Below are 144,179 nucleotides of genomic sequence, written 5' to 3' on the forward strand. Positions count from 1 at the left end.
TATATTAGAAATATAAAATATATTTATAATAAATATAAGTATATTGTATTTATATAAGTATATTATATTTATTATAGGTATACATTTATTATGTATCACTCTATGATATATTTATGAGACCATCTAATGCAGTGATTAATAGCAAAGATTCTGAAGGCACACTAGCTGGCTAAAATATTGGATTTGCTGCTTTCTGGTTTTGGAAACTTGACAAATTAAAACATTGGGTGAGTACCAGGCACATGATAAACATAAGTATCAGTGTTTGTTATGATTAGTCAGTCCTCTTTAGAGTCTTGAATATCTTCTGACACATTCTTCTTCTCCAAAATCTCTTTTTTGAAAAAAATTTCATGAAAAAGCACACCTCTTTGCACTAATATATTTTCAAAATATGTTTAAAAAATCAAAACATGCAAATCATTTTAATAGATGCAGTTTGGTTGCTTGCTTCTTGATAAGTTCTAGGAAAAGGCTTTAATCTCACCAAAAAATCCTCTCCAAATTACACTCTTATCTGCATCACTTTAGTCACTGTAAATAGTAAGTCCATCATGTGACCCCAGAGTATCAGAGAGGATGACCTTCCTTTGATCTGAGTATCTTGTCTTTGTCGCTAGATTTGAGGACAAAATAGCTTGTGTCCCTGTAATCCTCAGTCCATGAACTGTGTCCCTTTGGACGTAGTTTTTATGTAAGACAGAGAAATGTCTTCAGCGGGAAAATTATGTCATTGAACAACTGAGCAGAAAGTGACTTTAGAGGTCACTTGGCCAACTCTTATTTTCCCAGAACTGACATTCTGAGAGGAGATGAGATGCTTTTGGATAACAGGACAGGGTAAAGGCAGAGGTGGGATTTATGCAGGGTCCTTCCTCCTACAGTGTGTGTTGTAATGATACAGAAGGGATGATAATTGATTCTGGAAAAATCTTTAAAAGCAAGCTAACTTACTCTATTTCAATGCTTATTTCCCCCATTCTTGACAGAATAGTAAACGTGCAATCTCATGAAAAAGATTAAAATGTTCGAGGAATTTTATATCTAGAAATGCTTTCATCACACGTCCTAGTCAGTTATGTAGCCACACTCAAGTGATGTAACCATTTGTGATGCTATTTTGTGGGCATTAAATGAGCTAATACATGGCAAGCACATTGTCAACGCCTGGCCCACAGGAAGCAGTTAAGAAATATTAGTTACTTCTGTTACTATTATTTGCTTATATTTGGAAGTCCCCTTTCAGCCAAAGGCTCAGCAGAAAAGCATTTACTCACCATCTTGGAGATAATTTCTGTATTACTCTTCACAGTATCTGAAAAGCCAGGTAAGAAAAATAGTGTTATCACTGTTGAAATCGGGGAAAACAGGGGCACTAAAGATTTGTAAACACATTTCAACTACGCAGTAGGTTAGGAGTAGAAAAAGAAACAGATTCTTCATTTCCTGCCTTCTCAATCCCAGGTTTAAATAATTTAGTTTTGGATGTTTTTAGTTTCTCAAATAACTGACTATGAAAAGGAAATTGCTTGATTGCATGAAATAGACCAAAAAGCTTAGTAAGCTGAGACAGGAGCTCTGTGGGCTTCTCCTGGAGACTTCCTTCTTTCTCCATCAACAGTGCAGCTAGAAAAGTAGAAATAGGTCTAGTTGAACACTTCCCTTTTACCAAAATAAATAAAGAGGAACTAGTATGTGGGCTATTTTTAAGATCTGGTATTTATTTTTCCATCATTAAAGAAATATGTAATAACCACTAATACTTACCAAGCAGTAACCAGTTGCCAATCAACACAGAGTGACTTAGATTACCTGTTTAATCCTTTCAACTCTGAGAAATAAGAATGATTCTTTATCATCACCATTTTCCCGAGGAGGAAACTGAAGCTGAGAGAGGGTAGGGATGTGCCTAAGGTCCCCTCCAGGACGTGGTGTGGCTGAGATTCTGTTCCAGGGCTCCAGCCCACGGTACTCCAGGCTGGAAGACTTCATCAGCACCTTGTATGACCCCACTATTGCCCAGGTTGGAGGAGAAGGAAAACAAGAATGAAGTTGGACTCTGAGTTAATGTTGGATTTCGAACTGCAGTTAGGAACTTGCTAATTATATCAGAAGAGTCAGAGTTTTCCAACTTGGGAGTTGCCAGAGAAAAGGAAGATATATTCGATTAAATTACAAAAGCTTTTCCAATGATTGTGTAAACATTATCACACAAATTGTCACATTTACTCACAGTTATTTCTCATACAATCCAATCTACATGTGCAGGGTGTCCATGCAGGGCACACGGCACAAAGAAATATCGGCACCACTGGGGGAGAATGTGAGAAGGTGACAGATAAGGCGTTTTCACCCTGCATTTTTCACCTTTGCTTCTCCCCACACCCGCCTCCCCATTCAAACAGAGAGTTGGTTCTGTGCTCATTTCCTCAGCAGAGGATGAAGCAGCATGAAAAATAACAGTTGCCTGGCAATAGCTTTTCTTTCAGACTTTTAGTTTCAGAACATAATCACAGAGAGGGCAAGAATTGGACACCATAGACTCTCGAAGGAAAACGATCCTCTCTTCAGACAAATTGTGAATGATTATTAACCATGGCTAACATTCAGAGATCTCTAACTATGCACAAGACGCCTTTTGAAGCATGTATCTATGTACTTACTAAATGCTCACAAAGCCCCGTGAGGGAGCTACTACTAATATCCTAAGAGTGCTCCGTGAGGGTGAGGATTTTTGTCTGTATTTGTTTACTGCTTTACTTCTATTATCCAGAACATTACTTAGCAAAGATTGCGTACTCAGTAATATTTATTGTAGAATAAACCCTCATCTAAAGATGAAGGAACTGAGACAGAGAGTTTAATAACTTGCCCAAAGTCCCACAGCTGGGGTAGACTAGGAGATTTTGCAGTATCCCCACCTGGGCTGGGATAGAAGAGAGAGAAAGGGAAATCTGTGTGATTCCGGAGCAGAGGGATGCTGGGACCCTTTTTGCTGCCTGGAAGGTGGAAAGACCATGTCGAAGAAGTAGTCGTGTTGGGCGGTGGGCGGTTGGAACCTCAGGCAGCGTTGTAACTGACTGAACCGCCACATTTGGGCAGAATGAGGATACTGCAGGAGCAGCAGGGGCTGCTGGTCTGAACCCCACACACCCAGAGACGGTGGGCAGCCTCCAGGACAGCCTGCACTGATCGATGACCAAGGAACAAATGGCCACCCCTTCCCCAAAACTGGTGATGTGTTGCTCTATTTTCCTCCAGCCAAGCAGAATGGGTTGTGAAGCAGAAAACTGTTATAGAAAAGGAGGAAAGTGCTATTTTTTGAATATATGATTTTTTTCCACTGAAACATTATGTAGGGAAAGAATATTAAATGTGTCATCTGAAGGCCTAGGCTTATCCCATCCCAAATTCTGGGCCAGTGTATCTAATTTCCCTGTATCTCTGTTTCCTCATCTATAAAATAGGGATTAAAAATAACTGAAGTGAGGACCAAAAGATTTTTTAAAATGTAAGTTAAAACTCAGTGAAAGATACTAAACACACTGTGTTAACTTTGTACAGCTCCCATGCCATTTGCACTTGATTTTGAGCTATAGATACCTTTCTGGCAGGTAACGGGCTGTACTTGTGTCTCCTTAATTAGACTTTTTACAGACTAATATAGATACTTATTTTCATTTCTTATGTTTATAATAAATGGATGTAAACACATTTTTCAAAGTTAAAAGCACTTAGGAAATATTACAGGATTGCTAGCTTTCTATTGCTGCCTGTGAGTGTCACTTCCCGGAAGCTGAAAGCCAGACAGACTGTCACTAGAAAGTTTAATGTGTAACCTTCAGGTCTAATAATGCACAGGCAGGTATTTCACTGCATCTTTTCACTGAACTGTTCTAATACTGTAGCTGGAATTCATTCCTGTACCAAGGACCGAAAAAATTTATTTCTGAAACATATAGGCATTTGTTACTAATCTGTATAAGGATTATCAACAAGATGTAGGGGAATCTTCCCCTCCGGGCTTACTTTAAAAAATACGACCCTGAAGCCAAGCAGAGGGCATATGTGTCTGCAGCACAGAAAGCCCAACTCTGACAGTGCCAGTTTGCAACAAAGGAAGCGTTTATCACAGGACGCCAAGCAAGGGAGTGGGAGACAAGCCTCAGATCCACTCCAGCCTGGTCTGTGAGTTAGGAGGGGTCTATTTTAAAAGGAAGAACAAAGAGATTGCGATTAATCATTGTTTTGTGACATTCCTGTGACATTTCTTAATCGTAGTTTCGAGAGTCATAGGCTATCTCTGGCCAGGTGGTCCATGCTCAGGGGTCTTGCTAGCTCATTTTGCCCTTAAGAAACAACCTGAGTTTGTAGGTTAATGGTGATACCTATTAGTAATTTCAGTACGTTAACAATGTTGTTGACAACAGCAATTTTAGCCCTCTGACGCTGGCTGATGAGTGTTCAGTTAGCATAGCACTGAGGTCAGAGAGGACAGGAGAGGGAATACTGTTTTGAACAGAGAGATTAATTATAAACTGGGGAAAGGAAGTTGGTGAAGGCGGACTTGGTTTCAGCCCTTCTGAGAAAATTGTGTAGTGAAATATACTAGCAGCAATGAAAATTTGAAGAGTTCTTGTAAAATTATGAATTGTGAGGAAATAGAAATTGGGGTCATTCATTCATCAAATATATATTAGTGCTTACGATGTGCCTGGCACTCCTGTTGAGACTGAGGACACAACACTAAATTAAACAATGAAGTGCCCACCTTGGTACAGCCTATATTCCACTGGGGGGAAGGGGGGGTGAAAGCAAACAAATAAAATACAGTAAGTTGTCAGACACTGTGATGAATAAGCGCAGAGCAGGTAAAGATGAGGCTGTCTGAGACGGGTTCTGGTGAGGAGGTGGTCAGCCAAGGATGCACCAAGGAGATCTAGTGAAGTCAGGCAGCAAGCCATGTGTGTATTTGTAAGGATGGTGTACTTGCCCTCAGTTTTCATTTCCTCCAGGTGCCTGTAGTTCTAAGACTTTAAAAATAAATGTGTAGCAAGAGGCACACTTCAGCACCTATAACTTTGACTTTACCAACTGTATGCAAATATTTTAAGTTATTTATACACAGAGAACCTATAAAATTCCAAGAATAACTAGAAGTCTTTGCAGACTTGCACATTTTGGCAGGCATATTTCATCTAAGACATAAAGGAAGAGACTTATGTGGAAGTCACCTCATCTCTCATTGGCTTGTGACTGTATCTTACTCATCATATAAACCCAAGATACAGTCCCATACGAGGGCACAGAAGATACGAGAAACCCCACAGAGACACAGCCCAAGTAAGTGATATGAATGAGCTGTACAAAGACTAGAAATGAGATAGTTTTCACTCTTCATTTTAGGGTTTATTTTTATGACTGTCATATTCTGTGCATGTCTAACTGCCTTGTGACCTGTTTTTGGACTGAATTGTTAGTTTCTTATCTGTAAGCTTTCTAGCCATCAAAATTACTCCTAAAATTCTTTCCCTTTTTTCAGTTACCTGTTGAAATCTTTAAAGTGCATAACAAAGTAATTGAATGTTAGCCTCTTTTGCTACAAAATTGAGTTTGGATTGTTGTCACCTTTCTGGCACAGACACTAGAATTTTTGAGATTATGTTTTTACTGTGCCCTTACAGCAATATATAGATTAGAATATCAGCTTAGTTAAAATTCAATGGTTTTATTATAATAGCTTGTATTTTCAATGACTGCATTAAAATCCCCTCTGGGATTCCTGCATTTTGTTGTTAACCAGCTAAAATATGTTGGTATATAGTAAAAAGAGCTACAAACCTAGGAGAAATGAAATACCCGAGATAGAACTTTTCAAAAATATTCTTCCTTTTTATGTAAAGCATTTAATTTTTAAATTAAAAGCTATAGTTTCTTTTGCACTTAATGACTATGTGCATATGAGTTCACACGTGAAAATTTCTATCCAGGGTGTTTGTTAGCCATGCATTCATTTGTTCTTCAAGAAGATGTGTACCTTATTTTCCAAACAGAAGTCTAAGTAAGTTATTTATCTGGTGAATCAGGAACTTCACACGACTTTCTTTGGGGTGGAAGGAAACCAGTGGTTAGTGTTTTAGGTGTAAAGGAGATCCTAAGCATGATCAGACTTTTTACTTCTTGTTTCTTTATCATTTCACAGAATACATGCAGATTCCTCTGCATGGGATTCCTAACACAGAATGACAGTGGTAGGGCTCAGAGTGTGAAGCTAACAGGGAATAAGAGACCAGCACGACACTGGAGTTTGCCTGGGTCAATCAAGTCATGTTTATGTGTTATTTCTATGTATTATGTGAAGTCGGGGTTTCATTATGTGTGTTTTTCCTCTTTTGTCTCAGAACCACTTTAAAGTCTCGTCCTCGTATGCCCCCATGGTAATGTCTTGTCTGTTGTACACCTGAGGTTCTGTTTCGAGACTCTGTGTACCCCCTATATCTAGTCCTGAACAAACACCACGTTACCATAAGTACAAGGCTTTTAAAGTCTTGCTGTCTGGTAGGTGAAGCCCTCTCTTTCTGTTCTTTTGTTTGGTTGGTTGGGGTTTTTTGGCTGTCTTGGTCTTTAGCATTTCCTTTTTAAGTTTAGGATCAGGTTTTTCTGTAAAGTCTCTTGGATTTTGAATATACACAATCATTTTAATTGCAAATAAGGACAATTTTGTCTCTTCCTTTCCATTCCTTACGTATGTTATTTACTGTTGTCTAATCTTACTGAATTAGCGAGGTCATCCAGACCATGCTGAATACTAGGATCATAGGGATCCTTGTTTTTCCTGATATTAAAGAAAAATGCTTCCATTGGTCCCCATTATGTATGACGTTTGCTTTGTGTCTTTTCGTAGAGCCTCTGTTAGATTAAAGAAGTTTCCTTCTGTTCTCAGTTTGATAAGTGTTTTGGTTTTTTTGGTTTTTTTTTTTTTTTTTTTTGAGTTTTGATCACAAATGAGTGATTACTTTTATAAATGCTTTTTTAAAAAGCATTTATTTAGCATCCATTGAGAAGATAAGATGGCTTACAGTTGTTCTCTTTTAACCTATTGATGTAGTATAGGATACAGATGAATGTTTTGGTGCTGAAATACCTTGCATTCCTGGGATAAACCCTATTGTGCCATTACATGAATGGTCAGGACACTCATGATGGTTGTTCTCTTGCTCTCTACATCCCCTGCTCTGCCAGGTCTGCCTCCCTCACACGACTATCCAATCCTCTTAATTAGATGGGCTGAATTAGCAACTGCCTACGTGCCTGTCCCCCGCCCCAATTACTGGTTTCCCTGTAACTGATAAGCCAACCTGTTATCAATTCCCTTTATAAATGGTAGCCTCCTCCTTCCCAGAGCAGTGAAGCGTGTTGCCGCGTCCTGCTTGTCGTCTGCCGTGCACGGTGGGATGTTGCTCCAGGACCTTTCACTTCAGATGTGTGAGATCCCCTGTCCAGTAACCACTGATGTCTCTGTCAACGTCTCCGGGCTCTTTCTTCAGTCTCGAGGCTGGGCAACTACAAGGCTTACCAGCCTGCGGGGTGCAGCCCAACATTACATTTAATTTTATACACTAAATTTGAAGAGCTAGTACGTTTTTTAGGATGTTGTCAGCCGAGGGAGGCTGAAGAGGGATTCGAGGAGGTGAGCTGCCCAACTGGAAGAAGGCGCGAGGAGTGACGTGGAGCGCCTTACCGCAAGACGAGTGGGTGCTACGCGCGCGGCCAGCCCTCAGGTGTACGCACTTGCCCTTTTATAATGCTAGGGGCGCATGCGCATTGTTCATAATGCGGACTCATGCTCCTAGCGCATGCGTACAGTTACCTCTTACCAGGTGCAAGTTATTGTGAACTTTGGCCTGGGCCCCACGGCCCACTCACTTAAGGCTCCCGACAGATGTTTATATCATATTTATAAGTGAGATTAGTCTATAATCTTCCTCTTTTAACATCTTTGCACTTCTGTCGTCTTTCTAGTCTTTGAAACTACTTCTAAAAGATAAGGATTACTTTGCCTTGAGGATTAAGTAATATTCACCTGTAAAATCGTCTGGGCTTGGTGTCTTTCATGGGTGTGACTAATTACCGATTCCATTTCTTTACTCATTATCAGATGCAGGCTTTCAGTTTCTTTTTATTGGACTATGTTAATTTTTGTGTTTCTCAGGGTTTCCATTTAAGTGTTCAGATTCTGTGACAGTTATTTGTAGTGTTACCTTATGATTTTTAATCATCTATTTTATTTGCTATTATGATCCCTTTTTATTTGTAATTTAAATTATTTGTGACTTTCCATATATTTTCGTCTTTAGCAGTTTTACAAGAGGTTTGCAATTTGACCTTTTTAAACAATTTGTAGAAAAGCCTGCGGGGTTCCGGTTTCCAGCAGTATGTCTCTCCACTCTCCCATCTTGCGTGTGTGGAGGATTTTCATTCCCCGTTATTTTGAAGAAGCTAAACTCCTGGCTGACCACGGCTTCTCTCAGAATTCTGAGTTCTGTTCACGGCATTTTGTTTCTATTCATTTTGGTCCAGGCTAAGTTTATCGTGCTCTTAATTCTAACTTTATATTTTCTTTTTATATAACTTTTCACTTTTGTGTCCCTGCCACAGAAAAAGTGGATGAAAGAACGTGGTCTTTAGGATTTGAGTCCAATCAAACGACACAAGGCTGGACTCTCATCTCTGTTAGGGAGGGAACTGTCCCTCCCTCACTTCCTGCCTCCTTCTCTTCCTTTTTATTCTCTTTTGTTTTTCAACAAATACTATGTGCCAAGCACTGTATTTTCACTACCATCTCACAGGTGAGGAAAGTGAAGCCAGGAACAGGTGACTTGTCCAAGGCCATCCAGATAGTGAGTGGCAGGGGTTACTCCAAAACCACGCATTCCTTTCAATCAGCCTGCTCTACCCTGAGCTTGATCCTCACTGGGAATGAATGTTAACTTAACCCGTTTAGTCCATCAGCCTTATGAAATAAAGGCTTTAGCAAAGTGAGATTACTGTACCAGATACACTGCTAAGTGCAGTGAGGGGAAAACTGTTCTTCCGGACACGATCCTCTCTGCTTATCTTTAGACTGTATTGCACATTTCCTTGTCTGTTTTCATTGGCCATTGAAACATTTACTTGGAATTCCTCCTGTTTAGTTTTTACACAAAGGCTTATAAAATACTGAAAGGATTTTTAGAATTAGTAAATATTTCCAACAGCGTTTACCTTTAGTACTTATTTTTCATGTTATAAAATGTGCACATGTACCCTGAAGGACAAGTCTTCAAGGGTGACGTTTTGCAGCTATAAAAATCAAGAAACTGGACTTCTGCTCAGTAGAAAATATAATTACGCAAGTAAGTACAGAAATATGATGTACAAGTACAGCTTTATTCATGAGTTATGACTGTTGAAAGGATGTTCTAGAGGGAAAGATAAGCCTGTCAGATGTCCATAGGCCTGTGCCAAATCTTAAAGATCTATTTACTGAGTAGACAGCTGCCAACCCGTGTTAAGAATTTTTAAATGTTTCCTTTACTTGAGTGAAATACAATATAAAATAGCATAATTTTGCAAATTAACAACAAACAACCCCTTCATTTTTATGTAGAATTATGTGATATTTGACCAAATGAGAGAAAGTTATGTTTAATTTTTAATGTTGATCATATGGACACAAGTGAATCTATATACACATAAAATGTTTAAAGAAAAAATACATAAATTCTTTGGAAGCACTGACCTACAACATAAAAATCAATTAAAAAATTGTGTAGAATGCTTTTCAAATAAAGAAGTGCAACTGATAGACACTTTTTCTACTCTGAAGACTATTTTTGTTCTTGAGATTTAAAAAAATTGACCAAGGAATTGTAACAATTACATTTTTTACATCCTACATCAGTGTTCCCTTTATTTTGATTATGTAAAATGTTTACTTTTTTTCAGAAGGAAACTTGTTACTTTATATTTTTTATTTACTATTTTTGTCTTGTGTATTTACCACTACTTATTTCTAAGCTCAACATTTCTAAGAAACTTGGAAACTGGTTCCATTTCTGATGGGCACTTCATTTAGTGTCCCAAATGTGAACTTCCTATATGCATATTTCTCCCTCAAAGGAATTTGGGGCTATAAATCTTGGAGCTTTGTTAGTTTGCTAGTGAATTCTTCTTTCTGCAGAGAACATTCTCTCACATATTGATACAAGTGGCATGTGCCACATTTCACTTGGGTGGGGACTAGAGAAGCTAATGGGAGAGGACAGGACACGGAATGACTAGGGTCTCTGTCTCTAAAAGGAGCACCACCTTCACAACATCTAGGCGTGGAAAACCCAGGCTCAGAGAAATGGGTTTCTAGGAATCGCCATCACCATCATTTCTTCAGCCTGAGGGGGTCTAGATAAGCAATCAGACAAGTCATTTCCGGTCCTCCTCTCCACAGATGGATGAAATATGCATGTCCGTGAAATAGGAGCTTGGCAATCTAGATTTTTATGATTTGCATTTGATCTTTTATGAGATGTGATTTCAGATGGAATTTTGTTTTGCGACTTGAGCCCAACTTTTCTTTTTATGTAATATTCTGTTAATATCTCTGAAAATATTTCCTTAGGAGAGAATAAACTATTTAAACTCACCACTTTAAATAAATGTCATTTATGATTTTTATTTACTTAATACTATAAATATTATTTATTTGCAGTGTGCTGTATTCATGGTGTTTATTCTTGACCGTAGAATGAATTCAAAGTTATTATTAATAACTAATAATTATTAAGTGTTTAGCATTGTGCTAAATGCTTTACATGTGTTACTCATTAACCCCCAAATCCACATTAGTATCTCTGTTTATAAGAAGTGGGCTTTGACATTCAGAGAGATTTTGTTGACTAGCCAAAAGGTACACAGAAACTAAGTGGAAGAACTGAATTTCAAATGAAAATGTTTCTTTCTCAGTTGCCTAATCATTATAAAATGACAATACATCCTACTCTTAGTGCTTAAAATCATTCACTGTGTGTAGACAATGGAAATGAAATTATATGAATCACAGAAAACTCACAAAATTATAATGACCTCCGTTAACCAATATCGCCAGTATTAGCTAACTTTCTGAAATGTAAGAAAAGTTTGCTTCCTTTCTTCCGTGTTCCTCTGTAGAGGGAATAAAGAAACATGCTCATCGTTGTCCCATCCCACCAGAGGTCCCCAAGATGGGAGTATGTTGTATGGTGCAAGCAACCCAATAAACCCCAGCGCCATTGATGCAGTAAAGGAGAGAAGACAACACCATTGCCATAAGCCTTTGAATCCTAGAGGGAAAAGCAACAAGGGAGGGAAGGGAGGGGATAGCAGGCTGACACAGCTCGTTCCCATGCCTGTTGTGTGTTCCCTGCCCTTGCAATCCCTACCCAGCTGTTCTCACAAACTCAGCTGTGTCACCAAAGCAAAGGACAAACCAAATGTCAAGCACCACTCACAAGTGGCAAAAAGCTGGACAAAAACATCTTAACATGGAAAGCTTCTGACTCCATCCTTTGAAGGTTGGTGTATTGATACCCTCTTAGTCTTATGTCTTTCTATAAATAAAACTTGACTTTGGTTATTTCCCTGGAACATTCCAGCTAGTTCTTAAACAGAGAGAGCCATGATCTTATTTCAGTCGAGTTTTCCCCATATGTTATTAGGATCATGATTTATAATACTCATTTTGAAATATCTTCTAATTATCTCCAGTTATCCCAGAAGATTCCATAAAGTTTTCAAAAAGTCCCCCAAGAAAAATGTTGAGACATCTCTAGAGGGATGTTTAAATAATCCTTCTATTTTTCTCTTTCCAGAATTACATCATGCCAAACTACAAACTCATTTACTTTAATATGAGGGGGAGAGCAGAAATTATTCGGTACATATTTGCATATTTGGACATAAAGTATGAAGACCACAGACTAGAACAAGCTGATTGGCCTGAAATCAAATCAAGTAAGTAGCACAAACAGTAGTTCATGAAAATGTATGTAGGGAAAATGTTTCTAGACCCTCTTGTCTTTCCTCAGGGAAAAGAAAAATAAAGGTTTTTTAATCTCATGTAGCTTTACATTGAGAAGCAGCAGTTCAGGAAAGTTAAATAAATGCTATGTGACCCAGAAAATTCTATTTGAGCTGAAAACACAAACCTGACAGAAAAGGAGTATAAAAATAACCCAACATGAAGCCCCAGCAGCAGAGCTGAAGCGGGGGAATACTGAAGGCAAACTTGTGACCATTGGAATTGGATGGGCTTGCTACAGATGTGGAAAATGATTTGACAACAGGTCAGAAAAGCTGCTCTAACAGAAAAACAAACTCAAATGCCTTAAATAACAAGGAAATGAAATGTGTCACATAACTGAAAATCCAGAGGAAAATCTAGGTTTCAAAGGATGGCTTTATCTGTCTTCCTGTGTTGGCTGCATCACAAGGCTGGCAGCAACATATGCCTGCTGCAATTCCAACCTCACAGCATGCAGCCGCAACACTGAGCCGAGTTAAGAGGAGGCTCTGCTTCCTTAAGTGTTCCCAGAAGGATGAAGAAAACTTTTCCGCAGAAGACCTCAGCAAACCTCTTGTGTCTCACTGGCTCAATTGGGTCACATGTCCATTTCTGAACCCATCACTGGCAAAGGGGGTGGGAAGAAGCTTAGAACCATCTAGTCCAACTCTGAAGCTGGAGATGAAACCAAGTTTCATGAGGCCTGTGACTATATGAGAGAGAGGTGGATACCTGAATAAAACTGGGATCTCTTTGATCAGAGGAAAGAACAAATTTACAAATTGGCTAGGTAACCCAATGAAACGTGCTACTTAGCACTGAGAACAATGAGGAAGAATTAGAAATATGATTACATTAAACAACAGGGTGTGGTTCTCAGTAAGTTGTAAGTCATCTAGATGCTTGCCATGTTACCTAGAAATACTAACTAAAAATTATATATTTAAAATGTATATTTTGAAGACTAGATGATTAAAAATGTACATAAAGATGAAGCTGAAGAAAACAGCTGTTGAGTACTTGTAGACTATCTACGGCTGGCAGATACTCTCCAGACCCTATTGCATTTAATTTCTCTAGCAGGTCTACATGGGATGTGTTATTGTTTGCATTTTACAGTTGGGGTACCTGAAGCACACAGTGTAGGTAACTTTTCCAGGTTCGCAGCTGTAGCAAGGTACAGCTGATTTTCAAACACAGGTCCATTTAATGCTATGGCCCAAGTTATTTGCACTAGATAATGCCAGTAACAATCATATAATTGATATATTATCAATCATGATAATTTATATATTAACAAAAAATATTGCCACATGACTTTTGGAAGCATGAATTCCTTTGAAGTCATTGCCCCTGTAACTACTCTTTATCTTATCAGAGAACTCTTCTCTGGTGGGATAGAATATCTCATTTCCTGTTCTTCTGAAACTTTACCATTAATATCCAAGCATTTCTCCTGATATCAGAATTTGTACATGAGCTTTTTAATTCTATGGACATAAAATAGGTGGAGTATTCATTTTAGCCATTAATTAAGTCAAGATGGATAGCAAGTTGTGGAGAGCTTACATATGACAAAGTCTGCCTTTTAGTTTTTAGATATAATTTGTTTGAGTTATTCATTCCCTACTCTACCTTAACTTTTCATTATGTTATTAAAAATGGATCACTGCATTTTCTTAATATTTTCATAGATTCTTAGAGTTGAAAGTGATCTTAAAGTTAGTGATGGTTAAGATATAGTTTCAAACGCTTTAACAGACATCCAACACAAACAATGCTTAAAGAGAATAAGAATGTATTTCTTTTGCATACAAGCCCAAGTTAGCATAGTGGCTCTGCCCCATGAGCTCTCAAGAACGAGGCTCCCTCTCTTCTGTTCATTTGCCACCTGTACTGGGTTCTTATTCACACCATGTAAATAGTTCACTCTCCTTCCGAATCCCAGCTCATGGGAAGTGTGAAAGAGAGACGAGAAAACACCTCTTCCTCCCAGCAAAATGACCACAAAGTCGCCCACATCACTTCTGCTTGTATTGCCCTGGCAAGAACTTAGTCAGCTAGTCATATGCTACTGCAAAGGAAGCTGGGAAACATTGACTTTATTGTGGATAAGCATTTGCCCTGCTAAAAATTCAGGATTTTATTACTTTGAGGAAAAAAAATCAAAGAATAGATACTGAAAAGCAGTTTCTATTGCAAATTATATCTGGTCTCATCTATTTAATTTAGGAATACTCTCTGGTGTTTGAAGCTCTCTGTGACATCCCTCCTACTGTAATCTAGAATATCATTGGATATTTCTATTAAAAAATTCTTCCTGGTCAAACCTAGTAGGTTGTGCACAGGTTTTATATTTTCTCTCTCCTTTAATAATATTAAAGTACTTTTTGAGAAAAAGGCACCCCTCCCCCACCCAGAGATAAAGAAATCAACCTTAAATATGAGAGCAAAATTCTGGAAGCTAGAAAGCAGGTCAAGGAATGGTAAGGTGACTTAGTAGGCTAGTGATGCTCAAATATAAGCCTGGAAGGGGAGAAGGAAAGCTGAGTGACCCCAGAGATGCCCCTAAAGGATCAGGAATTGGTTGCAACAGATAACTCTAAGAGCTGAGCTGATGGAGGACTGCCTAGAAGAATGTGAGGAAGCAGTGTGACAACAAGATCCTCCTGTCTCCCTGGCAGAAGTATGGAGATCACTTTCAAGAGAGGATGGACCAGAGGATTCTAGGACACCAGGCATGTCTGAGGACACAGTGCTATAGGGAAAGTGGCATTCAGTGGAAGTCCAGAAGGAGAAGCCGTTTCCCCTGCTCTACAATCAACTGAAACCAGGCTGATATCCCTCAGGCAGGAAATAGGAGGAATTCTCTCTGGGAAAACTGACCAGTCCAAGAAAAATGCCTAACAGATGGGGAGATCTCAGTGAAATGGTCCAGCCCATGTTGGCAAGCCCTTCTCATCCACCCTGAGATTCCAGTTAGCTTTTATTTCTTTGTTCTTTGAAACAGAAATGGCAAGTCAAAAATTAGTCCATAATGTGGAAAGCTTCTAATAAAACAGACCTAAAAGCAAACCTCTCTGAGGGTGTCAAGGTGATGTAGCAAGAAAAAAACTTCAAAAATATGAAATCCTCAGAGAGAAAAGAGAAGATATTCTATACTTTCTTAACAAGAACAGGATGCTGTGAAAAAGAATGTTAGGGGATTAAAAAGTTCATGAAAATTAATATTTGACAAAAACAAATCAATAAAATGAAAAATAAGGAACTCCCCCCAAAAGTACAATAGGGAAAAACAAAAAAATAAGAGAAAAAAGATAAGGAAAATTGAGAATCAATCAGTTTAGGAGGTCCAACATCTCCATGAAATTCTGGGAAGAGAGTATAGAAAGCAGAAGGGAGGAAATCTTTTAAAAGAAACTTCCTTATCCAAACAGCTTTCATACATTGGTCTTGGACTTTAAAATGTTAATTCATGGATAACAAACTAATATTCCTCTCACATCCAATTGTCTGAAGAAATTTAGTATCTTCAAGACATCATAGAAAAAAAGCCACTGCTATGTAGTCAGTTCAATGAAAATGCTCTGATTGAGGATAAAGGTCTTTGGCTGAACTCAGAATTGAGTCCCTAGTTAACTCATGCTCATGTATACTTCTATTTAGATACCAACTTTTGGAACTTCCTTGATTGTTTCTCTGGTCATCATTGTGAAATTCAGTTCAGCCTTCCTACCCCTGATTCCCCTTCTTGATTAAAATTCTGTTTCCCATGGACTATCTGAGATCTGCAATTACATTTTGGTCCAAGGGGCAACTCTCTTCTCTTGCTGGAGTGTTCCATTTATTTCCCCTGGTTTGGGTTTCCTCACCATCCAAGTAAAACAAGCTCCTGTTAGACTGTGTCTGCCATTTTATGTGTGGTGCCTCTAGAGGAACACAGTGTTCCCGGCATAAAAACTGCACAGAGCAGAGTGGGACCATCACTTCTGGCACAAGCCTTGACATTATTTTGAGACATTTTACCAAGATCACAGTAGCTATTTTGGCAGCCAAAGCACACTGAGACCTTACATTCAGCTTCACTAAATCTCTTAAAGCTTTTTGACAGGTGTTCCTGTTAAGTTACAATTCCAACACCCTGAAATTATTTTTTTTTGGAACCAAATAAAGGACTTAGCATTTGTCTTCTTAAATTTCTTCTTGCTAAATGCAGCCCAATATTCCAATTGTTGGCAATTATCCCAAGCTTGGCTCAACGTTTCCAGTAGCTGAAAGCTTACCATCTCATAAGAAAACACATTCCATTGTCAAAAGTTCCAATGGTAACATTATTTTTCATTTTGAGTTAAAATCAGTCCTTTCAAAAATTACTTCTTGGTTCTAGTCCTGCATTTTACAGATAGTCAGAATAAGAAAAGTTTTTCTTCCATTTGATAACTATGCCATATTGGAGGTGGCTTTTATGTTTCACTTAGTTTGTTCTGTCTTCTTCAGTGGAAAGTGTTAAATTTTTCATTCAATCCTCATATTAGATGGTTTTCAGACCCCTCTCTAATTTGGATACAGTCCTCTTGGCTTGCTCTGATTTTTAATGTCTTTCTCAAAACATGGCTCTTAGAACTAGAAAACAGCTGAGCAAAAGTTCTAACTGACCTCAGTTTGGATCTCACCTTTACCAGGTATGTGATCTGGACTATTTATGTAACTTCTCTTCATCTCATTTCCTTACCTATAAAATGAGATAGTAATTAATTCCTACTTCACAAGGTTGTTGTAAGTACCAGAAGACCTAATGGGCATGTTAAATATTTAGTATGATGCCCATGAAGAACCACCCCCAAATGTTAGGCGTATTAATTCTCCCCCACTTTTTTTTAATGGGGATACTGGGGATTGAACCCACCGTGCTAAGCACACTCTACCACTGAGCAATACCCACCTCCCCCTGCTAATTCCCTCTTGATCACATACTTTGCTTCAAATAAGGGATCACAATTCATGTCAGCTTCATTTGGGACTTTGTTTTGTGCACTGCAGTATCTCAGACATTCAGAATAGTATGTGGCCCACTTATAGATAAATACTCAAAGAAGTTTTTATTCCTGGTGTGAACTCTAGTTCATCTTGAACTTACTCAGTACATATGAAAGACACTTGAAGTTTGATTCTAATAGCTGTGTCAGTGTCATAGGATTTCAAGTGGAACTTTATTCTTTTCTGTCTTTCAAAAATAATTGTATGTCCCAAGCTAAGCCACTGGTTAGGGAAATTGTGATGATTCATATGGCAAAGTATCTATCATTAGAAAGATGGTGTTTCATTGATATAGAGAAATTTCAGAAAGGTATTATCGTATGAAAAATGGTTTACAAACACTATATACATTATGATTTTGTTTTTATACATATAGGGAAAAATAATTAAAATATTGAAATGGTATAATTATGTAGTGCTGCGTCCAGCGCAGCTCAGGACCGTGTCTGAGGACAGGTGACACAAGACTTAAGAAAGAGACAAAGTAAAGAGCAAAGATGGGACCAGGGGACTCAAGATCTCGTGGATCTAGAGCGGTGCGAAAGCCTGGTCGAGTATACAACTCAGAAAAAAATGCGATCAAAGAGGTGGGGCTTTAGATATTCCACGCGATAAGCACTAAGTTCTGCCTGCTGGTTAACTGATTAATTTCAGGAATTAATTTCCTTCCAGGAACAATCACCCTCCTCGGGGTATGCAAATTTTCTGTCTATCCTGTTATTGCCTCTGGGACATCTTGAGATAGCAAATACTTCCCTCGGGTTAAACAGCATGCTTTCAGGCCAGGACAAAGTTCTGTTAATGGATGATCTGGCTTTCCAGGACCGGCCATTGTTTTACCCTAAGGAAATATCTGCCCTCCTTCATGCCCTTATGGTCAATCTCGGGATTTCTCCTTACAAATTTTCTTTAGCATAATAGATGTTATAGGTCATCTACTGCGTAAACCATTAAAACAAAGCAAGCATGTACATTTTAAGCAAGTAAGTGTGAATATAATATTTTAAGCTCATGGAAATTTAGGTGTGGCTTGTTTTCTAGTTGCTTGTTTTTCAGCGGCTTGTTTTCCAGCAATGTGGTAGAATTATTTTTATTTATCTTATAATTTTTCTATACTAAAGAATAACAAATTACTTTCTGACAAAAATATAATAGGTTTAGATAAGAAAAAAAGTAAGATTTACAGATAAAATAATAACACGCTATGAGTCTGTCCTATATCTATCCAGATACGCTATTACCTTACTATGTATGTCAAATAGTCCCTCATCAAAATAATAATTTGGGCTAAATTCTTTACCATAACTCAATATGTAAATCAAACTTGCCATATTTCTCAGACTGTATTTTTAAAGAATAATTTGATCTCTGATAGAAGCCAGAAAAGTTAATGAAGCTTTAAAAGAAAATATTTTCAAAAGTTAATTAGTAAATTTATGAGATGATATATAGTATGATGTATAGCGTCACCATGAGCCTGGTTTCTAGATCTGGTTCTGTCACTAACTCTGTAACAGATCTTTGAACGACTCACTTTACTTGTAAAACATAAGGATTCCACTAGAGGGTGCCCAATGTTCCTTTTAGAATAAATATTCAAGAATTCTGTAACTTAAAATCATGCTTTGTTTCCACCATTATCAGTAAAATGGAAATATTCTGTCCTGATTTTGCTCTAGAAGTTGACTCTTTGCTCACTTTATTTTAAGCTCTTCCATTTGGCAAAATTCCCATTTTGGAAGTCGATGGACTTAACCTTCACCAGAGCCTAGCAATCGCAAGATATTTGACCAGAAACACAGGTAATACATTTATTGTGTTTAAGATTTTTGATAACTGAAAAAAAGGCATATATTTAATATTCATTAAATAACTTTATTATTTAACCCTATACTACAAAGAATAGGATTAAATGGGATTAAATGCCAGAGAAGTATACTTGTACTATTGCTATCAGTTTAATTTTCCATGAGTTCCCTAGACAATAATATAATTTTATTTTATATGACCTACAGACTCTCCTGAACTGCACTTCCTTGCTCCCAATCCCTTGTTGGAATTCAGCTGAAAAATTAGACATGTCTGAACCCAAACTTTTGCTAGCATGTCTGACTTCAATTGTAGGTTTTTAACCTGGAAAAGCAACATAACCATAGCTATGAGCTTGGAAGATTATTCCGGCCATGCTTTCTATCAGTTTGGCATGACTGCAGGGATGCACATATGGATGTCATTGAAATAGTCCAGACAGAAATGGAAAAGAACAAGGAGTAAGGAAAAGATGAGAAAGTTTGTGAAGACAGCATCATCACAGGGCTAGAAAGCAGGGTTTGGCGTGTGGAGGGCACTGTTTTGGAGTAGGAAGAGTGAGGGCCAGGCAGATGGCAGGTTGGACATAGTTTCTTGTTCTCATGGCTCCTTCTTTTCCTCTTCTTTATTTAAAAAAAAAAATTCCTTTAACTTGCGATATCCTTTTCATTGTCTGTCCTCTCCAGTTAGCCATAAGTGCCACGCAGGCAAGGGATTCACCTCCTTTGTTCACTGCTGGAGCCACTGTTGGGGCCGATGCACAGTTGGAGCCCAGTAATTATTTGTTGAATGAATGAGGAAGAAGAGCTGGTTTGCAGTAGGACAGGATGACTGCACTTTGGGATTTGCTGAAGGAAGTTCAGGGGCCAAAAGGATAGACAGAGGATTACCCAAAAGGAGGCTGAGGATATGGACCTGGAATTTAGGACTAAACGTGTTGAATACAGAGTCATCTGCATAAGACTGACTGAAGCCTTGCGCGTGGAAGTCAGAGTAGGGAGTAAGGATGAAAATGAGTGAAGAGAACCTATGATACAATTCGGAAGGACTTTCCAAGGTCAGAAAGAAGAATCAGCTTTTGAACATCACACACTCACAAATATAGATAGTTTACAGAAGAAATCAAATTACTGAAGCATTTTCTTTCACTTTTAACAGCTTTCTTGAGGTATAATTAACATACAACTCACCCATTGTCAGTATATAGTTCCTTGATTTTTAGCAAATTTATACAGTTGTACAAAAGCAACCTATCTTAAAATGCTTCCACACTGAAGCATTTTAAATTGACACCAATGGGAAAATATTTGGGAAGACCAATGATTCCTTAACAAAATGATAATCAATGAATGACAGAAAAAAAAAAAAACCTCCTCTATTATTTTAAACTTAGTTTCCAAGAAGAAAACAAATGCTCCTGACAAAAATTATCTGCAAAATAAAAATAATTCCTTCTACAAGATAAAAGATAACAGGTTATTCATTGTAGTATTGCTTGTACTAGCAAAAGACTGGAAACAAACCTAATCTGTTGAGGATCATAAAATAAATTTGCAGCATTTCTGCTTAAAGATATCCCATGTAGCTGAAAAAAGAGCAAGGATGCCCTTAAGGGACCTGTAAGAAAGGCTCTCTAGGACATATGGGGGAGGTGCGTATTGAGTGGGATATATATTCTTATTTTCACAAAGAAACAATGGTAGAATACAAAATAAACTAATGAAAGTGGTTACCAGTATGGTGGGTAAGGAAGCAAAATGAAGTGGGCGGGGGCAGGGGTGGAAGTTAGTCCTCAATGGATACTATTTTATATTGTTTTGAATTTTTGAACCATGTGAATATATTGCCTGTTTAAAAAGTTTTACTATAGTAAGTTAAATTGAGCATATTCTTGGTCTTAAAATGGCCTCTCTCTATTCCATAGATTTGGCTGGAAAAACAGACTTGGAACAATGTCAAGTTGATGCAATCGTGGACACGTTGGACGATTTCATGTCATGTTTTCCTTGGGCAGAGAAAAAACAAGATGTAAAAGTAATGTGATCAGTTTGCTATTACTGCTATTAATCATTTCCTCTTGCCAAACATTATGTTAGGTGCTTTTAAAAGTTCCTTTTTTAAAAAAAATCAAAGTAAGACATACCATGGTTTTGAAATATCCAATTATATTAAAAAGTTTCAAACAAAGTACTACAGTGATTCCCAGTCCTACCTCTTCATATTAACCCTTCCTCAGATGCAACCCTCATTTTAACACTTTCAGCTGTTTCTTTAGGATTTCCATATCTTCATATTTCTATAGGATATGTAAATATGGCTTTCTTTGATTCACTAATTTTAGGTCATTTCAGTAGACTAAATTAATGAGAATTTATTTCTTATGTAGTCATTCTCTCTGCTCCTCTTCCCCCAAACTCCCAATATAATATTAAAATTTTGTGGTGAAATCCATGTTCAGTCATTACATTAATATGCCTATACAAATAGTGTGCAGAATCGTGCATGGTAGTATACTTTGATTATATTTCCTTTCTCACTTTCTTCCTCAAATTAGTAATTGCCTTTTTTCACTTGCTTAATTCTTCCTACTTCCATTGCTGAACCTTCCCACACTATTCAATGCCTGCCGATATAATTTTCCACCGAGTAAATGATACCAGGTAACCTATTATTTCCATTATTTTCTTGGAGCTGGCTGGCCAGAGATGTCCTTTTCCCTTTGGAGAGCTGTCTAGGCTTTTTGCCCAGCTGTCATCATTGGACTTCCCTTCACTGCCATTCCAGGAATGTCTTTCTCTTGAGCTGGAGTCCTGTTTCCTGGATGCCACCCTCTGTTTTTATTTACTCCCTTGTTTACTTGGGGCACATCCCCAGTGTTCGTATCTCTTATCATCAAGCCTTCTTCACTTTAATTTTGGAAACTTTCGTTATCCTCGTCTTCCAGATGAAGAAATTAAGGTTCATGTACTGTAAATAACTTGCCTAAGGTTATTTAGCTGGTGGGTGGTGCACAAGGAATTCAAATCCCAGACACTCTGACTCAGCCTCCACGTTCTTAACCACCGGGTGTAATGCCACGGGGCCAGCAGCCGTTCAAAACAGCTGTGCACGAGTATTTACGTGCATGTCATGGTTTAAGACCTATATCCAAAAGCCCCAGCACAAAACAAGTGGCAGTCTTATCAATGTACTTAAGCATATTTATTCTAAATACTGTTTGTTTAATAGGACCCTCTGATTTGAATAGAGATATTTGGAACATAAAAGTATTCACATGTACTGATTCCTTGACATAAATGTAAGGTGTGTGTAGAGAAACACACACACACACACACACACACACACACACACACACACACACACACACACTCACACACACACATCTGAGTAACCAGAACAAAGTCTTACATAAAAGCCCAGCTTTGATGATAGAAATACATTTGGGCTCTGGAGTCAGACTGCCAGGCTTGAATCCTGATTCTCTTTTTACCAGTTGTCACTTAACTCCCTATCAAATTTTCATTCTTTGTCTGTAAACTAGAGAGATCACAGAATCTGCTTTGAAGTATGTTGGGAGGATGAAATGGTTGCATAAGTACCTGTGGCTAAGTAGAAAGTGTTCAATAAATATTAGTTGTTATAATTAATACAGTGTTATCATACCATTCAGTGCTCATTGTTTTTATTTGTCAGTCATGACATTTATATTTCACATATCTTTATAAATGCAGAGACAAGTAGATGCATAATCCTCAATTTAGAAAAAAGTATCTAAAGCTTTTTGTTCCACATGGGCTTGCCCATCTCTGTTTCTCTGCTTTGTACCTTTCTGGGGCAGAGGCTCCACACCAGAGGCTACCTCCCAGAGGAAAATATTCTTTGAATGTTTATGTTAAGAGGAATGCTTAATGTTTGAATTACAATGCTGTTACATACCACCTACCTTAAAAAAAATTCGCAAGACATAATCCAAGTTCTTGAATAAACCATCAGAAAGCGGGACATGTTGCAGAAATATTGCAGATAGCTTGGCTATCTGATTATCTGATTAACAAGAAGAACTTGCAGTAGACAATGAAACACGCACACTTCTTTTGTATCGCATCAGCTTGTCTCTCCGTAGTGGGTTGCTTTGCTGCCACCTTGTGGTCAGGTAAAATTTTTGAAAGCAGAATATTGATGCAGTAAAGAAGAATGGATAGTGAAAAAAGTCCTCTTATTCTATGTGTTTAAAAAAACTACCAAATACACGATTATAAATGTTTCAGTATTGGTTGCTAAAATTCTATTTCCAATTAACATTTTAAAGTTAATTTAAATTTAATTTATAAGGCAAAATATGTCTCTCGGCATTGGTCACATTGATAATCTTTGCACTTGGCACTAGTGTTTCTGTGGTTAAACTTTGCATCTGTTTCAGGTTCCTCATCTGAAGAACAGGGCAGGGGGTGGTGGGTGGGGAGATGAAGGATGAGCAGGATTGAAGGAATGCTAGTGGCCCATTTCCAATACTAAATGCTTTTAGTACTGTGAATTTTAAAATGGTGCTTTGGAGAAATACACAAACCTCCCTAATTCTGCTAAAGATCATTTGATAGAATACTATAGCAATGACTTTTCAGGGTGACAACCTCCTGCCTTATAATGCTCTGGAGGAGGTAGGAAATTTCTGAGTCCACCAAGTTAAGAGTCCACCACTAGAGTTTATCAGAAAATGCACTTTAAAAAGGATGTATAATTAAATTTTATCTTCTTTAGGTTATTTTGGTGAGTTTTAAAATGATTCTTAAATACTAATAATTATGCTGTTTAGCAATTACATTTCATTAGACTGAGATGATTAACCAGACACATAAAGAGAACCTGGCTAAAGGAGAAGTCAAGAGTGCAGAGAAATTTCTATTTGGAATTGCATATACACAGCACTGGTGTACTTTAAATTGTGGAAATGCACATTAGAAAAAGTAACAGAATTACCCAGGTGAGTATTCAGGAGTTTTTGGAAAGCCGTCCAGCAGCTACATCCTGCTCTGTTTAACTCCCCCCTGTTTCTAGCTATTCTAGGACAGCCAAGCTGGCTGTTACCTCCCCAACTGATGCTCAGCTGAGCTGTGGGAAGTGCCACTTGCTTCTGGGCCCATTGCACCTCAGCTCACAAATTCTGTGTAAGGGGCTGAAGGACTCGCACTATTTTATTTAGAACTATGAATATATTCACCATAGAGAGAGAACCTTATATACAAAGGAGGTATAGAACCGTGGAGAGCATATAAAATCAAAATAATGACAAGCTTCCAAAGCTCCAGTTTGTGAAATCTGGCACATGTATGTAAATATATGGTGATTCTTTAGCAAACTGTGCTCTACAAATAAAAGACAGTATGTTATAGTAATCTATATTACCTGGCTAAGTCATAATACTAACAGGAAGTAAATCAGCAAATTGGTGAGAAACTTATCCACTAACTGACTTACCTCAATAAAGGCTGGATTTTATTATAGGCCACTTATGAATATTAATTAATGTCATATACATGTTTTATAATTTTTTTCAATTTGGCTTACATTTCACATCCATGATACAAACTAGCCCAATATAAACAAATAAGTATTTCTGACCAAGAAAGAGGCCATGAATAAATCATTTGGCCATCAGAGATCCAAGTAAAAACATAAAGATAACTTTTTAAAATAGATGTATCTGTAAATTTTCTTCTGAGGATATTCTTTGATTTGTGATGATACCTTACATATTATATTAAAAGTGGGGCATCCAGATGATGGATTTTATAGATGATATTCAAGGCAGACAAATCTCACACTAAGGCACAATGTCAAGAGAGGAAATCCAGAAAGCACCGAGAGCGTAACGATTTATTATGAATTAACTTCTGTTAAGCACAATGGTGAGATGAAAGACTGCCAAACTGGGGGAATCTAGCCTTATAAATTAAAATTAATTTCTTTATCTTCAGTTACATTATTTTACTTTAAAGAGAGGGAGGCTAAAAAAAGGGGGAATTTTAGAAATGTAAAAACATAATGGAATAATTTTCATTAACAAAAATTAAGATAAAAAGCATGTAAAGATTTTATGGATGAAATATTTAGTCATTATATGCAAAGAAACTATAAGAACTGATGATAAAAATATTTATTTTTTAATCCATGAGTAATAAAGGGGGAAATAAGGTCTGTAGAGAATCAAACCTGAATCTCTATGACATACATTTTAAAAAACAACCACCCACCAATAACATGTAGCTTCTCCTCTTCTTTTTTGAACTCATGGGAAAATGAAGATGGAAAAATCTACTTCCTCTTCAAATCGTATTATTTATTTTTCTTCCTATTATCCTTCAAGTGGTCTTTTTCTCTCTCTCCTAGGATCAGATGTTTAAGGAGCTACTTACATGTGATGCACCTCATCTTCTGCAAGATTTGGACACATATTTAGGGGAAAAAGAGTGGTTTATTGGTAACTCTGTGAGTATGTTTTACATCTTAAAAAATACAAGTTTATATCTTTATCTATATATCTATATCTATATCTACATACCAACAACTTATAAAACCTTATTGAAAAAAGTGTTGCCCATAGGGAGGAGGGAGGAGCTTAGCGAGTAGGGACAAAGGCTAAATTTCTTGGAATAAACATTTTTGGTGGACTTAACTTTGGAAACACAAACTAAAATATTTTATATAATTATATAACAACAAAATCATTTAAAAAAGCTGTCACTGCAAAACAAAAGCAAAGTGAAACAAATGAGATTGTGCCAAATTGATGCACAGTCTGTGGAGAAGTACCTGTGTACTCTTCTTAGTAAAAACTAGTTTAAGAAAGATTATTATTTGTAAAACACAATGATTTGAGTAGACATCTCATTATAGATATTCTGTCAACAAAAAAGAATAATCATACACCATTTTTGGTTCATGATGTACTTTATCTTAGGATAAAGAAAAAAAGCATTTTGCATCTCATTTTCTTGAAAAAATGACCAACCCTGCTGTTCTGGGTACCCTAGGACCCAGATTCTGGTCTCTGAATACTAAAAAGAACCAGGGCTTCTTGAAGAAATAGCTCATTCTCATTTTGGGGCAGGAAATGTAAAACATGAGCTGGGAATACTTTTTCATACCAGAACCAAGTAAATTATCAAAACAAACAGACAAACAAACCGACTGGGGTTGTATCAAAAGAACTCAGCAGCCACCTCAAAGAGATTCCCACTGGCCAAACATGGGACAACTCAAGCTTCAATAAGAATGCTAGCTGCAGTGGATTAAAACAAATCAAAATGAATTAATCCATGAGTGTATGATAATCACCGCCACCAAATACACACACACACACACACACACACACACCTCAAAACCAAAGATTCTTTGGTGACTTTTAGAAGATGCTATGGAGCCAAATTATTACAGATTTTCCTCAATTAACAGTAAGGTTACATCCCAATAAATCATTCATAAATTGAAAGTATCTTGAGTCAAAAAATACACATAACCTACTGAATATCATAGCCTGGCCTAGCCTACCTCAAATATGCTCAGAACACTTACAGTAGCTTACAATTGGGCAAAATCATCTACACAAAGTCTACTTTATAATAAAGTATTGAATGTCTCATGTAACTGGTAACCACTAGTTTGTTCTCTGTATCTGTGGGTCTGCTTCTTTGTTCTGGTTATATTCACTAGTTTGTTGTATTTCTTAGATTCTGCATGTAAGTGATACCATACAGTATTTGTCTTTCTCTGTCTGACTTCTTTCACTAAGCATAAATGGTTTCAAACCCATCCATGTTGCTGTAAATGGCAAAATTTCATTCTTTTTTGTGACTGAATAGTATTCACCTGTCAATGGACACTTGGGTTGCTTCCATATCTTGGCTACTGTAAATAATGTGAACATTGGGGTGCATGTATCTTTTTGAATTTGTGTATTTGTTTCTTTCAGATATATACCCAGGAGCAGAATTTCTGGGTCATATGGTAGTTCTATTTTTAGTTTTTTGAGAAAACTTCATACTGCTTTCCACAGTGGCTGCATCAATTTGCATTCCCACCAACAGCGTACAAAAGTTCCCTTTTCTCCATATACTTGCCAACATTTGTTATTTGTGATCTTTTTGATAACAGCCATTCTGACAGGTGTGAGGTGATAATACCATTGTGGTTTTGATTTGTATTTCCCTAATGATTAATAATGCTGAGCTTTTTTTTACGTGTCTGCTGGCCATCTGCATACCTTCTTTGGAAAAATGTCTATTCAGGTCTTCTGCCCATTTTTTAATCAGATTGTTTGTATTTTTGATGTTGAGTTGTATGAGCTGTTAATATATGTTGAACATTAACTCTTTATGGCTTATATCATTTTGCAAATATTTTCTCCCATTCAACAGGTTGCCTTTTTGTTTTGTTGATGGTTTCCTTTGCTATGCAAAAGCTTTTAAGGTTAATTAGGTCCTATTTGTTTATTTTTGCTTTTATTTTCTTTGCTTTAGGAGACAGATCCAAAATAATATTGCTACAATTTATGTCCAAGAGTATTCTATGTTTTCCTTTAGGAGTCTTATCATTTCCAGTCTTATATTTAGGTCCATAATCCATTTTGAGTTTGTTTTTATATGGTAGTAGAGAACATTCTAATCTCATTTTTTTACATATAGCTGTTCTGTTTCCCCAGCACCATTTATTGAAGAGATTGTTTTCTCTCCATTGTATACTCTTGCCTCTTGTTATAGACTAATTGACCATAGTGCATGGGTATATTTCTGGGCCCTTTATGCTTTTCCATTGATCTATGAGTCTGGTTCTGTGTCAGTACCATACTGTCTTGGTTACTGTAGCTTTCTACAGGAGCATAGCATGGTTCCTCCAGCTCTGTTTGCCTTCTCAAGACTGCTTTGACTATTTAAGGTCTCTTGTGTTTCCATACAAATTTTAAAATTATTTGGTCTAGTTCTGTGAAAAATGCCAGAGTACTGTTCTGAATTAAGAAAGTTAAAGAATATAACAAGGTGAAATGCATGGTCCTGAGATGGATTCTGCTTTATCTTATAAAGAACATTTTTGAAATAGAAAAGTATTGATTGGGTATTAAATAAGATGAAAATGTATTATCACAGAGAGGCAGAGACTGAATCAAGTTACAAGAGTATGTACTGTAAGATCTCATTTTAGTGAAAATACACACACACACACACACACATGCATAGAAAAATACCATGCACAGAGGTATTAATATGAGTAACCTCTGTGCACTGGGAGTCTGTAACTTTCTATCATATACACATTCTGCTTTTGTAATTACAGATTATTTTCACTTACACTACTTATTATTATTTTTACTGAAGTATAATTGGTTTACAATGGTATGTTAATTTCTAGTGTACAGCACAGTGATTTAGTTGTGTATATGTATATGTATAGAGTCCTTTTCATATTTTTTCATTAGATGTCATTGCAAGGTATTAAATATAGTTCCCTGTGCTATACAGTGGGACCTTATTGTTTATCTATTTTATATGTAGTAGTCAGTATCTGCAAATCCCAAACTCCCAATTTATCCCTTCCCACTGCCTTTCACCCTTGGTAACCATTGTTTGTTTTCTATGTCTGTGAGTCTCTTTCTGTAAATAAGTTCATTTGTGTAATTTTTTAAGATTCCACATGTAAGTGATATCGTATCAATATTTGTCTTTGTCTGGCTTAGTATGACAATCTTCTGGTCCATCCACGTTGCTGCAAATGCAACGCAAATTCTTTTTTATGGCTGAGTAGTATTCCATTGTATAAATATACCACAGATTCTTTATCCTGTCATCTGTTGAAGGACATTAGGTTGCTTCCATGACTTGGCTATTATATAGTGCTTCTGGGAACACTGGGGTGCATGTATGTTTTTGAATTAGAATTCCCTTCAGATACATGCTCAGGAGTGGGATTGCTGGATCATAAATCTATTTTTAGTTTTATAAGAAATCTCCATGCTGTTTTCCATAGTGGCTACACCAAACTACAATCCCACCAACAATGTAGGAGGAGTAAACATTTCTGAACACCCTCTCCAGCACTTTTCATTTGTGGACTTTTTAATGATGGCCATTCTGATTGGTGTGAGGTGATACCTCATTGTAATTTTGATATGCATTTCTCTGATAATTAGTGATATTGAGCATTTTTTCATGTGCCCATTGGTATGTCTTCATTGGAGAAATGTTTAGGTCTTCTGCACATTTTCTGATTGGGTTATTTGTTATTGAGTTGTTTATGTATTCTGTAAATTAAGCCCTTGGCAGTTGCATCGTTTGCAATTATTTTCTCCTACTCTATAGGTTGTCTTTTCCTTTTGTTTATAGTTTCCTTTGCTGTGCAAAAGCTTCTAAGTTTACTTAGGTCCCGTTTGTTTATTTTTGCTTTTATTTTCATTGCCTTGGTGCACTGCCCTAGGATAACACTGCTGTGATTTATATCAGAGAATGTTTTGCCTGTTTTCTTCTAGACTTATGGTGTCCTGTCTTATGTTTAAGTCTTTAAGCCATTTTGAGTTAATCTTTGTGTATGCTGTGAGGGAGTGTTCCAATATCATTGTTTTACATGGGGCTGTCCAGCTTTCCCACTGCTTGTCATACACTACCTTCAGATTAAGAAGTTAGGCCTTTTATGTTCCAATGAAAATTTGCTTCCTTTAAACTAGGTAACTTGGGCAGACTTCTACTGGGAAATCTGCAGTACCACACTTTTGGTCTTTAAACCTGATTTGTTGGACATCCATCCCAGGCTGGTGACATTACGCAGGAAAGTCCAAAGCATTCCTGCCATAGCTGACTGGATACAGCAAAGGCCGCAAACCAAACTCTAGGTGATGCCTGCTGACTCCAACTTCATTATTCTTCACAGCATCACTCCCAAAAGATGATAAGCTACATCAACGTGCCACATAATCTACACACTTCCCTCCCCAGTTCCATCAAGGTTTTGACTTTTGCATATTCTACTTATAAAAACAAAATAAAAAAGGAAGAGGAAACCAAGACTTTTGTTTCTGGCACCTTTTTTTTCAGAATAGCTTCAAGTCATTTATAACTGAGGAAAAATAGTTTACAATACGGGCAGGCCTTGCTTTGTGCTGCTCTGACATGCATGCATCTCAGTCACAATGGTTTAGTTGCATAACACATTTTCTCCCCCAAATGGTTTGTACTTCAGTTAGTATAGCATAACTGTGACTAACACATAAAGTATAAATTTTGCTTCTAGCTCTTCAGTCCACAAATCACTATGTAAATAACAGATGTATATCACAACCAATCACGTCACTTCTTTCAGAGTTTGGTAGTCTTGGTCACTGCACATCTGTCATTCACACACAGTCAGCAAAGTGTGTAGTTAAACTGCTTGCTTCTCAGTGAAAAACCCACTTGACACTTTACAAAAGTGGATAATTGAAAAAGGGAACTCATCAACAAAGGTGAAAATACAATATAGGAATGAAAAGGGATGATGCTGGAGTGAAATTCAAATTGAACGTAAGCGTAAAGAGCTGGCTGTAAGAATGCTGACACTACTGCAGTTCAAGAGGCCCTAGATATGCAGCCAGAAGTACCTGGTGAGGCAAACTTACTGCCATAAGTGAGGAATGTGGTTGTGACAAAGGTGAAGATATCCCAGAGGAAGTGACACTGGCAAAACAAACAAACAAAAACAACAAAAACCCAAAAACTGAACATTAAAAGAACAGAGATCAAAAGAATAAGAAGACAAGCCACAGGTGGGAAGAAAGTATCTGCAAAAGGACTGTAATCCAAATATCCACGACAAAGAATAACCTGATTATTAAATGGACAAAAAATCTGGACAGACAACTCACCAAACATATACAGATGGCAAATAAATATATAAAAAGATGCTCAACATCATGTTACAAGGGAACTGCAAATAAGAACAATGAGATACCATACATACCTATTACAATGGCAAAAATTCAAAATATAACACCAAATGCTGACGAGGATGTGGAGCAACGGGAACTTTTATTCATTGCTGACAGGAATGCAAACTAGCACATATACCTTGCAAGAGTCTGTTAGTTTCTTACAAAACTAAACACTCTTACCATATACTCCAGCAATCACACTCTGGTATTTACCCAAAGGAACTGAAAATTTATGTCCACACAAAAACCTGCACATGGATGTTTGTGGCAGCCTTATCGGTAACTGCCAAAACTTAGAAGCAACCAAAATATCCTTCAGCAGGTTACTGGATAAGTAAATTGTGGTATATCCAAACAAGAGAATAGTAGTCAGTACTAAAAAGAAATGAGTTATCAAGCCATGAAAAGACATGGAGGGAACTTGAATGAATATTACCAAGTGAAAGAAGCCAATATGAAAAGGCTGCATGATTTCAGCTATATTAACATTCTGGTAAACGCAAAACTACAGAAACAGTAAAAAGATCAGTGGCTGCCAGGGGCTTAGGGGAAGTGATGAATAGGTATTGAGAAATTTTAGTGCAATAAAACCATTCTGTATGATACTGTAATGGATTCATTTGTCAAACCCATAAAATGTGCAACACCAAGAGTGAACCCTAATGTAAACTATGGATTTCGATGATTGACAATGTGGGTTCACTGATCATATCAAATGTGCCATTCTGTGTGCAATGCTGATAGTGGGGGAAGCTGTATCTCTGCACGGGGGCAGGGGTACATGGGAACTCTGTACTTTGTGCTGAATTTGCTGTGAACCTAAAACTCCTCTAAAAAGTAAAGTCTACTTAAAAAGAAAAAGAACAGAGATATTTCACAACATTAAAAGAGTAATAAAATGTTGGAAGCTGATCCAAATTTAGGATTATGACATTTGTTAAGATATGAAAAAAAAAGGCTAACTTGCTAGTTTTACAACAAGAAGGTACTGTTCAAACTACTTTTGATTAATTTTTTACAAAAATGATATCTCTTCAATGTTTCTAATATTTCACAGTGTACTGAGTATTGGTTTTTACTACTTTGTTCATTTACTTACACATTTATAACTGACATTTTATATGTGCTGATTAAATTTTAAAGGTCACTGAACAATCATTTTCCCCAATGATTATTATTATTTTGCACAATTTCAACTTGCAGTCATTTTTACAGTCCTGGTCTACTGTGGAAAGCAAGAACTGCTTGTATAAACAAGTCATTTGAACAGGAATAATATTTAGTTAGATTACCCTCAACCTATTTTAAAACATAATTACATTGGAACATCAAATTTTAGTTCAGTTTATGTTAATATTACTAATATTGAACTGTCTAATCTTAGTATGTCATATCAGGAAACAGATTAATAAAATAGATGATCTTCTACATGAAATGCAGAGCAGAAGGAGAATGTAGTTGAGAAGCCAAAAATGGGGAGAGAGTGTGGGAGAGGAGAAAGGAAAGAAAAAGGAAAGTCCATTTAAGTATGATCTTGTTTAAGGTGTTTTAGTTCCTCCCAACAATGCTCTATGAAATTTGGAAAAAAATGTTAAATACCTTATACATTATTAAGGATTACACACAAAAACAAAATGTATTTCCCAAGTACCTTACTTCTTTGGATTAATTTTCTTATCATTAATGGCTGTTAATAAATGTTGATCAGTTGTAAGCGACTCTCACTGCAAAGTACTCAATCTGTCATCAAGACAACTAAAGAAAAAATTACCTTTCACAAAATAAATTCAAATAATACGCTAGATAATGAGGTAGAAACATTTCTTCCCTCTTATGCATGTTCTTTTTCCTCCACATAATTACATTCTGGCAAGCCTTAATGAAAATAGAATTTAGTAACAGTGAATAATTAAATGCTTATTTAAATTATAAAAATAAGATAATCATTCCCGCTTGTTTACACAAATCCTAATTCAAATATAAAATGCAACCACAGCAGGTTTCATAAGGAAATATTTCAATCATAGCATCATCATAACTTTCAGGTCATCTTTTTCCACTGAAGAACAACACACTCCATTACCCTATCCTGTACCTAAATTTAATATCCCCTCGATGAGCAAGTAAGCAGGTGTGAGAGAGAATGAATAAATCAGAGAAGTTGAATTGCATATTATACTTACAATCAGGAAAAAAAAGTACCTTTAAGAAGAGTTAAAAGAATCAATTTTTAAATTTTATGGACCATTTAAGTGTCTTTTGCTTAATGTCACATTATCCAATATAATGTAATGTAATATAATATATATTATAATACATAATATAATATAATATAATATAATCCAATCTCCTAATATTCCTATCTAACCACTACACAATAACACCAACAACTAGGAACAACATTAATGTTTCAACATAGATACCTACTAGTATAAAGTTACAAGTCTACAGGGTCAGGAATACAGTTATAAAAACATATATGTCCTCTGTCTCTGTGTGACTTGTATTAAAAAATAAAAGTTGCTTCAGTTGGCCAAGATATTACTCCAACAACTGTGGCTTCATATGCTCTCTTTACTGATAATGGATTATTGTGATGTTTAGAGACATCAGTCCAATAAAGGGACTAATGAGAACACATCCAAACTATTAAGTTCCAGTTTACTGAGAAACAGATGATATTAAGCACACAATATCATCTCATCTGTATTCAATATAATGTATTTTTAAGGGTAAAGGGAGGGAGGGTTAGAAACTATTAAAAACGGGTGTGAAAATACAACTTATGATCACAAATATTTTTATTAAGCCCAAAACATAATAGAGCATTACTGGGAGAACCAGTATGTTCAGTATATTTTCAAAATTGGTAAGTCTACTGAGTTGTGAGTTTTCAGAGTCTATAATATCTGAAGAAACACTGTAAGAGAGCTTCACTAACCTTCTAATGCCAGAGGATTATATTACCTTAGAAACTCAAGAAGTCAAGATGCCTTGAAAGTATAATCTCTAACAATTAACAAATCTTTGATTTATAAATAAGTTTATTTATAATGATATTTACATAATAAAACAAAACACATGAAACTCACAAGTTATACAAAGAAACTGATGTATAATAAAAACAGCAATATAGACTGACAGGCAAAAATTTAAAGAAAGATTTAATAAAGAGTTAAGTATTAAGTAGACAACTTTACTTCTAAATTTCACTTTGTCACCCACACTGAATTGGAATTGAACAATGGCTCTCTCTTTAGGAGGTCCTGTACTGGAAACTCTGGAAACTGGTAAATTATATTTTGATAAGAATTTAAAGTTAATGATCTATTTCCATGCAGTACCTAATGCTGCCTTAATACGAAGTCACATTCAGTCTGCTTTGAAGTGAAACAGCTTGTTAATCTGTTCTGCCAGGTTAGAAAAAAGTCACAAACATTTTGCTGCTGTTGGAGACGTGGCAGGAATATACTGTTTAGAGAGTAAAGAGAACTGGAGCAAAAATGACTGGGCAACAGTTTCAAGAGAAGCAAAAGCCAGGAGAGGGAAATCAATGAAAACATGCACAAGAATAGGCAGAGTAATAAGCACAGTTAGTGCAGTTGGGAAATGAACAGAAGGAATTAATCCATTGAGCAAGATAAAGGCTTCTTTAATTACTTACTATTCACTGGAAAACAACTTAGTGCCTACCCAAACAAATTCGTTCTAACAGAAGTACTTGGGAGGACCTGGGGGTGTTAGTATATGGAATGCCACCTTAAATTCAGGTTGAGTTCTTGTTGACAGTGGTGAACATCTGTTTCAAATAGCAATAAAATGAAAGCTATATAATCTATACAGCTGCATCCTTAAACATAATAAAAAAAAACTTCAAATGAGACAAGCAAAAACAAGACATAAGCATTGTCAAATAAGGCACATGTAAAAATCTACACACATTATCCAGTGAAAGACAATATATATATATATATTTGGAGGTAGAAATAATTACAAAAATACTGACATTTCTAAAGCATTAGCATATTTGTTACAAACAGTCACCAACTAATCCCCATTCAGAAAACTGTTTTTTTTGTAAAATGATTATTCAACATCTTCAGGACTACCTATTTGTGGCCTTTTTTTTTTTTTTAATTTCACATGTAAGCATCTGAAGAATTCAGTTAGTGGCAAAAAAGTTGTCCATACTATGAGAAATGTAATATGGAATTTATAAAAAGTTATAAATGTTCATAAACCCCACGGTCATCATAATGTAAATGTCCTTGAGTGCACCAAGTTGGTATTTCCTCATCAGTTAGGATTTAACAATTCTTTATTTCACAGGCCCATTGACGTTTTTAGTAATGTGGCTATATCTGCTGGCATACTCCCTTCGTCACCTGCAGGTCAGAAAGTGGTGTCAAAAGTTTGATAGAAATATCTTATGAAATAATTTTTTTCTCTCAAATTTTCCCTACTTTTGTGAATTCTTAATCAGCTTTCAAGGCCCAGTGTGATTCAGTGTCACTTCCTGCTAAAACCCTTCCCAAATCCCTATCTGTATTAGGGTTACGTCCCTCGAGCTCATCTTTACACTGCCAGCACAGCACCTACAGGTTATGCCGCTGATCTGATACACAGATACACAGAGATACGCAGATCTAGACCGTCTGGATCATATCCTAGTCATACAGCACACGTTTACTCCTCAGGTTCGCTAAATAAAAACATTCATGTAACAAACTGAATAGTGACAATGAAGACAACAAAACTCCTTCGTTCCAACCAAACAGAAATCATTTCACCTACACCCTTATTTTCAGTCCAAAGATACAATCATTGACTCTTTTTTTCTTTCCCAGTTAAATGAGACCCCAGAATCTAGACACTTATCCAGGTGTCTCTCTCCCTCTCTCTTTCGTTCACACACACAGACCTCAGTTATAAACTAAACTTGTGAGGCTACTTTCATCTACTCTTTTCCTTTCAGTAAAAAGCATGCATAGGAACACATACTGCAAAAATTCTCAGGGAATTCACTGACATGCTTGCCTCCAAGTTTGTCCACAGACTTGAAAACAGATTCAATTTTAAATTGAAATCCCAATTTAATATTAAATAAAAAAGCAAGATGAAGAAGACTGCATGTTAACTTGTGTAAAACAGAGAAAGAATACATATACTTACTTTCATCTGCATAAAATAACTGGTCACACACTGGAAAAAACCCTAATGTGTCACTTTTATGGGGAAGCCAGGTAATAGCGTGGGAAGGGGGATTTTGTTTGCCTTTTTGTATCTTAGGAATTTTGAACTATATGAACATATTATCTTTTCAAAAATATTTAAATAAAAAAATTTAACTTTTAATACTTTAAAAATTACTCTCTTCAAAAAGATGGAGTTGGGGAAGGGTACAGCTCAGTGGCAGAGCACGAGCGTAGCATGCAAGAGGTCCTGGGTTCAATCCCCAGTACTTCCATTAAAAAAAAAAAAAAAGATAAACCTAATTACCCCCCACCAAAAGCTTAAAAAAAAGAAAAAAAAAAGGAAAAAAAACATGGAGTGGAAAGAGTTCCTTCACTTGATGGTTCTTTCTTGTTAGTACCCAACTGCTTCAATCTGAAATTACGAAATTTTTGAATAAATGCATTTTATTACACTCTGGCACAATTAATTGCTAGTCGAAATGAAATTAATGTAAATGTTAAAGAGTTCTTAGTAAGTTAATATTATGCCATGTATTTTAAATCTTTGGATTCATAAATACTACTTATATAGCAAGTACATCATAAAATTGTGGATAAAGTTACAGATCCAATTTTAATTTCTGGGGTGTTTTGATGTCAGAGATAAGGAATGGAAGAGACAGACATTTTCAAAATCAAACTATTTATGTCAGTTGTGGCAAAATGAACTTAGTTATTGTAGCACATTTGAAATAAGTATGCCTATCCTCTTCTGTGCTATTAAATTGCAGGCCAGTTGAGGACTAAGACCACCCTTGTTATTATCCCTTTGCTAATTTGATGTCTTTCCATATAAATAAATATTAAAGTTTATGCTTACAAACAACTTACCTTCATCTACTGTGGTCATGTCTTGTTCTAGTTTCAATTTCTGTTGATTAATTTTTAGCATGGATTCTTCAATCGTCCCCAGGCTTATTAATTTTATAACTAGTACTTCTCTAAAGAAAACAAGATATGTTCATTGGTTACTTAATAAAAAATTATTTGATATATATAAACTACATTCATCACCAATAAGAATAATTTGAAAATTGTATAACAACTATATCTATAAATTTAAATTCTCTTTTCATTCAAACTACTTGAGATTGACATTTTCTGAGTACATCACTTTAAAATATCCTTTCCTATTGATGCAAGAGATGAGAAAAAGATATTTAGTCTTTAAAAATTACTGGTAAAATTGTATTACAACAAACAGTTTGGGGTTCAGGTAGGTATTCCATTTTAAAAAGGAATATGCTTTGCTTATCAAGTTCCATGAAATAATTTAGTACAAAAAGAAGGTGTAGAAAAGTATACAGATTACATGGAAGGTTTTAGTTCCACAATAAGTACTGATAAACATTTGGTTTATAAATAACATATCAATGTCTTTTGGAAATACAGTAAAATACTCTACGAAGAAAACACTGGTTGTCTGCTTACATGTGAAAATAAGAGCTGAATTATAGGTATTGTCACCTTTTAATGTCTTGTGACCAATGTCTAATTTAACCTTCACCTAAACTATCTATAACTCACATAATCCTAAAGGTAACAAGGTAACAATAGTATGCATTATTACCAAGTCTATTTGGGTCTTACATGGTCTAACAAGCAAGTTTTTTCAATTTCTAATCCTTTTCAAAGGGGCTGCACCATTGGTAATATTTCATTTTCACCAGCTGCAGAACTATTTGGACTGGGAGGTGGGAGGTTATTTTGTTTTAATTACTAGAATTTGAACAGGTTACTTAGTGGGGTTCATATTCAACACCATTGGTATAAAATACAGTAGAAGCCATGTTTTGCTGAAAATATAAAACCTAAGGGCAGGATTATCTGACAGACCATATTCCAATATTCTATGCAAATTAAACTGGCATTCGATTAAAAATGTATGTCAAGGGAGAGTACAGCTCAGCAGTAGAGTGCATGCTTAGCATGCACAAGGTTCTGGGTTCAATGCCTTAGTACCTCCACTAAAAAATAAAATAAAATAAAAAATTGATTAAAAAAATACATAAAGAAACCTAATTACCCCCCAACCCCAAAACAAAAACAATAAAAAAGAATTTCAACTGCAAATACTTACTTAGTCTGGCCCACTCTATGGCATCTATCTTCTGCTTGTTTGTCATTGTAAGGATTACAGTCAATATCATGCAGTATAACAACATTAGCTGAAGTCAGGTTTATTCCTAGGCCACCAGCTTTTGTTGACAGCAGAAACACAAAGATATCCATATCGGTGTTAAACTCGTCAATTAGATGAATCCTGTAAAATAATATACTGGGTTAAATCTCACAAAAAGGTATATAATTAAAACTGAAAACAATCACATCACATGGAAAATAAACTTGAAGATGTAAATACATGCTCATGGCATTATTTATTTTTCCTGCAGCTGTTTTATTGAAAAGACCTACCCAATTCACCAACTTTTTTCTATACCATTTATCTCCCTATTGATTCTTACTTTTAACTATTCAGATTTGATTAATCCCTAAAGAACTATTTTGTACTTTGTTTAGTGACTTCTGGCTTTTCTAAAGTCTGCATATGGCTTTTGAATCTTAACCTTTTCAGAGTCTATCAGCTACAACTCATAGACAATGTACCTGATGAACTAAGAATCTCAGTGTCAAACTATATTGGTGTATAATCTTTAGCATGACTTCTATTCTTATTTTAATGCAGGAAAAAAATTTTACTCTGGCTGATAAAAAAAAAACCAAAGATATAATGCAGTTTAAACATACTAAAAAAAGCATTCCTCCCCCACCCCCCAATCTTTTTAACCTTTGGGGATTAAAAAAAAAACAAAAAAACCTAAACTTATTCAATTACCCTTAAAATATAAAAAGCCCAAGATTTTAAAATAATCTTGGTTGAAAGATAAAATGCTTTAGACTTAGAATGATTTTTAAAGGGGAAAACATTGATATACATATAATTTTAGCAGCTGTTTCAAAATATATTTGTATGTAATTCAGATGAAAATTAAAGTTTTCTCATCTTAAGGTAATGAATAACTTAAAATAACCAAACATAAGACTCAAAGCAATACAATTCTATCAAATACTCTAGACATTTAAAACTCTAACATGTAATCTGTTTTGAGGGTAAAGTGGAGAGATTTTCTGAAACTAAAGTAAAGTATACCAACCTTTCAGATATCTGAGTCTTTCCATCTAATCTGAGGTACCTATGCTGATGATGTTTTAAGAGAACCTCTAAAATGTCCAGCATCATGGTAAATTGGCTAAATAATACAACTCTATCACCCTGTGGAAATACATACATTAATTAGATACATTAAAAAGTTATCTAATGAAAAATTGCTTCTTTAATTTAAAAAAATCAAGTAATCATAGCTAAAATAAATTTCTTATTTTAGATTATATATAAGTAAATTATCTTCTAAACTTCAGACCTAAAATTTAATTTTCAGTTTTGATTTTTTAGAATATTTGGGAATAGCTACAAACAGTACTATTTGGATTGTGATCTTACAAATTTAAGCTAATTCACATATAAGTTGTAGTATTAGTTTACTTTACAAAGTATCTTCAAATACTAATTTTGAAGTAATACAGATTGTCACCTATGAAATATTGACAAGATTATTTTTTAAAAACATCAATATAGATGTATTCTACTAAATTCTATTAAATGGAGGAAGAGTATTCAGGAAACATGCCCAAATATATCCAAAAAATGCTCAAAATGCTAGTTTCTATAAGACTGTAGAACAGACATAGACTAAAGCTTTAAGAAAATCAAATCATGCCAGAACTGTTTTAAAGAAATGTAACTAATTGGGAAGACACAAAAGGAGGAGCATTCTTCTTTAGTACCTTCTGTTTCAATTCAGACAAGATGCATCCTAAAACTCGAAATTTTCCAGAATCTAAAATCAAGTCCATGTCTAATTGGAAATTATTAATGTGTCGATACTGTTTACAAAGTACATGTAATTCGAAGTCTGTCATAACTTCCATATCTTCAAAGATCAGGTCAGGGTTAGCCTCACAATGTGTAGGTTCCTCAAAACAAAACAAAATAATATACACTTCAAAATGAAGGTAATTTATACCAAAATCAGAACAATCTGATAAAATTGTTCACATCTGATAAACTATCTCAATCATAAAATATTTTAGTGCAACAGATACAGCAAAGGAAATTAATATTTATTTTTTAGGTACAATAAAGGGGAGGGGAGTTCTTATTGTCTTAGAAATAATATACTGAAAAATTTACAGATGAAATAATGTCTAACACTTGATCCAAAATTGTTCTGGGGAGAGTTCTAGATGAAACAAGAGCAGTAACATTGCAGATGATAACTGTAGAAAAGGGGTGAAGGTTATGCGGGCAGAAAATTTCATTATACAATTCTCTCTACTTATATATGTCTGAAAATCTCTGTAAGTTTTAAAAAACATTTACAAAGCAAATGGTTGCTTTAAACACAAAGATCTATAAGGAGAAATACAAGCAGGTGCTATGGGAGAATGAGACAAAAATAGAGGGTAACGGCTAAGACTACTGACAAAATTCAATAAAGAAGAAACAAAATTAAAAAAAAAATGGAGAAAAATGACTCACTACCCAGGACATATATTCTGAAGGATCTTTTGGGTGAAAAATAAATAAATGAAGTGCTCTATAGAAGTCTAGATCAGAAGCTGGCAAACTTTTTCTGTGAAGGGCCATTTAGCAAATATTTTTAGGCTCTGTAAGCAAAAATGATCTGTTTTACAGCTACACAACTCTGCCTTTATATTGAGAAAGCAGTCAATACAGAAACAAAAGGGCGTGGCCATGTTAGAAAAAAACTTTACTTGGAAAAACAGCCACTGTTCTATTGCTCCTGAGGTAGACTGTCACTCCTCATTGGCTCTTATGTCTCCAAAATTATTTTGAGCTTTGTCTTAAAAATGTTTTCCTTAATATGTGGTTAAAGGGTTAATATGCTCATTAGGTTCAACAGTCTGATTTTTAGACTGACAATGAACCTCATGTTTAATACTGTTAATAAAGACTAGTGCTAGCAAAATGTGAAATTCTTACCTTTAGCATAAGCTGAGACATTTCCTTGAGTTTTTCAGCTGTGTAATACTGGCGATGTAATAAAGGATGATTGGCCATTTTTCTCAATTGCATCATGACATTGCACATTTCTGTGTTTTTTTCTGTGATCCAAAAAGTACACATTAAAAAAAAAAACAAAAGAAATAACCAAGCTGACAGCTGTTTGTTAAAATACATCTCAGTGCAACAAGAAGTTTAATAATTATTTCTTCAAATTCCAACTAACTTAAAAAAATGAGCAAATCTCACTATCATATAAGTAAACAAAATGCAGCCCCAGTACAGGATTATTTTTTCACATAAAATCGTGAAAATCAAGTTATACCCATGTTATTGATAGATTTTTTCAATCTGTTGAAAAGACCCAAATAGAGTTGCTCCTGCTTCTCTGACATTGCACACAGCTCAATTCGATCTTTCTTTGGGGGTAGTTGCTTGAGAACCTGAGAAAGGAAAACAGTTAAAGCAAATAAATTCAAATAAAGAGGAAAAGATATTTTAAAAAAGCAATCATAATAAAAAATATGCAGATAATGGTTACCTCTTCTTTTACTCTTCTGAGAATAAATGGTTTTATAATTTGTTTTGCATGTGCTATTCTCTCCTTTTCATATATACTTTGCTCATCTGCAGATTTCTAAGTAAAATAAGAACATGTCCTTTTAAATTATTCATTTAAATGATCACAATAACATTACACAACCTGAAAATCTCCCTCACTACCATCTGTAGTTATTTCCCACAGAAACTCAATTTCATTCGAGATGAAACTTCATATTTGAATTCTGGGCTATAATCTACTTCTTAAAGCTTCATATTTATTTTGAGGCTTTGTGACATGTAATTGTGAACTCTGCATAGGTAATGAAATTAAACTGAACTAGGATGGTGTTCAGAAGTAATAAACTGATGAGTCGTTACTGATTACATAGATAACCTTCATGAAAAAAAGGTGTGTGTTTAAGCAGGTAGGGGTGAAGGGGAAGAGAGAGGAAAGGAGGAAGAGAGAGACAGACAGTAAAAAACTTGTGTTTATGTGTTGAAAATGGCCCGAAAAGAAAGCTAGTGCAGGTGATGCAAATCATATCATCTCAAGAAATGTGACAGTTCCTGTTATTTTGGAGAAGTGAAATTTTATTCTGTGATGTAAAGGAGTCCGCCATACGCTATGATCTGCTAGACCATCAAGCGGGAGGGAATGTGTTAGTGAGAAATTAGAGAGGCAGTTAGTTTGCAGTGGAAGATTATCACATAGAATTCTTGTAAAACACATGTGATTTGAGAGAGAGAGTAAGAATCTAATAAACAATGCTATAAGGAAAATTTGAGAGTTCTTGAAGACTACTTTTTCTAAGCAATAGGGAGAATATTAATCAGATTTTCTTCTAAAGAGTATTTCTTTACCGTGACTTTCAAAAATTGTTACTTTTGTATTTACGGAGTTTTATTTCAAAATATATTTCCTAATATAGGAATCTTCTAGATATTCTACTTTTGCCCAGTTCTATAGTTTACCTATAAAGAAATGCTGATTTTTAATGAAGAAGACATAGTAATCAAACTTTCCCCACATATTATATATCTGAGCCATCCAATAATTTAAAATTGTCATTCTTCAAAAAATTAGAATAATAAAAACCAAAACTTTTAGACACTGATTATAGAAGTCACCTATTTAGTTCCCACTGTATTTCAGATGACTTCCCAACTCATCCAAGTATAGGGATATCAACTACTTAAAAGTTATTTCATAGCACGTATGTACCACAAAAACAAGAAAAAAAGACAAAATAGGAAAGTGGCCCAGGTAAAACACAAAGTAACATATTTGAGAGAAAATATGAATTTATGCTTACTGTCTTAGAAGAAAACATTCTTCGTATTTCACTGGTGCTACTACTGAACATGTGTGGCATAACAAAATTCAATAGCGACATGAGTTCTAACAGATTATTCTGCACAGGTGTGCCTGTGAGCAGCAAACGGTTATTTGCCTGTGAACAGTAAATTTTAGATTAGTGGTTTTTTTTTTAAGAGCCACATCCTTCTTGTCTATACCACTCAGTGAGGAGAAAAAGAAATTAAAACTATTATTAGTAATGTAACATTCTGTTGAAAGGTAAGTAATTTATAAAAATTATCATCCATGTACTTTAAGGTACAATGTGTAAAACTAATACTCTCATTTTATAAGTAGATAACTGATGTTCTCATATTACTTTTATGAAGTAATGAAAGAAGATAGATTGTATCTGTATTCATAAACTTTATCTTATAGAACAAAGGTCGGCAAGTTGAAGCTCATGAACTGAGAACGGCTTTTAAATTTTTAAAGGTTGTTAAAAAAAGAAAAGAGAGAAAGAAAAGAAGAAGTGACAATAGCTGAATGGCCACAAAGCATGAACTGTTTACTTATCTGGTCCTTTACAGAAAAAGTTTGCTGTTCCCTGATATAAAGTAGTATATACACTGAAATACATAATTCAAAATTTCATCATAATTGGAAAAATTCACAGAACACTCTTACATTAATTGTCATAAGGTGCTGGTAGCGGATGGAGCCCATGTTCTTCAGCATATGCCCCTCATCAAAAATTGCATAATTAAGTTTCAGCCGACGAAACAGACTACGGTCATCAGAACTGCTGATTGCACAATTATACCTGTCACCAAAAGGAAAAACAATCTCTAAGGTTATACCTTTAAGAGTGTGGACTCAGGTGAGATGTAATATTTTCTAAAATTATTTTTACTGATAAACTTCTAATAGCCACTACCTAAAAGATACCACTAGACACAGTTGGTATTCAAAGAAATAATGATGTACTTATAGCCAGTAATTATTGATATACATGTAATTAGGTTACAAAAGTGGCAATTTATAGTTAAAAGACAATTTATATGTTATAATGTAATTAGACAACTTCTACACATCTAGGAAGAGGCCAGTTTGGGTATAATTTATATGTAATCTGCAAGTGTTATACACTTTGCCAATTTATGAACTGTTGTTATTTTAAGAAGCACGGAAAAAAAGGACACGAAGCTAAGATATTTCTGTTAAGACTATAATATCACTGCATTAAACTAGTAGAGTGAATCCAAGAAATAATAGTTAAGAGCAGCCGGCAGTAGAAGACTATCTATATATGAAAATGGAGTCCACTTTATTAAGAAAAGATGAATTTTGGATGAAATCTTTTAATCATGATCTCTTACAGAACTAGCAAAAAAACTGCTATCATAGTAATTATACACCAAACTGAAAAATCCTGAATCTTCAACATGTCATTCCATTACTTTTGTTGCATAGTTCTTAGCATATACTTTTCTTCATTTTACTACTAATATTTCTAAACATAATTTTTTTTAATACTTACGTGGTCACAATTACATTATATTCTTCATATTTACTATGAATGTTATATCTAATCTGTTTACGTTCTTCTTGAGAACCTAGAATTTAAAAATGATACACACGTATTGATTGTATTTATTGTACTTTACTGTATGTTAAAGTTTTAAAGAAATTTCCAAAGCTAAAAGCAAAATGACATTCTTACCATAGTAACAGAGCACCTTTAAAGTGGGGCACCATAAATTAACTTCCCTTAACCAGTTATCTATGAAACAAAAGAGATATTACTCGCATCTGCTACAACAGGGTATATGAGTGTAATGAAATGAACACTAAAGTTTGACAAGTTCTATCCAGAAATTTTCTTTTATTAAATAATACAAAATGTTTTTTAAAAATCACAGACCCTTCACAATTTTATTCCTGATGATTAAAATGACTTTGAGATTTTGAGGCATCAATGAAGAGCAGAGGGCCAAATATTCTATTTATAGTTGATTATTAATTTCTAACTTAAAAAGTGATTTCTTTTTTGGTTATGTTCATACGTACAAACATTCTTTTACTCCGATCAAGCAAGAATGAAACAGTAATCTAAGTGGATATGAACTGCATACTTTCTCAATAAATGTTTAATTATAAATTTAAAAGCATTTAATTTATCTGAAATTAAATTAAATAATTTTAAAATAATTTTAAAATATTATAAAACAAATGATCTTATCAAAGGGTATTTGATCTATAATAACTTATAAGCTGTATAAATTGACTTATACTGGAGTTATTTTCTTTAAAAAGACTATCCAGTACAATCACACACACACATATACATACACAAAGGGGGGAGAAGTGTAAGGAGACCACAGAAATTGATATTCACCTCCCCAAACTAAGAAACTGCACATACACACAGTTTTTCTTCTCCCAATATAAAACACTTATTCAGTCAAGCATGGCTGTCCACAGTAGTACAAACCTATAGTTGACGCTGGAACAACGATCAGATGAGGACCTTTATTACCCTCCTGATACAGGTATGCCAGGAATGCAATGGCTTGAATAGTTTTTCCAAGGCCCTTAAATTAAAAGTTTAAAATATATTAAATTTTGAAACAAATAAAAAACCCAAATAAATACTGGAAAAATTAAAGAAAAAAGAGTATTTCTGGTTTTATTATGATTCCTCATAATACAACTGAGAATTTCTACCATGTTCTTAGTTCTCAGTAACACATAAAACATATCATAATCTCCAGATGAGACTACAATTTAGTTTAATGAGTAGGATGTATCTCAACTGCTAGTTAATATGTGATACACATTAATATGGATGACCTCTGCTTGCATAAAAGGATATAACTGTTAATATAAACCAAAGTTTAATACGTACTGGATGGATAGAGAATGATGTTCCAATGACTACTTGGAGTTGTATATATACCTATTACCTAGCAATTTCACTCCTAAGAATATATTCAAGAGATGAGAGTGTATGTACATAAAAAGACTTGTGTAAGAATGCTGATGTACTTTTATTATAACAGTCACACACTGGAAATAACCTAAATTGCCATCAACTGGAGAATAAACAAATTGCAGCATATTTATACTATGAATTACCACATGCCTCCCTTCCCCTACCCCACAAAAAGAAAAAGGAAAAAAAAAGCACCAAACTGCTGATAGATGTAAGAACACAGATGAATCATAGTAACTTTATGATGCACCAAAATGAACCAGGATCAACCAGTATATATTGTATGGATCTATTTATATAAAATTCAAAATCAGAAAAAATTATTCTGTGGCGATAGGCATCAGAATAGTAGTGGTGGTAATGACTGAAAAGGAACATGACGGAACTTTCTGGGATGATGGAAATGCTGATCTCAGAGGCATGTACATACGGGTGTACATATACATATAAAGTCATTAAGCTGAATATTTCTGTATTTTATTTCAAGTAAATTATACATCATTAAAGTATCATATTAAAAAAAAAATGCTATCGAGGAGGTGAGCTCCTCAGGAGAGCTAAACATTACCAACTGTTAGGAACTGAATTGCCCCCTACCCCAAATTTACACCAGGGATGTGTGCACAGAGAAAAAGCCACATGAGGACACAGCAAGGTGGCCACCCGCAAACCAAAGGGAGCGGCCTCAGGAGAAACCAAACCTGCCATCATCTTGATTTTAGCCCTCCAGCCTCCAGACTGTAAAGATTTCTGTTGTTTAGGCCACCCTGTCTCTCGTATTTTGTTATGGCAGCCCTGGCAGACACGAACTTATTACAAATATTGTCCTTTACAGGTTACAAAAACAGTTTCACATAATATACCTTATTTGATACCAAATATAATCTTATGGTACAGAAGTTACCTATGTTTTATTAATATTGACTCTGAGAGGTTAGGTCATTTGGTAAGGATTAGACAGCCCATGAAAGACAGAGCTGGGACCCAGAGCCCAAATCTACTTCCCAAGTCCAGTTTCCACAACTATACTATTCTATATGTTATATATAATATCTAACTATTTTGAAATCCTGCATGTATTATTCACTTTTCTATCAGAAAAACAGCATCTTTGTTTTAATGGAAGTATGAGGTCTGTGTGGGAACTGCCTTAAAATACTAAAGATTACTTTACTAGAAGCTAACTAGAGAACAAGGGTTATTATTTTTGCTATTTTTATTTTGCAAATCTAATACAAAATGTAATACATATATATTTAATAAACATTTTCTCCACAGAACATAACTCATTTTTAATAAACACTTTTTAAAAAGTATAGCTAGAAGAAGGAGGGTAAAGTTTAGATTAAAGGTCAAGTTTCTACATGACAATACCTAGATTATTAGCTATGATGAACTTCCTAAGTTTAGCTTCAAGTAAAATATAATTTGGAAAAGAAAAGAAACTCAAGAGACATCTAATAAAAGGAAAATGGCTGAAATGATGTTGATAATAAATGTGTAGATTTATTTATTGACAAGAACATGTATCTATGATAAAGTTTAACAGCAGCTATAGAAAAGCGCATATAGTAAAATCTCACTTAGTGTAACATATGTGTACGTATGTACATGCACGTATGTATGCATACACACACACCCCAGCAGAAGAAAATACTCTACAAAGATATACACCAAAATAGTACTTATTTTAAGGTGGCAGGATTAAGCTGATTTTGTTTTTTTCTTTCTATTTTTGTGTAATATTTAATTTTAAAAACACATATGTTTATTACTTTGATAATGAGAAAGACAATAAATCTATTTTTACTTTTGAGGGGCGAGCAAGGAGGTAAGAACTAAGATAAGCAATAGAAAACCAGAAGGGGTGAGAAAGGTTACAACATACTTTGGTAAGAGCAGTAAACTAACAGGGTCTAGGGAAATTTTCATTTTTTAAATGACGCCAAGGATGCCTTTTAATGACAAATACTAGAAATAGAGTTCTACTTACCATTTCATCTGCCAAAATGCCATTAAGTCCGTGTTTATGTACCAAAGCCAGCCAATTCAAACCAACCTTCTGATAGGGCTTGAGTGACAAACTGGTAACGAGAGAGTTAACCGAATATTATAGATTTATACTTCTACTAGTTTTCTCTACTACTTTTCTGAGAAAAGGTTTAGGTTTACAATGAAGTACCTAACTCTAATCTTACCTTTTAATTTACTGTTAAGAGCTATCTACACTTAGGAAAATGAACTCAAAACATAACACATTTTTTTGATCTCTCAAGTATTATTCTGTATTTGATTCATTTCTTTTGGCAATAAGAATTACAAAGATTATGTTCATATTTTATCACAATGTAATGCCATCAAAATTACTACATAAATGACCAGAATATTAACTATGATAGATAACATATTACTAACCTAATGTTTATACTAGAAAATTGTACTGAACTGATTTGAGTATTAGCACATGGAGAAACTTAAAGTATTAGGACCAAAACATAAACATAACTTACTACTTTGTCAGACTGACTTAAACCCTTTCTGAATGAATGCTAATCACTTCTCATATCAGTGGTATGTATAACTCCAGAACTTGTAGGCATATTGGTATTTATGTTTAAACTTTGTATAAACATAAATTTGCTAGGCAACAACAAACACCAGTCAGTGGAAAGCAGCAGGGAAGTGTCCAAAATCTTATATAATCTGCAAACACATAAACAGACTAATCCCTTGCTTCGAAGGTAACATGGAAGTGTTATAAAGGGACAAAAACAATATATTTTTTTAAAAGTTTAAGTGGTTAAAAACTAATAGCACTTATTTATTGAACATCTATTACACACATATACAAAGATAACATTTTGAAGTATAACTTCATTCAGTCTTTTAATATCCTATAAAGGTAGCTATTACCATAATTTTAACAGATTAAAAAAACCCAAGGCTCAGTAATTTGCCTGAGGTTGCAAAGCTACAAAGTCTTACAGCTAAGATTTTAACTCAGAAAGTCTCTCTCACTCAAAAGCTCATTCTTATACTCACTAGGACAGCATACACCATATGAACATGAAAACCTAGGACAAGGCCATGCTTCCCATTCTCCAGCTTTTATCCTGCCCCTTAATTTCCTGTTACACCACCCTATCTGCACATAGGGAAGGGGTGTGGACACAGCTATGGGTGTGATAAATGCTAGGAGTCAAATTCTGAAACCACGAAACCTTAATTAGAACGGGGTAAAAGAGGTGGGGTAGAAATATATCTTAATCTACATTTCAACTGCGGAGTGTACAGTCTATAAAACATGTCTCATTTGAAAAATTAAAAGTATAGGCAGGAGAAATCAGCAGTATTGCTGAAGTCTTTACAGTTCACTCTTAAAAATGTCTTTGCCTTCTTGCCCAATACAATTTCTATGCCACTATAGAAATAATAATAAACAGAACATATTATCATAGATACTTTTCAGATCCAAATAAATTCTACTATACTAGTGGTGAGAGTAAATGCTAATCGTGTAACTCCAGACACTATACAATGAGCTTTCCATGCCTCATTATTTAATCTATACTATAAAGTGGATACTATTATTATCATCCCTATTTTACAGATGAGAGTTCTCTGGGATTCAGAGGAGTTAAGCAACTTGCCCAAGGTCACACCTATCCAAATCCATGTCTGCAGTGGCAGAGCTGGTATGTAATCCAGGTCTAATCCAGAGCTCAGCCCTTAACCATGTAACAACATACGTGAAAAAGCTCTCTCTCTGACCCACCTACTCTACCGTCAAAACTATTTTTAAATAGAATTCACTATTATTTTTCTGAGTCCTTCCTAATGCTGTTGGTCACCCCCCACACATTAAGGTTCATATTCCATGAAAATGATGAAACCCGGTAATGCAGGCATATTGTATCACTTATAAATGCATCCAAGGGCCAACATCCTAAACCAATGTAAATCTATCACAAATAGCCAAGAAATTAACCAACAAAAATTACTAAATTTCTTTATCACCAACATGTTGAGAAGTAAGTCTATTAAAATATTCTTCACTATACACACAATTTTAAAAAGCAATGAAGAAATTTTGAGAATCATTTACTACATTACCTTTTTCATTCAAATAAAACTGCTTCATCCACAATCACAAAGCAACTCTGGTAGTTGTTTTGACCAGGACATTAAATACTTTTGTTATATTGAAATATTTGTTTTAAAAATATGTGAGTATGTGTGTGTATTTGCTCCTCTGCTAGATTTACTTAAATTACACTTAACGTTTTGTTGCTTAGTATCCCAACAGTGCTACCCATAACATATGCTTTCTCCAGAATGCAGAAGGATCAATGAAAATGCAGTTTTGACTAAGTACCTTTTTAAAAAATTCAATTCACTTATTAAGACAAATTTTTAAAACAGGGCAGCTACATTCTTTCTCTAGCAGTCTCTAATATTTAGATGCCATACAATCATATTTTCCATTTATTTTGACATTCCACAGTTTTCTAAAAATTTTCATGACTGCATATAAACTCCAACCACTAGTTTATACATAAGAATGTAATTTGCTCAGGGTTACCTGAATGATAAAAACAAAGCCCAGGTCTTCTGAATTAGGTAAGCGATCTCTTTTCAATAGGGGACTATAATATCTATAAACTGAAAGTTTTCTTACCTCCCCCTAAGAAAAAAATTGATTTTAAGATTTTCTGAGGTCATGAAAGAAAACGAGGCAGAATGCTACTTTAAAGTTACTTGTTTTGTTAGAGGGAAAAAAATCCTTCCAGACAGTTACTATGATAATCTTTCCAGAGTAAAAATTAAATTGGGTTTAAATTTCCCATCGGAGAAATTACTATCAAAATTATTTTGAAAGGTGAGAAAGGCCTGAAACAGGAAACGAGAGTATGTACAGTGTGCTCACTTTGAGTTTAAAATGCAGACGGTTAGGGATACTTTTTGAAGTAGTTCATGTGACAGAGATTAGGGATCCCAGCTGACCAAAAATTTATGCCCTTTAAGTATAACATGGGTGCAGAAAAGACTACCACAATATTAGTTTGAACTAACAGAAGTATCCGAACTACTAAAATATTTACATCATAGTACTCTGAGTTAGTCAGATCACATCTGCAGCACTGGTCTGCATTTACATCACTGTCAAATGGTTTCACAGCAACTGTTTTAGGAGCAGGTATGAAACCATCCTGTCAGGTTGAGGACGAATAAGATCAGAAGAACCTTGGTAGATTTAGCCCAGAAAAGACAGGACACACATGATTAGATATTAGTTTATACTGAACATGTCAGAAATCGTTTCAGTTAAAACAGGTTAGGGCTGATAAATCTTAGATACACCACTAAAGCTTGAGAGATGGCCACATCTATGATAGGAATAAAGTAGGAGAAATATTGAGGTTTTCTTCCCAACTTTTCAAATCTCACTGTATTCTATTTTAACTTTAGGCAATTTTAGCTTTGATATTTTAAAATAAAGATTATGGATAATGTTTTTGAGATACATATGAGAATTTTTTCTCCCTTGCAAGACTTTATTTTTAACAAGGAGTTACAGTATGTCTGTATTTCTTTTATGTCTAAAAGGCTATTTTCCTTCTGTTGGGATTCTTATAACAGGAAAATAAAGAGCTAATATAATTTTGCTTCAAAATAAACTTTGTCACAAAGAATTTGTTCTGTTAAGCAAAAGTTTAACAGATTATTTATCAGGACAGTGTGACATTTTCCTTTGTGCTAATAAATCCTTTCCCAAGGCAAGGAAAGTACTTTAAATGCTTCTATACTAAGCAGCCATTATGCCTGGCCAGTTTACCAAGTAAAAATTGCTTGTGCAACTTACTTTGGCTAAAAACAAAAACCAAGGCAACAAATTTCACCCCCTAAAAGTGCATTTAAATAAACTCTAGAGAGACTATACAGGTTTTCAGAAGTTGTACTTTGGACTAGATCCAATAAGCATTAAAAAAAAAAAAAAAAAACCCAAACTATTTTTCTCATCTATTCAATACTTCATTTAAAAAAATCCTCATTCTAATGGAAAAGATAGCTTATTACCTTATCATACTATTTACAAGTAACAGGACTTTGTGGACGTGGGTTTAAGAAAGAAATTTTTTTAAGTGATGCAATAAAGGACTTGATTTTTTAAAATCCAAATTATGATAAAGTAGACTCAACTGAGTAAGCCTTGTAGAGTGAAGAACTCCCCATATCCAATGCTGTAGAACAAGAAGGAGCAGCTCCAACTACACTTTTAGGAGATGAATTTGCTGGCATGGCCATAGTTCTTTCTATGCAACAGAGAAAAGAGCTTCTTTGTGGGAACTGCATCACGTTTCCCTACACCATCCCATAGCACCCTAGAAGGGCACAGAAAAGATTGTAGCTTACTATTAAAGGCCAGTAACCATATCTTGATTTTTAATTAACCAATGATCAGCAAATATGCTTTGATCATTAACTTAGAAAAATACCAGAAGTATATAAAATCACCAACTAAGGCAATTAATTTTAATGAGACTCTAGTGCTAATCTTATTAAATACCTATCAGAAATATTCTGAACAGATATAACTCATTTTTAAAGTTACATAAAACTGCAGAGTATGGATATACCATAATTCATTCTAACTAGCTTCTGATTTTAGAAACTTGGATTGTTTACATGCTTTTGACTCTATATGCATTATCACAATAAACAATTTTATACATTCTTTAAAAAAGGAAGTACTCTGAACAGTTCTGAGTTCCCAGACCACTTAAAAATAAACAAATAAACTTTTAAAAGAAGTTTGAAACAACGCCCTCAATAGCCCCAAATCATGCAAAATAGGGATGTTTACAGCTACAAAATACCATTTTAGTATGTGCTGGCTGTTGGGACAAATTTTTTAGTGAAAATGATTTAGTGTGTTTATTTTTTGCAAGAATTTTATTGGAAGTAGCAGTCTTGGGGAATATACTTTTTATTAGCATGCTTTTTATAATTTTTCCTTATAAAATCTATTTAATAAAAGTATCATTTTCATTTTTGATGTGTTTCTACCTCAAAAAAGATTTAAAAATTTGGGCTTTTGAAAGCATTTAAAACATTTGATCACATATATGGGATCATTTCATTTATGATTAAAAATAAATTGAACCAAGACAAATTTTTACATTGATGCAACTGAGCAGCTGACTCTTTGAAGTACCAAATTAAGTAAAGAGGTAACCAAAACAACCTTTTCAGTTTATGTGATTATGAAATTATCTGTCATCAGAAAAGGAAAACATAGGTTATGTAAGACCACAACATTTCCTCCCTCGAATTTTTAATGTGATAATGGAGTAAAATAATGTGATTTGGGGGTTGGGGAATCAATGAAAAACAATTCATATACCACGTATGTGCTGTTATAGGAAACCTTGGGTTTCCTTTTAAACATTAGTTTTCCTATCACTTCCATATTTAAGTTCCCTAGGCAAACTACAGAAATAAGTTCAAAATTTTTATACAACTGAGTTAAAATAATGAATAGGTGCATACAAGTATTACCTTTGGTTTAGAATAGAGGGTTGTTCTATGTTCCATCCACCTCCATTTCCAGTGAGCATAGTGACTTGCTTTGTCAATTTATTTGAAATATCTTCACATTTGTTCATCAGCCTTATAACTACATCCCTTTCTTGGATCAGTGTTTTACAGTTCCATATCAAATCTTCTGATAAGCCATTTGTTTTGGACATCTTTGTGAACTATGGCATGAAAAGAAAAATAATTTAACAGTTCAGATCTAGTAAATAGAAAGCCTATCTCAATTCCTTTCTTTGAGGGAGAAAAAAGTTTGTTAAACTTCTACTAATGACCTTAATCAAGTGTGAACAGAACCTGCACTTGAATTTTCATGTTTCACTTTAATAAATCCTACTACCACCTCAAATTCATCGTGTTGAAATAAAATATATCTTTTTCCTCAAAACGCAAGCTTGTTACTTTGTCCCTGGTAGCTATTCTTTTATAGGAGAAACTCTAAATTGTTAATGTCTCCTATCAAGATTTGTCTTCAAAACCTCAGATTCACATCCATTACCAAAGGTAATAGTACCAAATGTAGTAACTTCATACTAGATCGCTCGCCTCCATTTTTGTCACTTCCTGTGACTATGACATATAGTAATATGAATAAGATGGTAACATTGATTGTGCTAAAACATATCTTCCCTATCTATCATCAAAGTACAACCCTTCAAGCTTTCAAAATTCCAATTATGTCACTTCATATTTTACCCTAAACTGAGACTACAACTTCGAAAAATACTGCATGAATTAAGTTAACTGTTACCAATTCAATAATTTGATAAAACTTAAATATAATATCAATTTCAATATAACACTTATATAAATTGGTTCGTGAGACTTTCTTTCAGAATGTATTTGTATTTATTTTTCTAAAGAACACACTGAATACTTTACAATTTAAAAGCTGTAACAGAATTAGAAGTTTCCCATACGGCTAGCTGAAAAAAAAATATACCCTAAAGAACTATACAAAAATACACTTCCAGTGAAAAGATTAGAAAAAAGCCCAGTGGCTATCTGAAAGCTGTTTGTTGGCAAAAAGAAAAATCCCTAGTCCAAAACAGAATAAAGGAAACTAAACTAAAACCATCTGTCAGGCTAAAACCACACATGATTTTGATTCATAACATCTTATTTAGCATATTCTTTCAAGTTATGACAAGAATCTCATTAACAACTTTAAATAATCCCTCTGATCACAGTATTTCTAAGTTCACAGAGAAGCTCAAGCAATAGAAATAGAACACTTACGGGATATAATAAGAAAATTCCATTAAAAATGTAGTTTATACTAACACATACTTTTTACACCTAACCTAGAATACGCTGCTAAGAAAAAAAGTTTCCAGTCTATTCCAAAGCCATGTTATTAATGTACTGCACGATTAAAAAACAAAATAAACCAAAAACTTGGCATGTCACAAAATGACACTAGGACACATGAAGGTATCTGCACACTATATTTTCACATCCACAATGTGACCTCCCAATTAGTGCTTTCCAGGGAAAAGATTTATACATAAAAAACAGAATATGTAAGAATCTGTGCCTTGAAGACTTTAATGACTTTCTTCTAGAACTTTCAGGTAAAATTTTTTATTTAAAAATGAAACCCTAAAATTATAGGCCAAAAAAATCAATCTCACGTCTATTGTGGGGAGGGTGTATGATATGTATGTGAGTGTAAGAACCAACAAGAATAACCAGGGGAAAAAAAAGGAACATATATTATGTGCCTTGTATGTGCCAGAAACTACTAGGTGTCTTTTGTTCATTAACTCATTAAGCTCTCACAACAACCGCAAGATCAGTCCACCAGTTCTGAATGAGTAAACCAAGGTTCAAATTTCAAGGTCACAAAGCAGGATAAAAGATTCTAAAGTCTATACTCTTTTCACTAAAACTAGTACCGCCATAAACAAAAAAACAAAACTTAAAAGTCAGGGAGGGTATAGCTCAGTCGTAAAGTGCACGCCTAGCATACCTGAGGTCCTGGGTTCAATCCCCAGTGCCTCCATTTAAATAAATAAATAAATAAATAAATAAATAAATAAATAAATAAATAAATAAATAAATAAATAAATAAACCTAATTACTCCCCACCCCCGCCAAAAAAAAACCCAATTAAAAATTAAAAAACAAAAACTTCTTATTTTCTGTAACCAACTATCATTTATTATGTTTTTTTTTTTTTCTTAGCAAGTACTACAGGGGCTAGTGAAGGTACCCATTCCCTGTCCTTGTGTGGTTTATAGTCATTTGGAAAGACATGCAGCAAATAATTTTACGTGTAAGGGGAAAAAACAAACTTTTCACAAGGAGACTATCAGAAGCTAGGATATAGGAATCCCTTTCAAAGTAGTAAGACAAGAAATCGGAAAGAACTGTTTTGACTCAAAGAAGATCAATTTAATATGTCAAAACCTAGAGAAGAGATAAAGGTACAGGACAAAAAGAACCAACCAGACATTACTATTCCCCAATGAAAGAACACATTACTGACCATGTAATGGTACTGGTGGGAGTATTTAACCTTCTAATCATAATTTCCCAGAAAACAGAACCAGAAAAGCCCAGACTGGGAAGCTGTGGAACAAATGATTGGGAGAAAGTGACAGTGAGAGAGTGAGAGAGATGAAACAAAATCTGACATGAGCTGGTAACTGAAGCTGGTGATGTGTACATGAGGGTTCATTATACTATTCTAATTTTTATGTTTGAAATTCTTATGGGGCAACGAAGGAGAGTGCAAAAAAGCAACCTTTACTTTACAATGCTGCAACAGTTTGACTGAGACTTCTAGTGAACTTGACATTCTGGTTATTTTTTAAGTCAAAATTTCAAAACATAACTCCCTGAGGCTTCCCACTCTCTTTACCTCTCTTCCCATACAATCCAATCAACATTAGAGATGATCCAAATTGCTGCTGCTAGTTTAGAATTTAGATCTATCTGTAGTGATACAATGTCCATGAATGTAAGACATCAGTAGACAGATTTTCAAGGAAAAAGTTTCATTGTTAATAAATCTGTTAGAATTAGGTTCAGTTACGAGTGATAGTAAATCCAAAACATCAGGGGTTTAAATAAAACATAAGTTTATTTCTCTCTCATGTAAATTAAGACCACAGGGGGCAGTTCAGATCTGGTAAAGTGGTTACAAAATCAAGGATTCTTCTACTTTGTTGCTTCAAAACCTCTATATGTGGATCCCACCATCACACTGACATCTCAACCAACAGGAAGAAGGGATCCTTTAAAGATACTTTCCAAAAGTCACAGTATACTCCTGCTTACATCCCACTAGACAGGAATTTGTCAAATTACCAAAGGGAGGCTGAAAAAACGTAGTCTTAATATATTGTGGGAAATGTAACCAGCCATAAATCTGTTCTAAAGCACAGATGGGGTTAAAAAGAGAGAGAGAGAAACAATTAGATCCAAAAAAGTTTGATTCCACATGACTAGAACTGATATTGAGGGGTGAGTAGAAAACTACAATTGATTCTTAACATTTCACTAATGATATATACAGCACTTCTAATGTAAAATATTGTGGATATCTGCAGCTAACATTTTTTTAAAAACCGGCTACTGGACAGTTATTTTATTTAATCCTTGGACTTTCCCACTAATTACATCCTACTTACAGATGAAGAAATACAGGAACAGAGAAAGAACTTGCTTTAAGTCATGTAAATTGCTAGAAAATGTCAGAATTGGGATTCGAAAGCAGGCCATCTAGGCAATTTAGCTCCACTATATTATTCACCCATCTCCTAGTAGGTATTTACAAAACCAAGGGGGATAAATAAAGAGGCAGGAATGGAACTCAGAAACAAGAGATCCAACACAAGAGAGAAAAACAAGATTTTTCAAAACGCTGGGGAAATGAGATCCCAGTATCACAGTTGATAAGCTGGTCTATAATATGGCCAGTCCAAAGCAGGTCATAAGACTCCAGAAGAGACTTGCTTCAAGATGATGCAACTGATAAAATACTTGAAGTGTCTAAAATTTGACGGGAAATTTAGACAACTGGAGAAGAGTTTAGAGTTGAACTTTAAGTATACAAAAAACTAAGAAAACAGAAAAACCAAGACAACTAATAACTAGAGAGAACACAATGCTGAGCAAGAAAAAAAAAAATAACCATGTAGTATATTACATGGCTCAGCTATGAAAGGCATTTGCATAGTCTAACAATGTAGATACTGAAAATTATTTTCAAAATTACCACATTAACATACTGTTAGAATTGGGGAACTGGAAATGGGCATAAGAGGTGAGACAGACAGTGATAAGAGAGCTAATCCTGCCAAAATGTTAACAATATTTATGTCATGTCAACAGATAAAGCCTACAACTGAAAAAAAATTTTAAAGCATTGTTTAATATTATCCAGAGATATCCAGAAAGTGTTAAGAAACAGACAGAATAAGAGTTTGAGAGAGGAAGAAGCAAAGTTTCGAGTTCCTTAAAGAGGTCAAGCAGAATAAGAATTTAAAATGTCCTTTGAACTGGGAGGGGAGGTATAGCTCAGTGGTAGAGCTCATGCTTAGCACGCACAAGGTCCTGGGTTCAACCCCCAGTATCTCCACTAAAAATAATAAATAAAATCCCCTAATTACCACCCCCCACAATAATTAAAAAAAAAAAAAAAAGATGTCCTTTGAACCAACAATCAGTGGATCACTGATGATGTCACAAAAGCAATTTCAAAGGTGATGGAAAGAGTAGAGGCATCACATAGGAAAGGGGAAGGCTAGCTCTTCAGACAGCTTTTGTAATTTTTTTTTAAGTATTATGAATCATATCAGGAAATATCCCAAAATACCTCACAGTGGTTCTTTTGTATAATATCATAATATCCATTTTCTAGGGAAAAAACTAAATAATTTTAAGCTGCACACTGGTCAAATTTTTCTGATCAGAAGGCTAACATTTGATGCCTTATTTACAGACTTCTTTTCAAGAAACTTTTGTTGAACATTAAGGCAAAATTTTACTAGAAATTCTTAAATTTTTTAGAGAAAAGCAAAACATCTGACTTACTCCAGATTCCTTTCCTACTTTAAGCAAGAAGTATTATTAACATCAACAATACACTATAGATTAACCTGACTTGTCAATAAAGAATGTACTTTTAAGGGAAAAAAAAAAGAATCAGAAGAAGTAGAAGCAGTTATCTGCAGTGTGGGAAATAGGCTAGAGAAGGGGATGGATATGGATTTTCAGGGAGAATAAGCCTGTAGAATTATTTGTTAACTTAATATATGCATAAATAATAAAAAAAATTAAAAAATATTTAATTTCACAATATCTTCATTAGGTGTGTATAGGGACAGAGAACATGGTGACTTCCCTCAAAGAAAGGTGTAAGAAAAAGTCTACTGTTATGTTACTGTTTTCTAAAGACAAAAAGCATTTAATAATCCTGTAAGTTAGCTTTACTAAAACAAGATTTAATAAAATGTAGAGTATAAATGCGGGATCTACAAGTAAATCTAAAGTTATTGATGAATATACAAAATATGACCTTATGAGGGATAAATTTGGAATTTGAGATTACAGATACACACTACTATAAATAAAACAGATAAACAACAAGGACCTACTGTACAGCACACGGAACTATATTCTACCTTGTAATAACCTATAATGGAAAAGAGTACATATCTATATGTATAACTCAACCACTGCTATATACCTGAAACACTGTAAATCAACTATACTTCAATAAAAATTTTTTAAAAATATGATCTTGTTTACATAATATGACAAATACAAACATATGCATAAGCAGATGGTTGCTCAATAAAGCCTTAAGTGGCAGGTATCTAGTAGAATTTTAGCTAAACTTGACTTTCTTCTTTGTTCTTGCATGCACTGTTTCAATTGTAGACAAAGAAAACAAGTCATTCTTCAAAAAAATGATAAAGCTATTTTTTCAGAGGGAAGAAAGAAAAAAAAGTAATTGGTACTTACCGGATAATTACATGAAAAAAAAAAAAACCCATCAACATGGCCCTGATTACTTTCTCTTTGATTAAAAAATCAAGTATTACTTTAAAGCCTTAATCTTTTAAAAATAGTCATTAACTGAAGTACCTATCTCTTGCCACAGTGTGTCACTCTTATAGTAAGAATAATTTTGAATTTCTATAGGAACAGAGAAATTGTTCAAAAGCAGATTTAATTCCCCACCTGAAAAGTAATATTCTTAAGCACAGAGTCCTAATCTTATTCACTGCTATGAAAACCAGGCAGCAGCCTATAAAGTACTCAAAATGTATTTATAATTTTAAGTAAATATTTATCAAAGTTATAAAAATGAAAACAAAGCCTGAATACAGTAATCCTATACCCAAATTTACTGAAGCCACTCTATCACGAAGGAAGGAGTAGGCATTACAATACTTCAAGTGACAAATTTAGACAGACATTTCACAACCACCAGGAAAACACAGCAAAAAGAAAACCTATGGTCTAAGTTACTAGTAGATGGGAGCAGCACATGTTTCCATATGAGCTAAACCTGGGCTGCTTGGTTAACAATAAAAAAAAAACAAACTGCATTTATGCTGATCTAAATGTTAAGGAAGTAAATGCACGTAAGAAAAGTTTTTAGGCTGAGCCATTTCTGAATAAGCTATTCATAAATCTTTAATTTGGTCAGTATATACTACTATTCTGATTAAAGTATAAAGATTAATATAATACGATTATCATAGACATAATAGCATCCCCACCTTACTCTGCACAAAGCTAGGTAAAAATTCAGTAAGCGGTTGGTGAACTGATGCCATTAAATGTATAAAATCTGGTGATAAAAATCCCAATTTTACCATATTAACAGTACATGTCTTTAAACTAATGATATTTTGACTTGCTGTATTTCCAAAGTCTACATGAATTAATGCTGTGGTTTCTTATGATGAGCATGCACTTTTTGCTCTTAAAGCAGAAAAATAAGTGAATGGAAAAAACTATGAAAACCTGACAAACATTTAGATTTTAAAAAAGGGTATAAAGCTGCAAACATAAATATCCCTATATAATGCACTTATTTAGTTAAATAACCAAATTTTCCTCATGTAAAATAAGGGTGACTAGAATATCTCAGAGCATTTTAATTTTTTAAAAAGTATAATCCTGACAGTCATAATAATGATGTTCAATTTTTCAACTTCTGTTTTAAAAGGCAGTTACCATAATTTTCACAATCAAATGAATTTTTTAATAAAATAAGACAATGAAATACTGATTACATTCAATTTACCAATGTTATGGTGACTTCTATTTCAGCAAAAATCATAATTAAAATATATGCAGATACTTGATTTGTTGGCTCAGTATGCACTATAATGAAATATTTATGAATTTTAAAGTTCTGCCAAATCTCCCAATCCTTAAGACTGAAAAAAAAAAAAAGCTTCCACAATAATGTTAAGTGTTTACTAGACATTTGCACACTGTTCTTAATATATAATGCCTTATAATTTCCAGGAAAGTATGACTGAGGGACATAATTAAAACTTCGACTAATTCTCATAGGAATTTTTCTAAAAACAGTAGTTTTGAAAACAAAAGTAAATGTTTTTTTTTTTTTGGATGGGGGAGTGATTCACAGGTACATTACCAAGCCTCTGATTAATAGGGAAGGAGCAAATTGACTTCAGTAAATATACATATTAAAAAAATAGGGAAGGAGCAAATTTATAGTTTTTTTTTTTTAACCAAAATGTACATAATATGACCTTTCCTTTGATGACTTTAAGATATTAAATTGCTCTTTAAATCAGTTATATTCAAAATTCTAAAGTAAATGAAAGCAGAAGCTTAAAGTTCTAAGCAACTTAAAACTTAAAAGCTTATAAATACCGACTTGCTAATTTTAACTGTTCATTTCCAAAAACTTACATTTACTAACATTTTCAGGATAGCAAAGCCTTATATTCGCTGAACTCAAGTATCAAGTTTACTTCTTAATTATCACATAAAATAATCAACATTTAGATGAATGGCTAGCAAAAATAGTCTCCATATTTAACTTCTAGAAAGGGGGCAAGATGCTATAGGAGGTTTAAGTAGGTAATGCATATCTACAAGTTCATGTCAAGACTAATTTAAACTACGCCAATTAATTAGTAGGGGAAATATGCTTTCCACATGTTAAGTTGCTGAATATTTTTAAAAGCATCTGGCATTCACAACTCTGGTATAATTTATTTTTACTATGAGATATGTGGGCAAGTAGTTACAGTGATTAAACACACTGGTGCAGATAATTGCATTCCTTATTAAACAAATTAAAATCCCAACAAGCCTGAGCAACCCGACTCTGCAATAACATAGGAGACCATTAAAGATTAAAAGAAAGAAGAAAAGGAAGAAAAGAAGAACAAGAAAGCCCTTCAGCAAATACTTTAGCAAATAAATCACTCAGGCAAAGCCGAACAAGTTTTGAAAGAGCCTGCTTTGACAGATGTTCTCTGGAAAAGCAAAGGCTTTAGGCAAAACGAATGGCTTATTTATTTTTTTAAAGGCATGAAATACCAGTAATGGTGTTTCTGTATTTTTCAAGTATTTTAATTTTTAAAAAAATGCTATTTACAACCATTGTTCAGGGACCTTCCTACCCTGACACTTTAAGATACTCATCAAAGGGACTTAGGCTCATACAAATTTGTCACAAGTTTAAAATTAATCACAAAAGCAACTTTACTCCTTAAGTTCGGGAATAAAACCTCCTAAAAATTTATAAAACATCGAGTCACTTCATATTCTAAAGCTGTAAAAAAAAAAAAAAGATCCATATTGCTTTCACAGCAGGGCCTGCTTAGAATTCATGCTGTAAAAACTCACATTCTCACAAAAGTTGAAGCAAAATTTAAAAGACAGAGTCCTTGTATTTTTCTGTATGAATAAGATTTGCTGACTGTTGACATTTATAAAACTCAAAATACAGCTTCTTTAGATAAAATTTGTTTCTAGAAAACAAAATTCCAGAAAATGATCATGCAAAGTGTACTTACCAGTGCTTATGCCTTCCCTTCACCTAACGCTTGAATTCTAGGCTTCCACACACTTTTCTATCTTTCCAATTAAAAACGCTGCAGCCTGCTACACTCCATAAAATGGCCGCGTTGTTTAATCAAGAAAAACATGTTAGAGATTGAGCTGTCACTTATAAAAGAAAAATAAAATGAACAATTGCTTCTTTTGTGGTGAAGCATGAAACACTCAGGCTGGCATTTTGAATCATGGAGCTCCCCTGGACGTTGCTATTGCTCTTCAAGTAGTTGTAGTAAAATTTCTGCCACATTCTCACTTTTTGCATGGTGTCTCAGCAGTAACAGATCAGAACAGGCTAGCAAACAACTCCTTCCTAAACGTAAGCTCTAATTTCTTCTTCTTCTTCAGTGAAATGAACCAAGTTTCTATGCAAAAGAATGAGTGACAGTATGCCCAGCCAATCAGCTTGGGTTTTTTCAGGAAAATCACCCCTTAATTCATTCAAAATTAGGTCATATGACACTATTTGAAATACTATTGGCTTACCATGAAAATAATGTTTGACTCTACACAGGATAAGGCCACCCATCTATGCTTCCCTGGGCTGAAGACACCTTGACTATAAACGGTACTGTGAATTAAACACACACAGGGGAAAAAAAAAAAAAAAGAATGTAGCCTTACCAGAGCTTCCCAACTATTAAAGGGCCGGAGTTCTATTATCTTCTGAGCCTTTTTCTGAGAGCACTGAGGAATCAAAGTAAGTTCACCAATTGAAGCATCTTGAAGGAAGTGAAGAATTTTACCTTTATAGCCATCCTCCATCACTTCTTCACCACTACTATAGTCCTCATCCAGTGAACTACCGACATCAGAACCTGAATCATACTCAGAGTCTTCAATAACTCTTTTAGGATTAAATATATTTTTTTTACGTTTCTTGTTAAAACCATTTTGTGGTTTCATGGAACATTTCTGTTTCAGTTTTGTTTTAGCTGCATTTTTAGGATAATTTTGACTTCTTGAAGAAACTTCTTTTCCATTTGGAAACTCACTAGGTGAAGGATATTGCATATCTGTGTACAGAGAAAGTAAAAATAACTACATTAGAGATATAAATTGAATATAAATATAGATATATGACCTCAAATAAGATAAGAAGAATGTTTAAATATATCTACCTTTCTTTTCAATACAGAACTCAATTATGATTTATTGTTGAATCTTGATATAAAGAGAAATACTGAAGTAGAATTAGAAGTTATACAATGAGTTGAAATAGTTTCAAAAACAGATAACCTTTTTTTTTAATGAATTAAACTTAAATCCTCATTTTCTAACAAAGACTCCAAGCACCTAAGTGGCAGATGCATATATGTAAGATGTCCCAGATGTTATTTAGCAGTCCTATCCCCAGGCCAACACTGATGGGTGCAGTAAAAGCAACACTCACCCTAAACTAAAACCATCCAAATTAAAATCAATTTTTTCCTCACCATCTCCACTATCCTAGGTCCATCATTACTCTAAAAATCATTTAAATACATTAGTATTGAAAAGCACGACTACTTTATAACTAATTAGTCTATCATAGTCCACAGAGTTCTAAGATGCCTGTGGTTGGAGGTACACTGCTATTTTATGTACCAGTAAGAAAATGCAAACCATTAACCTATAACCATATTTTATTATTTAGAATGTTTATGTTTTACTTACTCAAAGAGCTTTTAGACTTGCACATTGATTATCGTACATTCATTCTTATACATATATAAAAAAGTAAGCAAGACAAATTGATTAAGTGTTCCTCAAATTTTTTCACACTCATAATCTTTCTCTTCTGAATCATTTTTCAGACTCAGAATTGGTGATACTGGTGGCTTTCTTTACTCCACACAATATCATTCTCTTTGCCATCAAGAGCACTTGTTGTACAGCATTTCCTAAAATAATTCATTACCAAACAAACAAAACACCTAAAGCCACTGTGTTGGGCTTGTAAAAAGCTGGTGTTGCAATTATGAAGAGCTAGTCTACTTGATTCCTGCTTAAGGATGTTATAAAGATGTGTGATTCAACTCCTTTCTGCTACTTTTCTCCTACCACTTGGTTCCCAAAGTTAAGAATGTTTCACTATGAGATCAGGGACTTTGTTCCATGCCAGTGATATCCATCTTATATGTTTCTGATACTGGTGCTTTTGATATTCATTTAAGTGCAGGCTAGGACATCTACATTACAATGATTTTAAGACACCAGCAATTGTTAGATCCTTTCTGGCTGAGAGCTGTTTAACTGTAAAAAAAAAAAAAAAAAAAAAGTTTCCTTTGTACTCCATAAAACATGGTAGTTTAAAAGTAGCCTTAACTGTAACAAAAGTTAGCCAAGTAGAAAAAGATGTTTATTGTTTGATTTTACACTGCACTAAAGAACAGGTTAAACCATTTGGGAACTGGTCATTTAAAACTTTTGTACATCATTATTTCCAACATCTTTTGCAATCCCATTCTCTGATTATTAGCTAACAGGATTACTATTTTTTTATATACTAAAATACAATATATTGGGAAGCATGAAATTTCTATAATGACATAAAATAATTACCTTGGTCTTCTGCAAACACTTTTAAAGATTCTAAAGCCTCCGTGTACATCCATTCATGTTCCTTGAGTACCTCCCTTAATTCCTAGAAATAAGTCATTGATCTTTTTGTTAAAAATCTAAAATTAACTTGTTGAAAAAACCTTTATACTCTTTTATAAATAAGTAAAGCACCTGAAAACTTACTAGAATTCATATCAGATTATTTCATAGTTATTTTTATGTTGCTTTAAAAATGCTTTCTGTGTATATAATTTCACCTCTGCAAACATACAACAATCTTTCTTCAGAGGGAAGGAAGCCTAACTGTTTTTGCATTTCTACTCTGACTAGGAAGTGCTCTGATACCAGAGTACCAAAAAAATGTTTGCTCAATTAAACTTCAACATGCAGCTAAGCTTTTATACTTCAACATGAAGCTAGGCTTTTATAAACTGCCAACTTCAAAGCATGTAATTTGAACATATGTAAAGAACGAGTACAGCAACAAGATTTTGCATTCAGCTCATCAGAATTTAGCAGATGTACTACCTGCACATGTACCTGAATAAATCAATACAAGTGTAAATGTATTCCCAGTGTTGAACAAATAATGTGCTTCCATATACAATCTTGTGATTGAACAAAAGTCCTTTTAGCACTGGCATGCTTGGCATGGGTCTTTACCGACTCTGAAAGCATTTTTCCTATCTAGCAAATAGACCAAAGCTTATGGAATACTACACTGCAATGCATTATTACACTCAAAAAAAACTTCATGAAAAATTTAAAGGGTGAGAATATGAAAAAAGCTAAAACAGGTGACTTGGGGTTATAGATGGCATCATAAATGATTTACATTTTATATGAGTTCACAACTGTTACTACAGCTATGTTTGTTACGATTACAATGCTGATACTATAGCTAGGAAATAAGATAAATAAATAATGTAAAGAATTAACAAGCAGTTCAAAAATATTTTATAATATTGATAAAAAAGAATATTTAATCAGAAAAATGCAGAACTTATCCTAAGCTTTTCACATGGTTGATCTCAAACACTATTTTGTAATATAAACATTTAGCACACACATTACATTCCTATACATGACTACTCACCTCTTTATCAAAATTGGGAAATTCCTTTTGCAATTTCAATACAATACTTTCCTGCTTTTCCCAATTACTGCTAGATTCTGCAGACTCATTTGATTCCTCTCCCTAAAGGAGAGAAAAAAGAGAACCAATTTAAGAGATTATCAGTAGTCTTAAGATAATCACATCTATATTTTGACTTGACTTGGAAGTTACCACATTTGATCAGAAGAATTCAAAAATGTTTCTTTTTGCTCATGTGAAAATTGACAAATTCATATCTTAAGGACAAAAAAATTTTACTGGTTTAAGATCACTGAAAGACCTTTACTGCATATCCAATAACTCATACTTCATACAATGCTCAAAATGAGATAAATGTGCTAAATAAAACAACTAGAATGATCCTCAAATTAACTCAAAATTTTCAAGTATACTGAAGCCTCTTCAAGCTAATGGCAAAACAAACTCATCTATGCTCACGATTTTCTATCCCCCTACAAATTTTAAATACTGAGAAAAAGAAGTCTGCTTTTACTTCGGTCTTGATTGGCTTAAATATTAATTTTCAGTCACAACACAAAAATGACACAATGATAAAGAAACTTATATGAAACTAAATAATATATAAACTAAACATTAATTTGGGAATAACTGTGGCTACTCATACATACTTACCTCCATCTTTTCTGTCACCTAATTTCATTCGAAGAAACTGGTTAAAATTCCACATTTAAGCAAAAGAAGGTTCCTTGGGTTCATATATAAGTAAAATCTTGCATTTTAGTTAATCTAAAAGTATTTATCTACTTTGCTTAGAACTGTACCACATGCTATACAAACAACAGAGAGAAAAGTACAGTTTCATACTTTCTCTTCTACCTCCTTTCTTATACAACAACAATGCTGTTTTTCCCTTTCGTTACTGAAGATAGAAATATCTAACCTGTGAGTGATAACCTCTCTTGCACACAGGAATAGACGAAGTTCCACAAGACAGAGACATACAATGCTACGGAAGTTAGCGGTAGGAAGAAGAAAACTGGATGTGTTTTTGTAATAGTAAGTGGCCTATTTGGGTTGGAGCACAGAGACCAAGGATAGGCTATAAGGCTAAAAAATTAAACCAGAGCTAATACTGCTTAAGGCCTAGAGTACTAAACTGAGGTCAGTCTTTACTCTGAAAGCAGTACGATTTTGAGAAGGGGAATAATAAAACAGTAATATTTAGAGAAAGCATTTCAAAGCCCTCAAAAACTTACTGCTGCCTTGCTTTATAGTTGAAGACAGTCAAACTCCAAGAACAATCCTTTTAAAGGTCACAGATGGACAATAATCAGCTGAGGTACAAAAAGAAACTTAGGTGTCTTACTCTAGATCAGTGTTTTTCCACTGCCTAAGTGTTTCCTAAACTTTAGTCATTTATATAAGCACATTCATGGTTTTAAATTAAGTCTAATGTCCATCAAAGGATGACTGGATAAACAAATTGTAGTATTTCCATAACATGGAATATTATTCATTCCTTAAAAAGAATGAAGTATGGATACATGCTACAACATGGATGAACCTCAAAAATATTAAGCTCAGTGAAAGAAGCTAGACACAAAAGGTGACATATTATATGATTACATTTATATGAAATATTCAGAATTGGTAAATTTAGAGACAGAAAGCCAAGTGGTGGTTGCCAGGGAGTAGGGGAAAAAGAAAAAGGGGACAAACTGCTTAAAAGATACAGCATGCTGTTACTGGGTGAAAACATTGTTTTGGAACTAGACAGGAGTGGAAGTTGTACGACACTGTGAATGTACTAGATGTCACTGAATTTTTAATGGTTAGTTTTACACAATGCGAACTTCACCTCAAAAAAAGTGAAAATATTTAGAAAACCGTAAATATCTTTTGAGAATTAAATACACGATAGCATGTAATTTGGGCTCAAATCTGTCTCACTGGGCTCAGGGGTTATAAATTAATCCTATGGTTATTTCTCTGGTTCCAGAAAGCAGAGTGAGACGTGACATATTTGGCACTGACAGAAATCTGACATTAGCTCCTTGACCCATAGAGTAAGGGCCACAATTGTAGAAAACACAAAATCTAAGTCGCAAGAATTACCCCCTGAAGAAGCAGCAGCAGCACCAACACCACATTTCTGAAGAAACTGCAGAGACTGACAGACCCCAGATCCCAATGTAATGTGCCTCCCTGGCCTACGCAAAAGCTGAATGGGTCTTGGAGAATTAGTTTAAATCATCATAAACAAATGAGTGATGACTCCAACCAGATGTGGCAATCCCCAGTAGGAAAATCGTCGCAGAGACCATATGGTTACAAGGGAAGTCATGTCCTTTTCTGCTGACAACTATAGTCTGTTATGCTATAACAGGACACACGCATTTCCAAAAAATGACTGTGCCATGCAAAATCATGAAAATTAAAGCTACAGTGTTTGAGAAAAACTATGTTAGAGCTACAACATTCAAAAACTTCATTAGTGACACATTAAAAAAAGAGAAAGAAACCTTAAAAAAGGGTAGCATAATTTTACACATTAAATCATTAAGAGATAAATACTACAATAAATATGGCATAATAAATAATGAAGTTTCTTTGGGGATGTCAGCATTGGAAGAGTTGTAGCTTTGGGAAATTCTTTTGCAGCTTTCCCATCTGCATTCATGATTCCATGTGTAACAGCTGATAGCTTAGGGATTTGTAACATTGTTTGAAATTACTACAGCAATCACGACTGGCACTAAGAGAAGCCAGTTCTGCAGGATACAGTGCTTTCCATTTAAGGTGTTTAGATATAAAGGTCCACGTGAAAACAGTTGTTCCTGATTTTTTCACCCTTTGGTCTTTAATAAAAATGCTCCATATTTTTTCCTTTTCTTCTATTTCTTTATGCATCTTTTTATTGATTTCATAACATTTTAAGATGATCCAGTCATACACTTTAATTTTTGTGGCACTGTCTCTGACAGTCCACAATGTCGATTCCTTTATGCCTGTATCTATATCACATGTTCTCATTTCTTTCCAAATGTTTGTTTCAAGCTTCTCAATATTTCATTTTCCTTTTGTATGCACTGTGTAGTGTTTTTGAACCAGAATGCTTAGATATGTTTGGGATGCTGAATGAGTGCTTTTTTCAAATAGAAAATTTCACAAACATGGAAGAATAGCATAACACAAACTTGTGAGATAACAAAGTTGGTGAAATGAGGCAGCCAGTAGATGTCTGAGGTATGCTCATTTTATTCTTATGTGGCCTAGTTTAGCTGGGTGCAGTTTTCTGTGTTCATCTATATAGTATTTCTCATGGACAAACTTGTACATAAACAATGCAAAATTCAGGTTATACACAAACTGTTCTCTAACATATTTACTGCATTGGGAACAAACTGACATTTTAAAAACAGAATGAACTAATCTTTTTGTGAAATAGTTGCTGGCTTTGAAAGGGAGTCCTGACAGGACCAGAATGGCTGACTGTGGGACCTCAAGTGACCAGGAGACGAGAGCTGTTATGTGACCTGGGTATCTGATCTCCCAAGACTACCCCGAGGATAAGCAGAGCAACCCATCCTCGAGTGGAAATGCTATATTTGAGACTGGACTTGAGCAGGTTCAGGAAGCATAAGTAAGCTGCATGCACAGATGTGTCTCAGACTCCCATGGGATTTACTTCTCTGCTTTACTTCTTCACCTAATATCTACTGCACTATGGGAAATTCTTTATGATTATCAGATAAAGTCGGAGAAAAATCTTAAACTTGCTTTATAAAGAGTTTACATAATTGTTTGAACCAGCTAAAAATGAACAACTACTATAATATAATCACATTAAGAAAGCAGCCCTATGCACAACTTTGGGAAGTACAACTTGCTGTCTATTTTGTATAAAAAGAAATGGCCAGAGGTACAGATCAATGATATATCATGGACAGTAGCTAAGGAGAAGAATGAGAGTGGAAGATCAGTGACCAGAAGTCTACAGAAGAGGTATACTGTTCAACTTCTTTTGTTGCTGTTGAAGTTTTTCTGAGAACAGAATATAAGGATAACAGTTTTCCATGTAAATGTTAAGCAAAAGGCATCTACTGCAGAGGAGTTTTTTAAAAAATCAAGTGGATAAGATGAGCCATTCTGTGAACCAAAATAAGACCACAGCCACTTGGATGCATGCTCAATAGGTCTATATACAAATGGCCATGGCAACATGCACTGAGTCTGTGCACAGAGATTAACAAGATAAGACTTTCTCATCCCAAGATTTATCTGGCTATTGCTACTGGTGAGTATTCAACCTGCCAAGAGTAGAAGCCATCAATGAATTCTGGTAACAGCACCATTCTTTGGGAGATTCAGTCAACTGTTTGGTGGCAAGTTGATTACATTTGGCCCTTCATCATGAAATAGACAGTAATATAACTATTTTGGATTAGCCTTTCCTATCCACCTGCATTTAGTAAAAGCAGTTATGAATAGAATTCTCTTCCTCCAAAATTCCCATGCTGAATAACGCCCTCAGAATGTGGCCTCACTTGGAAACAGGGTCTTTACGCAGGTAATCAAATTAAAATGAGATCATTAGGGTAGGCCCTAATCCAATGCCTGGTGTCCTTATAAAGAAAGGAAATCTGGAGATAGACAAGCACATGGGGAGTACACAGTATGAAGACGAAAGCAAAGATATACAAGCCAAGGAATATCAAAGATTGCCAGCAAATCACCAGAAGCTAGCCAGAGAGGGATGGAACAGCCTTCAGAAGGAACTAACCCTTCTGACACCTTGATCTTGGACTTCTAGCCTTCAGAACTGTGAGACAATGTATTTTCATTGTTTAAGCCACTGTTTGTGTTCCTTGTTACAAGACCCCCAGGAAAATAATGCATCATATGCAGGTATATAGAAAGCTTAATTAAGGAACAGTACACTATGACACAACAATCAATGTTTCTGACCAGGGGAGTTAATTTCACTGGAAGAAAAGCACATCAAATGGATTCAAGTCCATGGAATTCACTGATCTTACTATGTGCCTCAATACCTAGAAGCAGCTGGCTTACAGAACAGCAGTATCACTTAGAGAAAATTCACAATGTGAACTTACTGATAATACCCTCAAAGCTAATATGCTGTTCAACAGATGTACAAGCAAAGTAAATGCTTTGAATCAGCAATTAATATGATGCTATTTCTTAAATAAAATAGAGATGAAAATAATAGGGAAAAATCAATAAAATCAAGAGCTGGTTTTTTGAAAGGATAAACAAAATTGACAAGCCTCTGGCCAGGCTCACCAAGAAGAAGAGAGAGAGGACCCAAATAGGCAAAATAAGAAATGAAAGGAGAGAAATAACAACTGATACCACAGATATAAAAAAAAAACTGTAAGAGAATACTATGAAAAATTATATACCAACAAATCAAACAACCTAGAAGAAATGGACAAGTTTCTAGAAACACAGCCTACCAACACCCAATCAAGAAGCAACAGATAAGGGGGAGGGTATAACTCGATAGTAGAATGTGTTTTTAGCATGCACAAGGTCCTGGGTTAAACCCCCAGGTCCTCCAATAAAAATAAATAAATCAATAAACCTAATGACCACTGTCCAAAAAAAAAAAAAAAACCAGAAATAGATAATTTGAATAAACCAATCACTAGAAGTGAAATAGAATCTGTAATTAAAACAAAACAAAACAATACTCACTGCAAAGAAAAGTCCAGGACAGGATGGCTTCCCTGGGGAATTCTACCAAACATACATAAAAGAACTTATACTGATCCTTCTCAAACTCTTCCAAAAGATTGAAGAGAAAGGAACACTCCCAAACTTATATGAAGCCACCATCACCATGATACCAAAAGCAAATACACTACAAAAAAAGAAAATTACAGGCCAGTATCTTTGATGAATATAGAAGCAAAAATTCTCAACAAAATATTAGCAAGCGGAATCCAACAACACATTAAAGGGATGATACAGCATGATCAAACTGGATTTATCCCAGGGTCACAAGGATGGTTCAACATAAACAAATCAGTGTGTTATACCACATCAACCAAAGAAAGGACAAAAACCACATGATCATTTCAATAGATACAGAAAAAGCATTTGATAAAATTCTGATCCATTCATGATAAAAACTCTTATCAAAGTGGGTATAGAGGGAACATATCACAACATAATAAAAGCTATTTATGACAACCCACATCCAACATAATACTCAATGGTAAAAAGTTGAAAGTCTTCCTGCAAAAATCTGGAACAAGGATGTCCACTCTCACCACTTCTATTCAACCTAGTATTTCAAGTCCAAGCCACAGCAATCAGACAAGAAAAAGAAATAAAAGGGATCCAAATTGGAAGGGAAGAGGTAAAACATCACTATACACAGATGACATGATGCTACATATAGAAAACTCTAAGGACTCCACACAGAAACTAGACCTGATAAACAAATTTAGCAAGGAATCAGGATACAAGATTAACATACAGAAATGTTGCACTTCTTTACACTAACAATGAGCTATCAGAAAGAAAAAGTCAAAAACGATCTCTTTTAAAAGTGCATCAAAAAAAAAAAATCTAAGAATAAACCTGAAAGACTTATATGCTGAAAATTATAAAACACTGGTAAAGGAAACTGATGATGATTCCAAGAAAGAGAAAGATATCCTATGCTCTTGGATGGGAAGAATTAATATTGTTAAAATGGCCACATTACCCAAGCAATCTACAGATTTAATATGATCCTGATCAAATTATCCAGGACATTTTTCACAGAACTGGAACAAATAATCCTAAAATTTATATGGAACCACAAGAGATTTGAATTGTCAAAGCAATCCTGAAGAAAAAGAACAAAGATGGCAGTATTACTGTCCGATGTCAGACAATTATACAGAGCTACAGTAATCAAAACAGCACAGTACTGGCACAAAAAAAGATATACGGATCAATGGAACAGAACAGAGAGCCTAGAAATAAACCCATACACCTACAATCAATTAATCTTTGATAGAGGAGGCAAGAATATACAATGGAAAAAAGACAGTCTCTTCAATAAGTGGTCCTGGGAAAACTGGACAGCTACATGTAAAAGAATGAAATTAGAACATTCTCTAACACCATATACAAAAATAAACTTAAAATGGATTGAAGACCTAAATGTAAGACACAACACTATAAAACTCCTAGAAAGGAACATAGGCAAAACATTCTCTGACATAAATCGTAGCAATGTTTTCTTAGGTCAGTCTACCAGGCAAAAGAAATAAAAACAAAAATAAACAAATGGACCTAATCAAACTTATAAACCTTTATTCAGCAAAGGAAGCCATAAACAAAATGAAAAGACAACCTATGGAATGGGAGAAAATATTCACAAATGATGCTACTGACAAGGGATTAATTTCCAAAACATACAAACAGCTCAGATACCTCATTATCAAAAACAAACAAACAAAAATCCAATCAAAAAATGGGCAGAAGACCTAAATAAACATTACTCCAAAGAGGACATGCAGATGGCCAACAGGTACAAGAAAAGGTGATCAAAATTGCTAGTCATCAGAGGAATGCAAATCAAAACTACAATGAGTTATCACCTCACACAGGTCAGAAAGATCATCATCAAAGTCCACAAATAATACTTGCTTGAGAAGGTATAGAGAAAAGAGAACCCTTCTACACTGTTGGTGGGAATGTAAATTGGTGCAGTCACTATGGAGAACAGTCTGTAGGTTACTTAAGAAACTAAAAATAGAGTTACCTTTATGATCCAGCAATCCCACTTCTGGGCATGTATCTGGAGAAACCTCTAATTCAAAAATATACACGTACCCTAATGTTCCCAGCAGCACTATGTACAACAGATAAGACATGGAAGCAACCTAAGTGTCCACTGACAGATGAATAAAGAAGATGTGATATATATATAAATGTATGTATGTATATGTATATATACACACACAATGGACTATTACTCAGCCATAAAGAGTGAAATACTGCCATTTGCAGCAACGTGAATGGACCAAGAGATTTTCCTACTAAGTGAAGTAAGTCAGACAGAGAAAGACAAATATCATATGGTATCACTTACATGCAATAGAAAAAAAATGATACAAATGAACTTATTTATTTACAAAGCAGAAACAGACTCTCAGATATAGTAACTTATGGTTACCAAAGGGAAAAGGGGGAGAGGGAGAGATAAATTAGGAGTTTGGAATTAACAGATACATACTACTATACATAAAACAGATAAACAAGGACCAACTGTATGTAGCACAGGGAACTATATTCAGTATCTTGTCTATAATGGAAAAGAATCAGAAAAAGAATATATGTATGTAAAATTGAATCACTTTGCTGCACACCTGAAACTAACACAACATTGTAAATCAACTATACTTTAATTAAAAAAATTTTAAAAATACATGATGTTATTTCTCACATAGCCTATATATAGGTATATAAACTAAAATGTGGGCCTAGTCTCTCAGACCACAGTTGTTCCTCACACCTAAAAACTTACAGAATCTTTACTTCCTACCATTATTAGTTCTCTCAAGGGAAGAATACTTTCATGGAAGGACACAACAACTGTCCCATTAAATTAGGGTCGAGACTGTCACCTGCTATTTAGGGCTTCATATACCACCAACTGAGGCAAAGAAAGAGGTTACTGTGCTTGTTGGAGTGACAGATTTTGATTTTGATTACCAAAAAGAAACTGTGTTTATTCATGTGTTGTCACGAATAAAGACAGGGAAGACTATGTCTAGATTCACTGGGAGGCTTCTCAGTAGATATATTTATAAAGTAAAAGTTAATGGGAAACCAGAGTAACCCAGTAAAAGCATAACCACTATTAATTTTCGATAAGTAGTTAAATATCAAGAGAGTCCTCTATTTCAACAATTATAAGGAGCTGTCACTGGGGAGGAGAAAATGGTACTGGCAATGGTAACAGTTGTTTTACATAATTGTGTACAACCGTATGTATGTATAAATTTTATAAAATAAAATTTAAATTAAAAGCAAATTTTCCCAAGAAGTTACTTTACCACACCACTAGGATACCTTTTAAAATTAATTTTGTACTTCAGAGATAAGTAATAATACTAGATTAATTAAACAGAAAGCAACAGCAGTCACAAATAAAATGCAAACGTAAGTTCTCTTAGTTGTGAGAGAGAGGATTGATTCATTGAGGTATATTTTCAGGTTTGATATCCACAGACTCAACATATTCTGTGCTTAAGCAGATGATTTTGATACTGCAATTCAAATGTAACTCACAAGATCCAGTCTCTTCTTTTTTATAGATTGGTCATCATTATATTCATCTTCCTCATATGGCTCTGAAGAAGAAGATAATTTTCTTTTCCTGGGTCCACCACCTTCTAAAACAGAGAAGGACGTTAAAAGTTTGTACAGATATTATAAGAATCATTAATGCAAAACAAAGGCAAAAGTGTTATTATAATGAAAATACTTGTAGATAGTTCTCTTGATATCAGGCCCAATGCTATTTCTACAATAAATGTCAACCGAATTGAAAGAAAAGTAAACAGACTCTTTTCAGTTTTTCAAAAGTAGAAATCACTTTAAAAATGTAGTATTTCTCCAGTATTAAAGGTTATGCACCAGTGTCACTTCAAAGTTACCTGCCTCCAGCAGTACATTAAAAGGATCATACAACATGATCAACTGAGATTTATCCCAGGAACGTAGGGGTTTTTCAATATTCACAAATCAATCAATGCAATACACCACATTAACAAACTGAATAAAAACCACATGATCATCTCAATAGATGCAGAAAAAGCTTTTGATAAAATTCAACATCCATTTATGATAAAAACTCTCCAGAAAGTGGGCACAGAGGGAACACAGCTCCACATAATAAAGGCCATATATGACAAACCCAAGTTAACATCATATTCCTTGGTAAAAAGCTGAAAGTATTTCCTCTAAGATCAGGAACAAGACAAGGATGCCCACTCTTGCCATTTTTATTTAACATAGTTTTGGAGGTCTAGCCACAGTAATCAGAGAAGAAAAAGAAATATAAGGAATTCAAACTGAAAAAAAAAAAAAAAAAAGTAAAACTGACTGTCACTGTTTGCAGATGACATGATACTATATATAGAAAATCCTAAAGATGCCACCAGAAAACTGCTAGAGCTTATCAATGAATTCGGTAAAATTGCAAGATACAAAATGAATATACAGAAATCTGTTGCATTTCTATACACTAACAATAAAATATCACAAAGAGAAATTAAGGAAAGGATCAAAAAGAATAAAATACCTAGGAATAAACCTACCTAAGGAGGCAAAGACCTGTACTCCAAAAACTAAGACGCTGATAAAAGAAATTGAAGACAACACAGATGGAAAGATATACCGTGTTCTTGGATTGGAAGAAACAATATTGTTAAAATGTTCATACTACCCAAGGCAATATACAGATTTTTTTCACAGAACTGAAACAAAAAAATTTTTAAATTTGCACAGGAACACAAAAGGCCCCAAATAGCCAAAACAATCTTGAAAAAAAATGAAGCTGGAGGAATCACACTCCCTGACCTCAGACTATACTAAGCTACGGTAATCAAAATAGTATGTATGGTACTGGCATAAAAACAGACACATCTATCAATAGAACAAGACAGGAAGCCCAGAAATAAATCCATGTGCTTATAATTAATCTACACCAGGCGTTAAGAATATACAATGGAGAAAAGATAGTATCTTCAATAAGTGGACAGCTTACTGGGAAAACTGAACAGCTACATGTAAAAGAATGAAATTAGAACAATCTCTAACACCACATACAAAAACTCAAAATGAACTAAAGACCTAAACTTAAGATCAGATACTCTAAAATTTTCTAGAGGAAAATGTAGGCAGAACAGTCTGTGACATAAAAAGCAGGAATTTTTTTTTTCAATCCATCTCCTACAGTGATGGAAATAAAAGCAAAACTAAGCAAATGGGACCTGGTTAAACGTAAAAGCTTTTGCACAGTGAAGGAAACCATAAACAAAATGAAAAGACAACCTATGGAATGGGAGAAAATATTCAAAAACTATGCTATGGACAAGGGATTAATTTCTAAAATATACAAACAGCTCATACAGCTTAATATTAAAAAAAAAAAAAATCCAAAAACGGGCAGAAGACTTAAATAGGTATTCTCCAAAGAAACATACAGACAGCCAACAAGCACATGAAAAAATGTTCAACATCACCAATTATTAGAAAAATGAAATCAAAACTACAGTGAAGCATCACCTCACACCAGTGAGAATGGCCATCATTTAAAACTCTATAAATAATAAATGCTGAAGGAGGTGTGGAGAAAAAGGAGTCCTCCTATACTGTTGGTGGAAATATAAATTGGTGCAACCGCTATGAAAAAGAGTATGGAGGTTCCTTAAAAAACTAAAAATAGAGTTACCATATGACCCAGCAATCCCACTTCTGGGCATATATCCAGATAAAACTGTTCAAAGATACATGAACCCCAATGTTCCCAGCAGCACTACCTACAATAGCCACAACATGTAAGCAACCTAAATGTCCAGCAACAGATGAATGGATGGATAAAGATGATGTGTTACATATATACAACAGGATATTACTCAGTCATAAAAAAGAATGAAATAATGCCATTTGCAGCAAAATGGTTGGACGCAGAGATGATCATATTAAGTAGTTAGAGAATGACAAGTATCATATAATATCACTTACATGTGGAATCTGAAAAAAAAAGATACAAATAAACTTATTAAAAACTAGAAACAGACTCACAGACATAGAAAACTGCGGCTACCAAAGGGGAAAAGAGTGGAGGGGAGGGATAAATTAGGAGTTTGGGATTAATATATATACACTACATATAAAGTAGATAAACAACAAGGACCTGCTATACAGTACAGGGAACTATATTCAGTATTTTCTAATGACCTATAATGGAAAAGAATCTGAAAAAGAATATATTAAAAAGAAGTCCTTATGTTGAAAATTGTCCTAATAAGCCAAAAATAGTTTCATGTCTTAATGATACAGTATCTTGAAGGATACCTTATCTTGGTAAGACAAAGCTATCATTCTACACATTACCTCTAAAGTGTACTACATTAAAGATGAAAATGACTGACATGACTGTCCTGTCCATTCTAAAAGGAACCAAGAAAAGTTTACTTAAAAAACAAGAAAACTCTGATTTCTTCTCTCCTTGTAGTTTGCCTCTTGACTTTTTAAAAAAATATCAAAGTCTAGTACGAGAATGAGAAGAAAAAAAAACTCAGCTAAAGTTCAAATTTAATGAGGACTGTAAAAAATTCAGGAGGGCAACTGTTATGCACGTTTTGTTTCCATATATATTCTCAGTGCCTAAAATAGCATCTGGTGCCCAGCAGTGGGTGCACAATAAGTATCTGTTAAATTAATGAATAAAGTTGAATGATGTAAGTTGCTGAGGAAAAAGAAGATTAGATACTACTGTGGAATAAAGTTATTCTACAAATTTTTCACTGGGAATACTGTGGAATATTGATATACTAAGAGGACAAGAAAGAATATCTAAAATTTCCCAAACCATTTAGCAACTCAACAAATGTTAACTGAGACTACCATTTTTCAGGAACTTTTAAGAGTAGGGATACTGTAATGAGGAAGACACAGTCAAGTTTTTCCGGTACCATTTTCTATCATCAGATGGCCCTTAAGAATAAATAAATGCTAACATGTACTATGTACTTCCTATGTGCCACTCACTATAAGAAGAAATTTACACTAACTTTGTCACTTCTTCGCAACAACTTTGAGTTTGGTACTATTATCATATTATTTTATTTGCTAAGGAAACAAAGAAGAGTTAGGCAACACTGCCCAACGTCACACAGCTACTAAGTAGAAGAAAAGGAAGAATCTTAACACTCAATGTAGGCAGCACCCACTAATCACACAATACTGTTCCCTTGCTCAAATTGGTGAAAATGAGAGGTTTAAAAATACTTCATGTGGATAAAATAATATCATCTTTGGAATCCACTCCAATACAATCCACTTAGGGGGATAAATATGAAGTAGATGACTGTTGAAGAAAGATGATGGGCCCATGAGAAATATTGTACTATTTTCCATTTTTGTGTATATTTTTAAGTTTCAAAAAAATTAAAAACAAACAAAAAAAATCCACCTACGATAATGGGCACTTTATACTGCTGATGAAAGCATAAATTGGCAGAAATTTTAAAATTAAAATTGAACTATATATTAAAATTTAAATGTGTATACCCTTTCGATTTAGCATCCTAGTTTGAAGTTTAGCCTATAAAAATAACAACATAAAGATTTACTTATGCCATTTGCAGCAACATGGATGGAACTGGAGATTGTCATTCTAAGTGAAATAAGCCAGAAAGAGAAAGAAAAATACTATTATGATATCACTCATATGTGGAATCTAAAAAAAAAAGACAAATGAACTCATTTACAAAACAGAAAAAAAGACAGACATAGGAAACAAACTTATGGTTACCAGGTGGGAAGGGAGTGGCAAGGGATAAATTGGGAGTTTGAGATTCGCAGATATTAACTACTATATATAAAATAGATAAACAACAAGGTCCCACTGTATAGCAAAGGGAACTATATTCAATTTCTTGCAGTAACTTATAGTGAAAAAGAATATGAAAACAAATATATGTATGTATATGTATGACAACTATTACGCTGTACACCAGAAATTGACACATTATAAATCGACTATACTTCAATAAAAAAAAGATTTATTTACAAGGCTATTTACTTTAGTTCAATAATAATGAAATAATGTAAATGTAAATGGTAATTAATAGAGAAACAGTTAATAAACTAATCCTATGCATAGTCAGACAGGAATGCTATGAAGTAGCTGACTGTACTGATAAGTTATCCACGATAAATCATCAAATGACTTTTCTTAAAATGCAAACCAATACTATAATTATATTTTGTAGCCTAATGTGTGTGTTTTATAATGGTGTGTAGGTTTGCTTTCATCCCTTAAATACATTTTTGGTAGAAGGATTACAGGTTATTTTTACTTGTTTGGTATGTACAAGTTAGAACAAAAAATCTAGATAGCATTTATCAAAGAAAAATTGGAGGTGCTTTTATAATGCAAGTCCCTTCAAATGTATTTAGTTTGTGTTCTGAGCCTGGAACAAAGCATACATATTTACTATATGAAGGAATGCTGATTACCAGCTAGGACTTTCCTCAAGACATTATGTTCCTACTGACTCAGGTGTACGTAAATAAAGCTACAATGCAATTAGAAAGGACACAAGAGAATATACCTCCCAAAACATCACTGTAAAGAGATCTGATCTGTAGAAAACAAACAAAATTACCAATGAAAAACTGCCTCCTTCCCTTTTTGGCAGGGTGGGGGAAGGATCAACCCAGAAAATCCAATTCCCAAATAGTTGTAGGACCTCAGATGAGTCACTTAATCTTCTTAAACTTCAGTCTTTTCATCTAAAAAACCCCAAAGCTATTAATAGCTCCTAAGGTTCCTGTAAGAATTCATGAAGGAGTTTGGAAAACTGAGGAGCAATATTAGAAATGAGAAGATATAGTCAACATGGCTTGAAACTACGTCAGGCATACCTGCATCACCAAACATCAGCAAGGCAGCAGCAATTGCTCCATCCATAGTGCTTGTTGACTCAATCAACTAATAAAATGAGAAAAGATTACTATTTTAAAAATAATACTCTAAGAATTATTTCACAAAGTTACCAAAATATTTAAGAACAAATGCTTTAAAAATACAAAGTGGAGAAATATGTACATAACAGCTTAAGTTCATTAAGTCCTATGATAAATTTTCAGAAAATGTTGTTTATCTAAAAAGTCCAAATTTATCTGAGCATATCTTAAAATGTATTGGATTTACTTATCATCAGTATAAAGGGAAAATTAAAACACAGTCCAATATGACAGTATAGTCAAGATTTTTGTTATTTTAATTGCAAGGTTGTACACTGAAGTCTCAAAAACTTCCTACTTACAAGTGAGTCCAGGCACTGTGTGGGGGATGTGTGTGTATGTGTGTGTGAGTGAGAGAGAGAGGGAGAAAGAGAGAGAGAAAGAGAGCAGGGGAAGCAAGGAGAGAGAGGATACAGTGATAAATATTTACAACGAACCACAATTCTGAAATAGTATTTTCAAAATCCAGTACTTCTAAGATGAGTGGGATAAAGGGCTCTTGATTTTTTGCTCTATTTCTAAACTGCTTGAATTTGTTCAAGAACATAATATATGGCTTACATAATTAAGTTTCAATATCCTATTTTTCTTTATTATTCTGTAACATTTCAGATTTCAGAAGACACTGGATATCCTATGATTTTCTTGTTAAGTTTCCTACATTGCCAATGAGTTACTTGTTTTAAAAAGATCTTAGCTTAAAAAATAAGCTTTTTTGTATTAAATAGCCTTAAATTGGGAATGCTCTTTTCTATACTAGTTTTCCTCATATTGGATCCTCAGATACCCTATAAGCCCCTCCTCATTTTCAAAACAGCCAAAGCATATTCTTATCAAGCCTAGAACTATATTTATATTTTATAACTTCCTGAATTATTTTATATGGATCTAAAAGCCTCTGTAGAGTGATTTACAAATGTCACCTTTAAATCTTTTGAAATAATGAGAGATCATTTGAAATTCAGATTACTTCAAGACAGTGCTCTGCTTTGGAGTAAGTGATTTGCTAAATTCCCCAAATTTCAGATTCTAATGAAATAAAAATACCAAGTCCACGTATCAATGTTATTTTCCCACTGTAATTATAAAATTAGAGATGTTTCTACAGGAAATAATCCCCTTGAGCTACATGAAAAATTGGCAATCAAGCTAAAGTATTTTTAAACTGAGATTTGTTTCTTTATGTTGAATATTTTAATATTTCACCATGTTTATTCTGTTGAAAGCTCTTTCCAACATTGTAAATGTTGCTACGAGTGACTACATTCTTTGTTTCTATTTCTAAAAAAAAATCACATCATGAGGCAAATAATACTACCAGCAGGAGAAAGTGTAGATCCAAGATACCATTAAAGTTTCATAATTTAGCTAACAGAAAGAAGGTATCAAAATGATTTAGGAAAAAACAATTCATGTTAAAAATACCAGAGAACAATAGGAATAATATAATCTACACTTAAGAGTTCAAACTAACAGGCCTAGGACCACCCTCTGTTCAGAAATGTTTTATCTGGCCTGAATATTTTTTATCTTTCTGTACATTAGTTACCATAAAAAGGAACAAAGTACTGATACAACATGGATGAGCCTCAAAACCTTATGCTAAGTGAAAGAAGTCAGTCACAAAAGATCACATAGTACATGATCCCATCTACACAAAATGTCCAGAATAGGCAAATCTATAAATACAGATTAGAGGTTGCCTAGGGCTAGGGGAGAGAAATGGGGAGTGATTGCTAATGGATACAAGGTTTCTTTTTGTTAAAATGTTCTAAAATTAGATTATGGTGATGGCCACACAACTTTGTAAATATACTAAACTCCATCAAATTATACACATTAAGTAGGTGATTTTTATGGCATTTAAATTATACCTCAATAAAGCTGTTAAATTGATGATCAACACTAAATAAAAATCCAGTCTTTTCACTGTATTTGAAAAATCTGAATTATCTGATAAAAACAGGCTGTCAGTGACATCACATGGTCATATACTGCTGAAGCTAAGGAGCAGCTACCCCTTTTAGAAAGGGTATGCACCAGTGTTCACCACTTCAAAGTTACTTGTCCAGCCCATACAAATATTCCTAAGTTTCAGACTGGGGGAGGGGAATTGGGGATGGTGGTGGTGATGATAAGCACAAAGGTGAAAAATATCTGAACCCGCAATGAAATGATTCCCTTAAGATCATTCAACTACTAAGTGTCAGAGATAGGGATAAACTACTTACTAATCTAATCTTCAGAGACTTAATCTCTGTAAAACTCAACTGAATAGTCAATTTTTATCTGCTCTATAATAAGAGATAGGTACCTATTACATACCTATTATAGTCCAACTACAGCCACTCATTTTGTTTCCATAGGTCAATCGGTATTTCTCAGCAAGGGTGCTACTGGCAGGACAATTCTTTCATTCTACAGGACTGTCCTCAGTGTTGTAGGGTGTTTAGCATCCCTGACCATATGGCACTAAATGTCAATAGCAACCCCTTTTTACTATGGGGAGAGAAAGAAAAAAAGCCTCCTGACATTTCTGAGTTTCCAGTGGGAGATGAAGGTAAGAGGGGTGTCCCCATTTTAGAACCATTCAAACACAAAAAATTCATAACCTATGAGAGATATTGAGAGAAGATCAAATTATATTATTTATAGGTGAATAAACCACACTTACTGTAAGTTAAGATTCTCAACAAGTAAATCCCTGGCATTTGCCTTTATTATATAAAAGTTAATAATTATCTTCAAAAGCTATCTTGAGAAAAGTGACTATCCACAATATATACCATTGGATATAGGAGACATTTTAATCATCATTACAGCTATAATAACCAATTACTATAAAAGGGTATATAACCTTAAGTAAATCACTGTCACTTCTCTGTGGAAAAAGTTCCTTCAAGGTCTGAAGTTTAGCATCTTTAAGGTCTTCCAATTCCGAAAGGTCTTCCAGTTCTGAAATATCATTATTATTTCTACCTGTCATGGTAGGAAGGCCTTGGGACTCTTCATCTTCAGATGGCTCAGAACTAAAAATATTTTCAGAGAAAAAACACAGTATTTTAACGTATTACCAATGTTATTTCATTATAACTGTGTATATGCGTTTATATAAAATACAGTATCTCTATAGTTCTTTTTAATAATAAATTTAATCTATACCTGTCAAAGATTAAAACAACTTTTTTCATTTCAGTATGACTGTGTATATAAATTTACAATTCCAAAGTCAATATTCTTTGAAAATATCTCAAATTATCTAGTCTGGGATAGAAAAGAACAAAAAAACCTGCACTGATTTTCTTAAGATCCATACTCATTTATTGCATGCTCACCTTCTCTTTCCTACTATTTTTTCACTTACACTCTGCATAAAAGGTGGGTGTTGTCATGTTGCTCCACAGAAATTAATGAAGTGTACACTAAGACAAAGATAAAGGAATTTTCATAGCCTACCCAGGTGATCAAAATCAAAGTGTTAAAATCAGATGGTCCCATTTAGCATCAGAATGTCTACCAGGAACAAAACATTTCTTCAATAGACAGTGAGCACTTAATTTTACGTAAGGCTTCATCCTACAACAACTAACTTTAATCTCACTCCATTTCAGTTTATATGTTTATCCTATATAAAAGACATTTGGGGCCAAATTTACTAAACTATCTCCCAAACAAAAAAAATCTCATTTTGAAATTTTGGTTTTCTACCATAGTAAGCATTCTGAAGATCAGAAAGCAGAAATACAACAAACAGGCAGAAGTTATAAAGATCACAGAAAGAAATACACTTAAGTGTATGCCTAGTGCCAGAGACCACAGACTTTATTATGCAGCTAATTCTCTTTTCGGACAGCTCTCTTAGACACTTATCCAGGACCTGTATTTTAGTAACTTCTCTGTATCTGTTCATCTTAGTTCAGCTGTTACCTATTAGGGCACTGGTTATGCATAAGAATTCCCTGAAAGCATATAAAAACAGATTCTGCAGGACTATGAATACGTATTTTTACCAAGTTTCTAGGTTGACTTCTTGAACTTTGCTCTGAAAAACTGCTCTAAAGTAACAAGGTAAAATAAATCTCTTAACATTATGGCTGTCCTTCAATATTTGAAGACAATTACGTGTGTCTGTTTCCATTATACCCAGACTTCTCATTCCTAATGTACCCAACTCTAAATTTTCACTCTGCCTCACTACATGGACACTTTCTAACTGTTTTGTCTCTTAGTTCACCAAGAAAATGAAAGCATTCACGTTGGAATACTTTCGAAATTCCTGTACTGAATAACCACTTCAAAGGTCCTTATTTTCCTGATCTTCACAACCTTATCCTAGTGATCAGATTGATCACAACTCTGTAGGACAAACTCAAGTGACTCTTGATGTAGTAAGTCTTCATGCTGACCAAGAATCTTAGCATGCCTTGGACTTAATGTCCAGTTACAGGAAATACAAACGATAAAGGAATAAATTCAATACCATCATGAAGAGACAATCAGAAAAGTCTATTTTCTTTAAGAAAACATTTGATTTCTTTAAAAAGTTAAAATCCTTAAAAAAAAGAGGAGGAGGGGAGTTGATTATTTTAAGATCAAAAGAAAGGGAAGAGTCTTAACATCCACTTGTAGTAGATGCTCCTTGTTTAGATCCTGGTTTGAAGAATCAGCTACAAAACACATGAAATCTGAATATAAACTGGGAATTAGATGATGTAAAAATTTGTTCACTGGTAACAGCATTCTTTTTTTGGAAGGGGGATATATAGCCAAGTATTACGGGGAGAAATGTTGGGGACATCTACAGTTTACTTTAAAATATTTCAGCTAATAATAGTAATCAATAAAACAATGAAAAACAGGGAAAACAATAATTATTAAATACAGGTGGCATATATATATGTTCATTATTTATTAATTTTCTTGTATGACTGAAGCTTTAAAAATAAAAGAAAAAATTCCACAAGAACAAGAATTGACCACTATGTGTACTTTTATCCAGTCGCAGATCAACCAAGTTATCCTCTTCTGTCAAAGTCCCCTCTGTGTTAAGGGATTCTAGCCCTTTCTACTTCCTACAGGGCCTTAACTATCTATTATCTTCTCTTCCAATCTTTTCTCTCTCCTTAAACTCTTTCTCCTAAGCCTATGATGTACTAAAGACTGCATTTCATTCAATGTGCCAGAGGTTCTAGGCACTGTGGACACAGCAGTGAAATAAGCAAATTCTCCTGTCGACTTCACAAATGTTGTAAGAGTGACTTTCTATTTCCTCATTTCCTATGTAGTTCTTAATTTACTGTTTTATATCCTCTGTCCCACCACTTTGGTGAAACTGTTCTGAGGGCAATGATATCCTCTAAAACATCAAGTGTGATTTGAAAACAAAACAAAACAAATTTTTCATTGGTTATCTGTTCCTTTGTGGTTCCGTACATTGTCGCTCTTTGAAAATCTGGCCCTATCCGAAACTTCACTGTGCAAAGGTTCTATTACTTCTGATTTTCTCTGTATCTCTTAGCCTGTTCTTAATCTCTGCAGAAGGCTTTCCTCCTTTTTTCACCTTCTTGAATTGTCAGTATTACCTAGGATTCTATCTTCAGACCCTTCTTGTCTATTAATGCTTCCTGAAAGATTTCATCAACTGCCAGTTTCTATTATCTGTATTAGTGGTCCTCGAGTCAGGGGGCAGGGCACAGGCGGATTCCATCTCCAGAGAACATTTGGCAATGTCTGGAGACATTTTTGATCGTCTTGACTAGGGAAGTGCAACCTAGCATTTAGCTGGTAGAGGACAGGGGGTTCGCTAAACATCCTACAACGTAAAGAACCGTCCCTCACAACAAAGAGCTACCTGGTCCAAAATGTCAATAGTGTCAAGGTAAGAAACCCTGATAACCAAAAAGACCTATGCATGGGTACTGATTGTAACTACGGAACATTCATATAATGCAGTACTATGGAGTTGTTAAAAAGAATTAAGTATTTTTATGAGCTGACATGATTTCTAGAATATATTTATATACTGCTAATAAAACAAAGAATAACTGTGTGTAGATATATTTGTATCTATACATACACAGCACAAGTTATATAGCACTATCTTTTGTGTAAAAAGCAAGAGAAAAAAAGATACATGAAAGAAAAAGTATGAATAGAAACTAAACAAACTGGTTAATTCTGAGATGGGGTGAGGGATGGGGCTGGAAGGAAAAGTGATAGGAAGTTAATTTAACACTTCTCTAAGCACATTCTACACAGAGTTTTGATTTTTGGAACCATGTTAATATTTTAAATATTTAAAAGTAAAATTTAAAAAAGGGACAAGGGAAAAATTTTAAAAGGAATACAAACAAATTAATGAACTGATCTTTAAAAGAAAAATTTAAATAAATAATCCAAATACTTTAACCACATACCCTCAAATCTTGAACTCTTAGGGGGCTTAATGGTCAAGTGGTATGGTTACAACAATTCTGAAACTATTTTATGTATACTGGATGATTGAACAAATTAGCAAATATACTAAAACTGGTGGAAGCAGAGCTGTCACTGTCAGAGAAGGAAATTTGGATAGGCAAGGAAGAGCCCTGTAGCGGTAGATTACAATTAAATATATCATTATAAACTCCTGATTTTAAAAAACAACAACAAAAAATTCTCCCCGTCTCATATATTTTAGCCCATTTTGCTGAAAAGGCAATGACATAATCCCCTGCTTCACCCAAAAGCAAAGAAAGAACACACCTAGTCCTCAGATTTCCAAATACCATTCCCTTTAAAAGGAACAGTGATATTTGGAGAAATGGCAAATTCTAATTTCAGGCCTTGAGTAGGGGAAGTACTAGTCTGGAACATCTTGTGCCAGAAAGGAAAGGGTCAAAAAATGACAGGAAACTCTCCAAACCAGAGTCTGCTGAAAGGGGTCCTCCTCTGCCAAAACTGAGCAATTTGAACATCAAAATGAGTAACAGTAGTAATAGATTATAATCCATTGAGCAGAAAAGTACCTACAATTCCATTTTTTTATTTACTGTACTAACTAAATATATGAATAAATGAATAAAGGGAAAAGGGAAAACTATCTATAGTAGAACATCAAATAATAAAAGTATAAATTCTAGAACGCCAGTTAGAATACCACATTTCACAACTACTATTGTAATAACTGACGCACGCAAGAATCATCAATAGACGCCACAACTACTGAAGGGCAGTCTGCTGAGGAGGAGGATCGTTACCTGTCTTAAAAGTGACTCGTCACAGATGACTTGATCATTACAAAGGGGAAAATGGTTAACTTTACAGAAGAAACCTGGCAGGTTTCTGAGTGGATAAAGTTCACTTCACTAATTATCAGTGTGCCTCCTAACATGACACGCTGAGGAGGACACAAAATCACTTTTGTAGCTCATGCCACTTAATCTAAATTTAATCAAGAAGAAACACCCGGGATGTAGAAATAGAGACATTCTAAAAAGAAAAATGGCCTGTTAGCTTCAAAGGCCAATATCATGAGAATCAAGAAGACTGAGAAACTTTCAGATTGAACAAGATTAAATACACATGACAAACTAAATCCAACATATTGCTGGGAAAAATTTTACTATAAAGTACTATTCAAAATATGGTCCATGAAATGAAACTGTTTAGTTATCTGTCCATGGTAAGATAAGAAAGTTAAACCAGAAGGAAAAACAACTACATTACTAAAGCACATTGCTTAGTTCAGCTGATTTTTTTCCCCATTACAAGACTTTCTTGGTCAAGAAATGAGTACATTGATTTATATTATAGGGCACACTTGTAATTGACAAACCACTACTCTGAGTGGCACCACTATCAAGAACATTATTGGGAAAACTGATAAAATTTAAATATGGACTATGTATTAGCAGTATAGTACCAAAGTTAATTGGTATTTCTGAATTTGAAATGCTACTTTTGTTATGTGAGAGAATGATCTTATTCTTAGGAGGTAAATATGAAATTATGAGAGGGAAAGGTTTCAGTAATAATTCTAATCATTATTTTATGAAGGTGATAAATGTGGGGAAATGTTAACAATGGGTGAAACTTTTTAAAAGGACTGTGGACTTGCAACTTTTCTGTAAGTCGAAAAGTTTTTCAAAATAAAAAGTAAAAATTGGAGTGCTAATGTATCAATTTTTCTCAGGATTTACTGCACAGGACCTTCACTAATTTTTTATTTCAGAGTGAAGTTCAGGATAAAGGCATGTACACTGGGGCCTTAAAAAGTTCATTTTAAGAACTCATCTTAGCAGTGGACAGTTGATCTCTTGCACCTTTCTGCAACACTTCTTCACTTAGCTTCTGATGACTTTTGACTTTTCTCTTATCTCAGTGACTGCTTCTTCTTAGAACCTTCTACAGGTTTCTTCCCACCTTCCTGTTCTTAGAATCCATAGCTCCCCTGGCTTAAGTCCTTAAACTAAGAGATCTTCTCTTTTCCAGCTATACTCGTATCTCTTAGTGATTTCATCTAATCATGTACATTTAAATATCAAATCTATATCCTGACAATTCCTAAATTTAGATATGGAACCTAGACCTCTCTCCAGAACCCACATATCACAAATCCAGTTGCCTACCTGACATGTCTACTTAGATGTTTAAGAGTCTTCTCAATCACAGAATGTCCAAGACTGAACTGCCAATCTTTCCTTCAAAAGGCGCTCCCCCACCATACCCAAGAGAGTATTCTTTATCCCAGTTAGTGTTAACTCCATCCTTTCAGTTGTCCAAGCCAAGTATCTTAGGGTCATCCTTGATTCCTTTCTCTCCTATTCCATTTGAAATCTATCAATAAATCTTCTGTGTTCTATCTTCGGAGCATATCCAGAACCTAAACCACTTCTTATCACTCCCACAGGCTAACTAGCATGGTCTAAGCTTCCATCATTTTTGCCGTTGGTTATCACAACAGCATTCATACTTCTAACTACTACTCTCCTACAGCCTCAAAGACTTTTAAACATGCAAGTCAGATTATTTTACTCCTCTGCTCAACATGCTCCATTAGCTTCCCATCTCATTCAGAATAAAAACCAAACAGCCTATGGGCTTAACATGAACATGATTAAGCCCCTTCTCTATCCCACTCCTCATCTTATGACCTCAGGTCCTTCACTTTGCATTATTACCCCCCTACTTTCCTCAAAAATACCAGGCATATCACTTCAGGGTCATTAAACAGGCTATTTATATTCCCAACGCCCCTCCCACTACATCCATATGGTTCCCTTTCTTAGCTCTTTCACGTCTTTGCTCAAATATCTTCTCAATGGAGCCTTTCCAACTGTAGTCTTTAGGAACCATGCCCTTAACCCTGACCCCAAACTCTGTATTTCCCTTCCCTTTTGCCCATATTTAACATATTGTATTTTTTATTTATTTACTGTCTACCTAAGTATAATACAAGCTCTGTGCTAGCTCACAAAATGTGTCCCAAAAATGTTAAAATGATTTGATTCTAGGATTCAAGAACAAAACATAAAGCAGTTATAAACAATCAAAGGTACTTGTTAAAATAACTTCCCTATCTATGGAGAACTAAAAAATTAAATCTCTGCTCTCACTAAACTTTTTCTTGAAGATCAGTTATCCAGAATCACACACACACACACACACACACACACACACACTCACACTCACACATACATACACACACATGTACCTCTCTTTATCTCTAAATTAGGAAAAAATGAGCAAGCTGCAGTCAGGAAAAGGCAAAAAAAAAAGGGGGGGAGTCATCAACATTTTTCAGTTTGAGTAACTTTTTCTCAAAACAAATCTTATACACATAAATAGAATGAATCTATTAAGTTGCTTACACTATAATCACTGTGTCTTTGTTGAATTTCTTCTCTTGAACGGTACTGGAGCAATTAGGGGAAACAATATCTTCGCTATCAGAAGACAAATCAATATACTGTATTCCTCTTTGATTCTTGAAATATGATATACTTGGTTTTCTTTCATTTTCTGGAGTTTCTGGAACACTAGAATCTTCTGCAAAAGAGAAAAAAGAGAAAGGTATTTTGAGGACTTGAAAATAAAACAGATTTGTTTTTGATAATTATAGTCATGTGCTAAAAATCTTTAGCTTCATTCACTGTTTCCATCCTAAAACCAAAAATTCCTCCCACTTTTTAAAGAAAACAAATTAATAGTCAACCAGTGCTGGCATTAAGTGATTTCCCATTTCACAGGTTACTTACCAGCAAGACCTTAGTAGACACTGCAAAACAGAGGTTTGTATTTAACATTTTAACCCTTTTCTCTTTGTGCTCTTGTTTCCTAGTACCCAGTTCTTGCCTAAGAGAACATGGAGACACTAGAGCCCAAAAGACTTGAATTTCTATCCCATCTCTTAGTTAAGTTAGTGAATCTCTTAAGTCTCAGTGTCTTCATCTGTAAAATAGAGATAGTAATAATTACAAGACTAATGTGCACATAAAATCAGATGATATATATTAAGCACTTAGTTCAGTAACTGGCACGTAGCCAGTACCCAACAAACATTAGCTCTTATGCAAATACAGGAATTATGGGCAAAATTATGTCCCCTCCAAAATGTTGAAATTTCAACCTCCAGTACCTCAAAATGTAATGTATTTGGAGACAAGTCCTTCACAGAGGTGACTAGGTTAAAATGAGGCCATTAAGTTAGTGACCTAATCCAATATAACCGATGTCCTTATAAGAGAGAGACACCAAGGAAGTGTGTTCATGAAGGAAAGGTAATGTGAGTTTAGAGTGGGAAGGTGGCCGCCTGCAAACCAAAGAGAAAGGCCGTAAAAGAAACCAAACCTGCCAACACCTTGACCTTGGATTTCTAGCCTCCAGATATGGGAGAAAATAAATGTCTGCAATTTAAGCCACCCAGTCTGTGGTATTATGTTATGGCAACCCTAACAAACTAATAAAGTTGGCATCATCTGTCTATCCAGAACAGATGAGTATAGTATTCCACCATGGTTTTCTCTCTCCAAGGGCTGAGTTTCAAAATTATTCTCCCCTATACATTTGAGGAGAAGAGATCAGATTTAAGGAATTCATATTAAAGTAAAAGTATCCAGTGCCTTGTTTAGTGAATACAGTTGTCCCTCAGTATCCCTGAGGTTTGTGGGGATTGGTTCCAGGGCCTCCCTGCTTCCCCCACACACACCAGAACTGGTGGATGCTCAAGTCCCTTATATAAAATGGCATCTATTTGCATATAACCTATGCACACAGCTAGATTACTTATAATACCTAGTATCAGTGTAAATTCTAGGTAACTAGTTGTAAATACAAATATGAAAGCTGTAATAAATATGAAATACGAAAGTTGTAATAAACAGTTGCAGTATGGCAAGTGCAAGTTTTGTTACTTGGAACTTTCTGGATTTTTTTCTTTTAATATTTTCCATAGTAGTTGGTTGAAACTGTAGATGAGGGAACCTATGGATAAGAGGACCAGTTGTATGTTTTAAAAAGCAATGACCACATGGATCTTTAATTCAAAGGTGCTGATTTAAAAAAAACAATAGCTATCATTAACTGTTGTTCAGTATCAAGTCCATAAGTGAAACACATATTCAATCCTTACAATGACTCTGAGGGCACATTATATCATAATTTTATAGATAAACTAAAGTTTACAGAAAGCAACTTGTCCAAAGTCATAGGAGAAAGCAGCAAATCTAAAATCCAAGACCAAAAGTCTAAATCCTGACACCCTAAAACTCTTGGCCTCCCCCCATTAACTGTCATGAAACGATAGCAATCATTATTATAAGGCTCTTGAGCCATATTTGTAAGTAACATTAACCAAGACCTACATAACCAATTGCCTGGAGGACACTAAAAATACATTTTTTAACTTCCTGCAATGAAGTCCTAGCAACACTACTGAAAAGCAAATCACAAAATTATTCGAAAAGAACAATTTTATAAATGCTGAATGTGCTGTGGGCAAAAAATTTTGCTTTGGAACCAATCACAGCTATGTTAACTGCCGTATGTATAAAGCCACTTACAAATTCTGGTTATTATGTAAAGTAATAAAATTACAATCCAATTAGCGTAAAACAAGTAAGAAGTTACTATGGAATCTGCTTTTTTACAGTGTTCCTGATATACAAAAATCACACATAAAACTAAAAATTTAGATCTTTACTGTATCAAAAGTCTGACCTAAAGCTAATGCATATGACTTGAACAGTTTAACAACAGTGTCCTGGTTTCTTACACTTGAAAAGGGCTATTGTAAAATGATGTGGATTGTCCACTTTTCTTTAAAAAGCTTTTTCATTCAAAATGAAGAATAATTTTTTCAAAATTAGTCATTCAAATGTCTTATGCTTAGGGGGGGCTCTAAATATCCTATTAGTGAGTATAAGGAGAACTAGAGTTTCTTGAACTTGATTATATATTCATCTTTTCTTTTGATTTTTCTCCCCTTATGATATACAGATTATAGTACAAAATATATGGTGAAGACATACCAATTTTTAAAACTCATGCTTAATATGCTTCATTAACAAGACAGTAAAAAATAAAGGAAAAGCTGGGCTTACTCTCCTACATGTACTCAATTACTTAGAACTTTTATTGAATATGTAATGTATACCATCAAGATATATACATTAACATGTATACCACACTGAATCAAGTGGTATCCCCATAGCCTGACTGGTAAGTGACTAAAAGAGGAGGTGGTTTGATAATATGGGGGAATGAGGGAAGGTTACAATATAACAACATTCCTCAAACTCAGGACCTCCTTTACTCTTAAAAAATGAGGGCCCTGAAGAGTTCTGCTTATGTAGATTTTGTCTATGATATTTATATTAGAAAACAGAAACTAAAAAAAAGTTTAAATATTTATTTATTAAACAAAGTCTTTACATATTAACATACTTTATGAAAACTATATCCCCTCCTTCCCGTACCCCCCAAATTCAGTGAGAAGAGTTGCATTGTTTTACATCTGTGAAAATCTCTAGTTTAATAGAAGACAGCTAGATTCTCATGTCTGTGCAATTAATCTGTTTGCAGTATATTGCTTTTGTTTTGTAGTATATTATTTAGGTTTATGAGGAAAATCATGCCTGATCATAGTTAAACAGTTAGGGGAGGGAGAAATATTTTCATAGCCTTTTTACGTGACTGTTGTTATTCTGTGATACTAAATCCATATTTGACAGATGGTAGTTTTTCTAAAGGTTGCTGCAATGTGGAATCTGAAACAACATTAATAAACTTTCACATTGTTTCATTGAAACCCACTGGTCTATCTCGTACTTTAATAGGTCTTTAACCCATGCATTTTTTTTTTTTTTAGTATGTGTGCACTGGTCTTTTGGAAAATACTGGTTCATTGAATGATTAATGCAGATCTTCTAAATGTTGACAAGTCATGATATTTTATTTTAAAAATTATTTTCATTAATCTCACCACTGGTTCTAAATATCTAGAGATTGTCAAACTCACAGCTGTGGATATATTTTCCAAAACTTTTTCTTTGAAACTGGAATTTTATCACTTGCAATAAATGCTGTCAGTTGTCTTCCTTGATACCAGTTCATTTTTGAGAAAATATCTGCTAAATACCTAAATCTGCATAAATGTAGTTTGCTGGTCATTCATTCTTTCAAGTAAAAATGGTGTTCTGTAAAAGAATGACAAGCTGAGATCACAATTCAAAGCAACTCCTCAAATGCTTTCTCTTGAGACAACTACTGTACCTTGGTACACAGCAGAGGGTAGTTCACATTTTGTTTCAAAAGATATTAAGTGAAGTCAGACAGAGAAAGTCAAATACCATATGGTATCAATTATAGGTGGAATTTTAAAAAATGACACAAATGAATTTATTTACAAAATAGAAATAGACTCACAGATACAGAAAACAAACTTATGGTTACCAAAGGGAAAAGATGGGGAGAGATAAATCAGGAGTTTGAGATTTACAGATACTAGCTACTATATATAAAGTAGGTAAACAAGGTCCTACTGTACGGCACCGGGAATACGAAAAAGAATACATATGCATAACTGAACACTATGCTGTGCACCTGAAACTGATACAACACTGTAAAAAAAAAAAAAACCAAGTAATGTTTTAACATTATTATGAAATAGTTTTGATCCTAGGGACCGCTAAGGTTCACAGATCACACTTTAAAGACTAACAGAATATAATAAGAGCTTGTTTATATAAAATACCAACTTTCCAATATAGTCAATAATCTAGAATTAGAATAGTGCTCAAATGCTTAGATTTATTTATTTGAACTATTTTTGGAAGTAAACAACAAAAAATAATAAGAGTCAATAGCCAAAAAGATATTCCTGATGCAATGATGCTTTCTGATTCAAAGCAAACACTTTCAAGCAGCAGCACAAAGGAGAAAGAAGAAAGCAAAAAAGCAAAATATTAAAATGAAGGGAAGAATGGTGAAAAGCAGAAACAATTATAAAAACACTGGCTACTATTAATTCTGACATTTGCTGAATGCCTTCTCTTTTTAAGGTACTGTACCAGGAGGTAGAGGATATTAAAGAAAGAAAGAAAAAAAAAAGGCAAATTATAGTTCTACTTGCCCTAAAGAAACTAACAATAGGAGCTAAATAGCCATGTGCATAAGTAGCTAAATGAGTCATAATTTGTGCCATGAGAGCGGAATAAACAAAATACAAAATAAAGAAACATGAGGGGAAACAGCTGGTCTTTCCATATAAAAACAGTAAAAAAAATTCTATGTTTTAGAGGCAGAAGATGATTATCTCATTACCAAAGGCAATTGGAACCTACATTATTAGCCTATGTAAGAAGATCACAAGTTTCCACACAGTCATTCCAAATGAAATTCCCCAACAGTAGCATGTATGAAAAGATAAATCTTATATCTCAAATTTTCCGGTATGCTTTTACCCAGTCTCATATCTAAGTCTACCATGAAACAAAAGAAGCATTTAAACCTGCCACTGAGTCTACCTTTCCAAGTGGTCCAAGATCGAGGACCACTCAAAAAACAAACAAACAAAATCACTACTAGGAGACCATGATTTCACACAGAAATAGTCTAAATCAATTTGATAATCCACAAATAAAGGTGATCTCCCAAAGAAGAATGAAAACACATAAATCTTCATACCTGTTCTGCAGACTTATGTAAGTGTGCCCTTTTTGATATTCTAATTGTATATTGCTCTACATGGTTCAATTCTCAAACATGGCAACTGACTTTCAAGAGGCAGTTCCTTTGAATACCTAGTAAAACACATCATATATTGTCCCTTTGAATGGTTTACTGCCAAAACTATAGATTATAAAATCTGGACAGTCTTAATTTGAACGTCACAATAGATAGGGAAATACCTTTAATATCTTAGATAAATCGAAGTATCTCTGAGAAAAGCTCTAGAAAGAAGACGAAGAATGCACTGAATACAAAACTTAAGAGTAGTTTCCAACACATTATTCTAAGATAAAGTAAAATGAAACATTTCAGGTTTAATCCTGAAATCAAAAGGAAAATGCAAAAAATGGAAAGGAAAAGAAAGTCATGCTATTAATAATGCACAAAGCCAAAGTGTTAAGCCTGAAAGTTACTTTTTAATAACAGAATTTATATCTACAATAAAAATGTAACTGACATGTGCAAATGCATTCTAATTATGAAATGCATAAACACTGCAGGATATATAGAGTGAAAAGTCAACAGAGACAAATATGAGGCTTTAACTCTCTTGTCTACTTAACAGAAAAGAGAACAGAAAAATAATTAAGATACAGAAAGGTGCTCTTCAAACATTTGTGACTGGAACTCACTGTAAGAGACACATTAGACTTATGACCCTAAGCACAGACTGCTAGATAGATATATATATAACTGGAAAAAAGGTCTAAGATGGTTTACTGTGACACTTTGATAATCTTTTATTTATTCTATTCCAATTAAAAAAAAGTTATATGCATGTAGTCAGGATCCAAGAAATTGACTTATGATGCATTTGTTATCCACTTTGAAAAAAATGGTATAAATAATAACTCATTATTATTTGACATATAATTAAATCTATACTTAGACTATGTCTTTTTTTCAAGTACTCTTAGAACTTTTACAAAAATTGCGTAGTAGGACAAAAAGAAAATTTCAGTAAATAAATAAAAAGAAGAAATTCTACAGACCACATTCCCTGGTCACAAAAAGTGAAATTAGAAGTAAATGTTAATAAAAACATCAAAGAAAAATTTCAGTCACTTGGAAATTAAAAAAAAAAAAAAAAGAAGAAAAACCAAAGAAATGACTTCTTTAAACTTTCAGGTTAAAGAAGAAAAAAACAAAACACTAAAATCTACAATAAAGGTATATCTTGTTTATTGTGCTTTGCAGATACTGTGTTTTTTACACACTGAAGGTTGGTGGCAACCCCGTGTTCAGCAAGACTACCGACACCATTTTTCCAACAGCATCTGCTCACTTCATGTGTTTGTGTCACATTTTGGTAGTAATGCTTACAATGTTTCAAACTTTTCCATTATTGTGATATTTCTTACGGTGATCAGTGATCTTTGATGTTACTACTGTCACTGTTTTAGGGTGCTACCAACAGCATCCATGTAAGACGGCAAACTTTATTGATAAATGTTATGTGTGTTCTGACTACTTGACGGACTGCCAGCTAGTTCCCCCTCCTCCTCTCTTCCGGCCTCCCTACTCCCTAAAACATAACAATAAATTAGGCCAATTAATTACCTTCAATGGCTCCTAAGTATTCAAGTGAAAGGAAGAGTTGTACATCCCTCACTTTAAATCAAAAGGTGGAAATGATTAAGGCTAGTGAGAAGGCACACCTAAAGCCAACAAGGCTGAAAGCCAGGCCTCTTGCACCAGTTGGCCAAGTCACGAATGCAAACAAAAAGTTCTTGAAGGAAACTGAAAGTTCTACTCCAGTGAACACACGAATAAGAAACAAAACAACCTTATTGAAAATATGGAGAAAGTTTTTCTGGTTTGGATAAAAGATCAAACAAGGCACAGCATTCCCTTAAGCCAAAGCCTAATCCAGAGCAAGGCCCTAACTCTCCTCAATTCTATGAAGGCTCAGAGAGGTGAGGACGCTATAGAAGAAAAGTGTGAAACTAGCAGAAGTTGGCTCATGAGGTTGAAGGAAAGAAGGCATCTTCATAATGTAAAAGTGTAAGTTGAAGCAGCAAATGCTGATGTAGAAGCTGAAAGACCCAGCTAAGATCATTAATGAAAGTGGCTATACTAAACAAGAGATTTTGAATGTAGACCAAACAGCCTTCTATTGGAAGAAGGTATCATTTAGGGCTCCCACAACGAGAGAGGAGAAGTCAATGCCTGGCCTCAAAGGACAGGCTGACTCTCCTGTCAGGGGCTAATGCAGCTGGTGACTTTAAGCTGAAACTAATGCTCATTTACCATTCTAAAAATCCTAGGGCCCTTAAGAATTATGCTAAATCTACTCTGCTTATGCTCTGTAAGTGGAACAAAGCCTGATTGACAGCACATCTGTTTATAACATCACTTACTGAATATTTTAAACCCACTGTTGAGACCTACTGCTCAGGAAGATTCCTTTCAAGATATTCTCAATGACAATGCACCTGGTCACTCAAGAGCTCTGATACAGATATGCAATGAGATTAATGTTTTCATGGCTGCTAACACAACATCCATTCTGCAGCCCATGGATCAAGGAACATTTCCAACCTTCAAGTCCTACCACTTAAGATATACTTTTCATAAGGCTATAGCTGTCATCAATAGTGATTCCTCTGATGGATCTGGGCAAAGTCTATTGAAAATCTTCTGAAAGGATTCACCATTCTGGATGCCCTTAAGAACACTCATGATTCATAAGAGGTCAAAATATCAACATTAAGAGGAGTTTGGAAAAAGCTGACTCCAACCCTCATGGATGACTATGAGGGGTTCCAGATTTCAGTGGAAGAATGAACTGCAGATGTGGTGGAAACAGCAGACAACTAGAATTAGGAATAGAGCCTGAAGATGTGACTGAATTGTTGCAATCTCATGATAAACCTTTAACTAATGAGGAGCTGTTTCTTATGGATGAGCAAAGAAAGGAGATCCCTGACATGATATTTACTCCTGGTGAAGACAGTGTGAAGCCTGCCGAAATAACACAGGATTTAGCATACTATATAAAACTTAGTTGATAAAGCAGTGACAGGATTTGAGAGGATAACTCCAATTCTGAAAGAAGTTCTGCTGTGAATAAAATGTTATCAAATAGCATCACATTTACAGAGAAATTTTTTGTGAAAGGAAGAGTCAACTGATGTAGCAAACTTCACTGTTTTCGTATTTTAAGAAATTGGCACAATCACCCCCACCCTCAACAACCACCACCCCATCAGTAAGCAGCCATCAACATCAAGGCAAGACCCTCCACCAGTAAAAAGATTACAACTCACTGAAGGCTCAGAAGATGGTTAGCATTTTTAAGCAATAAAGTATTCTTTAAATTAATGTATGCACATTTTTTAGACATAATGCTATTGCACACTTAACAGACTATAGTGTAGTATAAACATAACTTTTACGCACAGTGGGAAACCAAAAAATCCACGACTTGCTTTACTGCAATACTTGCTTTATTGCGGTGGTCTGAACCAAACCCGCGCTATCTCTGAGGTATGCCTGTAATGATGACATTTCGAACATAAGAAAAAGGATCCATCAATAAATGGTTTTGGGATAAGTGACTAGTAAATGACAAACAATGAGTGAAGGAGGAAAATGGTACCACCCTTTCTTTAGTCTTTGTAACAAAATTAATTCTATACTTTATATTATGACAACTGAGCACTAACCCTTTTACTAAGTACTAACACTAGCAGACATTAAGGAACCAGAATTTCTAATCAAAGGTACAGCAATGATTCACATTTTGGCCACCCACACTTAAAAAGGAATGAGTATCACCTGACAGTTACAGAATCATGACGTTAAAATGATACATTTGGCTTCATCATTCAAAGGATTTTACCCATTTTGCTGTCTGCAAGGACTTCAGGGAACATCTAGACAAAGGACATGAAGTCCAAAAACGCTGACATCTTAATCAAGACCAAGATCATACAATCCATATGTGGCAGAGCAGTGCTCTCTGGTAATCTTTTTGATAACTGGTATAATTAAAATTTTGTTCTCACTTATTAACAAGTTACTTTTGACATTACGAACATACTGAAATGGAAATGACTTTAGAAAACGCCATCTAATTTTATCAGAGAAATTCATCAAGCATATACTAAAACATTCCCCCATTCCAACTTCAAAATAATCTCTGAACCCATCTATTTTTATCTTTCACTCCTCCTCCCCTGGGTAAAATGTGCCTTTATTCCTTTTCAAAGTTAAACAATCCCATCCCCTTAATGCCTCTTTTCAAATACCTGCTCCCCCCACCCCATCCTTTTCCTCTCCACTAGTTTCTTCCCCTTGGCCAACAAATATGCTCAATTTTCAATATTCCTCAAACATCTTTTCTTGACATTGCTTCTCCGTCAAGCTGCTTCTCTCTTTCCTTTCTTGGAAGAGAAGTCTTCACCTTCTTAGCTTTCTACTGAAACTGCTAAAGGTCAACAGGAACTTTAATTTCCAAGGAAAGTGGTCTCTGATCAGTTCCCATCCAACTTGACTTCTCTGCAACATCTGATATTGTTCACACCAACCTGGAAACTCTCTCCTCTTTCTTTAGCTTCTGGGCATTATCATTCTCTGTCTATTTCAGTCATCCTTTATATCTTTCATTGGTTTCCCTTCCTTTGTTCATCATTAAATGTTGATGTTTCTTACTATATACCTTGCTTAGGACATTTTTTTGATAACTTACTACAAGCATGACTCCAAAGTTGATTTTCCAGGTTCTGACCTGAGCAGCTCTTCGAGCTCCAGAATCCAATGCTCAACCCTCTAATAGACCTTGCTACGGAAATATGAGTGAAAACTCAAATTCAACGTGTTTTGGTATCTTCCTCCAAATCCTACTGCCTAATTACGTTGACAGAGCCAATCACTCATATCCAAGGAAAGTTACCTTCAAATCCTCCACCTTTAACTGATCATCAAATACACAACATATAAAACTTCCTTAAACTGCTTCCTCTGCCATCCCTAATGTCATTTCCCTACATTTAGGCTTCAATTATTGCAACAGCTTCATCAATGTTTTTCCCATACTAAAATGCTCCATATCATGTACCAAATAAAGTCCATCCTCCCTGGCATAGCATACAAAGAAAGGGCCCTTACAACCCAGCAGTTTTTGTTTCTAAATCTTTCCAGCTTCATCTAAACTGCCCTACACCTCCTCTTCCATAGATAACCTCACCTATTCCACACACATACCACACTCCACGGCAACATATATTTTCATCCCTTATTCACTGAATAAGCAATGATTCACTGTTTAGGGTCCACTCAAAGTCACCCTCTCTATGACTTTTCCTGATCCTCTGCAGGAAGAAGGGATAACTGAATCATTGTGAATTAGACTGTGGTCTTATACTGTTTAGTATCTTCCCTTATTATGAGTTATCTCATTGTGATACTTTAACTATATATATATATTTATATGTCTTTTCCTCTTGGTGCTCCTTGAGGATCAGGCTTAGCTTAATTTTTTATTCTTTATGCATAAAACATAGTAGGTTCTCTCCTCTCAAACTCATTTGCCATTGCTTTATTCCCTCTAAACCTGCTATGCTCCAAGAAAAGTAAAAGAAGAAAAGACAAATAAAGTGTAAGTAATAACTACTGATAACTCTGGGCATTGAGATAGTAGAATAAACCTAGGCAGGAGAGGTGCCCACAGGTTACATGTATGCCCTCAGATCCAAAGGTGGGATTCAGGAAGCCTGCCTTGTATCAAAAGTAGTTTCAAGTATCCATGGCTAAACAATGACTGACAGCTATGTAACCATTTCAAGATCATATAGTAGAGGAGGGACATTAAAAAAAAAATGTACAAAGTACTAATATCACCTAATTATCATCCAATACTCCTCTTTCAACACATACTTCCTGAGGACCTACTATACAGCAGTCACTGTTTTGAGCAATGGGGAAGGATAGGTGAACAAGGTCTCTGCTCTCACACATCTTACATTCTAATAAGGGAGACACAAATATATAATGTAATGTTAGATGGTGACAAGATACTATACAAAAAAATACAGTAGAGTAAAAGGGAGGGAGTTGCTACTTCGGAGACACTGGTCAAGAAATGGCCTTCTACAAAAGATAACACTTCACTAAACTCTAATGAAACAAAGCCTAGTCATATGCAGATATCAACAGAAAAGCATCTTAGAGGCATAAGGAAGAGCAAATGAGAAGAAGGAAAAGACTGAATGATGTTTGACATATTCAAGGAACACTGTGTTTGTGGCACAGTAACTAAAGGAGAGTGGTAGGAAATAAAATCTTGTATTAGGCAAAAAACAGAATTAGCAGAAAAAGAGTGATTATAGGTAACTTTACCTATATACAATTTGTCCTATAAACTGACTTAGACCCTAAAACTACTGTAAATAAAACAAATATTGCATCATCCCAAATAATAACAAAATAAGTTACCAGTTGATGATAAAGAAAGTAAGGTCAGGGTATAGCTCAGTGGTAGAGTGCATGCCTAGCATGAATGAATCCTGCGTTCAATCCCCAATATCTACATTAAATAAATAAGTAATCAACCTAATTACCTCCCTCCCACAACAAAAACAAAAACAAAATTTTAAAAAGGATCAGATTTCCTCTAAAAAAAAAAAAGGTCAGTATTCATAGCCCACTGATGATTTCCCAATATATCTGGTCTAATCTTAATTCCAACTTCATTGTCTTGTCCTCTCCCCAAGGTCCAGTGCTCAATTCAGCACCCCCTCTCCCCCATGCCAAGTTGCTTTTAGTCTAGTTAAAAGGCATGCAGGACCTTTGATCTCATTTGAATTTTTAAAGGCATGCCCAATGTCTTACAGTGGGTACTTAATACCTATTCTGATGTACAAAGCTATCTTTTATTCCCCAATTACTTTAGCTAAAATTATTAGCATTCATTTTATCTCATTCGCAAGGATCTAGTTGTAAAATCTCTCCCTTTCTTATTTCGGAATCTCTCATCTCTCCTCCTCTCTTTGTACAGCCATCATTAAGTGTGGATTATAAGTGGTTCCTAAATGATTTCTCTCCCATCAAACCCTACCCTGTAACAATGTATAGTACTCATGACTGTTAGACTGACTGTTTTTACAAAACAAGTTTCTTTCATCACTTTACCCTTTTAGCCTTTAATGGACCCCAAGTACCTATATTGTAAAGTCTAAACTTAGCCTTAATTTTTAAGAGTCTCAAAAATCCACAGTATCAATTACAATAATCTTTTCTGAAAACAAAGCTCTCTACTCCTAGTAGGATGAATCCTCACCACTCCCAGAACAAACTTGATTTTCCTATTTCCCAAGTGTCCTCAAAACTGACCATGTGATTCCTAAAGGCAATCTCAGTTTCTAAGAGGAATTAATGTATGAAAAGTCCCAATAAACAGAAAAGGAGTGAAGTCTCCCCAGACAGGAAAAAAAATGTAAAGCAGAAGAAACACTTTCTGATTAGAAAAGGCAATTAAGAATTCCACATTACTAATAGTGACAAATAACTAAGACATTTCATTGATTTCCAGTTTATGAAGTGCTTTTATTTTAAAGATTAAAAAATTGTGGATCTCAGATAATCTAAAAGTCTTGTCCAACATCCCATTTAACTAAAATGAAGCAGAGGCTTATAAAGACTCAAAATTCCATGCCTATACCCTGACCTTCCCTGCCCTCCCCAACTACGTAGGAAACAGATTAAAATATTTACTGTTAAAACCTTAAAGTACCCGGATGTCTAGACATTAACTACAGCACATTATGCAAATCAAGTATCTGTTGAAACAGTGCATACAGGGATGTCACTCCAGTGCTTAAATCCTTCAGTGGTTTGAAATCAGGTTGAGTTCAGAAGTCTTCAGATAAGCAAAGCCTTTCAAAATTTGACTAATTACCACTTAATCCAGCCTACCAAGTATTTTAAAATGTTATTCTAGGTAACTTGCAGGAACTCTGCCCTCACTTGTTACATTTAAGTAGAAGAATAGCAAACAAAATGGAGATATTAAGAGAGAAGATATATATTACCAATTTAGTCAGGGTCACAGTAATTTAAAAGCTGCTTATGAAATACTGAGTTTTGCATTAAAAAATGGTATTACTGAAATAAACATTAAAATAAAGCTTCTAATATCCCTTTCACTCTTCATAAGAAATTGTATAATGTAAAACTTTTAGTTTATGCTCAGGAATTAGACTGTTTGGATTTGAACTCTGGTTCTACCAACTTCCTAACAACTTAACCTCCATGGGTCTCATTTCTGCAAAATGTAGATAATAATATCTTGGAAGGACTGCTATGTAAATTAAGTGAGAGAATGTGAAGCACTCAGCACTATGCCTAAAACACAGTAATAGTTCAAATATATTCTAATTGTTAACTGTCCAAAAAACATAGATTAAAATGGGAATGCTGATTTTTGGCCTGGCAAATTCTATTTTCCCTGACAATTTGCTGAGGAGGTTAAAAATGGTTGATTCACCATGAAGAATACCGATTATTCATTTGCACTTTAAAGATCTCCAGGAAGTCAGGTGACTGGAAAAATCTGAATGTGATCTGCTCTTCATTTGTTCGTAGAGGATGACTTCAGGTACTCTGCATAAAGTCTACCTCACAGAAGATGATCAATATTTTTTGGAGGAATACTGGAATGAATGTAAACGTCTGGCAGCAACAGACTCAAAGTCTATCACAGGACTGAATCACCTAGATTTTCCAGTAGCAACCATTCTGACCTAAATTCTGATTTTAGTTTCCATCATTGGGCCAGATTCTAAGAACTCATATAAAAGTGAAACAACTATGGATGGATCCTCAGTTCGAGGTACATGGTGCCTATCGCAGTCCCAAAGCTATATTTAAAAGGGCATAGCGAAGGACAATGCATCAGTACACACAGCATCAAGAACAAAAATTAGAATCTCTCCCTCTTGATGCTACATCAATTTGGAACATTGTAACTCACCTGTTTTTTCAGTTATATCTGAATCAGGGGTGCCTGCCCTGCTAACTTCCCCTTCAGCATTCTCCTCTTCAGCACTAAGAGAAATTGGTGAAGAAGGGCCAGCCTGGGAGGGTTGAGGGGTTGCTTCAGGCGCTTCCTCAATCTTACTCCTTTTCTCAAAGCGAAAACGGTCCAGGTTGAAAAGATTCATATTGGTAGAAACCAGCACCTCGTGGGGTTGAGAGCTTTAACTGAACTAATCTGCAGGTAGAAAATAAAGAGAAAAAGAGGCCATGAAAACAACGTAAAATACAAAGCCACAGCAGTTCATTCCCAAGGCAATTAAGAGCCCGCAAACATGCCAGTGGCTCGGGATGGCTATTATGGCTGCGCCTCATTGTTAGGCCACAACAAACAGAAGGTGGACAGGGGTTATCTTTTCAAAATTTTCCATTGCTCTTTTTACTCCCCTTCGTACCCCCTCCCTGCCCCTCCTTCCTCGAACCACACGCTGACCCTCGTGCAACCTCCTCTTACCCCAGCACGCGCAGGCACGTTCCCCACGCTAACCCCCCGGCGGGCCGCGCGCCCGCCCACAGTGAGAGGCTCCCTGCACTACGATGCTCCCTGCCTCGGGAAAGGACGTGCCAGGGCCCGTGCCTCGACACTGCAGGGACACAAAGGGGCCAAAGGAGGGGAGCGGCGGAGGCTGTGCTGGCGGGCACCCGCCCGGAAGTTGACGCGGCGCGATCCCAGCTGAGAGGAAGCTGATAGGATCAAGAAAACACGGGGAAGGTTCAGAAGGAAGAGCGTGTAGCGGCATCTCTTTTAATGCTCGCTCGCTTTCTGTTATTCTTCTCTCAGTACTTACAGTCTTGCAGCCTCGGTGCGATGTAACAAAGGTTGGGAAAAAAAAAAAAATTCCTGGCGTGGAGCGACGGTAGCCGGGCCGGGACCTTCTAAAACAGCACGGAGAAGCCCGATGTGCGCGTAGTGATGACGCAACACGCAGCCTAGGCTTTTCGCTTCCCCAGCGACGTGCGAGTGGAAAAAGTCTAGGCGCGCGCTGTTGTCATGGTAACCCGTACCCGCCTCTTTGCCTTGGAAGCGCGCTTGTGGCCTGTTTCTCCAGGTTAGGCACAAAGTTGTTAAATAGAACAATGGTAAATAGCACAATGACGATAAGTAGCATAATAAGAATATTTAATATAATATTTTCTATATTATAATCTGTAATATTTACATAATGTGTAGACAGTGTAACAATATCGTTCTGAATGTTTTATGTGTCTTGTCAACCCTGTTTTTACAAAAGAAGGAAACCGAGGCCTGCAGATGTTAAGTAGTTAACTGGTAAGGAAGGAAAAAACCCCGGGATGTTGAATTTCAAAGCATCTGAACTGCTTTCCCACTGTTGGCTGGGTTGCACCTAGAGTAGAATGACAATTCACATATCTTGATAAAACTGTCACCCTATGAATATTTACTCTCTTTGTCTAACGACTAAACAGGCAATTTTCTGAGTTGTAATTTGATCATCTGGTTGGCATTTCTCTTAGAGAAGAATTACTATTAATCATTATTCTGCCAAATACATTTTGGTCATGGTAAACTTAAATTGGCATTCTGTTTTATAAATCAGTGTTTTGAATTGTATGACAGGAGTTCACAGTTTTTTCAAATGTGGGCACATCTATAAAATTAAGTATCTGGGCCCATAAAATTCAGGATCAAAGGCTACACAATTGGGATTTCCATTGTACCTATTTTTGTTATCCTATGGAATGCCCTAGATTTATGCATGCATGTTAAATGATGTGATCAAAGGATGCATCAACTTATAAACAGTTAATTATTTTTGGTTATGAGAAATATTTGCTTCAAGATCTAAGCATTATAAATACAACTAACAGAATGTAAAAATAAAATATATTCTATCATCCTATTTTGAAAGTGACCTGGAAAGCCAGATTGAGTTTAGAATTCCTATATGTCAGACAGAATGTGGGTGATTCAAAGAACATTGGTTGGCACATGTATCCTGCCTCCCCTATGTCATTTCCTCCCCCTTAGTTTGATACCATTAGGCACTTTGTGATCATGCAAATGGATATCCAGCTCAAATGACCAAGTCTGACCCTACCTAGGATTGGCATAGTTTTAAAAAAGAAGTATGCTCTCTTAAATATGAATTTTAGATAAACAATGAACACTTTTTAGTATAATTATGTCCCATGCAATATTTGGAATTATTCATACTAAACAATTATGTGTTGTTTGTCTGAAATTCAAATTTAACAAGGTGTCCTGTATTATATTTGGCAAATCTACTCCCACCCCACTGCTTCATCACCTGTTTGACCTAGGGGCCTTTTTGCTTCATATTGCGTCTAAAGATACAGATGCTAGAAGCATTGTTGGCCCTCAATAGAAAAGACCTGGGGAAAAGTCACTGTTAGCCATCTTGGAGCAGTATGAGGAGAGAATTTTAGGGACCAGGTACTCAAAACCTTTTTCTAAACATCAAGGCACAGGTTCTGAGTGAATGTGTCTCCTTCACAGATTCCTTGCCCTTTGGGATTGGATATAGCTGGAAAAGAGCCAAGCCTTGTCTTATAGATGGCTGTCTTCTTCCTGCGACTTGACATAGTCTTCCATTTGTACTTGTCTTGTGTCCAAATTTTCTTTCTTTCTTTTTTTTAAAGAAGGATACATCCTATTGGATAAGGGCTTACTTAATGACTGTACTTTAACTTAATTACCAGTCTGAAGGCTCTATCTCCAAGCACAGAGTCACATTCTGAGATACTGGGAGTTAGAATTTCAACATATGAATTTTGGGGGAAACATAATGCTTGCCATAATAGGGGCAAGAGAATGGAAGTTTTCTCCTGCTTGGACCCTGAAATCTTCTAGAATGATAGCAGGAGTTGGGAGTGAAAATCAGTCCTCTGATTTTTCTTCCTTCTGACCCTAAATATTATCATTCTCCAAAGATCAATCCTTGATCCTCTGCTTGTTTCAACCTGCTCTTTCCCAGAGTGTACTGATTATGGTGGTAACTAAATATATTTGTCAAATTTTACTCAACTATAGACTTAAAAGGGATTAATCTTATTGTTTATAAATTATAACTCAGTAAACCTAACAATTTTTTAAAAAGTGACTATAAACAATTATTGATATGGGAGAAAAATTTGAAAACTACTTTCTCCCCTGTAGGAACTTACGAGGTTTGATATACACTGTATATATATATATATATATATATACATATATATGTATGTATATATATATATACACATACATACATACATGTAGTGTGTATGTGCTTCCTATCTGTGTCCACTGGAAAGGCCTAGAAACTGATTAGCCCATACATATCCCTACCTCTAATACTGGTGATCCTGAAATATTACTTACCACTAAAGGAAACCAGGACTTTTTGGAAAAAGGACAGATGCTAGTCTGGGACAGGAAATGTAGAACGAGCCTGGAATGTCTACATATGCCAAAAAGCAAGGAAACTGTCAAAGATCACTAATATCATGTCAAAAAGATTCAGGAGTCAACTTGAAGAGGCTCCCACTACTGGCCAAAGATGGTGCAATTTAGAACTTCAATAAGATTAAAAATTGCAGTTACTTAAAAGCCATTAAATATGTGTAAATCCATGAGTTTTTTCTGATAATTAACAAAAAAACTAATTGTCTTTAGAGAATGAAAGGAGACAACTCATTATCATGAAAACTAGTAAGAGTGGGAAAAGAATCACACTTTTAGCCTGCCTTTTCTCTATATAGGGCTCTACTAGGTAATCAAATAATAGAGGAAGGAAAGCATCTCTTTAAAAGTATTCCAACTAGTAAATGAGAAATAAATGGTAAAATTTGAGTCACTGAATAAGCCTGGCTCAAATTTCTAACCTACAAAATCATAAGATATAACAAGATGGCTAACTATTAAATGTGGGGGTTAGTTTGTTATGTAGTAATAAATAATTGGACCATGTCCAAACATTTTCCTACATTTTTGTCTCAAGTGTACTGATTCTCTCAAAATTAAAATATTCCTTATTTTCTCTTCTTTAAATACTGAGACTCAGAAGCTATCTAGAAATCTTAGGCTCATTTCCTGTTCACCTCAAGTTTAGATCAGTTGAGTCTAAACGTCAACATTTGATAGACTTTGTTTATATGTTGTCACATTTTTCTCTCTACCTTCTTTGCCAGAAGAATTATTTCCCACAATAGTATGTAATTCTTCTTTTTCAGTAGTATAAATGTGATTAGAGGCGCCTCGTCTTTTGAAATATACTTAGTCACATAAAGGCATTATCATTTCTAGTTTGTAGTATGGTGTTTTTTATGATTCAACATGGTAGATAAGATAAAGTTCCTAGAATATAGGCCATAAAATAAAATTTTGTCAGCAGGACTACTCAGATGTGGTGACTAAGATTTCAGAAATAAATGATTGTTTCAAGGGTCATTATGGGGATATAATTCACTTTTTAAATTAAAATATTCATGTGGGGCTGCTATAATTTTAAGTGTCAGTTTGACTGGGCTGAGGATGCCCGGATAGCTGGTAAAACATTATTTCTGAGTGTGTCTGTGCGGGTCTGTCTGGAAGAAATTAGCATTGGAATTGGTAGACTGATAATGAAGATTGCACTCACCCATATGGGGTGCATCATCCAATCCATTGAGGGCCTGCATGGAACAGAAAAGGTGGAAGAAAGGCCAACTCACTCTCTCTGCTTGAACTAGGACATCCATCCTTTCCTGCCTCTGGACCTGTTCTCAGGCCTTCAGGGGACTTGAGTCTTGGACTGGAACTACACCACCGGTGTTCCTGGACCTCCGGTTTGCAAGAGGGACTTCTCAGACTCCAAAATTGAGTAAGCAAATCCCTCATAATAAATCTCTTTATATATATATAATATTGTTTCTGTTTCTCCTTAGAACCCTGATTAATACAGCTGCACAAATCCTGTTAATTACCTGTTAGTTTTGAAATGGGCTCAGTGAAAATGTTTGCTGGAATCCTCATATTTCTTCTTTAAACAGAAGGAAAGGCTTTGTGGGAATTTTATTGTTATTTCTTTTTACTTTATATTTACCAAAATAAACCTGTGAAGCAATTTGAGGAAGGAACAACCCTTTGAAATTTGAATTGAATTGAATAGGAAACCAAACAAAATAATAAACAGCAACAGAGATTAAAAATGGGATTTGCAAATGTGAATCCCTTCTTAACTTGATATCTTAAAAATGTAAACCATACCTCGTTGGTAATGGAAACTTGTATAAGTTAATCTTACCTCCCACACACAAATATGAAATGGAAAAGACAAGATGCCAAATCATAAAATTAAATAGATCTTTCTTCCTTGGTAACAGGAAACTAAGACAATATTACCAATTTGTAAGCAAATACATCTTTTCCCAGATTAATCATTCTTAATTTAGGGGGTAGAAGGGATGGTAATGAACCTCTTTTGAGAATCTGGTTTTTAAAAAGCTATGGAATGCCTTCCAGGAAATTGCATGTGCACACAACAGATTGTGCATAATTTCAGGAAGTTCATGGACCTCCTGGTGCTCTGTGGGCTTCACATTAAAAAATTCTGACAAAGAGATCTTCAGTCCTAATAATTCCGGTGGAAACCATGGAGATACCATCCCTGTATGTGCCTTTTAAAATTCAAAACCTCTAGTATCTACCATTACCAATTTAGGGGATTAAAGATAGTGAGTATTTTTCACCCTTTTGATAATTACCTGCTCTGTTTTGTTAACTATGATAATTGCTTTTCTGGAAAAAGATAGGATTTAAATTCTAAATAAAATACATAATTCTTGCTTTTCAGTAACTTCCCATTAAAGAGCAAATCTCACGTTGTATCTTTTCCTTGCTTGATTTTTTTTCATCCTAATTTTTACCCCTTCTTTTTCCTACGTATGCATTTCTTACAATTGTCAGGACACTCTCAACTAAAAACTTGAGTTTATACACACATACACACATGACCTTACTTTTTCTTCCAATGTCCTTGTAATTCAATTTCTTCACAGCATTGTGTAATCACTATTTTGTTGTCTACATCTACAGTGTCAGGAGGATGCTTGATACTTTGACTCATTCAACTCACAAATTCAAGTCCAAATTTTACCATATCTGTACTTGCAGCATCTCATTTTTGTTGTATTAATTCCTACCTTGAAATCATCCTTTTATATCTGCCACTCTGCAAATGTCATGTTTCACAATATATTTAAGTCAAACTGGATCATTGTTATCAATCCTGTATGTATTTTTTTCTTCTTGAATTGGTTTTTACAGAGAGATTCTAAAAGAAAGTTATTTCTTTCCTTCAGCCATTTCAAATTCTACAAACATTAAACATAATTCACAATTTTTCTTACTGCCAGATCTACTTAGACTTAGTCAAAACATTGTTTTGAGGGTAAATTACATATTAATATTTTACATTTTTATGCAGTGTATTTTGTCTGTGGGCTGTTTCTACTTAGGTATTTGATACTATTATAAATGCCTTACATTGTACATGTCTATATTCTTGAAAGTGGAAGCATTACTGAACCCAAAACAGGGGCCTTAATAACTAATCATGGATGATATATTTATAGTCATATAATGAGGAAGATGAACTCTTCATAAGAAAGTAATAAAAATTACAAAGTCATTGTGAAATTAGATACCTGTGTTTAAATCACATCACTTTTGTTTACTAGCTGTGTGATAGTCTCTCAATTTCCTTAACTGTTAAATAGGGAAAGTAGTGCCCACACTAAAGGGTTTCTGTGGATTAAATTTGAAATAATTAATGCTTAGGGCAGGACCTGGCCAGTCGTTATTACCAAGTAAATATTCGTTATTTTTTGAGTAGAATTCATCTTACCTAGGGCCTAGACTTTCAGTAAGCAAATTATGTGAATGATCACTTTTAATTAAAATTATCCTTATAAATTCTATAAATCGGTCACAAATCATAGTATATATAGATTTGTGTATAGTACATAACTCCCAGTAATTTATTTATTTAATCATTATCATATGCCTACTCAGTACCAAAGGACTATAGGAGGTGCTAGGAAATATAAGAATGAAAAAGACTGATGTGATTTTTGTATTTCCTCAGATAGCTTAAAGTCTGTCAGTGAGATAATTAACCATAAATTACAAAATAGTGCCATATATGCTATGATAGTGAAAGTAAAGTGTGTAATTCAAGACAAGCCCTTATGATTTGGTGCAGAAAGCTAGGGAGAAAGTGACAGCTGAGTCTGGAAGGATGAATACAAGTAAACCAGTAAAGAAGGTAAAGTAGTGACCGGGAGGGAGAAGCTTGACATCCTTGAGAGGCCATATAAGGGAGTATGTACTTAATCCCCTGGGGCAGAGGAAAGGCTCAAGGTTTACTGAGCAGTTAAGAAAGTTAACTCTAGTGTTTATAAACATTGAATTGGAGTGCAGCAAGAATGAAGGCCTATCTTTACAAAAGAATGACAGCAAATAAATGTAGAGGAATGATAAGTTTGTTAAACCACTACTTTGCAGCTTTGAAATAATAATGTAGGCAGGAATCATTAATGGATGACGGTAAAATGAATGAGTGAAAGGATAGTGAGGAGTAGGATTGTCACAAGTTATTCATCCCACAGGTGATTTGCTAGTTATAAAGGGAAACATGTATCCTTACAATGCAGAGATCTGCTGAACATGACGTTATGTGCTTCTTGACATAATGCGATAAGGGGTTGTTATGGGCTGGATTGTGCCTCCTCGAAATTCATTTTTTGACATCGTAATCCCCAGTATCTCAGAATGTTACTGTATTTGGAGATAGGGACTTTAAAGAGGCAATTAAGATAAAATTAAGTTATATGGATGGATCCAAGACCAAGGTAGTAATAGTGGAGATGAAGAAAACAAGATGGATTTTGAAACAAAATTATAAAATTGAATTGGCAGGATTTGTTGATAGATTGAGATGTAGTAGGAGGCGGGGTGGCATGTTGTCTGGGAAGAGGAGAATTCTGGAATAAACAGTGCTGTAGATGTTGGTTCCTCTGAGACGGGGAACAAAGGAGGAGGAGAAAAAACCAATTTGGGGGAAGTGATGATATCAACTTTGGATAATGACAACCATCAATCAGGATTTCTAAACCTACACCACATTATGGTGTAGACTGCTCGAAAGGCCACTCATTTTTCCCTAGATGATATTTTAATGTAGTTCATAATCAATTGTAAAATCAAGAACTATGCCAGGCATTTACAAATACATTGCACATAACAATTGTCACACAGTCCAATTAAATAATTGTCACTTTTTTCTCTGAGCCTTAGTTCCTCACTGTAAAAGAGGGATAATACTTAGTCATATTATAACAAATTGAAGAAACTCAGAATTGTGGTGTATCCCAGATGCCTACTCCAATGCCCATGTATATAATAAGTACTTAATAAATACATGTTGAATTGAACACATACATCACTGAAATTCCCACATGTTCACTTCTCATTCTACCAATAGACAAGCTTGTGCTATGACCAGTTACAATAAAGTTATTGATTTGTCCATGCCTTGAGATAAGAATTCAGCATAAAACTAGTAAAACATATTATGTTTATAAAAGACATATATCAATTCATTTGATCTTGACTATAACCATGAATATGTTATTTTTACATGTTAAAATGAAGAAATTAACTCTCTAAAGGATCAAATAGCAGTGACTTAGGCCATTTTTGCTGGTAGGAGGCAGAACTAAGACTGGAAAATAGACATGGGCTGTTTTCTTCTGCCCCACAGGTGCTGTAGAAAATGCTGAGTTTAAAATATGAGTGAGAAGAAATGAAACGTGAATTTTATATGATCCTATACATTGCCCCAGGTGATGTACAGTGACACTCTACAAAGGTTTTATGTTTCACTTTTAATTTTAGGCTTGTGTTTTTTCTGAGCAGAGACTGAAATTCATGAGGGATGAGATGGGTGCTGTATAAACACACTTGCACAGACACATGTCATCTTTCACTGCTATTAGAAGTAATAAACATTTAAATTCATGGTCTAAGACAGATTTCAACTTAAGTCTTTATAGAGGGAAAGATAGGTTAGCAATCCATCACAACTCTAACTCAAAATCAGTTTAATTTTTTGTCAGATTACCACCATTTCAAAGGTATTTAAGGGTAACTGTCTAGATAGATAACTAATCTTAAAACACATGTAAAAAGATCAAAGATCTAACATGATGAAATGCAGCATAGACAAAATATTTTGTAAGTTTTACAGGTTCAGAATTAGGCTTCATTTGAAATTTATATAGCACACCTGGTCTCTCTTCCTAATATCAATATTTCTGAGACATTGGAAAACACTTTTGAGTTAGTGTGTAGGAAGGATTATTTTTATGATTTGTGAATGATTTGCACTATGTTAGAATCAGTATCAAAGTTGTCTCTGAATGACAGAATTGACCAGTCATTTTTCTACTTAGGCAAAGTAGTTAGAATAATTTAAGGAATTCCCAGAAGTGCCTCTGTTCAGAAATCATTGGCTTACCTAAAATGCCCAAGTTTTATTTGTGCTAACCATTGCCCTGGTTTAAGATGATGCTTTAAAAAAGTAAATACTCCTAGAAAGGAAATTAGGTCTCAGGTAAATGTGTCATCTTGTGTTTGTCATTCATTCATGGTCACTCCCTTGTTGCTGTGTTGTTCTTCACAGTACATGTTTATTGAGGTCCAATTTACATACAATAAAATTCACCCTTTTTAGGGTGTATAGTTTGATGGGTTTTGACAAATACACGTGGTCACATAACCACCAACACAATTAAGATACACGTTTTTATCACCTGCGAAAGTTCCCTCTTGTCCTCCTGTTGTCAGTCGTCAGCCTTCTTCCTGAGTCCCTGTCAGCCACTGATTTGATTTCTGTCTCAATAGTTTTGTGTTTTGTAGGCTAGTTACAGTGCTTGGTGCTCAAGATGCAGAGGCAGTAAGATCTAGTCCCTGCAGTGAAGGATCTTGTCGAGTGGTGGAGACACACTTGTTAACAGAATATTACCACAGGGTGAACATAGTACAGATATACAAATGACATACTTTGGTAGCACAGAAGACATACAGGTGACTTTGTGGATATTGGAAAATGCTACATTCAGGAGATGATCGTTGAATTGGGTTCTGAAAGGATGAGTTGGGATGGGACAAACAAAGAAGATGGGGTAAGACTTTCTGACTGGAAGCAATATCAGCACATGGGCATTAAATGAGGAATGTTTCTGTGTCTTCTGAAAAGGTGGTGAAGATAAGTGTGGCTGAAATAGATCCATTCGACGTATACGTAGGAGTCAGTATTCCATTCGTCATGCATTTGTACCCCAACTTCAGGCATCCATTTCCTGGATAGTTAATGAAATAAACTATCATTAGCACTTTGTCAGTGGCTATTTCTGTTGTATATCTTTGCAGTTTAAATTTGATTTTAAATTACATAGAGAAAGGCTTGAGTTTGAATTGTCCAGTATTCACCAGTATTAACCAGTAAGGAGGTTAACTGAATTTGAAGTGTTTGAACATGAGGCAGTTTTTGTATTGGAGAACATTTCTTGCTTCTATAAAAGTCATACCTGAAGACCACTTCTGTGGAGCAACAAGAATTCTTAACTTGGTGTCAGTTTATTCCTTCCAGTCTTCCTTTCTCTAACTTATTTCCTATTTCCGTTAGGAATGCTTTTGCTTTGAGAAGCAGAAAAACTAACATGACTTAAATCATAAGCCTTTTACTTAAAGTTTTCTTTGCAAGAAGTCTACTGGTTGTTGGTCTCACAGTTGATCAAATATATACAAGATCTTATGGTAGCTCACAGAGGAAAAAATGTGACAATGAATATATATATATATGTTCATGTATAACTGAAAAATTGTGCTCTACACTGGAATTTGACACAACATTGTAAAATGATTAGAAATCAATAAAAAAAATGCTAAAAAACTATATCATCAAGGGTGCAGATTGTCCTAACTTTTTCTCCAACATTCTTAGCATTTCATCTACATATTATCATCTTACGGTTGTTTGTTAGAGGACTGCACAATTCCAAACATCACATCCACATTTAAGGCAAGAAGAGAAGGGAGGGCAGTGCAGTGAGCTCTCTTTTTCACTTATTCCCTTATTAGAAAGCCACCCAAAAGATTGCCCCTATCAGTTCATTGAACAGAACCAGGTCACTTGGTCAGTACTCTTAGACCAAAGGGAGGCCATGAAAATGAGAACTTGGTTTTCCTAGCTCTGTAGTAGAAAGTGACAAAGAAAAGAGGCGATTAAGAATGCTTTTATACTGTCAATCAACAGTGTTTGCCACACATTCCAACAGTCTTTTTTTTTTTTTTGATTCCTATATAGCAAAGGAAATTACTACCCTTAAATTCAAGAGTTTTAGGTGTTCTCTCTGTCTGCAGTATCTCTCCTGCTCCCATCTCTTCCTACCAGAATCGTCAAGACTCTTCAACACCATTTCAAATGCCAACTTATTATCCTGAGTTGGATAATATCTTTCACATCTTCAATTCCTCCTGCTGCTTTAACCCCACAACCTGGTCTTCCAGGCTCCAATCCATTCTCCAAAAATATGACATCAATTTTGCACACTTATGTGGCTCTCCATTGCTCCAGGAAAAGGTACAAGATCTTTAACCTGGCTCATAAAATTCTATGTTCTGGCCCTTGATCTTTGAGTCCTCTCCAGTCTCATCTTTAGTCTCTACCTTCCTACCCTCATTGCAGTCTTACTGAACTTACAGTTCCTCCTGTGCACCGCTCTCCCTTCCTAGTCTTTACACAAACTGTTCTCTTGCCCTGAAAAACTATTCCTTGCATTCTGGTGATGTCTCGACCCACTTCACTTAGCTGACTGACTTTCTTGCTCTCCCTCAATCCTTCTCAGTGTTTTTTAGTTCATACAGTGTTCTTCTATCAGATGTCATTTTCACACTGTATTATAATGGCTATTATAATTCTCGGTCACTGCTCATAGTTTCTAAGATGCTGCATGTTAGTCTGTTGAAGTGTTCTTTGAAATAGATGCTCTATGAATATTTTGGGAACAAACGAATGAATGACTTGAGCTCAGACTGAAACTCACTAAGTTTAACTGGATTGAATGGGAAGTAATTAGGAAATATATAAATATATTTTTAACAATTTGGTATACAAACACCTTTGATATTTAAAGTTGAGTTTGGGAATTAAATTATAGGGGGAAATAGATATCAAAATGTCATTGGTTAAATGTGAGCTCTTAGTGAAAATTCTGGAAAAGCTGTGTTAACAGCATAATCCCAAATCTATTTTTGCCATATTCAGCCTACTTACTTATTTGATGAAGGATCTCAAAAGTGAAGGGAAAAATCATTATTCCAGCAATGATTTGTCATTACAGGTCTGAACTGCCAGAGGCACCAGGCCACCCAAAATCTATATAGCATGAGTCACAAACCAAACAGGTCTTTACTGTGTCTGAATTCCAGTTCCTAATCATGAAGCTGACTGTGAACGTGACAGCATTTAAAGATAAAAGAACTGATTCTGCACAAGGGACATTTTGTTTTGCATATTTCTGTATATTGAGGAAAGAGAGTCATAGAGTATAAAAGATATATTAAAATTATAAGATATATTATAAGTTCACAATTAATATATATTCATATCTAAATAACCTCTAAGCAATAAAAAATTAGAATCATTTTTAAAGCATTTTCCCTTTCAAAACATTTTATATTCCCTATAAAATAAGTAGCAGTTGGACCGATGGATGGATTATGTTGTGGTGCATGATAGGTGCACAAATATTTGTTGACTGTATTGATTGGCTCAAATGGGTATAAGGAAATCTAGGTTCTATGTTCCAGCTTGAACTGCTTGAGAGTAGGTAAATCACTTCACCTAATTCTAGACTAATAAATACATAAATTGTATGATATATTAGAAAATGATCATTGCTTTTGAAAAGAAAAGGGTAAAGCAAGGTTGAGAAGATCAGGAGTAGGGATGTGTGGTTAGGTGAGTGCATATGCTTGACATATATGAGCAGTCAGTAAAATACTATCATTATTATTATTCTGGTTCTTATCTGAAGATGAAAACATTAGGTTGAATGATTCCTAGTGCTTGAAAAATATTTGTGTTCCATTTCAGGATTTTGTGGCTAATGGGCTCTGTTGTGAACTTCTAAGTTTTGTAAAGTTATTGTACTTCTATTTGTTGCTTAAGAATTTTTTGTGTTTATCTTCCTTGTGATTTCTGTAAAACAGTATGACTTTAATAATGTAGGGATTATCAAATTAATTTTAAAAATACACTGACTTATTTAAAATACCATAAACTCAAATAAAAATTTTGGTATACTTAAGAAGAAATATATAATAGTATGAGAGAGTTTTTTGTCAGGTCAGTTTCCTTTAAATCTTATCTTTTGGGTCTTTGATTCATGATTTTTTTAAGTTTTTCAACAAATACTGGCACACAGCCTTATCCTAACACATTCCTGTTTGAAATGAACATAGTTCCCATTATTGTCTTGGAAACAAACATTTACAGCACATATGTTAGGACCTGTCCCCAAAGATTGTTGAACATCATTAGAAGCAGGTGTTTTGCATTGCTATAAATTATAAACTAGAATCCATACTATCAGTCCCAGATGAGTTTCTACATGAATATTAATTTTTTTAAATGAAGGGAAGAAGAAAAAGAAAAGTCCTCAAATGCTTAAACCAGCTTAATCATCTATTAGAGGACTTGAGAAAGGGTGATAAAATGTATGTTGTTTCTATAGCAATCTTACTATTCCTTTGCCTGCACAGGTATCTAGATTCCAGCATAGTAAAATGTACTAAGTTCTAAATACTCTGATGTTCTTATAATCTTTAACTCCTTCTATTCATTTTAGCTGGTGTAAATTATACTTTTATGGGTTCCATAAGCTTTAATAGAAAAATTTTGGTATTTTAAAATAGATGTGTACTATTATCCACACGACAAATTAGCCTCCAAACATAGTCAGTTAAAACAACAAATATTTATTATTTCACATTGTTTCTGAGGATCAGGAATCTGGGAGTGACTTAGCCAAATGATTCTGGCTCAGGGTTTCTCATGAGATAGCAATCAAGTTTTTATCTGAATCTGCAGTCATTTCAAGACTCAAGTAGGACTGGAGGATCCACTTCCAAACTCACTCATGTGGTTATTTGCAGGCTTCAGGCCCTTACTGATGAGCCTGGCTGTGGCAGCTAGCATCCCCCACAGCAACTGATCCAAAAGGAGAGTGATTGAAGTGCCTTTTATAACCTCGTATCATCCTGCCATGCCATCACTTCTGCTGTATTCTGCTGATCACACAGACTAATCCTAGTACAATTTGGAATGAGAACTAGGAGGCAGGGATCACTGGGGGCCTTCTTGAATCATTGGATATATATATATTATATTTATATATATATAAAATTAATTGTTTAATCTTCCTAGCTGACTGCCAAATTAGAGTCTAAAGACATTACACCAAACTTTTTTTTTTTTTTTTTTTTTTTTTTTGGTGGAGTGTTTGGGCAAACAACTATTTCTAACCATTTTTACCAAGAGACCAGCTTTGGATTGGCTTTTCCCTTGCAGAAAGATTGTAATACAACTTTGACACATACATCATTAAATTATCAGAAAACACTTTAAAAATAATCCTAAAGATGAGAATTAAAGGAATTTTATAATCTTATGAAGAAATTATAAAAAATTTAAACACAAAGCTGAAATTAAAGGAATAGTAATAAAACATGTTTGATAGGAGAAAGAAAAATCCAAAGCTTTTCTTTATTGAGATCATTAAAACAGAACCTGACCACCAAAAAATGAAAGAAAACAAAGGTATACACGGTTAGACATAATAAAGGAGATATTACCTCAGATCAGGAGGTAGAAAAGAAATTATGAGACCATTATGTGAAACTTCAAATTTGAAAATGTGGTTCCAAGTTTGAAAACCTAGGAAAAAATGGATTATTTATGGAGACCAATGGTTTTCAAAATGTGGCCCCTCAGTGAGCAGCATTAGTATCACCAGGAAACTTGTTAGAAGTAAAATTTTCAGACCTGCTAAATCAGAAACCCTAGGAGTGGGATGTATGAATCTGTGTTTTAACAAGCATGCTACAGTATGAGAGCCACTCAAAGAACAATTGCCATAAAGGTGATCGGAAAAGTGATTTAAACTCTGACATTAAAAAAGAGACTTGGATCAAGTGAGTTCACAGCTGTTTTATCTAACCTTTCAAGGATACATCAACAGTTTTAGAGGAAATTTCTAAGCGTTAGAAATATATTGGGGGTGAAAAAAAGAATGATCACAGAGGAGGATGTGATTGGGTGACTACATCAGGAATTTTGGGGAGTGCTAGTGATGTTCTGTTTCTTGACCTGAGTGGTTATTTGCTTTTTAATTATTTTTAAGCTGGACATATGTATAAATATAGGTAGGCTGATTGATAGATCATTTATGTTCTCTTCTGTGTATTTATTCAATCCATATTTATTTAGTGCCTCCTATGTGAAAGACACTGTTTCAGGCACTTGGATACTTCAATAAAAAAAACAATGTTCTCTGTCTCATGGAGCTTACATTATAGTGGGAAAATATCAGTAAATACTGTAACAAGTTTTATCATAGTTTAAGGTGACAAGTCTATGGAAAAAAAATAAGGTCGAGTAGTTAAGGGGACAAGGAGTGCTAGGATGAAGGTCTCATTGTTAAAATGAGATTTTATCAAAGACTGGAAGATGAGGTGGTGAACCAGAAGAGTGTCAAGGAGAGGCCAAGTGAACAACTAGTGAAAAGCCTTAAAGTAGAAACATGACTGGTATTTTAAGGAAGATCAGGGAGGCCAGTGTAACTGGAGCAGAGTGGGTGGCAAGAAGAGAAGTTGGGAAAGAAGGTAGAGAGCTAATTGGACCAGATCCTGTAAGGCCTTGTAGGCCGCTGTAAAGTTTTCAAACAGAGTGTAAGAGGGAGTAATTGTAGGGTTTGGTTGTAGAAGTTATATGCTCTGACTTACATATTTGGAAGTATCACTCTAACTACAGTATTAAGAATAAACAGAAGGGTAGAAGCATGAAGACCACTTAGGAGGCTTCCATTGCATTGCTGACCATTGCAGTAATTTAGGCAAGAGATATTGGATTGGACCAGGGTGACAGCAGAACAGGTGATGAGAAGTAGTTGGGGACGTGTTGTAAAGGTATAGCCAACAAAATACCCTGACAGAGTGAAAGTGTGGTATGAGAGAAAGAGAAGGATCAGGGAAGAAAAAACAATGCCTCATTGTTTTTGATCTGAGCAACTGAAGTATGGAGTCACCAGCAACTGAAATGAAGAAGGCTGAGGTTTTTTTTTAGAAGATGAATGTATAGCTTGCAATTAAAAAGTTTATTAAATAGCACATATAATATTATATATTTTTGTACAATTATAAATGTACATACACACATACCAGGGAGATGTATGAAAGGACGGGCTCAAAAAAGGCCAAACTTGGAAGGGTCCTGAAGTATCATTCTAAAGAAAAAGTGAGGAAGTACAGAATAGTGAGTACATTGGGCTTATGTGTCAATAACAGGGTGGGAAAAACAATATTTATTTGTGTTTGCTTGTATGTGCGTGAAGTACCTCTTAATTTTCTGGTGTCATTAGTTGCTTATAGGAAGGGCAACTGACTGGCCAGGGGACAGGACTAAAAGGCAGGTTGTTTTACTGCCTACTGTTGTTTATCTGCCCAACACTGAACCATGTGCATGTATTATCTGTTCAGAACTACTTAATTAATAAGTAAAAATCTTATTTCTAATGTTGGTGGAAATGAAAGGAAGGGTGTATTCTCATATTATTAATAGAAATGTGAATTACACAGCTTTTTTGGTAATGCAGTATGATGTCAATTATAAATAAAAGTACATATATAAATATATATTGTATATATAAATGAGTACAAACAGATACACACACACACACACACACACACACACACACACACATACATACACACTTGAACTCAGCAATTCCACTACTGGGATCTATATTACAGAAATAAAAAAACCAATATGTAGGAACACAGTACAAGAATGTTTATTGCACTATTGAAAATAAGATGACTGCTTGCTTATATGCAAGAAACACAAAATGTAGGACAGTATCTCTATAACCCTATATTTTGGCAAAACCACACATTCGCACTCATATATGTATGTGTATATTAGTATTGTATATACATGTTTATGTATATTTGCATGTGATGACCTGAACATGGGGATAAAAATGGAAGGCTATGTTAATTTGAGAAGAGGGGCAGGTTAGAATACTGGCTAGAGGATGGACTATAGAGTCAGACTGCCTGGGTTCAAATGTGTCCCTGCAACTTAACACCTGTGTGACCTGAGGCAGGTTACTTTATCACTGAATATGTCCGTGCCTGACTTACTGCATGTGGACAGTGTGTCCACCATATGGGATTGTTGATATGTATAAAGCACTCTGAACAGTTCCTGGTAATGGTAAGTGTGTAAAGTGTTAGTCCTAGACTTTTTTTTCTATAACATTGGTTGTTGCTGCAAGATGAGGGAGGGATGTGGGGAGGGCAGCAAATACCAAAAACAAACAGTCAGCACTAGGGAAAAAAATCTAATGATTTTATGAAACAATTAATACATTTCTATAAAGTTACATACATGTGTGTATGTATACATACATAAAAAATTGGCATTTTCTCTAACGTGATTTATAAGAATAAGGAGAAAAATGAAAGTAATTTTTATACATTAAAGGTAATTAATATATGTTAAATAGAGTTATAGAAGCAAAGGAGTGTGCCACAAAATTCAAAATTCTGGAATGTCACTAAAAAATCAGGATTAATCTGAGATTCCTAGTGAGAGTTGGTTGGTGGGATTCTTTTTACTTCATTCTTTTATGTTTTGTTTTGTGCAGTCAGATACGGGCTTACATAAGAACATAACAAAAAGAAATGGAAACTCAATGAGTCAGAGTGAATTTGCTCAGCTCAGATCCTGTGATAAATGCTCATGTTATTTTATTCAACCATATGTAAGCATGTACATCCATATATTAATATACACATATATATTAGGTGGATGTCATGGTTTTGCAAAAATGGGATTATAGAGATATTTACCTGCATTTTGCATTTCTTGTCAGAATTACTGCTAGAATGCTTTCCATGTCAATAGCTCTAATTCATTGTTTTCAGTAATTGCATAATATTCCATGGTGCATATATGTCATACCATTCTTTCTTTTTAAAGAAATCTTTTTGGGTTTTTTTGGGGGGGGTAACTAGGTCTATTTGTTTATTTATTTATCATTAATTTTTTAAATGGAGGCACTGGGGATTGAACCCAGGACCTCATGCATGCTAAGCACACATTCTACTGTTGAGCTATACCCACTTGCCCTGTACCATTATTTCTTTAAAGGAGAACATTCCACAAAGTGAGTGTTTTAAAGGGTTGCTCTTACTCACTGTCCTTGACCCAGTTGCACCTAGAAGCTCCTGGGCAAGAGAACTCCCCATGATTGCTTCATAGCAGATCTAATTATTGCTTTGGGATAGCTCTTTTTCAAGTGGGAAAAGAATCAAGTATTTGGAAATAATAGCTGAAGTCCATAGGAATCATGATTATAAGGATTTTGGAGGTTTCTTGGTTTTGAGAAGTACCTTAAAAAAAAAAACTACTCAATCTGTCTAAAACACAGGTCTTACCTTGTTGTTTTAAAGTTTAAAACTCGTTAATGACTTCCATTGCCCTTAGAAGATCCAAAGTCCTTAAAACAGCTAATTAGGCACATCAAAACCTTTTTCATTTTCTCCAGCCGTATCTCCTTCTTTGCACTCAATTCTTAAACCATTCTGAACTGTGGGAAAGTTACCTTGGAAGCTTGATGGTGTCACTCATTTCTGAAATTTTTCATATACATTTTTTCTTTGAACTACCCTACTTGTTGCTTCCTTGATTTCTGTTCATTTTTCAAGCCTTAGCTTTGACATCACCTTTGAAATGCCTTAGCCTGACTGTGGTGCCTGTTGAGGTCTCCCTGCTCTGTGCTCCCACAATGCCTGTAATATTTTAATTATTTATTCAATTATACATTTTTCCTGAACTTCTATATTCTGGAGGTAGTATCTGTTGCGTATTTTCACTGCCTGTCACATGAGGTGCTCAATAAAAATTTATTGAATGAATGAATGCATAAAAAACTAAGGCTGCTAAGAAGAATGTAAGTAAAGCTGATCTGGAAACCTGATTAGGCCCAAGGATGTAACAGTAAAAAGTCCTGAGGAAATGAAGAGATGATCTGTCCAAATGGCTAAAGGTCATCTTGAGGTCAGTGATTAGCAATCCATGCTAAAGAAAATTTTAAATCTTTCATAAAATGATTCAGCAGTATTCTGTAATTAAAATAACCAATGACAGCAACATTTTATAAGTATGGTCCAAGCAGAGGCCAGAGTATTAATATCACATTAAAACATTAATACAGAGCAAAATTCAATACAATTAGTTTTAAATCACTTAAATTATAGAAATACAAGTACCATGAAATAAATTATAAGACAGTCTCCATGATAACATTTCCAAGAAAGAAGACCAGACTGTAATATATAAACATATAGTATTTAAAAAATAATCTTCCTTAATCAATTAGATAAATAATTGACTTACCATCTTCTCATAGTATGATTAATAACAATTATTTTTAGTAGAGGATATATGTTCTGTAATATTTCATAAACATGTTGTTAAATTGTTAATAACTCATGTTTTTGAATTGTTAATACATTTTCGTTCACTTAAACATTGAATGGATAAAATTTTTGAAAACAGCTTTATTGATATGTAATTCACATTTCATGTAATTTACACATTTAAAGTGTACAATTAAATTTTTTTTACTATATTCGCAGGGTTGTGCAACCATCACCACAATCTAATTTTAGAACATCTTCTTCCCTGAAATAAACCCTGAACCCATTGCTGTTGCTTCCCATTCCCTTCTCTCTTTCCTCCAGCCCTAAACCACAGCTAATCCACTTTGTGTCTCTATAGATCTGCCTATTCTGGACATTTCATGTAAATGGAATTATACAATATGTTGCTTTTTGTGTCTGTCTTCTTTCACTTAGCAAATGCTTTAAAAAAGTTTATCCATTCTATAGTATGTATCAGTATTTCTTTTTTATCATCAAATAACTCTATATTGCTTAGTTATACCACCTTTTATTTATCCATCAATTGTTGGACTGAATAAACTTTAGAAAGCATGTTTGAGCAAATTACCCTAATCCTTAGCTACAAAAGAGTTTACTGTGAGAGCAGATCCATCTATAATGTGGAATTAAGGGTATAGCTCAATTGGTAGAGTGCATGCTTAGCATGCATGAGGTCCTGGGTTCAATCCCCAGTACCTCCAAAGAGTAAATAAATCAACCTAATTACCTCCCTCAAAAAGTTTTTTAAATAATCAATTGATTACCAAAACACACTCTAATCTGGGTTGGTTTAAAAGAGTTTGTGTGATAAAAATTTCTGGGACAAATACTTTTCTATACAAAAACTAAGATTCTGTGGTTTCTAAGATATGCCTCTTCACCTCACAGAAATGATGTGAGGACAAAGTGATATAATATAATGACCTGTGTGTAATGTTTTAGGTTCAGATTGGAAGCTAGAGTGGTTCTATCCTGCAGTTCTTTCAGGCTGTCCCACCACTCCTCCTATTAACTGCAGCAGATCCTCCACTCCCTAGATTCTTCCTCAGTTTGGTGATCCTTGAGTCCACTCCAGATCTTAGGTCTTCCTGTACTCAGCCACCATCTGCCTTCTCTACCCAGCACTATGACTCTTTGACCTTGCTAGATAAAGTTCCCTGTGGTGTTGATCGGTGCCTCCAGAAATATTTCATCTTCAATATTGCTGGGGGAATCAGTGCCAATGGAAAATCCTTTTACAGTCTTAGGACTTTACAGTCTTAGGACAGTTTTCTTTTTCTTTCCTGTTTTCTTTGTCAGGTATTTTAAACATATTTAAGCTATCTTCAGATACTCTTTAAGTCGTGAATGAATCACAATGAATCACACTCTGCAGAATTATTGAGAAAATTCTCCTGAATAAGGAAGAATTTACCTACTACTTTATCTACATTTAAATCTACTCTTGTATTTCAATGTTCTTGATCTGTGTTCTTGATTTCTATCTCTTCAGGGATCTTGTTTCTTCTCTTGTCTACAGCTTCATCATGTTCCTATTTATTCAGTCATTAGCTCTTTTAAAAGAAGTCTACCCAGATTCTTTCTTTTCCTCCTTTTACTCTTCAAACCACTGAGTTTATGGATCATTTCTTTAAGAGCCAAACATAAAACCCTCACCTTCCCTTTTCTCGCTCTCCTCACTCCTCCCTGGATAGGGCACAGAGAAGCTAGTCTGTGCTTCCCTAACTCTCGTCTGTGTATTTTCCCCACTAAACTGTAAGACAAGAATTTCTGGAGACAGGAATTATGTCTTGTTATCTTTGACTCACCAGAGACCTCGTTTGTTCTTGGCACATAGTTGCTGAGTGGAACGTAGGGTTGAGGAGGGGAAGCTGCCAAATCAGAAGAGATACTTAGCCTTGCTTAAATCAGATTTGTATATGTTATTAATACAAATATTTTAGAAATTGTATGTTGTATGGGAAGTTCACAGAGAATTGTTAATGTCCTCACTGTCCATGATATGTTTCTGTTTATCAGAGTTCTCTTAATAGCTTTGCCTGGTATTAGCCAACAACAATATAGTATTATTAGTCCTAATTTCAGTTATTTAAAAAAAATGTTGGCCACAGCTTTACTTCTTTAATTTGAATCTGGCATCTTGTAGGCAAGTGGCTTTCAATTGGGGATTCACATCACTTACTGATGAAATTTTGTGAAGTAAAGGAAGTAATCATCATACAGATGATTAAGACCTACTCCAGACTTACAGAATCCTTTTACTTGATATTCTTGATATAGTCTTGGTATATCTTCTAACTCTATATGCTTAGTGTATTCATAGTATATTATGTCTCAGAATTATTATATACTGTATCCAAAGTTTTTTTCTTATAAAGATTGTTTAGTCATTTTCATAAATTAGATGTGATATACATGCTTTTTTGAAAATAGGTTAATCATTATGTTTATAGACATTTTTTTCTGGATTGATTTTATTGTTTGATTTTGCATACCACAGAAGCAACCAAATTTCTCTGTCAGTTGCACTGTTCTTGTTAAGAACTCTTATCTGACCTTTCACTTTGGAAAAGTATTAGTAATAGTTCAACCACAGTCATTTTAAGTGTGTCATATACAGATAGTTTCTTGTTTTTCTCTAATGCTTCCCTGAAAGCTCTTACAATCAGCTACAGGCCTGAATACTTCATCAGCAAAGGACTGTCTCAGTGCTCTGTGGAAAAGGATGATGCCAGGTATTACTGGGTACAGGCTTCTGGTGGTATTGCTTAAAGAACTTTGACATCATACCAGTGAGCTAAGTCAGGGTTTCCAGAACTCAAGTTAAGAAGCAGAGGGTGTAAGAAACTGCTAGCCCTAGATCAAGCAGTGTAAGAATTAATTACATAGGATTAAATGAACTAATGAGAGATGATTATAGTGTTTGTTTGGAAGATTGTTAATGTTTAACAATTTAGTAGACTCTGCTTTTTAAAACAAAAATAAAACACTTGTAAATGATCTTTTTCTTCCCGTTTAGCTCTCTAGAATTTGGAAACTATTATAGAGTATGCTTATTTTAATACCAATATAGTTATTTTCCTAGATTCAAAAATAATCTGTCTTCTTTGTTACCAGAGCATAATTGGAAACATTGGTCATGCAACTGAGACCTTGCTTGGAGTGTCATATTTGAGAATGATGTTCGTTTAATCTGTATAACCAGGTACTTTTAAGGAAATAAGATTGACTTTATGGAGCAATGCTTACAAATTCCTGCTGAGAAAACTAGCCTGGTACCTGGCTATGGTGTTCCTTGCCTTATAGGTGACTAAGGAAGTTTACTTCCTGGCAAGCCCAGACACCTTAAGATATTTGGGGGATTTTGAGAGTAGAGGAATTATCCCAAATTTATAGCTACTGCTGGTGAAATCTAATATCAGTCTCTTGACTTGGCTTCCTAGTCTCAAGAGGCCTTTAAAAGTCTGATCTGATATTTCACATGAAATTTCCAGCAAAGCAAATTTAACAAGGCCCAGATAGTAAATTACCGTTTTCACTACACCTATGTAAATAATCAGGCTAACTCTAATTATGCCAGTTTTATTTTGTGATCAAGAATAATCTTTGTTATTATTTTTGAGCAAAAGGTAGGTAATGTAGAAATTTTGTGCTTCAGTGGAAAATTGAAAACATCATTTATAGCACACCCTTACCAGTTATCAGATGTAAGCCTAGTTCATGGTTTCCATCTCTTTGCATATCTCTTTGTAAATTATAGGTAGCTGATTAATATGCAAATTCTGTCTTGTCTGGCCGAGATTTAAATGACTTCCACCCCATTCCCATGGAGAAATCAATTTGGGTACCTACCTGTAAATTGGATTTGATTTAGTAACACCGATAAATTTGCCAATCCCTACCAAGTTTTAAATTTTACAAGTTTCCTTTGACATCTGGCTACCGTTATCCAAACTGTTTCCAGTTTTTCTTCCTTCTGCCTGACTGCATTATGGGGAACTGACACCTGACTGCTCAAATCCTCAGGACTCTAGGCTGCCTAGCAGCCGACCCTTTCTACAGAATCAGAAGAAGCCTTTCCGGCTGAAACCTGATGACCTGATATAAACCTCGAAGGACTCTGCAGCAGTCCATGTGTGGGCTGGATTTCTCCCTTAACAAGTGGTTGTCTGGACCACCAAGGAAGTCCAGAGAAACTCTTGGGCTACATGTGCCCTTATTATGTAAGGTGAAGCCAAGACTGTGGACAGCAACACCAAGAGCATTGGCACCCTAGCTCAGAGCGTGAAACTCAACAAGTAGTGCTGCACAACCAAAAGATTCTCCTCAGCAACCTCTTGGAATCTCCTGGACTGGTTACCTACTTGGGGAGAGGGAAATTTCTCTCTACCCCTCTGTGTTTTGGAACTGGACTAATAATAAAATTGACATAAGATGGAGTAACAGGAGAAAAAGAAACAGATTCTAATTCCTGCGCATGTAGGTCTCAGAGAAATGGGACCTAAGAAGTGGCCAAAGCAGGTAGCTTTTCTATTTTTTAGACAAAGAAACAATAAATTTTAGATTTTGGATGCTTAGTTAAGAATGGAAACAAAGTTTGGGCTTGAGACAGTTAAAGAAATAACAAGGTTTGTTTATACAGGCCTCTCTCCAGAATTCCCTGTCTCTTGTGGTAAGTGTCATTCTACCTCCGGGCGCAGGGAGTGCACCTTTCATATGAGAGATTTCTTTCCTGCTTTCAGGGAGACAGGGAGGAAGGTCAAAGTGTCCCTCTGGCATTAGGTCTTCTTAAGTAACTTTAATTCAAAATAATGTCATGAGGCACACTTTGGGGTGGCCTGCCCAGGGCCCCAGTACCCTCAAGTTTCAACCCTTGGCTCTTTACCTTAATATAAGCTTTTATAGTGACATTTCTCTTTCCTTTTAAGCATCCCTCTTTTAAAATGTGTTGTCATTAAGGCCTCCAGGACTCTAAAACAATTGACCTCTCAACAAATGACTCAATTGATTTTACAGGAATAATGCCAACTAGAACCCTTGAGAGACTATTTCTCAGACCTTGCTTCATCCCAGTCAGGAGGTTGATGATCAGCCCTGAGTTGTTCAGGATGAATGACATTCATTTGTCTTGAACAATTGTCATTGTCTTGATATTGTGGAATATCATCTGAGCCCTGAGTTACTGGAAAGCAGTGACAGCCAGGACCCTTCTGCCCTACTCTTTTATGTTCCAAGAAATGGCTGATATTACAAGACTACGTTAATGTCACATACTCCTAGATAAGACCCATCCCCCTCCTCCCTCAGTGAATCCTGGTTTATCTCTGTAAAACCCTAATGCCGTTTCTTTTTCCCTGAGATGTTCCTTATTAATGAATGATCCCTCTACTACAGTAGCCTGAATAAAACTATCTCCTTAATTGTCAGGTTTGTTTTACCTTTCACACTAGGGTTAGTTATATGAGTTTGAGATCAAAATTGTGGTAGAGCTGAAATGTGGCTTTGAAGAGCAGGACAGTTGTAACTGCTTAACCAGAATGGCAGCCCACTAGCTTAAAGAATGTTAATTCACCTTTATTAAATTCACTGTTATTGAACACTTTTGGGATTAGGAGATCTGTATCAAACAAGGGAGGTAGCAGTAAAAATATAATGATTTAATTCCTAAAATAAGGTAGACCGTGAGCATCCAAAATGCTACATATCTGCCCTGAGATTTTAAAAAAGAAATCAAGCAAAAAACTTATTAAAGAACATATATAAACTGGGTGTCAGTATGTCCTAACCAATTCTGTGCTGTCTCAGTAATTGCCTGCTATAAGGTATTGTACTAGAAATTGTAATTGAAGCTGATTAATTGATTTTGAGGCATTTAAGTTGATTTCCATTAAAAATCCACTCTGAATTGAAGCATTATGAAGAACTACCAATACATGAAAAACATATGGCTAGAACCTCTAGAGATATTTGATTATCCCTGAGAGTTGTCACACAGATCTTCTTGCTTCATTGTTATCAAAAAAAAAAATTCATGCTGCCTGCTTTATTTGGATTGCAGATCATGTGGCCACGAATAGAAACAACTTGTATGTTTTTGGACTAGATAGTAGCCAGCAGATGTGAATCAGAGCCTGATGCAGGTACTGAGGCTGAGGTTCTGTGGACTGGCACTGCTTAATGTCTGCTTCCTGCAAGATAGATAACCCTATCCAAGGTCTTCTAGAGATTCTCCAAGGACAAAGCAGCAAAGATAGCTTATCCAGCAGTAGGAAACCCAGAAATAGTGTGAGCTTGGTGTTACTCATGCACGTGCCCCAGAGGTGGAACATGAAATACCGGGATCTGGAAGGCTGCAACTGTTTACTGATAGTTGTGCTGCCATTGTCTTCTCAAACGAGATTAAAGAATGATTTGAAAAGTGGGAGGCAGCCTGGAGGTTGTAGAGCCAGTGAAAGGCAGCCAGTAAATATTTTAGCTCCACAGGAAGCAAACTAGATCTTTGAATTTGAGTGCAAACAGTAGGATTATTTGAGAGACATCTAAAGGTAAGCTAAACATTTTAATGTACCCATTCTTCAACAAAGGCTGGGATCAGAGTTTATGGGAAAATCATTTCTATAGCTTTAGCAGAATGAGAGGAAATGTACGATACAACATGAAAAAAAAAAAAAAAACCCCAATGATGTCAACAGTTGTAAAAGAATCAGTATAACTTCAGTGTGCTAGGTCGCGTTTAAAAAATAGGTGGAGGTCCTGTGTTATTGAAAGGTTGAGGCAGAAGAAGGAATCAGACAGAAATGAAGAAATGAGAGGACTCTAGCACTCTGAGGGACTGCACTTTTAGCCTATTTCTTTTCTAGTAATAATTTTCCTTTACACTTAACATAGTAGAATTAGCCTTTTTTGCTGGCTCTTTGAATTTTGTGTATTTGGAATGCTTTTGACCAACTCTTGGCAGGGAAGACTTAAAACTCAGTCATACTTTTCATTAAATGATACTTTTCAGTTTGTGGGAATGAGTGAAGCCCTCAGAAAAGAGCAAGTATACTAAGTGATTCTTTAAATTCAAATATGTTCTCAAGAGCCAGGAGAATTCATAAGACTTTTTATATGCACTTAATTATTTCCTTTAGACTCTTATAGACTGTAGGATAAATTTTTTATATTGTGCAAGAGATTTTTTTTTAAGTAACTTGGATTTCAAATATTTCTGTATCTGTTATATGTAATAATCCCTGTAGAAGGCATTTCAAAATTGTGTTTAATAGGCTCAAAATAATTTCAGACTTAATTTCCATGGTTTAGAAGAATTTTTCTTCCTTGGATTTGCCTAAACTTATAAAGCAATTCTTACCACAGTAAATGTGACCACTTAAAAAAAACATTTCCCCAAACAGCATAGTCTGTTACATTTGTCCCTATGTTCAATAACAGTAACTACTCTGAAAGACTGAAATATGGAAATGTTTATTTTAAATATCCAGCTACAAGACATTTTCTGTAATAGAACAGTATTTTTCTGCATCTACCCTTTAATTCAGTGTATCTATTAGGATATAGATAAGTTAGATAAAGTGCATAATTAAAACATACTTTAGAGATACTTTAAATTAATTAGAAAAGTTAATATCTTGTCTTTCATATTTTTCCAGTTGTTTATTTCCATTGTAACTTAAGTTTGATTTAAGTTCAGCACAGGTATAGACCATGCCTGTGTTGCATAAGGCTGTATCTTTAGTATCTAAAACAGAAATTGGCACTTGGGCACCTGAAAGATATTTGCTGAATGAATATTTCCAAAACAGGAAAGGGTAAAAAGATAACATTTTAAATGCCTTTGGTTTTTCTTTTCTTTCTTTTTTTAAATTGAAGTATAGTCAGTTTACAATGTTGTGTCAGTTTCTAGTTTATAGCATAATAGCTCAGTCATACATATACATACAAATATTCATTTTCATATCCTTTTTCATTATAGGTTTCTACAAGATATTGAATATAGTTCCCTGTGCTATACAGTATGAACTTGTTGTTTATCTGTTTTATATGTAGTAGTTAGTATCTGCAAATCTCAAACTCCCCATTTATCCCTTCCAACTCCCTTTTCCCCCTGGTAACCCTAAGTTTGCTTTCTATGTGAGTCTGTTTCTGTTTTGTAAATAAGTTTATTTGTCTCTCTTTTTTTTTTTTTTTTTTTAGATTCCACATGTGAGTGATATCATATGGCATTTTTCTTTCTCTTTCTGGCTTCCTTCACTTAGAATGATGATCTTGAGGTCCATCCATGTTGCTCAAATGGCATTTTTTATTTTTATGGCTGAGTAGTTCCATTGTATAAATATGCCACAATTTCTTTATCCGGTCATCTGTTGATGGACATTTAGGTTGTTTCCATGTCTTGGCTATGGTATCTAGTGCTGCTATGAACATTGGAGTGCATGTATCTTCTTGAAATAAAGTTCCCTCTGGATTTATGCCCAGGAGTGGGATTGCTGGATCATATGGAAAGTCTACTTTTAGTTTTTTGAGCAATTTCCATACTGTTTCCCATAACGGCTGAACCAAACTGCATTCCCACCAGCAGTGTAGGAGGGTTCCCTTTTCTCCACACCCTCTCCAGCATTTATCGTTTGTGGACTTTTGAATGATGGCCATTCTGACTGGTGTGAGGTGATACCTCATTGTAGTTTTGATTTGCATTTCTCTGATAATTACCGATATTGAGCATTTTTTTCATGTGCCTATTGGCTATTTCTGTGTCTTCATTGGAGAATTCCTTGTTTAGGTCTTAGGCCCATTTTTGGATTGAGTTAATTTTTTTTATTATTAAGTTTTATGAGCTATGTATATTTCTGGAAATTAAGCCCTTGTCAGTCTCATCTTTTGCAAATATTTTCTCCCATTCTGTAAGTTGTCTTTTTGTTTGCTTTGCTGTGCAAAAGCTTATAAGTTTAATTAGATCCCATTTATTTATTTTTGCTTTTATTTCTATTGCCTGGGTAGACTGACCTATGAGAACATTGCTAAGATTTATGTCAGAGAATATTTTGCCTATGTTTTCTTCTAGGAGGTTTGTAGTGTCTTGTTTAATTCTTTAAGCCATTGTGAGTTTATTTTTGTGTATGGTGTGAGGGAGTATTCCAGCTTCATTGATTTACATGCAGCTGTCCAGTTTTCCCAACACCATTTACTGAAGAGATTAAATGCAGAGGACAGAAATTTTGTCTTTAATCTCTTTTTCTTCCTTTCTTCCCTCCTTCCCTTACTTCCTCCTTTTTAAAAAAGGAGTATATATTAGGTAAGCAGAAATATAATTAAAATAATTTTGTGAATGAAATTCCTGTCCACCTAAATATAAACTTTGATTAAGTTAATACATTATTTGATAAAAATTAGAGAAAATTTAGGCATTCCACCTAATGTTATAATCAGAAAGAAACACCAGTTATTCCAGAACAAATTAGTAGACATTTCTAAGACAAAAGCTCAGTTATTTTATCTGTTTTTTTTCCCCCTACCTCTGACATATTCCTCCTTTCTAATTGTGACATAGTCAATTGAGTATTTTAATCTCTGGGTTTTTTAATACTCACACCTACTTGTATTTAAAATAACATTCAATTTACTAAAGTCATAAATTTCAAATATAATCATGAATTTCACATTTTTATCTTCCCAAGTACTTCAAACAACTAATCAAGGAAGGCTTTAAACACTATAAATCTTGGTAAGCATTTAACTGCTGCTTTCAGACTTGATAAATTTAAATTTAAGAAGTTTACTATTGGATTTTTTTTTTTAATACTTGAAAGAATGTTTATAAACAAATGAAAGTATTTTACAATTTTCAACTTGAAATCACAGGTCTAATATCAGTCAAATTCACCTATACATTTCAAATTAAATTCATAAGTTTAACAGCACTTAAACATTTCATATTAAATTACATATTTAATTTGTTAGATCATCAGGAATGCAGTAGTGCATGCCCGCCATTGTTGATGCCTGAGATGGTTAGGACTTGGAAACTTTACCTAGGTACAGATTCTCAAGGGACCTGGACACAACTTACAGGATGATTTCCTCTCAAGTCCTGGGTTAAAATTATTTTTTACTGTAATGTGACTTTCATATCCATGCCATTTTTTGCCGCCTGGTGCATTGCATTGGTAATTTCTGTCAGACCTTTTAATTGCCACGTCTATATAGCCGAGATTCTGCACCCCTATCAGAATTACAGCAAAATTCTTTACTACCTTATTTGACAGCACACCTATTATGTCTTTTATTTTTTTATGTGTCTTATTGACTACTTTCTATAGTCATTTCTTGACAAAGCTTACTCTCAACTTCAGGTGTACATGCTTATGAATTCCTCAGTACCACCTCTAGACTGCCTTGCTGGGCTTTCTAGAAGCAAAGATCTGGGAGAGTTTGTTCAGTGCTTTCTGGAGTTGCACTAGGAAGTGAGCAGGATGGCACAATTTGGTGTTAGATTTCTAGCAGCATCTTTTCTTAACATTTTGAGACTCTTCCTTTCTGCAAAGTACAGGCTTAGTACTCTCTTGTTTAAATAATTATTTTTATCTTCCCTAAGGATAGCCCTTGTAACAGAAGTGTTGGTTGCCTAACAGTCTTAAAAAATAATCTTCCTAATGGCAGTTCCTAAAAACCATTTAAAGAAGCTAGAGATCTGATTACCCAAAGTTAAGAGTCATGGTAGACAGCATGCCATTGGAAGAGCAATTGGATATTGTTCAGACTATGGAATCTCTTAAACATAAAAGAGATTTCCACCTCTCTATTTCATTCCATTTGAAGGACTCAGCATTTAAGTGATTACAATCTGCTGAATAATTTGAGACAATAGAGATTAATGTTGATCCTTGTATTGTTCTGAAGATCAGATGGGGTAATTCTTGTGTGAGTGCTTTGTAAATTATAAAGTGGTATGACAGTTGTAAGGTGTTATCATTTAAATTCTAACATTTATTGAGCACTTACCATAGGCTAGGCATTGTGCTAAGGGTTTATATGGCTTATATCATTAAATTATGTGGTTGCCAAATCTAGTTGCCCTGCAGATCTACACACATTCATGGTCATGAGCTCCCCATTTACAAGTTATGAATCAGAAGATGTGGCATCATATCTGGATATTTACATCTTCCCAATCTCCTAAGGGATTACAATCTGAAGTCAGGTATTAGAACTGATGTAGTTTTCAGAATAACCCTGAGAGAAAATTACTAATTACTATTTCCATTTTTTCCCTCTTCATTGTAGAGCCAGAGTGGGCTATAAAAAATTAAGTATTTTCCCTTCTCTGAAAATTTCTATCATTGATAAGTCAGAATAACAAATTTTTGTTATTCCTAGGAAATGGAATGGAATTCTGTGTCCTCAAAAAGCCTATAGTCCAGTAAATACTAATGTAAATACCAAAGTCCAGTGAAATACTAATGAAATCTTAATACTAATAAGGGCTATGAAAGAGGCAAGTTTCAGCTAAAGCATTGGTGCAAAGAGGGAATGATCATCTCTGGAGAGAGTGAAGATTAGGGAAATTTTCACAGAAACATTCAAGCAGTCCAAGCATATGTATAGGCAAGGACTGTGAACCAGCACTGCATATTGAAAGAATAGCCATAGTTTAATTTGGCTATGGGGTAGGGTGTTTAACGGAAAAGCAGGGCTTTGGAATCTGACAAACATAGGTTCAGATTCTGGTTCTGCCACTTGACTAAGTGATCTTGGGTAAATTCACTTAGTGCTGTTGTCTGAATGTTTGTGTCCCCCCAAAATTCAAAAGTCAAAATCCTAATTACCAAAAGTGATGATTATTAGTAGATGGGTCCTTTGGAGGTGAATAGGTCATAGGGTGAAGCCCTCATCAATGGGATTAGTGCTTTTATGAAGAGATCCCGGGGACATGCGGGACCCTGGAACCCCAGGACATGGAGGGGAAATACACGGCTTGGGGGAAATTGTGTTTTATCAGTTGTGTGAGCCATTTTTATCTGCTCTTCCTGAATTGTCAGTGACAAAAAAAATGTGGGGATAAACCAGCCTTTGCACATCCAAACCAGTTTCCTCCCCTCAGTTGGAGGGAAGACCAGAACTTGTCCTGATTTAAAGGATTCACAAGTGACAGCTGACTTTAATACCCACATGGTTACTGTTCCCTTGGTTGTCACTGGTGTCCTTTGATATTTTTAAGTGTTTTACTTTTTACACTTTTTAAAAAATATCCAGTTGTTCAGTAAATTAGGGCAGGAAAGGTTTCACGTGTACATGTACTTTAGCCTTCTGATGCAGACTTTCAGCCACTGAGCGGGGAGGGCTAGAGGTTTCCAGCAGCATTGGTCCTGCTCGCCTCACCTGCCGTTCTGTGACCTTCGTGTAGCCTGTGGGACGCCACACCTGCTGTAGCCAAACTTACGGCGAGTACTGAGGCGGCGTGGGGTCCAGGGTCCCCTCTAAAGACGCTGCAGTGCTCCCCCGCCCACGGCTCACGAGTTCCGGGGATGTGCGAAGTTGTAAGAGGACAGTCCTGATTTTGTGTGTGTGTTGCACATCACCACGCACGTCGTTATATTCTTAGCTTCTGAAAATTAAAGAAGTAGACCTAGAAGATTGATAAGACATTTTGCCACTCTGACTTATTTAAGTGAAAGTTGGGTGACTTGCGTGGCCGCGCACTTGGAGGCGGTCAGCACGGAGCGCATGCAGGTAACTGCTGCTTAGCCCACGGGTTCCCGCGCTGCTGCCAGCCGCGAGCCCCTCTGCTGAACCGGGCCCTTTGGGGCTGGGGCCTGGAGGGGTGGTAAATGGAATCTTAACCCATCATGTTGCTTGAAGTAGACAATTCAGGCACAAATAACAGTTAAAATGTAGCCTCATTAAACTGGTGAGGGTGCCTGTTGACAGGTACCCAAAAGAGTCTGCGGCCCAGTACCCGCCATCCCAATAGCCTAGACAGGAAGAGTGAAACGCCCGTCTCCCTGCGTGGCCTCCATCCTGCTTCATTCTCGGGTTCATGTTGAAGGATGGCTTGATCATTTCATGTATTACCAATCCAACATGAAACAGGTTTTGGTTTAATTTTCAAAATATTGTATGTGACACTATTAAAACAAGGGAGGGTAATTTGCCTCCATATGTGTTCTTGCTTTTTGCAAGTTTATTATGCACAGTTCTCTGCCCCTCTCCAGTAAGATGTAGATCACTCAAATACTGGACACTAGTAAGAAAAAAAAATCAGTCTTGAAAAACTTGTAGTAGCCCCAAAGCAGGGGGAAAAAAAAAAGAGAGAGAAAGAGATCCCAAGTGAGGGATTCCACAAGTCTCACCTGGCCATTCTAGCACTCTAGTATTTTGTTATAGCAGCCCAAATGGACAAAGACTTTTCACTTTCTTGAATCTCAGATTTTCAGCTAAGATGACAAAATCTATCTTTTGTAGTAAATGTTAATGGAAACTTTTTATAAATGAACAGACATTCATTTATTTTAACTTGAATATTGTACTGCTACTTTTACTGTTACTATAAGTCCTCTTTATGGAAAGCATCTGGGTTTTATTACCATAGTTAACTCTTGGAGTGCCATGAAAAAATAGGGGAAGTGTGTGAACAGATTGGCTTTCTACCAAGACTACTTTGTCAGTAAGAGAAGAATGAGTAAGAACACACTGGAGGCAAAGAGATCAATTCCTGGACTATTTCTTACACTAGGTGAGGCATGATAAGGATATTAGTAATGATACTGGGAGTGGGGAGAAAAACATCCAGAAGTAATTAAGAGATAGTTTAACATACATAATATCATATACAATTATGTTAAAGATAAAACTAAGCATGAGACAAAATTAACAAAAACTATTCATAAATCTGCAGCAAGGGAATTCTCTGTCGTCACTTTAATTTCAGCAGGCTTTCAGTGGTGTCAGGAAGACATGAGTTCATCATTTGAAAAGAGAATTCTGAGAATCTTTGACTGGGAAGCTTCAATTAAGGAGGGAATTTTGGAAGCAGGGGAGACTTTCTAATTGGTTTTCAGGTATATTTGGCAGTTGTTTGTTGGCCGTTAAGGGGGCAAGCAGCGGGGATCAGTTCAAAAGAGGCAGGATTGATTGCTCCGTATTAAGAGTGGAGGGTTTTCCATGGCTGGCCATTTCCTGAAACAAGCTAAGGCTGATGGCATGCTTTTTTGTAGTCAAATTGTCATCTCATTGTGGTCCTTGATACAGGAGGGAAAGGGGCAGGGCACAACCATTAAAGGAATGACACAGCAGTTGAGGACAGGACAAACTGGTTAGAACCAAGATGGTGGAAGATTTGACTTTCAGTAGACCTTGAGCCTCATGGCACACCCGCAGGCACCATGATGGTTCCTAGGCTGACCATAAGAGGTCAAAAAGTAAGTGGAGCCAGATTCCTGGAAATCCTTGTCCCTTCCCCGAAGTAGTTGGAATAATCCTCCTACTCGTTAGCATATGAAATTACTGAGCCCATAAAACCAAACAACCCCACACCTTCTGGTCACTCTCTCTTGCCTTCTGAGATGGCCTGCACTCTGTCTTTGGAGTGTGTATCTGCTTTTACTTACTAAGCACCCCTACACCTCTTGATCTCTCTCCCTGTCACCTTTCTGAGATGGCCTTCATTCTGCCTATGGAGCATGTACTCTCCTAAGCCATTTTTCCCCTCTAAATGAGACGGACCCCACTCTGTCTATGGAGTGTATATCTCTCTAAATAAACTTGCTTTCACTTTACTATGCCTTGCTCTTGAATTCTTTCCTGCACCAGGCAAGAACCTATTCGACGACACTTATGGGGAGCGACTGCCATGGCAGGCAGTTTCTCAGTTATTTAATATGAAGATCAAAAAAATTTATCCATTTCACTAAGGGGGAAAAGCCCTCAAAATTTTTAGGTGGAAGAATGCAGTAAACATTATTGGGTATCATAGTACTGATGCAGGAAAACAGATGTGGGGCATGAGAAGGGCTGTGTCCCAGGTCTCGGTTGAGCCCCTGGGACGTGCCCCGCCAAGTGTGGGTCCTTGGCTTTGCGCAGGAAAGAATGCAAGAGCTAGCCAGTTGAGTGAAGGTAGATTTATTCAGAGAGATACATTGAAAGACAAGAGAAAGGCCACAAGGTGTGGGGGCTAGGTGCTCAGATTAAAAGTAGGTACACACTCCATAGACAGAGTGCAGGCCGTCTCTGAAGAAGGAGAGAGAGGGGCAGCCGTGAGGCTCCGTGTTGCTGGTTTTTATGGGCTTGGTGGCTTCATATGCTAATAAGTAGAAGGACCAGTCTAAGGGGAAGGGGCTGGGATTCCCAGGAAGTTGGCCATTTCCCACTCTTTGACCTTTTGTGGCTAGCCTTGGAGACTGCCATGGTGCCTGTGGGCATGTTATTCACCATGTTAATATATTACAATGGGTGTATAATGAAGCTCAGGATCTACTAGAAGTTAAATCGCTCATCATCCTGAGCCTCAAGGCCTACTGGGGGTTGAATCTTCCACCATTTTGATGTTAACTGCTGTGGCATTCCTTGAGTGGCTGTGCCCTGTCCCCTTGCTATCTCAGTATCACTGTATGTGCTCAGAGCATATTTTTTTAGGGAAGATTTTTTAAAGATAGGCATTTTCATAGGCATATAGATGTGCCTGACACATATATTGCTGCTGAATGAATTCTCCAAGTCACAATTAAGACCAATATCAATCTTAAATAATTCATCGTATCTGTTGTGGAGTTTTACTCAGAGCTCCAAGAGCAAAAATATTTTCAGATTCAAGTTAGTAAGTATGCGTGATGCACATGCTTCTGGACTAATATGTTGTTAAAAAAGAAGTGGAAAAGAGCAGGATAATTTAAAATTATGCTTTGAAGAAAAATTGGAACCTCTTTAATCTTACATGTACTTCAAATTGCTTTCATGTACTTTGTCTAGGTAATGCAAACTTTTCCATAAAAGAAATCCTGGCTAGAAAAATATGGCTGGTAAAGCAGTTTTCTAAAAGCTGCTGGAGATAAAAAATTAGTAATGTAACTACCCATCTAATTAATTCTGGGCACTATTAACAATTTTTTGCTTTCTTTGGCAGAAAGTATTCTCTTTTTCACTAATCTTGACTAATTTCAAGAGGATTCCTTTTGTTGTATAGGCAAGAAAGTGTTCTTTGCCTCCTTTATGTAACTGAGTGTCTTCACTTAAAGTGCCTTAAGGAAGAAGAAATTGCAGAGGAGGTAGGAGGAGAGAAACAAGAACCTGGCTAAAAGAACTTGCTTTTAACAGGCATATACATGAGAACCTTTCAGTCTAAGAACTTCTGGAGGGTGGGGTCATCCTGGGATTAATGATGAAGAGGTCTTGTCACCTTTGAGCAGGAGCATTTTTTTTTACCTGTGGCTCTGCAACAAAGAGGCTATTATGCTGCTGCTGCTGCTGCTACTGCTGCTACGGCCTTTTTTTTCTTCCCAAAACAGAAGCTTCAAACAATGGCAGGGAAGCCAGGCAAAGGGGCCAGAGGGGTAGTTGCTCACTGAAAATTTCAGTAGCATTTTCAAGATAATTGACTTAATTACACACCCAAACTAAGTTGTTGTAATTTTAAGGGCACCACAATTAACAATGATTTATTTTAAAACATTGTAAGTAGTTCTTCGTTGTTTCCTTTCTGGAAAATAGATCTCTGAGGGAATAACCAGGGCCCGAAATGTTTTGGGTCAAGACTTTGTGAAACAAAAGGCACTCTTGATTCAAAGATGGTGACAGATATTTGGAGTCAGGAATGTAGAGTCATTCTGAGTATGACAAGTAAGAACTAAATAAAATATTTTCTAAGGCTATTAGTTATATTAGTTATATTTTACATACTACTCTAGATAAATGCAGTTTATTGAGTAGTTAAAAATAGGGTCTCTGGAGCCAGACTGCTGGAATTTATTGCTCAACTTTGCCACTAAGTGTGTGATCTTAAGTAGAACAAATAAAAACCATCTATAATACCACTACTTGAGAAAATACAAAGTATTTACAGTGAGGGATGAAAGCAAACCTCTCCTCCATTAACCATTCTACATTTGATTTGTATCCATTTTACCTTTTTTCCCTCAAAGTTATATACACCAGAATATAATAGTCACATGCATAATGCCAATAATAATTGTTTTCAATTTAAAAAATCATTTAATGAACTAACATGGACAATTTCTAAGTTAGTACATACAAGTTTCTCATAAAAAAAGATGACTGTAGTATTTCTCAATCTTATTAACTATTGGCCTATTAAAACTTTTTTATTGAGATATAATTGACATGTAACATATTGGTTTCAGGTATACAACATAATGATTTGATATCTGTATTCAGTGCGAAATGATTACCATAATATATCTAGTGAACATCTGTCACCATACAAAATTAACTATTAGGATTTACCCTCTTGGCAATTTTTAAACATGCTCTACAAATTATTGACTATAGTCACCATGCTGTATATTGCATCCCCAGGACTTATTTTATAACTATAAACTTGTACTTCTTGACCCCCTTTACCTATTTTACCCACTCCCCAGCACTCCTCCCCTCTGGCAGCTACCATTCTGTTCTCTTTATCTACAATTTTTGTTTTGTTTTATTTCATTTTGTTTACTTTTTAGATTCCACATTTAAGTGAAATTACGTGGTATTTTTCTTTCTCTCTCTGACTTATGTAACTTTGAGTAATGCCCTCAAGATCCATCCATGTTGGCAAAAATACAAGATTTCCTTTTTTATGGTTGAGTAGTATTCAACTACGTATATTTATATATGTATATATACACATATATATCCCATCTTCTTTATCTATTCATCCATCAATAGACACTTGTTGGAGGAAAGGGTATAGCACTAGTGGTAGAGTGCATGCCTAGCATGCACAAGGTCCTGGATTCAGTCCCCAGCACCTCCACTAAAAAAAATAAATAAATAAAAACCTAATTACGTCTCCCCCTAAAAAAATTTTTAAAAAATAGCTGGTGTCTCAGGCAGTAAAAGAACTTACCAAAGGCAAAGAATGAGACTAGGAAAGGAGTTTATTAGGTTATGCTGCCATAGACAACAGCGGGTCACACAGATGAGAGGTGCCTTTGTGAGCTCCGGGGGTTGGTTGCTGAGCTCTTTTATTGGGGGAGAAGTTGGTGAACATAATGGGTTGGGGGCTGTGTGATCAGTTTGTGCACAAGTTTTTGATTGGGTGTAGGTGAAGTCAGAAATTTGGGGTCCATGAGGGGGCAGTGGGGTTTATCGCTGAAACAAACCAGCCTGAGCTATTGTGAGATTTACCTAGCCACATTACCTAGGGCTATTAGTTTGTTAGGACAAACATGCCCAGTAAATAATGTACTTTATCTGTTGAGGGATGCCAGGCAGATACCTGAGAGCCCGGGAATGGGGGTCATTGGACTTTAAAGGACATCAGTTTGCCCCACAACACTTAGGTCCTTTCCATATTTTGGCTATCCTAAAAAATACTGCAATGAATGTAGGTATATCTTTACAAATTAGTGTTTTTATTTTCTTTGGATAAATATCCAGAAGTGGAGTTTCTGGATCATATGGTAGTCCTATTTTTAGTTTTCTGAAGAACCTCCATACTGTTTTCCACAGTTGCTGCACCAATTTACACTACCACCAGTAGTACACAAGGGTTCCCTCTTCTCCATATCCCACATCCTCTCCAACACTGGTTATTTCTTATCTTTTTGATAATAACCATTCTGTCAGATGTGAGGTGATATTTCATTATGGGTTTGATTTGCCTTTTGCTTATGATTAGTAATGTTGAACACCTTTTTATGTACCTGTTGGCCATCTGTATGTCTTCTTTGGAAAAATGTCTGTTCAGATCCTCTGCCCATTTTTTAATATGATTTTTTTTGTTGTTACTGAGTTTTATGAGTTCTTTATATATTTTAGTTATTAACCCCATACCAGATATATGATTTGCAAATATTTTCTCCCATTCAGGAGGTACACTT

At 35.1% G+C, this 144,179-nt stretch overlaps 2 protein-coding genes across 6 annotated transcripts; one reads left to right on the forward strand and one right to left on the reverse strand.

The window, feature by feature from the left end:
- The first annotated feature begins 5,168 nt into the window (after window positions 1–5,168).
- On the forward strand, window positions 5,169–32,724 carry HPGDS (hematopoietic prostaglandin D synthase). 2 transcript variants are annotated; one of them, XM_064484784.1, is made up of 6 exons: window positions 5,169–5,343; window positions 11,886–12,027; window positions 18,823–18,915; window positions 20,847–20,956; window positions 25,310–25,408; window positions 29,717–32,724. In XM_064484784.1, exons 2-6 carry the CDS (start codon window positions 11,895–11,897, stop codon window positions 29,762–29,764), a joined length of 483 nt encoding a protein of 160 aa, XP_064340854.1. In that variant the 5' UTR covers window positions 5,169–5,343; window positions 11,886–11,894; the 3' UTR covers window positions 29,765–32,724. The 2 variants fall into 2 exon arrangements, with proteins under 2 accessions (XP_064340854.1, XP_010978889.1); XM_010980587.3 differs by having other exon boundaries at window positions 5,171–5,343; window positions 29,634–31,943.
- Window positions 32,725–33,898: 1,174 nt separating this feature from the next.
- On the reverse strand, window positions 33,899–106,243 carry SMARCAD1 (SWI/SNF-related, matrix-associated actin-dependent regulator of chromatin, subfamily a, containing DEAD/H box 1). Of its 4 annotated transcripts, none has more exons than XM_010980584.3 (24): window positions 106,136–106,243; window positions 105,286–105,525; window positions 90,953–91,130; window positions 83,959–84,130; window positions 81,000–81,066; window positions 75,630–75,733; window positions 66,330–66,431; window positions 65,234–65,315; window positions 63,314–63,705; window positions 53,588–53,787; window positions 48,021–48,111; window positions 45,527–45,626; window positions 44,756–44,815; window positions 44,573–44,648; window positions 43,720–43,855; window positions 43,049–43,186; window positions 41,734–41,829; window positions 41,518–41,635; window positions 41,172–41,293; window positions 39,953–40,141; window positions 39,262–39,380; window positions 38,187–38,369; window positions 36,938–37,047; window positions 33,899–35,257 (listed from the first exon to the last, which is right to left on the reverse strand). In XM_010980584.3, the coding sequence occupies exons 2-24, from the start codon at window positions 105,473–105,475 to the stop codon at window positions 35,196–35,198; spliced, it is 3,087 nt and encodes a 1,028-aa protein (XP_010978886.1). In that variant the 5' UTR covers window positions 105,476–105,525; window positions 106,136–106,243; the 3' UTR covers window positions 33,899–35,195. The 4 variants fall into 4 exon arrangements, with proteins under 4 accessions (XP_010978886.1, XP_064340863.1, XP_010978885.1 ...); XM_064484793.1 differs by lacking the exon at window positions 106,136–106,243 and adding an exon at window positions 105,802–105,982 and having other exon boundaries at window positions 75,630–75,730; XM_010980583.3 differs by lacking the exon at window positions 106,136–106,243 and adding an exon at window positions 105,802–105,982.
- Window positions 106,244–144,179: the final 37,936 nt, after the last annotated feature.

This window comes from Camelus dromedarius, chromosome 1, assembly GCF_036321535.1.
Source record: "Camelus dromedarius isolate mCamDro1 chromosome 1, mCamDro1.pat, whole genome shotgun sequence".
Classification (NCBI taxonomy): Eukaryota; Metazoa; Chordata; class Mammalia; order Artiodactyla; family Camelidae; genus Camelus; species Camelus dromedarius.

What these genes read in the sequence shown, in the direction of transcription:
- SMARCAD1 (XM_010980584.3), bottom strand. Translation starts at nt 105,475, where the DNA reads ATGAATCTTTTCAACCTGGACCGTTTTCGCTTTGAGAAAAGGAGTAAG. An exon ending in TTAATAGTTGGGAAGCTCTG is followed by an intron (nt 53,788 to 63,313) that starts GTAAGGCTACAT and finishes TTCATGCCATAG; the next exon opens with TTCACAAAGATGTCCAAAAC. An exon ending in TGTCTGAATTGAAACAGAAG is followed by an intron (nt 39,381 to 39,952) that starts GTACTAAAGAAG and finishes GTATTTCCACAG; the next exon opens with GGTGATAGAGTTGTATTATT.
- HPGDS (XM_010980587.3), top strand. Translation starts at nt 11,895, where the DNA reads ATGCCAAACTACAAACTCATTTACTTTAATATGAGGGGGAGAGCAGAA. An exon ending in ATATTTGACCAGAAACACAG is followed by an intron (nt 18,916 to 20,846) that starts GTAATACATTTA and finishes TCTATTCCATAG; the next exon opens with ATTTGGCTGGAAAAACAGAC. An exon ending in AGAAAAAACAAGATGTAAAA is followed by an intron (nt 20,957 to 25,309) that starts GTAATGTGATCA and finishes TCTCTCTCCTAG; the next exon opens with GATCAGATGTTTAAGGAGCT.